At 43.1% G+C, this 137,255-nt stretch overlaps 2 protein-coding genes across 2 annotated transcripts; one reads left to right on the top strand and one right to left on the bottom strand.

The window, feature by feature from the left end:
* The first annotated feature begins 19,533 nt into the window (after positions 1 to 19,533).
* Positions 19,534 to 35,113, top strand: FDX1 (ferredoxin 1). The gene is made up of 4 exons (XM_030958487.1): positions 19,534 to 19,814; positions 25,466 to 25,590; positions 28,367 to 28,496; positions 32,032 to 35,113. Exons 1-4 carry the CDS (start codon positions 19,645 to 19,647, stop codon positions 32,144 to 32,146), a joined length of 540 nt encoding a protein of 179 aa, XP_030814347.1. The 5' UTR covers positions 19,534 to 19,644; the 3' UTR covers positions 32,147 to 35,113.
* Positions 35,114 to 58,893: 23,780 nt separating this feature from the next.
* ARHGAP20 (Rho GTPase activating protein 20) lies at positions 58,894 to 116,827 on the bottom strand. The gene is made up of 15 exons (XM_030956064.1): positions 116,684 to 116,827; positions 106,655 to 106,740; positions 89,229 to 89,399; positions 84,003 to 84,152; positions 82,196 to 82,237; positions 81,225 to 81,309; positions 78,492 to 78,569; positions 74,943 to 75,009; positions 72,833 to 73,015; positions 68,443 to 68,621; positions 65,353 to 65,514; positions 64,246 to 64,355; positions 63,816 to 64,005; positions 63,262 to 63,373; positions 58,894 to 61,682 (listed from the first exon to the last, which is right to left on the bottom strand). The coding sequence occupies exons 1-15, from the start codon at positions 116,780 to 116,782 to the stop codon at positions 60,586 to 60,588; spliced, it is 2,811 nt and encodes a 936-aa protein (XP_030811924.1). The 5' UTR covers positions 116,783 to 116,827; the 3' UTR covers positions 58,894 to 60,585.
* Between the last annotated feature and the right edge of the window lie 20,428 nt (positions 116,828 to 137,255).

Raw genomic sequence — 137,255 nt, 5'->3', positions numbered from 1 at the left:
GTGGGCCCTCCGTACGGAGTTGGGCGCCCCTCCGCGCGCTCCGGCGGAGCCGGTGCCCGGAGACCCCCCGCAGCCCAGGCGAGCGCAGCCCTGCCCGTGTCATGAGAGCCTGTGGCAGCTGCTGCAGCGGCAGAACCGCCCGCCAGGAGCCCCCTGCTCGCTCGAGTGAGGTGGGGATGAGGAGAAGCAGCTCTCTCCCGTTAGCGCGGGCGGGCGGGAGGGAAACGACAATCTCAAAAAAGGCTTCAGCCAGCGAGGGGGAGTTTGGATTTGGCGGCGTGGTTTAGGGGTTTTTTTTCCGTCCAAAGGCATAGTGCCGCCTTTTTGGCCGGCGTGTGCTCCGGGGCGCGGCGGGAGGCCGGGTATCTCGGCAGATAGGGTGGCTCGGAGCTGGCGATGCCACCGCCCCGCGGTGCGGCGGGCAGCACCGGGGTGAGTGAGCGGTGAGCCAGGGCTGGGAAGGGTCGAGCTGTGAGATGGCTCATGAGAACAGGGGTGCCTTCAGGGAAAGAGCATGGAATGCAGTCTGAGTGGAGAGCACTGACCCTCTCCATCTCCTTCGTGTCATCGCAGTGATGGGCGTTCTCTTTTTTCATCACTTAGTCGTGTGAAACAGTCACGCTGGTGGACGGGATCACACCTTTTTTTTTAATATTTTTCTCCTTTTTTTTGTATACAGTCACAATGGGAATGTAGAAGAAAATAGCAGGGAGGAGAATCCTTCTGAAGGACAGAGAGGTTGAGGCAATCCCAGCCCCCACTGTGCTTTCTCAGTTTATTTTTGCTTGCAAGGAAGCGAAGGTGCTCCCGGAGCTCAGTGGCAACCCAAGCAGGGAGGCCAAACAGCAAAGCTCAGTGCAAAGGGATCCACTCGAGCTACCAACTCTGAGTCATGCAGCTGCTATTAATACACCTCACCCTCTGGCTGTCTGATAAAGAGAGGTTGGGGGAAGAACTATGAGGAATTTTCAATTTAAAGAATAAAAAGAACATTCTGTGGTGAAGTAGAGATGGTGAGAAAGGGAAGGGGAGGAAAGCAGCCTGGCAAACAGGGAATAATCTCCCAGAGAATTTGTGGGAGCCTCACTGACTAAATATTTTTAAATTTTTTTGACAAAATGTAGATAACATTCTGATAAGGTAAATGACGACATAATACAAACTATTTCAAAATTAAATATTGATAGAAACTTGAACATAATTACTTTTTTGGGGGACATTTAGTTTTTTGTGACATTTTTATGCATTTTGTTGTATATTTCAAACCAGCATTTATCTTAAGTCATCATCACAGAATCTGAACATCTCAGTCTATTAAAGGTATGTTTAATTTCCTCACTTGGGCTGAAATTTCACTTCCAGCTTTGTCTGTGCCGTTTTGCTCCAAGGAAGAAGTGACAGTGGCTAATTCCTTCTTGTCTCTGTTGTTCTTCATTGTGGAGAACATCCTCGTGTGAAACAATATTTTGCAGTACATTAAACTTCTAAGGCATCTTGCTGTGTCTGCAGATACACAGTTTCACGGATCAGCCACCGTTAGTGTGCATTGTACTATTCCCCCTTCAGATGGCCTTTACCTGCAGGTCAGAGCAAGGGAAATCAAACAAACAAAATGCAGAAAAACAAACCCTGTTTCATTCAGCCACTTAAATAAATCGGCTATGATTCACTGCAGTGCACAGATAAAATGTGTTTACTTTAGTTGACCGAATTAAAGGCTTGCTTTCTTCTCAAATAGTCCGTTCTGAAGTGGCTCCAATATAGGATTATTGCACTAGGGCTCAGTTTCATTACTGGTGTTGATAGCATGTGGAAGCCAGTTCCTTTCAGTTTGTGCATTATCACTGCAGGATATGCTTTATCTCTTATCCTGTTACATGAAGAATATTATTGCTCAGAAATGTCAAGGTAAATAATAGTCTTATCTTCCTTGTCAACAGTATAATGTGGTTTTCTTCTCACCTTGCTTCGTTAACAAGGTGTAAAATTGCAGTTTGTCTGATAAAACAGGACAGTAAAAACAGAAGTGTAGTTAGAGATCATATTCTTTGTAGCCATGAAACTGAAACTACAGAAGGAACTACAGGCAATAAAGAGAGCTTTCAGATACCCCTATCAACTTAAATTACACAGTTCTTTAAGAGGTAGGTTATAAAGATAAAGCTAATGATAAGAATGCCCAAAGTGCAAGACATAAAAGTTTGTCTTTCAGCAGTAATGCCAAAACCCAGCTCTTCATTAAAAAACAGATTTTAACCTTCTATTGCCTGATCTGAGAAATCAATCCTAGAATCCTTTTAGGAAGTAATGGTTTTTGGGCCAAGGTTTCTCTTCTTCAGTGTACCTGCAGAAGCATAAAGCATCAGTCAGTGAATACCCAGTTGTGTGTTAGAATCTACTTTTATTAAAGCCAAATGTACAGTTCAAGGGGCATTTACTAGATAACGCATTTTGGAAAGGAGAAATAAAAAAAAAAAAAACCCACCATGAGAAATTTCTGATTTTCTTTTTTTATTTTCAAATGGTATGCAAAACACCTTGACCTTATCTAATTCAATTATGATTTATGCCAGTAGCCAGAGCAGAAGTGTAGTGCTGCCCATACCATACCCCTAACATGAAGAGTTATACGTGGACTCAGCCTCCACGCCTGGAAGGCAGCCATTCTGGGAATAATTATACATATGACTCAACACACACATACTCAGCTATTAATATGTTTACAGAAGCAGACCTGACATTGTCTAAAATTATTGCAGGGTAATTTTACTCTTACTAATTGCATGGTCTAAAACCAAATTGCTTTTTCTTTTGTTAGTTTTTGAATAAAAATAAAAGTATACATTGCCTTAATGGATATTAATAGTAATTATTTTTCTAAAAAGTATGTTAGATTACCCTTTAAAGTCTTTGCTAGAAACAAGCGGAATTCAAAGTATTCTGTGGTCATCAGATGAATCCAGTTCACAGATACTTCAAATATTTGGTGAAATTACAATAAATGTCTAAAGTAATAGTTTTTATGTCTCTTGTTAAATTTGTCTGTCAATTAAAATGATATGCATCTAATTCCAAAAATTATTTTTCATGCATGGTATTAACATATCAGATTCCAATAAAAATGAAAGGGTTCCAGTAGCAACACTGAGAATTCCAAGTTGCATGCATATGTACAGTCTTAGCTTTGATCAAGTTCAAAACGCAAAATATGGCATGATCCTGGGGAATTTGGGTTTTCCCTCTCTGAAATACCATGGGTGTGTGAAGCTTATTTAGGTGTCCTCAGGGCCAAGATCCTGCACTTGGGCAGCACCTCCAGAATCCTCAGCTCCAGTGAAGAAGTCCAGGAGTCCATGTCCAGGATAATCCTCTGCATGAGTGTTGTAATGAGGGAGGACAGACCTAGTGTACAAAAAGCTGTATGGAAAGGGGATGCTCCCTTTTCAGAGACACATAGTGGACAGAAAGGATAAATCTGCACCTGAAAGCCTGGACAAAACACCTGGACAACAGCAGGCAGGTTAATCTACTGCTGAGCTGCAGTGTTGGCAGCTGGCTCCGTCTTTCACCCATTGATTTGATCACCCGGCTGAGGAGACTTAGCCTCTAATATTGACTGTGAAGCCTGGCTGGCCAGCACACACCTTTCCCATGGAAAATCCAAAGGATTGTTTGAAAAGCTTTGTCCTGCCGCCCATCAATTCCTGCCAGTGTAAGATTTAAGAACATTGTTTCTCTTGCTGTCTGTGCTCACCAGAACCTTAAGATTCGGGTGAGTAAGAAGCCTAAAGGCTTTATCACTGATGGTCTGTCACATGTGGTGACTTCTTCCACCAACAGATTTTTGGCTTTTCCCTGGTATTTAGTCTCTGGTACTACAGCAAAGATACTGTAATGGTGTCCACCTATCACAGAGTCAAATCTTAATACAGAGTAGCAGAATCACTTGTAGAAGACTGTGTTTATTCAAGTGCCAAATATAGATCTCAGCAATCAGCAATTCATTCTAAGTGAATCAGTATTCATATCACTTGGCAATAATTTGCTCATTACAAAGTGTGTATTATGCAGCACTTACATTTCATCTATTATTTCAATCACCTTTATAATGTTATGATTTTTTTTTTTTTTTTTTGCAACTTGGTAATTGCACAAGAGACAGGTTAACAAATAAAGCTGCTTGCAGTTAAGGCTGGGGCAAGCTGTCTGATTTCTTGTGCCGTGTCACCCAAACATGCCTTCACTGATACATAAGGTTGTCATCTAACAGCTGACACTTAGCTGCACTTCCTGCTTGCGTCCACTTAATATTTTTATCTCATTCATAGTTATAATTATTATGACAAGTACAAGTTGTTCTGTGGTGACAGCACTGTTTTTTTAGTGGGGCTGTTTATTTAGATAGGTTGTGGCAGTAGCTGTGTCATGTCCATAGCACTGGAAATCAAAGTCATTGATAACCATATTCACTTCAGCAAAATAATGTTATAACAAAATAAAATAGTATGCAAAGTACTAAGCACTTAAAGGCACCAATCCAGACAACTTTTTTGAATTATCTATTTCTGCAGGCAAAAAAATCCCAAAAAGTTAATATGATTACCAGGAAATTGGATGCAAGTGTTTGAAAACTTGAAAAATGTATACACCTGTTCGAGCCAAAGCAAATGCTTTTGGGGGTTGTGTTATTGTTGGGTTTGTGTTTTGTGGGTTTTTTGTTTGTTTCTTCTAAGGTGGATGTACACTCTTCTGAGAGACAGCCATTAACTTTGTGAATAAATAAAATCATGATAAAAAGTAGAGCTTTTTACTAGGAATCCATCACTGGACTATTTTTAGTCCCTTTTAGTCCCTTCTAATTTTACTGCATTTAGTTGCTTCTTTGTTAACAAGTGGAAATAAGCAAAACCACAGAAGGAGTGTTACAACTTTTCAGGCAAAATATATTCTCAACATTTTGTCATCTCCCAGTTTTACAAAAATATAGATGTCAAAACCTCAAACTAGAAGTACATATTTTTTTCACAAATTCAGCCTCTTTTAAGTATGGAAATTTGGTTGGAATGCTTGTATATATTGAGGGTGGAGGGAGGGGGAAGAGTGAAAATTGAAATAGGTTTGTGTTTTCCGGATATGGGACATTTTTTATGGCATTCCAGTAGCATCACAAAAGATGCAAAAGTGCCTGGAGGAAACACTCCATTGCCTCTTTAAAGGGGATGTTCCACAACAGTCTCCTAAACACAAAGTTTACCAAAGTTGTTTTCAGCTAAACCTTAATCATGAAACTGCTTTAAAAAATAGCAAAAAACCCCAAAAGTCTCAGCATTAACATTATGTAAAGAGGTAGCAAGAGACTGAATACAATTCCTTTCTTATTTAAAATGTTCTATCCCTCCATTGAAATCACTGGCTTGTTTCAGAGTTATTCTGCCAGTACTAAGCACAAAGTTTTAACTGCAGAGACGTTCTAAACTTCTGAGAGAATTTAGGAACAAGAAGGCTGAGCTGATATTAGCAAAAGCATGTGTCATTAAAACCAGCTACAGCTCTATTGCTGAAGCAGATATCCCCCAGATTAATTTTTCCCACCTCACAAGAATAAAAAGCAAGGAATGTATCAAGGCACTTCGTTTGATGAACCAGAATACCACAAAGCTTTATCATCAGCACACCTACAAAGATGCAATTTGGAGGCATGAAGGTAATTTAGCCTTAAGAGGGCATATGCTTTTGCAGCAGCTATGTTGTAATCAAAACTTATCCGATCAAATCACCCTCCACTGGAGTTCATCAAAGAGAAACAAGGCAGGAAAAGGAGAAAGGTAAGATAATGCTAGGGTGCTCAGATCTTCAGTGTGCTGTGTCTCCCAGTATACTTTTAAAGGATGCTTCTTTTTCATTACATTGTGTATGAAGAAAGATGAATACTGAAAGATGCAGTCTTTGACTGCCCTTAAGGATACCTCAGAGGCAGTTGAAGAACCAGGTGGGTTTTACAATATAACAAGTACCAAAACCACGACAGATGATTAAACAGAAACAGGAAATTAATCCCCTTAAGAATTTAAATTCTGCTAATGGTTTTCTGTTACCTGGTGAACAGAGATATGGTACATAAGGGCAGAGTTGATACTGCAGATGCTGCTGAAGTTGAAATTACAAAATAGGGAAGTTTCTGCACAAAACTAGGTTGACTTAGGTTGTGTGTGCTTGGAAACAGAGCCCTGTGACTGACTGACTTGGAGTAGCTGTGATTCTGTCCTGTGGCTGAGGCAAGCTTGAGAGCTCTGCCTGGTGTGGATTCCCTCTGGGCCAAGAAGTTACTAGATTGCTCAGTCAGTCCTTCCCAGCTGGCAACACCTCAGTTGTCTTTTTCTTCTTTCCCCATGTATATTTACATAACATTTCTAGGATATTAATTTTTTTCAGGGCTCCTACCTTTGTTGCATTTGGTTTGTATTTGGCTAACAGGTTTTGAAGTTATCAAGTAAACTTGCAGAGAAGCCTACTTTGATGACAAAATCTGGGCTGAAAATAAAGTTATAAAACTGAGATTCCCTATGAAGGGAGAAGAAATACCAATCCCAGCTATTTACCTTGTTAAAAAATGAACAGGTTTTTTTTCCTATACCCTGAACTAATGGTCTGATTAGACTGTAGATAACACATTATTAAATCTGATATTTGGCATTAAATGCTACTTGCAGCCTACATTGTTTGGTTACAGCCTTTTCCATCTGAAAATTCAAAATTTTGTTACATCCCAAACTTGAATTCTGGGAATAAGTTGAACATCTGTCTGGTGCATGCATCTCTGTAGCCCAACTGTTCATCTTTTGAGTTTAATTAGATGAGATGGAGCGTTCCTCCTGCAAAGATGTCTGGTTTGCTCACTTTTTGTTTCTTTTAAAACAAAATATGTTCCTTGCACCCACTTAACAGATCAAGAGGAGAGTTACTCTGGTTGCCCTGCTGATTGCTCATCATCTTCTATATAGAGTTTCTTCTACATGGAGCCAGTCAAAATCATTGAGACTTTGCATGAAAATAAAGGTTTAGTACCTTGAAGATCTGCCCTTTCTTGTTTGCTTACATAATTCCTATGATTTAAGTACAGTTGAGTTTTTTTACTTCATTGCTTCAGTGGTGCCAGCAAACTTCATTTCTGTTGTCAATCTACAGAAAAAATGGGGAAATTTCCTCAGTGTTTGTGTAGAGGGAGCACAGTGTCAAGTTAAGTTTGCACAAGGTAGAGAAGATAAAAAAATTAATTGTGCGCATTATATGTTAAAAATATTGTTTCCAGAAAAAAGACAGAGCTATCAATGTAGACAGTGCAGTACTTGGTTATGATCAAGAAAATGTTTAAGATTCATATATGTACAAATGATACAATCTCAGCTGAAATCTGTACAGCTCTCGTTGTGGCAGTCTGGAAGGCTACAGAATTAGGAGACATTTGGATACAGAATTGGCATGGAAAAAAGGCCTGTGACTGAATTAGAACATTTTGCCTAAGAAATTAAATAAATAAGAAGAGATTCAAATATGCAGGCCTGAGGCTTAGGAGATGACAAAACAAACAAAAAAACCCTTTGAGAAAACAAAGCCAACCCTTCTCTGAGCACTGTAGAGGAATGGAGAATCAAGAGGGGGTGAGTGCTCCATTTGCATCCTGTGGATACAATAGGAGCTGAGCAGAAAGGAGCAGGCTTGAAACCTTCTTTTGGAAGGATATGCTTTGTTGTGTTTCTGTTAACAATTTAGACACTGCAAGGAAACATGGTATAAATTTGGAATTGTGATGTAATTGCAGTAATGTGTGAAAAGCCCAGGCAAACTAACTCAGTGTAAATGTGCTCACAGCTAGCAGTCATCTGACTCTAAAACCTCCCTTTAGGCCTCGGGTTGCAGCAGCTCCTAGAAGGCAAGACTGTAAAAAACAATCTTCCTGAAGAAAGTAGGATTATTTGTGTCTTTATGTGTTATCTCCTATGAAAAAGCACAAAATCACTAACAAGTGACTAACAGAAAGCAACAGCCATCAGGATGGTGAGTAGTAAAGGACAGCAGAGGGCTGGGATCAACCAACCCAAATGACATTGTATTGCTTCAACACACAATAGCCTGGATTGAGGCTGGTGGTCGATACACTGGACTGGAGCTTTAGTGCCAATGAACAAAGTATTACCTAAGGGGGTAAGTAGCTGTCACCTGCCCTGAGAAATCAGGGGAACACTCTAAGTTATGACTGCTGTCTTTAAAGGAAAGTGTAATTGCTATCCCATTTCCCTTCCTTTACTTTCCTCCTTTCTAAGTTCTGCTTTATTAAGCTGTTTGTGAATAGGAAACGCAGTATTTTAAGGTTACTTTTTAGTAAATATTCCCTTATAGATTCTTTTTCAAGGTCTGGCAAATGGATTGTAAATACAAAAATAGCACAGAGAACCTGGTTTAAGAGTTTTCATTTTCTCAGTCTTGTAGTACAAGAGGAGGCAGGCTGCATAGCTGACAACTCTGAGTGTTGTCTTTTCATCAAATAACAAAACAGACTGCAAAACTCGCTGCTCCAGGATGTTATTTAAGTCAAAAACACACAGCAGGAGTCTAAGAGGGAGGACAATATTCTCTTGTCCCGGATTACTGTACTTTTGGATATTCTTGTTATTTACATAAGATGTACTAAAAGAAAAAAAGCAGCTTGAAACACAAAGTTTAAACCAGTTAGTAGTTAGGATGAAGTCTCCATCACCCCAATTCTGTTGAAAATATGTTTGAGTTTGCTTCGGTTTTGCATCTTCTCAAAAGCACTGGGAATCGACAACAGTTACAGACACCCAGCTGGGCTAAATGAACATAATGCAGTATGGCAGGTTATATGCTTCAGTGAGCTCAACATTTTCTTAGAAATGAAACTAGGTTTAGCCCACAGAGAGAGCATGTCAGTGATCAAACTATACATGCCTCAAGGAAAAGCAGAGGAAGGAATCTCTAAGGTTTAATTCTGTAAAGTAAAATTTCAAAGAGGCTGCTGAAGAGCAAGTAATTGCTCCAAACTCTCTTTTTCTGAAAGGTCATTTTTTAGTTCCCTTTAGGAGCATGTACCCTTTAGGGGAATGTAAGAAATACATGTTACAGAACTGTTCAGAAAATCCTTCATTACCGTAGGAAGTCAGATCTTTTAGGCTACTTAGGCTTTTGGGAAATTCATTTATGCAGAGATCCATTTCAGATGTTACTATACAACTATTTGGGCTTGGAAAACCTTGTTCACAAATGCAACAGACCATGAAAATGGTGAGGTGGATTTCTGTTTATAGCTCTTCTAAGAAATTTAAACTTTTAAGTTAAACTGCAGTAGCCAGCTATTAAGATCCTCGAAAGTGCTACCATTCCCTGTGGAAGGGTTTGTCACAGTTCTACCCAAGATTCTTTATAGTTCACTGTATTTGCAAAGGCTCATTTGATATTCATTCTCCCACATATCCAAAATCTGATGGCAGTAGTCCTGCTTTACAACTGTAAGGAAGAAGAGAGTCCAGCTCTCACTGTAACCTGCTTATCTTTCAGTTAGCAGCATGGTCACAATATTACTGCCAACAGTAGCTGAGCAGAGCACAACATTTTTGCTTACGTGTCTTTTTCATTAGTAGTTGTATGATAAAACTGAAACACCACATCCTGCAAAATATAGCAAGGAAGGCTGTATTGTTAAGGTGGTTTTACAAGCAAAATCAAGATATGCCTGAAGTCTGCATAAGGCTTTTAATCCAGATATTGTGAGTAAAATCAGCAGCAATACTGTCACGTGCCCATGTAGGCACATTCTCCACCCACTTCTTCACTTCTGCTGAATGGCTGCTGAAATTTCTTCATCAAAGCTAAAGCCTTCAGAGCAATGCTTTACAGAAGGTTCAGGCCTTCTTCAAGATGTTAGTATAATGAGATGCCATTTGATTTGCATTACATTTTCAAAATCCCTGGAAGAGATTTTTAATTGCTAACACTTTTGTTCATCAGTTTAAGATACTCAATGTGCTCATCTGCATCTTAATATAGTCAGATATATCAGTTACAAAAATATTTGTGTAATACCTAATGTTATCTATTACTTAAAAGCTCACTATGTTCTATTGGAGTAAGATAAAATACAGAGTAAAGTTAGTCTCAAAAGAGCTATGAGTCTCATTAGTAGTACTGATCATTTTAGTCAAAGAACTGTTCACATGCATTTTGGTTTTCAGAACTTTTGGTGTAAATTTTTCCATATTTAGTGAAATCTAAACCACTGGACTGCTATTTTTCCTACAAAATAGGCAAAGCCAGAAAGAAATCTGTGGGGGAAAAAAAGATAATTCAGCAAGTCAAGGAAAGATTAATTAAAAGATATTGTTTATCCTAAATTTAGCTGTGACTTATATTTCTTTACACAAGACATCAGAGCTATAGCAAAAGTCTCGGGAAAAGAGCACAGGATTTTCCCTAGATTTTTTTTTCCTTGTAAAGCAGAGGCAGATAAACTTAAGACATTGATCCTGCAGGGAAAGATGTGGGTAATTCTGGTTTCATATTTTATCTGGGGGGCTGTATCTCTGCTGCCTTTTGAGGGATGCTCCACACTCGTCCTGTAGAAGAAATGTACTCTGTCGTGCATAAACCTGGCTGTGCAGCATGAGAGAGAGCCTCAGAGAACCCCAGAGGCTGGTTCTCAATAAGCACAGCTCAGCCTTGGCCACCACTCTGCCTCAGTAGAGAGACAGGATGTCCATGTGCTGCCTGTGAGCATTTATGCAGGTGTCACATGGGCTGACACCTCCACCAGGGACCGGCGCATCGTGACACAGGTTGTGTTCCAGAGTGGTGCTGGAGGGTGAGTGCTGTTCTAACTGCTAACTTCTGTTTACTCCCACTAAACTATGATACTCTGAAATAAAAGCATGGAACTCTGGGGCCTTGTGTTTGAGTCAAAGTATTTTAGCTTCAGTAAAATTTGAGTGTTTGTAATAAAACAGATGTAAAAACAAAAGTATTTTTCCTGTAGCTGTTGTGTGACAACCTGGTCTTTCATGCAGTAAGTCTTTTGAATGCAAGTGGTCATATGTTCACAGTGCCAGAAGGTTCCATCTTTCACACCTCTAAGCTATTAACCTAGAATAGGTAGATACAAAAGGAAAAAAATTCAGTCCAATTAATTGGATGTCCCAGCTAGAAAATGGTAGAGACACAAGCATTGCAACGAGTGCAACAACAGGGCCCCAGGAAACAGCCCACACACTCCTATCCTCGCTCAATAAACAAACAGTAATTTCTGGAAAAGCATTTGCTTTTACATTTTATGATGGCATAGTTCAAATTTCTCCCACCTTAGCAAGACAGCAGTCTACAGATAAAAGCTGACAAGTGCAAAAAACACCCATCCTGAAATCACAACTGCAAGTAACTCAGTGAGAGCAAGATATTACAAGGAAACTTTGACAGGCATTTGCTTTTAAGCTTACTAAAAAAAGTATCACGATTAATTCCAGAGGGCATAAAAACTGGAGCTAGACATTCATTTACTTGTCTTTGCACAGGCCTTCACAGCAGGACTGTAAGCCTAGCTACGAGCTGGTGCAGCACAGCAGGACCCTGCTAACTCCACAGCCATGCCTGTTTAAATCAGAGAATTTGGCCTGGTTTAAGACCTGAGGGCTGCATGGCTCTGTTACCCTTGTTCTCACATAGAGAGCAGAAGTGTATACAAGAGTGACAGGGTAGGGTGCTCCCTCAGCAGTGTGGAACCACAGCAGTACCGCAGCTACCACAGCAAGGTTGCTAACTCCAACCTTGTGCCCGCACTTTGGCTAGGAGCCCTCGGAGCGGCGCAGGAGAAACCTACTGCATGCTGTGTATATGCCAGCACAGCGCTCTGCCTTGAAATAAGAGCCGACAGGCAAAGCCAGTGGAGTACATTGGAAGCATTGTTTTATTGCTGCTTTACTGCTGAGATTGCTGAACGGTCACGAAAATGCCTGGTGCTGCTGCCGCACTGCTCCGGCAGGACGTGACCTGCTGCAGGAGATGGCTGCACACTGCGTCTCTTTGGAGTGCAGCAGCAGCTCATGTGAATGCTGAAGAACTGGAAATATCAGCAGAGCTCTCTCTATGCAACCGAGTTCCCAGCAGCTGGACTAGTGCCAGCTAAACTAGCACAATTTAAAAGTCAAACAGAATTTCTACTCCAGACAGAGTGTGTCAGCAGGACTAAATCCATATAGAAGCTGGTCCCATGGAAGCAGAGTGGCCCTTGGCTCCTCATCCCAGTCCCACTGGCCCACACCACCAGCCGGGCCCCACGGCTTTGGATCATTTTATTCATTTCCCATGCTTAAAGGTTCTTGACTGCATGCAGCAATCTTGGATTACAAAGGGGCATAGGCTACATCTCAACTGTTTTAAGTGCTGCCAAGAAAAAAGGGGACTTGGGTCAAGCCCAAGCTAGCCAAGCACAGAATTGTCAAACAAAGGCTTTCAATAAGTTGCTTCCCAGAAAGTCATGAGGCCAGCATTATAAAACCAAGACTCACAAGGACTTAATAATAGTTCGGGGTTCTTTTTATTTCTTTTCCACATTCTTATATTCAGGCCTCTCTTCAAGCCTGGGAAGAGAACTTCCTTGCTTGGGTTCAGATTTTCAATTCCTAGCTAATGACCAGATTTTGAAATACATAAAAGAATTTTACTACAGTACTTTAAAAATCACAAAATTTAGCAACTTTGAAAACACTACTGATCATATTCCTGATGTGCTATACATGCTTCTAGGATCAGAAAGAAGGATCTTGGTAACTCCAGTTACACTGTCAGAGGAGGAGCATAACTGATAAGCTTATCAGAGCCTGTTTTGCCATTAAGTCCCAAATGCACAGGTACTTACTGGTAAACTTCCAGCTGGTTTTGCAACCTCTTTTATATTGTTAAGATGTAACAGATATGACAATTCACATCCGTAAATGTTTGCATCATCACATGGTATGATTCCTGGGGCAGTCCTGTGGAGGGCCAGGATCAATGATCTTATGGGTCTCTTCTAACTCCGGATATTCTATGATTCCATAATTCTAACCCTGTCCTTCTCCACATGTATATTAGATACATGGAAGTATCTAATTTGGCTTCTCACACAACTGCTGGTGTATACTTAAAGAAGCTCAGCCCCAATATACTGATTAGCGTTTTTATTATTGTCATATCTCTTATGACTTTCAATGACTGAGAACAGCAACAAAGTTTATTTGAAATTATAGCCTTTGACCAGACAAAATTTTTACATATATGCATGTCATTCAGCCTCTTGGTAGCTCCACATTTTCTATCTCCGCCTGTAAAAATCTGATGAACAGTTTTGCTCCCCTTTACTGCTGGTAGGCGCTGCATGTCCAGGACCGGGAACAAGACGGAGCCCAAGCTCGCTGTGCCTCCTGGTGGACACACAACCCCCTGCCTCAGTGCAGTCGCCACCTTTGAGCAGCACTCTTTCTCTAAGAATCTTATATTAAAGCCTTTCTCATGTGTAATTGAACTTCTTCCCATTCTAAACCAATAGATTGCCACTAGGAGGAAATTAATTCCTTCACAGAGATTTATATGAAGAGGTATTTTCCAAAGGTAGGAAAGATCAGCATGCAGGACCTTACACATCACTCATTCACTTGCTACCACTAACACAGCAGGACTTGCACCATCTAGAGCAATTGATGTCCTTGCTTGATGGAGAGATTTTACTAACACTTTGTTACACATGTTCTGACAAAACAACTGTATGGACTTCTGGGAAGAGAGTGGAAATGTGTAACTGAGAATTCATAACAGCATTATCCAGAGAAGATAAGTGGGTAGCAGAAGACAAGAGGAGTGCATGTCAGGCTGTAATTAATTGCCAACGCCAAACTTAGGCAGCTGGAAATGCTTTTTTATTTCATTGGAGACTCTAATTACTGTCCTGACCATGATTTATGACACTGGTTGTAGTGAAAAAGATTGGTCTGCCCCAAATTTACTAGGGAAATTGTCATGGAATTTTGTCCTCAAGTCCTGTCCTCCAGTAAGACCAAGTTCAACTTTAGGGTGTTATTATACATATGAAAATTAGGAAAGCATCAGACCAAAAGAACAGTCTGTTTTATGTTAGACCAAAGGTCCCTCAAGCCCCACATTTTGTCTGCACCAACTGTAAAAGTTGCCACCTGAGAAAGAAACTAAGAATGAAGCTATCATCGATTTCCCCAGAATACATTCCCATCTACCAACAACATGCAGGTGAAGGATTTCAGACATGAGCTGGACATGGTGCTCTTGTATTTCATAGTTTTCCCTTCCATGACATTGTATGATTGCATTTTGAACACACTTCAAGGTCCCCTATTGATGGAGACAAATAAACACAGTGGAAATGTGGCTCCAGCTCAGTGCTGACAAATTCTGGTTTGTTTTGAAAATTTCACGTTACACTGTCCATGTACTTTCTCAGCTTATCATGGGAAGGAACTGTTGCTATGAAATGTTATGCATAACATGAAGTTGAAGAATTTCAGAAATTCAAAAGAGTACAAAAAGTTTTCCTGTGGAAAAACTCATGCATCTTTCTATTAAAGAGTATCAAGAATTTCAGGCAACTAATTTTAAAATCAGAGATGCAAATTCTCACACAGATTTCACAGTCTATTATGTATGACAGAACCATGGCTTTGAAGCAATGGATTATTTACAGTTTAGCAGAATTTCTTGGCAGTAATTCACCTTTCTGTCATAAGATAGACACACCTCCTTGGCTTTCCCCTCTGCAAGGATAACAAACAGCAGGCTCTCTGGCTTATTCCTGGAGTGCCACCTCTTTGAATGACAAAACTCCAAACATTTCTATCTGTTTCCAGATGTATTTCAGGTGCTGTAGAGAAACCACCAAAGATAAAGCAATTGCAAACAGAACACGCCCCCGTCCTCCTGCACCACAGTTACCAGATCCTCAACAACAATGTGCCAAAATTCCCCGATCTCCCTTTAGCTCCAGAATCACTTGGCAGCTACAGACACTTTCATGATCCCTGGACTACCTGCCCTTTACAGAAAGGCTTACAAGGCACACTAATTCTCAAAAGAAAAACAACAACCCTGTAAACATTTTGCCTGTCCATTAATCTTTCATTCGTTGATGACCTCTCCTTCACATTCCTGTCTTTTCTCAAGCATGGGTTACTTCAGACCTCACTGCTATTAAGTCCTGTGCTCCTGGGCTGAGGGTAACTGTTAAGGTGTTGGGAGGGTCTCCAGGATGAGGTGAGAGATGAGAATTGACTCCAGGTTCTCAGAAGGCTGATTTATTATTTTATGATATTATATTATATTGAAAGAAATTATATATTAAAACTATACTAAAGAAAGAGAGATGATACATCAGAAGGCTAGACAAGAATGATAATAAAAACCTGTGACTGACCAGAGAGTCTGACACAGCTGGACTGAGATTGGTCATTAAGTAAAAACAGCTCACATGGAACCAATCAAAGATGTACATGTTGGTAAGCAATCTCCAGACCACATTCCAAGCAATCAGATAATTATTGTTTACATTTCTTTTCTGAGGCTTCTCAGCTCCTCAGAAGAAAAATCCTAGTGAAGGGATTTTTCAGAAAATATCATGGTGACAGGTCACAGAGCCTGTGTCCCACTCACTCAGCTACAGATGGAAACTCCATGGGTTTATGGCTGGATGGATTCTTTCCTTTCTCTGGATCTCCCTGAATATTTTAAGAGAAAGGGATCATTTGACACAATTTTACTTCCAAGAAAATCCTGGTTAAAACACATGTTCACAGAGAACTTGATAGCGACCAGGAAAGCTAATGGAATATAGAAGTCTGATTACTTGGTGGATTATTTTTTATTTTCAAAACCTCTAAAAAAAAAAAAGTTGGATTTCTATTTTGTAAATGTGTATTCATGCCATGTTTCTTTTAGATAGAAAAACAGGACTCAGAGAGACCCTCTGTTGTAATTTATGCAAATTATCTGCTGATAATGATACACATATGTAATGTTTGTATCATCCTGAATCTTGGAATTCTATGTAAAAAAAAAAAATAGAATATGTTATACCTTTACTTAGCAGCATAAAGCAACCCAAGCTGGGACTGCTTTTCTCTCAGGGTACATCTTGTTCAGTGGGTCTCCAGGCTGGTTGATGGAAGCAAAATGCTTGGAAACTGCTTGCTTTCTTCTTTTTCCTTCTTTTCCTAAGAAACATAATGAGGAACTGGGAATTTCTCCATAGTCCTGCCTGGACAGCTTTTTTTTCTTGTTAGTCTGTGCAAAAATCACCTGCATGAATCCACTCCACACCTGACTCATGAATCCTGGAACAGCAAAAGAGAGGGACAGGCAGGGAGAAGAAGGACCATGTCAGCTTCAACCCAGATTTCCCAGGTTCAACTCACAAAGCTGGACAAGAAAAGGAATGATGAAGCTGAGGACAGAAGGTAGTATCAATAGCCATGCATTAATTCTCTTGCTGAAACTGTTTGCCATCTAGTGGTTTGTTGGCCTCCTATAAATACAATCTTAAAAGTAAGTAAAGACTTGGAGGATGTAATTACAAAAAAAAGTTCTCTAATGTGCAAGAACCTATACAAAACCAAAAAAATTACAAGAAATGATGAAGTGCCTCTTGCAAAGTGTTTGCCATTGGAATGAACATCCCACAGAAACAAGGAAAAGAAACTTGCACACAACTGAGATTCAGAGAGACAATAGGTACACACAGTTTGTAATTTTCCTTTTTTATTTCACTCTGCTACTCTTATTTCACCGAGAAGTCCTGACCTAAATTGCTCCACCATTTTCTTTAAGTTTGCCCACACAAAATTGTACGTTATATAGAAATTATGAGGAAATTAGGGGGGGCTCTGTGTTTAGGGGTGGTGGATGTCAGGGAGCAGCAAGATTTGGCTGCTGTGCAACAGCATGTGTGCCAGCAGCTAAGGACAATACCAAGGCAGGTGAAAGCAGTCATTCATCAATAAGGAGCCAGGATGTAGAGCAGCAATCCAGGGCCAAGATTAGGTTGAGAGACAGTGGTCAGGGTCAGACACAGCCCATATGGTCACCCAGCAGGGCTGCAGTGGCAAGGCACGTCCGAGGCCAAGTCAGCAAGTCTAGATGGGGCCAGACCCATGGAGATGCGAGCTGGTGCGAACAGAGCTGCTGCACAGCTGCCCTGTGGCACAGGTGAGGGCTGGCACAAAGCCACAGCTTAAGAGTGGCTCTCAAGGGACAGCCAGGCCCTGCTGCAGGCTTTTTTTCACAGCTGCTGTTATCAGTGAAGGAACTGACCTTGGACTCTGCCAACTGAACTTCTGCAAAGGGGTAACGTGCTCGGGGCCACGGCAGTAGAGGGCTAGAACAGAGGTGTGGAACATACCCAGCACAGGTTCATGGAATTGGCCTTTTTTGTTAAAATGGAGCATGAGTGAAAACCCCACATGAAAGCAGACCGAAGCAGAGTTCAAAGACCTCACTCTGTTCAGTTTGGGCAGCCAAGAACTCTTGCTGTTAATGATGGCTTCATTAATGAGAAGCAGGAAAGGACATCTGGATTATTAACTAATCACACTCATTTAAAGCTCACTGATTTGAGGCTAATTTAATTTGTACATGAAAAAAAAAAAGATCAAACACAATCCTAGGATGTATCAGGGTCATACTATTAGGGACACTCAGACTCATTATCTCTTAGGGATGCCCTGTGAGACCTGAAGCGAATGTCTGAACTAGTCACCTGTGTTTAACAGCAGGGAATTCAAACTAACGTATGCACAGATGGCTCAGTGGGATAACCAGGAGAACAGTGAGAGTTTCCTGAATTATGGAAGGAGACTAGTAACAACAGTGGCTAAAAAAAGGGCTGGAGGAGGTACAATTAATGATGAGGTGAACATCACAAAGAACAGAAAGTGTTTTAATTCATGAGCAGCCCTGGCTGTGGAAAATTGACATAAATATTTCTATATTCAGAATTAAATTTATAAATTATTCAAAAATTGATAAATAATTAGGCTTCTCTGCTTGTAAGGAATGAAATTTTGGCACTGTTTTTTAGTGCAATTAATATGAGAAAAAAAACTTTAAGAAATGGATAAATACTTTATTTAGTTGCTTGAGTTGAATGTGACAGCAAAGGTTTACACTAGAATGTACAGAGGGTCCCTTTCAGGCTTATTTCCTGCATTAACCATTAATTTACAATGAGCAGCTGTCTGGTTGAAGTCAAACTAGATTATGTGATGCGCTCTTTTGGCTTTACAATATTAGATGTCCAGCTGGAACTGTACGTCTTTAGCTGTATACTGCCTAAAGATTACGCATATATAAACCCATGCTGTAGGGACAGCATTGAAATAAACTGCATTAGTCACAGCCACATTCTCTTGTGGTAGAGAAGAGTGAAACCCAATGAAAATGAGATCAGTATGGTTTATGGAGCACTTGGTTTACGGACAGACAGTTTGGAGGCTCTTGAAAATTGCAGCAGGACATTTCCACCAGAACCTACTATTCTCCTTAAAGAAAATACAGAAGTTTAAGTTATACAGTATATTATCTCCATCTTCAATCTTATTCTGATGCAACAAAATTATAAGGCATCAAGAATAATCTTTGCAACCTCAAGTGTATCAGAGGTATCATTCCCTCCTTCTTTTCCACATTCATTTCCATTCTCATTTGAAAGAACTATTTCAAAGTAATTGTTGTATTTCTTCCTTATTCACTCAGAACTCTCCAGTCAGGGTGTGGTAGGATGAAGGGTATCTACACAACCATCTGATCAAAGATCAGAGACAAGTTATGCCTCCATGTGCAGTTTTGTGATTGCTCAGGAAGTTTCAAAATTTCCTGTGGCACATATTGGTACTTGAGCCATGCGTCCGTGAATGTCCACCCCCTGCTAGACCCTCTGACAGCAGCACTGCAGCAAATGGACATTTGCTGATGCCTGTGTTTTAGAAGTTGGATCCTCTGTCATAAGAAACATAATGAGGAACTGGGAAAATCTCCATGGTCCTGCCTGGACAGCAGAGGCAGCCAGCTCAGACTCCCCACATTATTATAAGCTGTTTCAAGGGAGTTCCAAGTAGCATCGACCGCTTGCCCAGCCCGGAGCTGGAGCTTACTCCCCCACGGGCCGGGCCTCCCAAAGGAGCATTTGGGAAGTAGCGGCGACACTTTGGATGACTCCACTGCGTGTCAGCGCCGAGTCCTTGCTGTGACAAGAAACCCCTCGTGGACCCAGCCGGTCAGCACGTGTTGGGTTCCATTACTCCACTCTCCCGGGAAGCGGAGAGCCGGCACCCAGATCTGGGCCGGGAGCGGTGAGGGGCTGTGAAGGACAGCACGAGGGCACCTGAGGGCACCGGGGGGTGGCCTCGCGCCGGCCCCGCCCCTCCGCGCGCTGCCGCGCACTTTGCGTAACCCCGCGGTCACGCCGGCGGGGGCGGGCCGCGCGCTGCGTAAACGGCTGCGAGAATCAGCGCCGCGCGCGCTGTGGGCGTAAGCGGCGGGACTTTGCCCTCGCCCCGCCGCCGAGCTCTGTGCTCCTGTCCCGCCGCCATGGCCGCCCCGGGGCCGGCGCGGCTCCTCCGGGCCGCCGCCGCTTCCTCCCGCCGCTGGCTCTTCTCCTCCACCTCCCCGGCAGCCGGGCCGAGGCCGGGCTGCAGCGGCGCTGCCGCTGCCGCGAGGGCAGCACGGCCGTTCAGCCTGTCTGCCCGGGCGGTGCTCAGGTAAGGGGGTCACGGCCGTGAGGTGCCGGGCGGGCTCCCCGGGCCGGCTGCCCGGAGGAGCCGGGCCAGGCCGGGTCTCGGCGCTGCGGGCAGCCGGGGCCAGCGGCTGCTGTGGCACGGGCCGGCGCGGGATGACCTTCCCGCCGTGCCCCTGACCGTCCCGGCCCCTCCGCCCCTCTCCGGGTGCTTGGCGGTGGCACCGAAGCGCTCTCGGGGCCCCTCCACCGAGCTGTGCCCCGCAGGGCTGTGCCCGCGCTGCGGGCTGGCTCGGGCGAGGCCCCGCATCGGCCCCGGCGCGGGTGAGGCTCGGGGTCGGTGTGACCTGGAACCACGTTGGCATGGCTTGTAACATTATGGAACGCTAAATCAGCGTTCCTGGTGCTTCGGCTGGTTTTCTAAGAGGTTATGACCTTACTAAAGTTGCACTAATTTTTCTTTTTTTTCTGTTGTTTGGTTTTGCTAGGGTTTTTTTTTTTCCCCGTGAAAGTCTGCCTGGACTTGTGGTAGAAGTACAGCACATATCAGAGCAATCCTAATACTTAAAGTGTCTTCTGCCTTTGGTATAGTATTTCTGTGCTGAAGAGCCCTTTTTCATCCTTTTTCATGGAAGGACAGTATGTGACAGTACCATGATTTAGGTGACATGGTCGTGTCTGGTAATAGCTTGGACTTGATGATCTCAGAGGTGTTTTCCAACCTAATTGATTCTGTGGTCCGATTTAAATGTGTAGAGCTTCTCCTCTCCTCAACAGTATGTATGAGTAGGTATTTCAGAATGCATTACATCTGTGGGCATGTAACATTACACAGTCCACAGCTGTAGTTTTGATGCTTATTACAGGTAGTCACAGATTGTGTATGCACTGCCCTCTGGCTCGTTGTTTCTATATTCAAAGATCAGTCAGGTCTGCAGCTAACTTTCAGTATTTAAAAAGCAGAGATTTTAAAACCTGATGTACTTTGTTGACAGAGAATTTTCCTGGACTTGGAACAGGACTCACAATCAGCAGCACAGCATCAGGGGTGTAGCCTGGCCTGTTTCCAGAAGATTAAGTGCCCTCGACATCAAAGCTGTCTCAATAGGTTGCTTTTGAACTCTCTTGCAAGTGAGCTTTGACTTTGTTGTAGCAGATACTTTTAATGTGGAGAGAGAGAGACTTAACTTTTCTAGCCTAGGACTACCATATGAGATGAGTAAGTTCCTAGTCAGATCTCTTCTCTGAGGGATCCTGCTGGTAATCAGTTGATTTTGAGGTCCCTAATTTGCATTTTTAATTACAAAAATTAAAGATGTGACATGCTGACAAGTCTTTTTAAAAGGAATTAAAATAATTGAAAAAAGAATCCTGTAAAGGGAAGGCATTTCCTTACCTGATAGTAATGTAAGACCTGTAATCCCCTCATGTCTTTCACAAACAGGCTGAATACAGAATGGAGTTTATTTACATTAATTTTGCAAGCACACCAGCAAAAAAGCTTACGCAAGCAAGTGTTTCTAATGTTGTTTATATACTCAATGTCATAACCTGGCTGAATGAGTTGGGAGAAAAGGAAAGTTCTTGTATATTATTGTTTTCTCCATTTATGCATAAGTTACTTTCTCTGGGCACCATATTTGAGACCCAGTTCCTGACTTTTTATAATCTACCAGTGTTATTTCAGTAAAAAACATACATCGTTGTTTGTATGTGTGAAATTAGCTATATTTGTGTCTAGAGGATGAAGATGTCACAATACAAAACATTACCTGAGGTGGTTCCTGTGAGCAGAGGTTTCCAAGGGTTTCAGTGGAGCATCAGGCATTATGTTTTCATTTCTATTTCCTTCTTTCTCTTGCTCCTTTTTTATCCCTTATCCTTCCTTTTAATTTCATGGTGAACGGTAGTTATTTCAGAATTCTTTTATACCAATCTGGTTATCTGTGCAATGGTTTTGGTGCACGGCATAATAGTTGCATGCTTTAAAGATTAGTTCAGATTTACAACTTCTGTTGATTGAGGCCTGTATAATAGTTTAATTAATGGAACTCCTCAGGCAATTAGGGCTGTTGGATTTGCTTGGTTATTAAAAGATCTGAGAATAACAGAGCTGGTCCTACCAAGTTTTGTTTGCAGGAATGTGATTCTTAACTTGGAATTAATAGCTGAAGATTCAAAAGGCTAATTCTTTTACAGGAGAAGAAGTAGTTCTCGAGAATTTTGTGGTATTTACTGTTATTTGCATGAGAGGAGCAACAAACAGCTTTTACAGCTCTCTGATGCTCCCCTGTGACTTTGCAGTATGCCTGATTTAGGGTATCCTTGTGAAGCTTGATAGAAAATGTTGATAAGACTGTGGCAACCATGTGAAGAAATTAATTGTATTTTATGTCTGGTGAAAAGCATTTATCTGAGTATGGATTGGGATATTTATGCTTCGTGTGGATAACACAAAATAAATTGTTTTTCCTGATAATCCTGAGGCTATTCATGCTTGCATGGACCTGGCTCATGTTTCATGTTGATTGCCTGTGGCTGGTTTGCAGCATGTGGGTATTTGGATAGTTGTTTATCTTGATGCAAACAATGTCTGAGTGGACAACCCCATGTTATTTGAAATTTATAAAGCCTAAATATTATTTGATGTGGGTGAGATTTTTATATTTTTAATCGTATCCCCAGTCATTGAGAAGATTGGTTTAGTGTGTGTTTTGGATGTCAGACTAGTCTGATTATTGCATGCACACACTCTGAAAGTATTTTCACCAAGTAAAGCACCAGAGATGTTTTAAATATTTTGGCTAAGTGAAGAGTGATAGAAGGTGGCTATAGCAAAAAACCAGATCTACTGAAAGACTAAAGAAGGCTATATCTAACTTTACACAAATAATAAGTTTTAGTTTCAGTTATAAATCAGGGTGGATTAGGTCCTGTCAAAAGATTAAGGACTGTGTCAGTTTTTACCAAAAGTCAGTGACCTGGTGGTGATACTTCTGTCTGTCTCCTTGCTGCATGCCACACCATGAGGCAGGCACAGTCACAGTGCAGGTCCCAGCTGGCTGAAGCAGATATCAGATTGCCCCTGTTGACAAGGGGACCCCACTGCTGCTTCCTTGTTTTTGTTGTGGGCAGTGGCACTTTTATCAATTTTGCTTTCTGACCCAGTTGAGTCTACTTTGTTTTTGTGGTTGACTTTCATCCACATTAGCAAAAGGAGTTGACTTGTGGTAATACTGATGTAAAGATGATGGCAGGGTGATTTGGAGTGGGGATCACCCAAACCCACATTTTTATACTGTAGAGAGATTGGTTTAATCTGATAATGAAACCCAGATTGTGCCATTGCAGCATAAAGTTGCAATAACACAGCCATTGCAAACTGGTGTAAATTTCATCCGAGGGTCAGATCTGACTCTACTGGTTCTGACATCTGTGGGGTTATTGACCTTGGCTTTCAACCAGTGCATTTCCAAACGGAGGTTACTGCAGGACAGTGTGAGCGCTGGAGAGAGGAGGAACAAAGGAGTGGGGGCGGGACTGTTCCTCTCCTGGCACTGTGGTGTTCTATCAGATTCAAGTGTAACCATAAGTGAAGACAGTTTCAAGTGTGGTTTGAAAACTGGGAGGGAGTTCACTTGTCATTTAAAAAAGCTGCAGGGATCTAATGGATGCCCAGACATCTTACTGTTTGGCCCATGGTACTTGTGAGTGCCTAATCCTACAATAAAGCATATGTTTAGGATATTGGAATAAATATTTAGTACTTGCCATGTCTATACCTTGGACAGAGCATACCCAGAAATGCAAGAACATATTGCATTTTGTCTCCTGTCAGCGTTGTTTTGGTCATGTTGACAGAAATATTTCAGCAAAGGAGAGTGTACTTTGAGCTCTGGAATGGCTTTTTGAGGCAGTCTAGAATTACACTGTCAGACATTAGCTTAGGCTCTCAGAATGTGAATCTGTACCTTTCCAGATGCAGTCTAAACCCATCTGTCTTAAACTCCCAGAGGAGGTGGTGAATTTTATACTCGTTTATCTAAGTGGGTGCTTGTTTCCTTGGTTCTGCTGTGGGAGGTGTTAACATAGCCAAGGAACAAAATGAAAAGCAGAGTGCTTTCTTAAACCCCCACAGAATGGTTTGCTGGTGGCCTTGGATATCACAGGTGACTGTGCAACATAAATCATATTTTGTAAAGATATATCTTTACAATTCTGAATTTTTTATAAGATGTGCTTCAATTGCATTCTGTGGCTCAGCAAGGTCAAGCCTTCATTATCAATTATAGTTTTGGAATGAATTTATAGTTAATAGTAGCTTGTGGCTGCCTTCTGGAGGGTGGACTAAGGGATGATAGGAGAAGAATTGAACACGACATCATAATAAATAATCACAGACCACACTGGTAGCAATGGAACTTAAGAGTTGTGGGAAGTGTAAGAAGTCTATAGCAACAAACATTTGTTGTTGTTTCATAACAAGCCAGCACTCAGATTGCTAAAAACACATTCTTTTACAGCCAGTTACAAAAATAATTGGTTCACTGGTTTTTCAGTGTGACCACTTTCAAATTTTTTCTTTAATATTCAGATGTGCAGGTTAGAGTTTTCCAGGGGGTGACTTGATTTTTGACTTGTCTTATGACATAAATCACACAAGGCCCACAGTTAAGAAGAGCATGGGTAATATGAAACATGTAGTTCTTAAACATGGATTTCACATGGAATCATAAATTTTTGAATTGGCTTTTTAGTTGTTCTATTTTTATCTGTCATCTCTTGGTAGATTTCTTCACTGTCCATCCAACAAGTTTTTGTTTTGCTTACTTACTGGAGGAAAGAAAATAATCTGTTTAAAATTGAACATACTATTTATTATCAGTTTATTTAATGATTTCCTTTAATTTGTGTGTGAAATAAAATAATATGGAATGTAAAAAATCAATTTTGAAATGTTAAAAGCTTTAATTTTAAGACATCTTTGTGCGGACTGCAAGTGAATTTTTTCTTAAATAAACAATTGTCTGCAAAGGAAAGGCAAAAAAATACAAAACCTTCTTTCCTTGAAACCAGTGTAAAAACCTTGTACTTCACTAGAATTAATATTTACAAGACGAACGCCTCGGAGAATCTGTGCCTAAAAATAGCAGATTGTTCTTGGACTATTTCTATTTGTGGAAAGAGAGAAGAATTAAGTTTTGGAACTAATAAAGCAAAATATCTAAAACTCTAAGCAGAAATGGGAAAATTTAGAATTTATCTTAAGTGATAATTATGAGAACAACAGAAAATTCGTAAATCCAAAGCAAGGGTTCACAGAAAGGGTGTGAGAGAAATATTTAAGATAAGCACACTTATTTCTTAAAAATACAAATATTGTGCCTAAAATAAAATGTCTTTGGTGAAATGCAAAACATCTGGATCCCATATGGCTTGTAGTGACAAAACAAACACCGAGGTTGGTTTTTTTTCTTATTTTTCATGGTCTTTGTTCAATGTACAACAGTAAAAGCTTGTATATGTTAAAGCTTTTAAAAGCCAATAACTTAGATTTCTTTTTTCTTGGAGTTGACAGTAGTAGTATCAACTATTATTTTAGTCATATTTAATCAATTCTAAAGTGCTAAAAAATTCTAGCATTCTTTAATTGTATTATATAATTTTATTTTTCAGCTCAGAAGATAAAATAACTGTTCATTTCATAAACCGTGATGGTGACAAACTAACAGCCAAGGGAAAACCTGGGGATTCACTGCTGGATGTTGTTGTTAACAATAATCTAGACATAGATGGTTTTGGTAAGTAGATTCACTGAGTATTTTATTCAGTGTCTAGAAATTGTTTCTCTTTATGCATAAATATTTACAGTATAATTTAGATTGGAAGACACCCTCAACATCATTGAGTCCAACTGTAGATGGATATTTTATATATAAAACCCAGCTTGGGTTTTCTCTCCTTTTTTCCTCCTGCAGGTGCATAGAATATTTTGGTTCAAGTTTTAAAAAATACTTGGGGTGGTCTGGGCTTGAGTACTAAAGAAGGGAATAATGCCCAGAGTGCTCTCAAAGTGGAGTCTGAAATTTGCCACCTGCAGACCTCTTCTGAGCTCAAAGGTTCTGTTCTGCAGGCAACACAAAGCTGGTGTATTTCTAACAGTTTCTGCTTACTTCTGTAGTGCCAGACTGTCTCAATTTATTATCAGGCTTTTTGTAGCACCTCCGTATCTGTAGCAGAGGAGTGCAAAGTGGAAGAAACAACCAAATCCATGCCAGTTAGCAGGAAAGAGCAAGGCGTTTAATTCTTATTAAAGAACTGGGGTAAAGGAGACCTTGTGGAATTCTAACTTGGTACAAGTTCTGTTTAAAATCAAAACAGGAGGAAGTTACAACTTCTTTCTATTTCTTCAAACTTTTGCACTTTCCATAGTTAGATTCATAGGGTGGTTTGGGCTGGAAGGGACCTTGAAGATCCTTCAGTTCCAAACCCCCCTGCCATGGACATCTTCCACCTACCCTTGTTGCTCAAACCACAAGACCACATTGCTCAAAGGTATTAGGTAGTTGCAGTTAAATATCTTGGGAAGGTATTTATATGAACATGAGCTGAAAAATTAATAGAACTAAAGCAGAAAGTGGTAGTACAATTTTCAGAACTGAATGCGTAATGTGAAGCAATTGAGGGAAAAAAAAGCCAGAGTATTGTAGCATGGTTTGAAATTTGATGCATGTTTTAGTTAAGTGCAAATAAATTTTACTGCTAGTAATAAAGTCTTTGATAAGATTTAAAATCTTATACTTAATATCTGAGATATCTTTTATGTCTGGAGTTGCATATGTCTGGGGAAGAAAAACTGTCTCAAAAATTTTTAATGCAACTAGCTTTACGTATCACTTATTATTCATTTAGGCTTATGGCTGGTCTGCTTGTATTCTACAGTAAATGTTCTCTTGTCAATATTAGCTGTGTTAGAGCATTGTGGGAAAAAGCAATTCTGTCAATAAAAGGAAGCCAAACTGAAAATTTGGAATACTGTTACAGTCTTTAATTATAATATGAGCTAGTCCCTTTTCAATAACTGCTTGCTAATGAAACATTGTACTAAGGCAGAGAAATAATGTAGTAAAAATGTATGTTCTGTGTTTAAGAAAAAAGTAATGAGGGAAAAGTAAAATGTAAATCCTGCTTATTTACTTCTATCACTAGAGGGCATCTCATGTGCATTAACAATAATAGATAGATATGTCTTTGTATAAAGGCTTACAGATCTGTTGAAAGATTCAGCTGCACTCAATTTGTTATTGCCAGTTTTATGGTTTTATGATTGTGGAAAGACCTTCCACTGTTCAAAGAGACTGGTCAGTGTTCTTTCCTTCCCCCCTCACCCCTTACCTCATTTCCCCAACATAAACGGTCCTTAAGCTGCTGATAGGACAAATTTTATGTTTGGCCTTTTAATTAAGCTCTGCTTTTTCATGTGTATTTGAAGACATTATATAATTTAAGAATCAAATGTTGTATTACAGTGTTGTGCTCACCTTGAATACATGCTTTTGGTTCTGTAGCAGCATGATGCTTTCTGTGTGGTGCTCATGGTCTAATGATGAGTTGCACTATTTCTTTTCATAGCAGTGGTTATACATACAACCTTGCTTCTCTTATTTCCATGATTATAAAGGTGATGTGGTCACAGTAGTTTTTGTTCTGCTCTCCCTAAAAATAAGTAAATAAGTGAAGATTGGCTAATGTGTTATCTGATTCTCTTCTATCAATTTAAATCAGAGCCTGAGGTTTGTAATCTCCACAGTATTTAGCTGTCCCACTCTTCTTGAAGTTGTGTATTTTTTTTTCAACTTGGTGCCAGCCCAAGACACAGACCAATACAGTGACAGAGACATATTTGTTGTAGTTCAAAGTTTTACTGTGCTGTGGTGACCTAATTGCTGTAGCAGGTAGGTGGAGTTGGTGCTTGTGCTGCTCTGCCCCAGCAACTTGTTAGGTCCTTGACTCTTACTGGAACACCTCATAATCCATGTAGGCCATCTCTCTCTAGCCTGACTACCTTTGTTGTTGTCAATTAGTGTTCTGGTAAGTGAGAAGAAATAAGTATAAAATCCTTCCTCCCTGTACTTCTAAGGAATTGTTTTTGCGTAGCAGGTGTCTGCTGTTGAACTTCTAGAGAAAACCACCTCAAAACCTTGGGAAAGAGATAAGAAGGATCAGCATTGGAAATAAATGAAGTAGTGTTGATTGACAGCATTGTCTGCTTTTGCATTCTTATAGTAGAAAGCTATTCTTTCTTTAAATGGTGGGAAGGAAATTAGTTAACTGATTACATAGCATTTCTTAACTAATTACTTAGCATTTAAGTAAATCATAGTGCTATAGTAACTGTAGAAATGCTATTAATAGTTGAATGCAGAGTAGATATATGAATGTGGGAATATACAGAACATTAATTTTGCTAATCAACTAAAACTTCTTGTATGAAATAAACACACGTAGGATTTCTTCCGAAATTCAGCTGCAATTTGAAACTCGGATTTTTTATTATCTTGATTTATTTTTCCTTAGGTGCATGTGAAGGAACGCTAGCCTGTTCAACTTGTCATTTAATATTTGAAGACCACATATTTGAGAAACTAGATGCAATTACTGATGAAGAGATGGACATGCTGGACCTGGCTTATGGCCTCACAGAAACGTAAGGCAACATAACACTTCCCTACATTATTTCTTCAAAGAATGGGAAGAAAGGTTTGCAGATGGGGCAATCCAATATTCTTGGATCACCTTAATCAGCTTTTAATGAATAGCTAGATTCTGTTACGCTAATGGGACTGCCAAGTTTAAATGTTGTTTGTCTGAATTAGTATTAAAAAGGTGTCAGTATTGTTTTTGTGACTGCAAAGTGTCAGTACTTGGTATTCAGAGGGGTCTGGTGCAGAAAGGTTAGTGCTAAAGTATAACTGGAAACCCAGTTCCTTTCACAAAAGCTTTGCCACTGCTGTCCTGTGTGTGGATTTTCTTATTCTTGTTTCTCCTCCCTTCTGTTTCCTCTCCTTTGTTAGTCTGTAGCTAGTTAATGTATTTTATTAATGTGCTTATGTCAGTATTTTAGGTTTTGGTCAGGTCTTCTTTTCAGAGTCACAGAATGTTGAGGTTGGAGGGGCCCTCTTGAGGTCAACTGGTCCAACCCACTGCTCAAGCAGGACCACCTAGATCCGATGCCCAGCACCATGTCCAGTCAGCTTTTGAATATATCCAAGGGTGGAGACCCCACCTTCTCCAACTTCTGTGATATTTATGTACCAAGGTTTGCGAAGATCCTTTCTCCAAGCCTTCTCTAGGACAAACAGTGTAGAGATGTGTCAGTGTACATACTTGTCTTGCCTTGACTCATATCACAGTGCTCCTTGTGCATACAAACCAGTTTCCCTTTTGGGAGAAACTGATCCTGAAGTGTGCTCTGACTGCTCACAGGCATTAGGATTAGACTAGTGGTGCTCCAAAGTAAGTCTCTGTTCTGTATCACCCCCACATCACACATCTTGTAGTTAGGGTGTTTGTCCTCATCACAGACCCATTCCTGGTGGGCTATTGTACTTGCTGGTGCACAAGTAGCCTTCTCCACAGAACATGCTTACACAAACAGTAGGCAGCTGTGCCTTTTGAGGTTTCATAAGCCCATTCCTTTGTGTTTCAACAGAACTGCTTGTTGATGTTTTTGAGAATCTTTCCAATGATGTCAGAGGCTTTATACCTGGTCTGTATAGCATAGAGTTTGTCTCTGCAAAGAAGTACTCTGAATTAACTTGTCTGTCTCCTTATATCAGTAAAAGGAATCCTATACTCATCATTTCTACATGACACTTTCTCACTTAAGCCAAATTCGAATGTTTATGTGAGGTTGGAAAGGCAAAGAACTCAAGCTATGAGAAACTTGTAACTTCTTTTGTTTTATAATTTTTCCTGTCTCACAAAAACACAGTTTCAGTTTTGAAAAAAAACCATAAGCCTATTAAGCCTGCCACCTACCATAATAAAAAGAGTAACTTTTAGGTTCAGGGCCAAAATAATTCCTGAATAGCTCTGGAGGCATATGATCTAATAAAAACCTTTTTTCTTTGGCTACTTTTTAACTAAAGGTTTAAAGCAGGGAGATTTTACTGAAGAGTTGGAAAACAGTAGCAAACCAGAGCTCTCTGTTTAATTGTTTCTATTTTCTCCTCTAAGTTCTTCATATGAAATGAAGTTTTACACCCTCTGAAAGTTTTTGGTACTTCTATTAGGTTTTCCTAGCATCACACGTTCTTCCTATGGACAGGGACCTTCCATTTATGTGGGAGGATGACTCTTCTGAAAGATGGAGCTCTGAGTGGCTGGTATTTGCTGCAGGTTACCTGGACTCCTGTGCTGATGTAAATTTGTGTAATGGAGATGCACTTCTATGTTCTGTCATAGGTATAAGCATAGCAGCTTATTCTTGTCAGTAACTCTGTATTTGGGAAAGTTTCAGCCAGCAACTGCCATGAAAATTCATGTTTTTTAAAAGGAAGGATTAATTAGGTTAAAATGAAATTGTTGTGATTAACTGTGGAACAGTAGAAAGTAGTAAGATGGGGGAGTGCAAACCCTGGCAAGTTAAAATAAGAATACTAAAGCAAAAAATAAGATGAGAAGCAGCTTGCAAAAAGTAGGCAAATATTTTTGTTTCTAACCTATCAGCAACAGGAAACTTTGTCTACATACCGAGCCAATGGGTGATTTAGAAGGTGCACATAAAATAGAAAAAGGTAACATAACAATGCAAAAGAAACTTGGTTTTTATCTCCAGAGGTTTTTTGGGCTGTCCGTGTACTGGAAGGTTGCTTTGCAGAGGGTGTCCTGGTGTATTCTGTAACCTTCTTTGAAACTAATGTGTCCATAGATATAGTGTTACTCATACTAATTAAAAAATGAAAAATTACTTATATTATTCATATAACTCATTGAAATGAAGAAAGATCTGCAATTCATGTAGTTTACTTAGGTCTAGAGATCGTTTACTAAATTTTGAGGTGCAACAGCATAAGAGCAAAGGCCCTGTAAAGGCTAAGTAATTGGTTAAACACCCCCCCCACACACACACACCCCCAATCTTTTAATAAGAAGTATTAAGATGCCTGGTAAAAGTATGTGATCAACAGCATGATGTAAAAAGTGGTTGGTGCTAGGTTTTAATTAGTGTGAGCATCCTTGTTGAAAGACTTAGGAAAACACAGTGAGGAGTAAGTGAGGAATAAGGGTTGTTTACTTTGCTGTGGTAATGTCACCTGCCTGTGAAAACATGCAAGAAGAGCATTTTATACTCTTGAGCAATAGGAGATGACATTTGGAGTTGAAAGGCAAATGTGGATAAATGCATATAGAGTGGTGGATAGAAGTGTGGGAACTTTACATTCTTGAAACAGGCTGTCAGCTAGTTAGTGTCTTGCAGGGACTGGTGCTATGGAACATTGCCCATCCTTGCTGATGTCTTTAGTATTCTATACTTAAATACTGAGACATGGACATTGAATTAAAGTTATCCCATCAATAAAAGCAGCTTGTGATGTCTGCAGAGTTTTGTTGTAGTATTAAATCTTTTGGTTTTAATTGCCTGTGTGCAACATCTGGTTTTCTTGTGCTGAATGATAGGTACAGAAATGAAGGACGACATCTCCTCCGGTGCCTTGAGTGTTTTATCCTTCTCCTTCCTATGTTTCTTGTCTTTTCACTCTTACTTTTCTGGCTTACACCCAATCTTGAGTTTTTTAGTTTGAGAACATTGAACTCTGGATGAAGGGGCTAGGCTTTGTTTTTTCTGAGGCTTTCATTCAGATTCATTGTCTTTTATCTCTTCAGAGATGCCAGATGTCCCTTGGGAGATCAAGCATCACTCCCTGCACTGGACCGACCTGTTAGTGAAAAGGGAAGGGTCACCCATATCCTGCATTTTCTCAGTGAGCAGGAAGCACTCAGTTGTGGGACTTTCCAGTGTGCTGAGCTCTGTTCTGGCCATAATCCTGGCTATTGCCACACAGATCCTTGTGCTGATGCACGTGGTTCATTCTGTGCTGGATTAAGGCCCTGCACAAGAGGGGCTGTTCTTAGTTCATGGTCTGTTTGGGATGGCTGAGTGTTGGAGATGTAAGGGGGTAAATGCTGTTAGATTGCTGGTGGGCTAGAACTCACAATAATATCCTGTTTCCCCACAGATCACGTTTAGGCTGCCAAATCTGCTTGAAGAAATCAATGAATGATATGACTGTTCGAGTACCAGAAGCTGTGGCTGATGTTAGACAATCAGTAGATATGAGTAAAAACTCCTAAAAGAAGATATCCTAGGAGTTTTAAAGAAGCTTAATTATTTTTATAACTTATTTTTAAATGTGTAATTAAATATGGAAACTTACATAATTGTGAGTTATTTTATATGACTATCAATATTAGATTAATGCTATTTTAATTTTCTTTATAGAACCTCTTATATTTTTACGCTTAAAATGCAATAATACTTCTTATAAGTAATCATTGGATTATAAACATTAGCAAGTGTATTACAGATTTCATATAACATTATTCTGCCAAAACATTTAATGACACCTGAAAACTGGATCACCTGTACAGGACTTCTCCTAAAACAAACTCTGAGCATTTCTAGGTGTCAGACCTGAATGTGTAAGAGAAAAGAACTTATAGGACTGCGTGGGGTCTTTTTGAAGTGTTGCCATTAAAGGTGGTGTGCTCAGAGCTAGTTAAAATTCTCAGTAAATATGATGCTTCCTCAACAAACAGTAGATTTTCAGGATAGGAATTTTCCAGACTTTGGAATCTTAATGAGATATGGCAAATGTTGTGAAAATACTGCTAAACCCATGAGTTCTAGGAACTGTGTTACAGTTTAACCCAGCAGGCAGCTAAATGCCACACAGCCATTCACTGGCACCCCACCACTGCCCACCCCCTTTCCAAATGGGATGGGGGGGATAGGCTTGGAGGGGAAACAGTAACATTGATATGTTGAGATAAAAGACAATTTAATAGGACAGAAACAGAAAGGAAAACAACAGTAATGATGACAAATAAAATACATAAAACTAGTGAGGCACAACACGATTGCCCACCACCTGCTGACTGATGCCCAGCCAGTTTCTGGGCAGTGACCCCCAGTCAGCTTTTGCCCCAGTTGATATTTTGAGCATGACACCATAGGGTGTGGGACCTCCCACTGGTCACTTGGGGTCAGCAGTCCTGGCTTTGTGCACCCCCACAAAGTGAGGTGAGAATTTCAAAAGGCCTTGACTGAGTTGTTGCTAAGCCGTGTTTACATTAAAACACCGGTGTGTTATCAACATTATTCTGATTCTACATCCAAAGCAGCACTGTACCAGCTACTGGGATGAAAACCAGCTTTCTCCCAGGTGAAACCAGGACAGGCTGATGAAGGATGTTGGCACCTGCAGCTTAACCCTGGCCCAAATAAGATGTCAGTAAACCTGAATAATATTTACATTTGACTACGCCACAAATAATGCAGTAGACCAGACTTAGAAGAATGAATCCTTGGAGCTGTGTAATGGGAGAACATGCCCAGTGGAATTACAATTTACCCATCACAAACTCTTATTGTTCTCTGAATATAGCTGAGTTGGGATTGAACAGGGCAATGTTTGTCAACATCAGATTTGTTCTGAAATTTTTATTTCTTTTTAGTTTTGAGCTTGTGCCAGAGGCAATCTGACGTTAGATAGGTTGTTCAAGAATCAACCAAGAAATTGTTTGATTCTGGACCTTGCTCGCAGGATCATTTCAGTAATGGTTGATGCAAAATGACCAAGTTTATTTGTTTCATAAAAATGGCCTAGGTTCCCCAGAAGGTGTAGGGAAGCCCTCATGGTGAGATGTGTCTGCATTGATGATGAAGAACTTCCAGCTGAATATTGGTTTAGTCTTTCTAAAGTAGCCCAAATAAAATAATGTTTCTAAGACTGCTATTATCTCCAACTTTACATAAATACTTATGTGAACTGGTTATCACCAGTAGTAATTAACTTTTGATTTTTTGGGGGCATTTTTATATATATAAACAACCATGTTTGTTTACATTTGGATGATCTAGTGCATTTATTAATGGTTGGAACTGGTAACAATGCCATCTGGACATCTTTTCTTGTATTATTATGTGTGTGGAGGAAAGAAAAAATATTTTTCCAGTGTCAAATATTGGGATTATTTTGAGATTTGTAAAGAGGAAAAAAAGTTCCTCTTTGTTATAAGAATGAATATTTTCTAGAACTGTATTGAAAATAGATGTGGGTTAGATTCTTTTGTTTCCTCTCTTAGTTACCTTGTTTCCTTCTGTTACCTTTCAACTTGTCCTAATGCAAGGTATATTAATTGTGGTCTGCTCGAAACTTAATCATATAGGGGTTTCAGAATACAATTCTGATGTCATCTGATTCAAACTAAGACTTCAGAATTAAAATTTTCAGGCCTTTATGAAGGGCAGAGAGAGGAAGTTTAGGGAGAAGGGTGGGCATAAGTTGAAGAAATGTTCTGAAGATGCTGCTGTCTTCTTTTTCTGCTGCTGTGACACTAACCATGACTGAGAGGTTGCCCTTATACAGTCAGACATTAAGGTAAATCTCACCTTGTATTGCCTTTGTCTTGAGCTCATTTATGTACAGTTATTACTATTAAATCTTGAGTTTCTGGGGTTTTTTACGAGACAGCTCATCAGCTTCCAAGAGGGGGAACTGGGTCATAGCCAGATGTGTTGTGCATTTGTATATCAGAAAGAAATATGAGGTTTCAGTATACCTGTGAAGTTTAGGGGTAGATGTTGATATTTATTAAGTTTTGGGTTTGTCTTGTGTTTTTTCTTTGGTTTTAAGGGGTTTTTTTCCATTGGATTATTTGGGGGTTTTTTCATACAGCACCAGGTACTTCTTGTGGGAATCTTGAAGTGCTTAACACTGTGTTAAACAAATGTGGAACAGCTCCCAAGTGAGTTTTCTTTCTAAGCCAAGGTGGTTTCATTGTGTGTTTCCTGTGACAGCTTCTCATTACAAAGACTTTGACTCTTCTACAGTGTGCCTGTGGAATGAATCACTCATCACAGCAAGGCAAAAAAAGGACACTTCGAAGTTCATTTTGAATTCTAGAGGTATCCCATACTGCATGCAAATGGAAAACTCAGAACAAAAGGAACTGACTTGTAGTCCCCAAAATGCACAGCTCAGAGATACTAGTTTATTGTCATAATTATTTGCAAATAAAACTTATTTTTAACCTCTTTCTGACAACTCTTGTTTTGTGGATTTTTCTTTCCTTCTTTTCTAAGCTATTTGAATGTATTTCTGGGTGAAAAATGGAACTTGCCCGTTAATGGTGTGCTTTAAAGTGTAAGTATGAATTCTTGTGCAGCAACACACAATTATAGCTTCAAAATTAGTTGAATACATGTTTACTTCCCTGTTCAAATAAAGATTACAGGTAATTTGCTTCCTAAAACCATTTCCTTTCTCTGTTAAAAGATGGGGTCAGTGTTTCTTCTCTCTTTCCCCCCCTCAAAAATTAGGAGCAAATCAAAACTGTTTCCTTTGTGTTGTAAACTAAACTTTAAACTCAAAGTCTGGGGCTGGCACAGATCTTTACTTCACAAGCTTTGAGGGAATGGTGGGTTGCAGTGTCTTCTGTTGCTAGTGGGTAAAAAGGTCCTTTGGATTGGGTTGTGTTTGTGAGAAAGTCAGGGCAAAACCATCCCTCTGCCTTTTCAAGAGTGTCTCTTCCCTCTACTGCCCTAAACTGCAGACAGGCCCAAGCCAGCAGAGTCTGTGACATTTTGTGGTGTGTTTGTGTGGTGTCTGAAGGGGGAAGAAGGGTGTGCCTTGCATCATTCCCACACCACCACATCTTCGTCTGTCAGAAGTTCCCATCATCTGCACTGCAGGCTGTTGTGAGAGTGGAAAAGGCAAGTTCTGTAGGCAGCTTGTGGCTTCTCAGACAAAAACTAAGTCTTGACAGTTTGTATTTTTTGGCTGTGGAGCTCCAGAGGATTTAAGACAGCCATGTCCAAACCCAATTCACGTCCCAGTTAGGGGCAAGTTGAAAAAGCTGCGTCCAAAAAAGCTGCAGGGAAGATGCAGTGCTTGCCCTTTTCAGAGGTCCAGGCTAGAGTGTGGAGGAGATTTCCTACAAGCTAGATTTTGCCCTTGCAATGGACAATATGGTATACAAAGATAGGGTATACAAAAAACCCCTTATTTCTTGGGAGAAAAAAGGAGGACTAAATCTTTAAAGGAGGAGAAGAGATGCTCAAGCTGAGTCAGCGAGTTACCAAATAGTAGAAAAGAGTAGGAAGAGTGCAGCTGCTTGAGATGATTTCTCCTCAAGTGACCTGAAAAGGTGTGAGAGTGGGAATTTCCTGCATGGTGGCTGGGGCTGTGGCCTCTCAGGGTGGCCATGCAGCCCTACGTCCTGCTGCGGGCTGCAGTGCCTCGGTGCTTTCTCTCCCTGTTGTGCTGCCAGGAAAGTGACAAGAGGCACGGTCCATCCATAAGCAAACAGGCATTAAAAGTATAAACGATGGCATTAAAAATAACCCCGAGATTTACTTTCTAATCCACTGGCCACCACTTGCTTTTTATGGAGTTAAGTAAAGGTTTTTGATGTGAAGTAGTCCATATTTCAAAATGTCTTTTAAAAGTCATTTCTAGCCGGCAGTGGTTTAGCATTTGTAGCTTCAACTCTTCATCAAAAAGCTGTTTGGCTTATTGTGCTCGGCCAAGCGTCTCTGCGGCTGCCCTTCACAGTTCTGGAAGGTTCCTTGGTGTTCATTCCCTTGACTCCATCTTGGCCAGGAAAAGGCTATTCTGTGCATTTACACTCCGTGCATGGAAGCCCCTGTGCTTCCATGTGCTCAAGTCCAGCCGGCATCCCGTTCCCTGCGCCTACCCTCTTCCGTAGCGCGGTGCCTCCTCCCCGAGGCGGCTCTAGGGCATCTGCGGGAGATGTGAAAGTCTAGAACGGGGTCTGAACAGACTCGGTAACACCTCTTTTGGGTCCGCTCAGGTACAGGGGAGCCCGTTTGTGGCTCTTTCAGGGGGCGCGTGTTCCCGACATTGCCTCGGCTGCTGCTGACCCCAGGCGGTACATCCCTGCAGCACAGCGCTCCAGGGATTAAATCTTCACGCGGGAACAGAGCGGCCGTGCGGGACGGCCCCGCTCAGCACCGCCCTGGAGGGAGCTGCTCGCTCTGCAGCCGGCCCGGGGGTCTGGGCGGTGCAGGGAACGCGGCGCTGGCGCTGGAAAAGCGCTATTGCTGCTTCGGGCCGGGCTGCGGCAAGGCTTGGCGTGTGTGCCAAATCAGCCGCAGCTGATAGGAGACACACAGCCATCGGACACACAGCCATCGGACGCAGGCACACGGAACGCGTCTCCCGCCCTGAGCCCCGTGAGCACCAGCCCCGCAGGCAGCCGCGCCTTCGGCCGTGAGCTGCCGGGGAGCCCGTGGGGCTGGTGTGTTATATTGCACTAAATAGTTTATTGAGTTGTTGTTTTGCACTGGGTGACTGGAGATTTGCACTGACTAGTCTTTATATTGCACTGAATAGTTTATGTTATATCACATGGTTTGTTCTTCCCCTCTCTTATCACAGGGCTTTTCCCTCACCCACCTGTCTCCCCAGTACCTCCTGGTAGTCTCTCCCCCCGTCTCTCCCCACTTGGGAGAGACCACACCATTGGTTGTGGTCCTCTTCCTCCCCCCCCCTTCCCCGGGTATAAAAACCCCCTAGAGGAAACTGCCCGGCCTCTTTCCATTTGGGTTTTCCCTGTGGTGGTTCTCAAGTCACTAAACGGAGGACATTCGTTCCCCACATGGAGAAGAGCGCTTCTGGTCTTTTGCTTTTGTCCATGTAAGATCGTGTGGGCTAGGGTCCATAGCTAGCCGGAGTGGACCTGAACAGCCCGCCCAGACACGGAGTCTTACACTGGTGCCTTCCCGGGACAGCTCCGGGAGCAGCCCCAGCACGGGCTCGGGCGGCTCCGGTGCGGCCACGGGGTTCTCCTGCTTGTCAGCGTGTGTCTGCTTCCATGTCTTGGTGGCACTGATCCATCAACCACATAACCTAACGCTGTTCAGCGTGGGACATTTGTGCCCCTGGTTTCTCCAGCACTATGTTGTTGTTGTTGTTGTTGTTGTTGTTATTATTATTATATGGATTACACGTGAGAAGTGGTAACAACCGGGGATGCTGGTGCCATGTCAAGTAACCCCTTCCAGATGCTCCAGGGAAGTCTGCAGGCACCTGTGGCAGCTGTACCTGCTGGCAGCTATGGCTGATTCAGTTCTCCTGTTGGAGCAAACTGCCACTGGCAGCTGGGGGGCTGAGATCCCTGGGTTTGGAGAAGCCTACCATCTCACTGAAGGAAATATCAGGCCACAGACAGCATACCTCCTTCAGGATGTGTTTGATGGAAAATGCCTCTTCTTAAGGATCCAGTTGTCACCCTGATTTTTTAAGATTTTCTAAGCCCTCTGATGTTTACATTCTTGTAACAAACTTTCTCACACACTTTCTGTAAATAACTCATTGTTTTGCTTTCTTTTATGGAGGAGGAGAAATTTGATGGACTGTTGGTTTGTCCAGTGTCATTGGAGAGGGCCTTTCACCCTCCAATCCGCTGTCACTTTTGGAAAACTATAAATGTTGGAGTCAGAAAATAAACTTCCCTTTTCTTCACCTTGGAGCAGCGGTGTGTGCGCCTGTGTTGTTTCGTGTCCTGTAGTGACATCCAGTTTTGGATCAAACAAATATCCAGATAAGTTGGATGTTCTTACTCCATCCAAGTGCATCTGAGCAGACTCAGGGGCAGGTTAGCAGCTCCTTTTTATTCTACTGTTCTTCAAGGAGCAGCCCTGCTTTGCATGGGTAAGCTAGCACTAGCTTTTGATATGGGGAGCGCTCACAGGCTTTACTGGGAATGGCTTGGAAGAGGAAGGGCATTCCCTTATTAGAAAACTCAGACTGGGAAGGAGAAAGAGAAGGAGACAGGACACAAGATCACAGTGATGCAGCTGCAGCTTCTCAGATCCCGGAGAGAGGCAGACACGTCCCACCCAGGGAGCAAGCAATGGGTTTTGGCTGCAGATTAAAGAAGAAGGTGTCATTTCAGAGGAATGTTTAGCAAAAGATGAAAATAGCTCTAAAAGAAAACAAATGGTGTCACAGAGACAAGGAATATGGTGGCTCAGAGTGACGGGGAAGCTTGTTCAGGCTGTGGTTCGGTTCCAGGGACTGATGACTGTCAGAAGGGAGCACAGCAGGGGGATGGCTGGAGCAGGAGAGCCTCTGCTTCAGATTTCAGCACTTTTTGGGTTTTTTTCTTCCAGCTTAATTGAGTTGGTATGATCATCACAGCTTTTGGAATTGCATCAGAAAATCAGGAAAAACTTGTTTTGTCCTGGCATGGAGAAATAAAAGCTATCAATGTCCCTTGTCCTGAAGTTTCCTGCCCTTCTGGGGCTGTCCTTCAAGGAGGAGGGCAGCAACAGGAGTCTCTGAGGCAGAGGTCTGGGGAATAAGAGCAGAGCTGCCCTGAGGGTGAATGTTGTCCTGGTAGGGAAGCTCAGGAATCTGGGGTCTCCCTCTGCTGAGTGATGTATACAAAAAATGTTTTTACAGCTTGAAGAGCTTGTGTCTGAGCATTCAATGTGAGCTTCACATTAAATATTACCTTCATTAAACACCTCATCACTGGTCTGTATTCTCTACTATTTTGCCTTTTGTCAAATATTTGGTTAAAAAGTTTGGGAAAGACCTAGCTTCTGAGTTGCCTGTTATAGTACTTACTTTTGGAGGTAAAAATGCTTAAAGGGGGCACAAGACACCAGAGATCTTTACAGCAGCACACAGAAGTGAAGAGGGAAAGCCAGTTACTGGGGAACAGGAGTTAATTCTTAAAGCACAGAGTAACCACCAGATATTTGCCGTGGTATTTCCCTGCTTATATGACGGGTTAATCAGTGCTGCCAACTCCCCAGCACAGGGCTGCTCCAAAGCCACCATATATAATTTCTACTTCCTTCCAGCTGAAAAGTCTCCATAATGGCTCTAATCACAGAAAATTTGTAGCATTAACATTCCCCTGAGGGACAGGTACCAGAAGTTCTTACTCTCTTGAAAAAAAATTTCCCCAAATCTTTTAGCCAGTGAGTGGAAAATCAGCTCAGCTTGAGCTGCAGTGTAACCTGTGCAAGTTCAGCTGACCCAGGACCTGACGTACGGCCCAATGCAGGCACAGGCAGCAGTTTGTGTTTTCTGCAATGAGATGCTGTTTACCAGACCAATAGGGATATTTTAGCTCCTTCAAATCTGGAGTGCACTCAAAAATACACAGGGAGATCCTTTTGCTGTAAACTGATGGTCACCTTCAAGCCCGGATGGAGACCCACGTTAATTAAGGAGTTCATTCCTGCCAGAAATTTGGGTGGATGCTGCCCTGACAGCCTGTATGAATCTGTAAACACTTGACCCAAATCCACTGAGGAAAGGAAAAGACCTTTTGCCAGTCTTTGCCACTTGCTCATCATCGCTCCAAAATAAACAGGCTGGTATATTTTGGTTTAGCAAAAAGAGTTTAAACAAATTGCATTTGACACAAGTCAGTACTATTTCAAAAGTGAAAACCACAATATTCCTTCAAGAGCACACTGAATATTTAGATATAAAAAAAGCCCACCTGGCCAAGCCCCACTGGGGCATGCACTGAGCTCCCAGCCCTCTCAGCTGTTCCTTCCTACACTGATTCTGCAGGAGAGCCTGTGATTTATTGACTGTTTCCTCCCACTCCATTGCCTGCAGCTTCTCGTGACTTCCACTCACTCACAGGGTACATTTGTTAGGTTTTCCTTCTCCTCAATTTATGTCCTTTTTATGGTGTTCATTTGTCAGAGAAACATGCTGCAAGAATTTTCTTTATACCACACAAGTCAATATTTGCATTGAAAGTGAGCTCTGCTCATTCCAATAATGAAAATCTTCAGCTTTATCTTACTTTTCAAGTAACACAACCATGATGCCTGGAATCCCAGTGGGGTAAACTGCTGGTAGACATACAAGCTCTGCAGGAGCTGCCAGAGGAAACAGGGAAGGGGTGCAGGAGCAGCTCCTGGCTGCAGTGCTGCATCACTGGCTGCGTCCCCTAATCCATGCCCAGGAGCTGCAGGAGGAACCCAGGCTTTGACCCCAGCATTACACCTCCAGCTCAGCACTGGAGGAGCTGCCCACAGGAATTTGTGGAGCAGACACTCCCAGAGCCATGCAAAGCCAGAAAACCTCAGGTCTCTGATGCATGGCTTCTGCCAAAGCTCCTGCTGGAAGTGCTGGAGCTGCGTTGGGTGGCTGAGCAGGGAGCTGGAGACAATTATTTGGTGACTACACAAAAAAGCCACATCCAAACAGCTCCATCCAGCCCCACAGCCTCTGTACACTGCCTCTGCCAGGCACGGCTCTCTGCTCGTGCTGCTGGCTTGGATGTGCTCCTTGGAAACATTACCATCATTTCTTCTGAAAAGATGAAGCAGCAGAAGTCTGGGACCTACTTCTCCACTTTCTCCCAGGTTATCCATGGCTCTGAGGCCACCTGTAATGTCAAAGTGTTCTTTTTCTAATTTCATAGCCTTGGTAGTAAGGCTTTTGAAAAAGATCCCCTTTGCTGACAACTTCTCCAGGTCCTGGCTGGGAGTTTTTGACTTCTAAACTGAATTTCAGGCTACAGTATTTTCACAATTACCATTTTTTTGCCTCTTGTGGAAAATGTAAATTAATTGCTGAAATTTTCTAATTCTTTTTTCTAATTCTTTTTTCCTTGGGAAAAAAAAGTGTGAAATCTGAATATTTTTCTTTTTGTATTGCTCTTCACACATGCTCTTCAGTGAAGTAGTTGATTTAGAATATGTGTGCAGAAAATCAATTCTGGTTGGCACATGATATCATTTAATTCTGGTAAGCATGTTCATAACGTTTTCCAAGTGTTGGTTTCTCTGGGTCTGGGCTGAAGGCACTTGAGACAGTAATTCATGTTCAGACTTTGTTGTTTGTTATTTCTTATCAGTGAAACAGCCTCACAACCATGAGTTCTGCAGCCTTTCATTAGCAAGGCACAAAATGGCACACTATCTCTTGTTACAAGGTCTTTGAAGACTAAACTATCCAATTAAGAGATGACACCCGGATTATTTTCCCTTTTAACCCAATAACTGATCCCTTGAAGCCCACCATGAGGACTTTTCTGTCCAATTGCAAAATGCCACCCAAACCCATGAAGAAGAAAGAAGAAGAAGGTAAAGAAGAACAACCTGCCTTCACCCTGAAACCTCCATCTTGCTTCATATTTATTTCTATATTCTAGAACCCCAATCCCAGAAGAGTTTGGGCTGGAAGGAATGTTCAGAGATCTCAGATTTCAGCTCCCAGTGCACTTGACTAGGCAACTACATAAACTTTGTGAATCTGGTAAGTTTGTTGCATAAAATTTCCAGTGTATCTGACAAATTTATTGCTGAACTTGTCCTGACTTTTTTGAGGAAATGGATTACTGAAATTTAGTATATTTTCATAGACTTTATTGGTTTAATATGTTAAATAATTTGTGGTACATTATAAAGCAGTTCTCCTTAACAATTTTTTTTACTCCAGAAGTAAAAAAAATTACTCCAGGATACCAGGAGTACTGCCCAAGACATTTTCTCAATGGGCTTTAAAAGCGGTTTTATTGCTGTGTTTCATAAATATAAATCCCAAAATATTTTCATAAATATAAATCCATAAATATAAATAGGAATAAGGATTCAGTTGAAGAGTTAGTTCAAAGGTTATTCTTAGTGTAGAGCTTCTGGTGTGACATATGTGAACACAATGTGTCCTACTCTGGCATGAGCTGAGTAACCACCATGGGGATAAGTGGCTTTAGAAGGCAAAACTGTTCTCCTAGCAAAAGAAAAAAAATCCAGAGAAAGCTCCTCAGAGATCAGGGCCGAGAAGTAAAAATTATAATTATTACGAAACCACTCAGCTGGAAAAATAGCCAAGTTAATGGAGTCCATAATTTTTCGTATCTGAAGTAATCATGAATTTCTCTTTGAAGTTTTACCTTTTGAAAGCAGCTGGATCCCTTGAGAATCAGAAGCTGAGAGCCAGAATTGGAGTGCTGTGAATGCACATCTCTTGTGGGCAACTGGATCCTTCTGGGTCTTTATCAGCTCTCCCTGTAAGTCAGGTCTGGTGACTAATGGTCACTTAGTTTTCGCCCAAATAATTTCTGATCTTACATATCTCACTTCTGGTGATGAGACTGGAGTGGGTGGGAGGTGCTTCGAGGGCCAGAGAGGTTGTGGGTAAAAAAACCCAACACAGGTCTAAGAAAAGTTATTTTAAAGTATGGTCTTCCAAATAATAGATTGTAATTATTCAACATTTTTCAAGATACACCCAGAGGAAGGAGAAATCTTTATGATCTTGGGTGGATTTTTTGTTTTCCTGTCAGTCTGCACAGAGTATGTAAATACCCAGATGCTATCATTTCTCTTGGGAAATTAAGGAACTTAGAGTGGGAGGATTAGAGACAGTTTTAATCACCCCTGACTCTGCATCCAAGGGGTTTTTTTTGTGATTCATCTTCATCACGGGCAAGGAACTTCTATGCTGTGCCTCAGAAGGTGCAAACCCTTAGGTCCATTTCCCCCTGCTGAAAGGTTGATTTTTCATCTCTCTTTTGTGGATCTTGGGCTGTTTTGGTATGGAAGGGGTGTTGATGTGGTGCACCTCTGCTCCCAGGGCTGTGTGCCCACTCCCTGCCTCGCTGGGCCCTTGTGGGAGCCTGTGGCTCAGGGACAGTGCTAGGGCACACTCACAGCCCTGTGACCACCAAGGCACTTCTGTCTGGCAAAGTCCCTCACAGTGACACAGGATAAGGGGTGATCTGAGGAGTCTTTATGGCTCATTTCTTTCCCCTTAATCTCTGCAGGCGGGCTTTTTGGTTTGTTTTTTTAAATTGTTTGGGGAGTTTTGATGAAGGTTGACAGCCACCTTCAGTCTAGCCCAGTGGTTCATGACAGATCTTTCTGCTCACTGTGTGTTTGCTGTGCCTGTGTGTGGTTTGGGTGGGTCTATATTTTATACTTACTGGAGCTCTATGCTCAAAATATTTGCTAATCCCAGTTTTATCAGGCATTATGCAATCAAGTGGCTTCATAAATCCTCTCTACCTAATCTTTGTTGTTCAAATGGAATTTGAAGCTCAAATTGACTTGTAAGCTCTTCTTTTGTACCATGTGCATTTCCATTTGATCTCTGAGTTGAGTGTGTACTGCTTTCTTGTTTTCCAGGTTAGGACAGTCCCACAACAGAGTACCTTTCTGTCTTAGGAAATGATCTTTGAAAGGTGTCCTGAGAGCCTATAAATACAATAGTGTTGGAAACAGAAAGGTGGCATTTATTTCTTGGGCCAAAAATCAAGAGGCAAGCAGGGAGTTAAAAGGACAGACAGAAACTGTGTTATTTAAATGTATGTAGTGGGTAATGCTGATGAGTGGCGAGGACATTATTGAAAAGCTTTTGTTACAGGGAAGGATAAAAATAGAATTAATATCTCCCACAGGCAATTACTTTTAAAGATCACAGCTTGTTCCCCGTCTCAGCAGCTCGGTGGGACGATGGAGCTCTTGTACGGGAACAGAAAGGACCAAGATGAGAAAACTCCACTCCTGCTTTGTGCCAGATTTCTCTGTGCGAAATATTCCCTCTCCCTACCACACCTTGCTCTTACCTCTGCCAGACCAAGAGAAGGACAGCTGGAGGGGTTCAGAGGCCCCATGCACCCACAGCAGCCCCCCCAGCAGCCCAAAGCAGGGGGGAAATGGTGAGTGCTGGCTGCTGCTGCCAGAGGGGGAATGCAGGGCTTCTGCCAAAGGCACCTCTGGCTTCTGGCAGCCTCTGGGATGGGCAGTGCACAGACCCTCTCCCACATCACCCCACCACACCAAGGGCATGTCTAGCAGGTTTGTGACTGTGTGTCAGTGCACTTCAGATGGTAGCAATGGCTAGAGCTGGTCCATCTAAATCCTACCTACAATGGGATTTAACCTAAATTACACCTAAAGGCACCTAAATCCTAGAGAACCACTTAGGCTCCTGCCTAGACCTGTGTGGCATGAGACTTGTTCCACGTCTCTGCCATGGTGTAACCCCAGCAGGGGATCAGAGAGAGAATCACAAGGGTGAAAGATGGAAAAACCCATGGGTTGAGATAAAGACATTTTAATAGGCAAAGCAAAGCCATCCACACAAGCAAAGCAAAACAAGGAATTTTCTTCCCATGGGCAAGCAGGTGTTCAGCCATCCCCAGGAAAGCAGGGACCACCACATGCAATGGTAACTTGGGAAGACAAAAGCCATCACTCCAAACCTCCCCCCTTGCCCTTCCTCTTTCTTCCCCCCACTTTAAGCACAGAACATAATGCCAGATGGTCTAGAATGTCCCTTGGTCGCTTGGGGTCACCTGTCCTGGCTGTGTCCCCTCTCAACTTCCCGAGCACCCCCAGCCCCCTCCCCAGCATGGCAGTACAAAAGCAGAAAAGGCCTTGGCTCTGTGTGAGCCCTGCTCAGGAACAGCAAAAACATCTCTGTGTTATCAGCCCTCTGTTCAGCACAAATCCAAACCACAGCCCCATACCAGCCACTGTGATGACAATTAATTCCACCCCACACCCTGCCCTCTGCCAGGGGTCTGTCTCCAGGTTCAGCCTGAGCAGGTTGGTGCAGTGCTGTGGGATTGCTGGCAGGTCTGTCCCTTGCTCAGCCACCCCACATCCTCTCCCAGCAGAATGCTTGGGCTGCAAAGCCCTCAAGATTTCTCAGCAAATAAAAAAAAAGTAGAGGGAAATCACATGGAATCAAATGGAATCTCTAATTCCATTTGAGACCCAATTTTCTGGCTTCTTTTCTTGACATTTCCAAAAGTATGTCATTCGTTGAAGCAAGATCTGACATAGAATTTCATTTTGCCTTTTTCATCTAAAATCTCAGAGGAAAATGTGGACTTTCATGGATAAAGAGAACAGGGCTTCAGCACTAAACCAGAAAAAAATAATTTAAAAAAAATCAATGTGTATTTATGAAATATTCCAATATAACTTAAACCCTTGTCTTCCAACAGAAAAATATTTTGACCAAGAATCTCCACCCAGCCTTTTGTGTGATCTACAGCATCACCTGCCAAGAGCACAATGTGGCAGATGAAAACAAGATCTGCAACCGCCCGGCACAAGCCACCCGTCTCCCTTTCTGCTCGCAAAGAGCTGCTGCTCTCTAGTCACTACGGCAGCAGTAATAATAATTGCCAAGAATTTGCATTTCTACTTATCCTAAAGCTTGGTATTTCAAAGCAGACACTTCAGAGAACTAATTAGCACAGCGGTTCATTAAATCTAAAACATGCTCTGGATGGAGCATCCAGACTCTTAACCCATTTCCCAAAGGCAAACGCCTCCCTGCCTCCTTGGGCTTTTAGCAGTCTGAATCCCCGAGCTGCAGGAGCATCGGGAATGCCGGCTTATATCATGTGCTGGGCTTCTGCAGCCGCGCTCGGACAGGAGGGATGAATGGGGCAGCCGGGGGGACAAGGAGGGATGGATGGATGGATGGATGGATGGATGGATGGATGGATGGATGGATGGATGGATGGATGGATGGATGGATGGATGGAGCAGCCGGTGGGACAAGGAGGGGTGGATGGGGCAGCCCCAAGCCCAGCGCCGGGCAGGACCCCCAGCACAGCCCCGCAGATTCCGCTCATCCATCTCCGCCACAAGGAGCGACTTGCCCGTGCTCCAGCGCAGGGATAGCGCTGCCGAAAATGCCCTGGAGAGCAAAGCTCAGCCTGCAGCCAGTGTGCGTCTGCAGAGAGGAAACCAAGGGGAAATTGCAGCAGCTCTGTGCTCACATTCTCCTCTTATTCTTTCTCAGAACCCAAGGAAATGGCTGTGGCTTTGTGTGGAAGTTAATTAATGATAGTAAATAATATTCCTTTGTGCTAGGAGTGAATAGCGCCCTTTATTGGGGGCTCTCAGCGTGCCTAATGCTCTGTATTTAATCCAGCTTCCCAGCTACAGCTAGCTGAATTATTCATTGCAAATAAATTATCTGAAGAATACAGTCCTGTTTTTCGCTGCCTGCGAGCCCAGCCCGCTCTCTTTGATGCCCTTTTCCGCAGCCAGCGCTGTCTCTGCAGCTGCCCCGCCGTGCAGGCTGGTTCGGTGCCGCCGGCTGATCGCGGGAGTGCGTGTGCCCGCCCCGGGACGAGCGGCACCTTCCATCCAGCTCCTGTGCCTGCCCCGAGCCGGCCTCCGGAGGGCGAAGGAGGCAGTAAGCAGTGCTGAGCATGCTCCTCCTCTGCCCACACAGATGAATACACGCATATGTATATGTATATGTATATGTATATGTATATGTATATGTATATGTATATGTAGCTTTCAGTATGCATTTTCTCACCAAGTGCCCAGACTCCAATTAAGACCAATTTCGTGTGGTAAATCGGCAAATAAGGGGTTCAGTCGCCATCCTTCTGGGCTGATTTTTGGTATAAAGCTCAATGTTGCATACAGAACTGTGGGAACCCAGAACATCCCTCTGGCTGTCCAGGACGGCCAAGATCCCTGCCAGGGGTCTCAGAGACCCTGGCACAGAGCCCAAAATGCCTGTGGGTTTGATTATGACCTGTGGAGCAAGTTACCAACCTTAGATGAAGATCTGCAAGCCACGACAAATTAAGCAGAATGATAGTGAATTTATCACAGGGTGAAAAAGTAGATTTTGGGGTTTTTAGAATGGGGGTTCAGGAGGCAAGATGGAGGGATCTGGGCATGTGCAGCCTTTCTCCTTCTTCTTGGCCTCCATCTTCTGCTGTGATGTTGGCACTTTTAGATTGGTTTAGAGTAGAAGCTCACTGTCTAACATAGGTGATAGGTATTGGAAAGTAATTGTAAACATTGTACACGTAATTTTTAGTATAAAGACATAACACCTCCCCGAGGGCAGGCAGTGTGCCTGGAACTGTCCTGCTGGATGGACCTCGGCAGGACAGGAGAAACAATTTTATAGATAAGATACAATAAACAACCTTGAGACTGAGAAATTAAGAGCTCCGACTCATTCTTCAAGCGCCAGGCTGGGAAAAGGGACTTTTGGTCTCTTCTCGGGGTCACTCTGACCAGCTAGAGATCCTGACACAGAACTCATCCACTCCCTGATATCCAGGCAAATAAAAACTTTCACTCTCAACAAGTGAAAAGCTCTGATTGCTCAAAGAGTGTGAGGTCCATTGCTCCAGGAGAGCAGCAGGCTGTGTGTGACCTGACTGCTCGAGGTCCTGCAAGGTCCTGCAGCACACAGCTTCAGGCCTGTCCACTTCAGGATCCCAGGGCCTTTGGAATGCCCTAGGCCTGGGGAGCGGGCAGGTTTGAAACCTTGGTTGTGGTTTTAGCCAACCCTTCATCAGCATTTTGTTGCAGGTGGCAGGTTTGGAACAAAGCCTCCAAAGACCTTTCTCATGCAGGCAGAGCTCAGCCTTGAACTCACTGCTACAGCAAGTCCAAGATGCCAAAATCTGATGCCAAAAAGCTTTTTGCAGCATTCCCCTGCATGGAAACACGCCTGCATCACCTGAGCAAGGAGGCAAAAGCCACCACCACAGCGATGCTCCTCTCCCATGTCCTCACTGCCTGCCCCCAAGGAGGGAGAAGGGGAGCAGAGCCAGTGCTGGCACCAACCCCAGTGTTGCAGGGAGGCTCTTCCCACGTGGATATCCCATCATGGAGCAGATGCATGGGGCAACCCTGTCCTCATCTTCCCACCTCCAGAAGCAGGTGCTGCTCTGGGCAATTTTGTTAAGACCATTGGCTGCTTCAGTATTTAACATGTGTCTGGGTGTTCTTGAGCAACGAACCACCCAGATCTGGTGGCCACTGGAGAGCATCTCCAGGAGGCTTCCTGTTAGGAGCTGGGCTGGACATGGATATTCCCCAATCAACAGCTGTAACCCTGGGCAAAGTGTCACTAAACCTCTAGGTTAAGTGTTGTGGTAAATAAATACATGACTGAAAATTATGATTTCCAAGCTTTTAACTTAAAAACATCTGCTTGATGGTTTTTATTGTTTTGCCTATTTCTTTTAAAAACTAAGCTCACCTTTGTGTGAACTGTTTGGGTTTTTCTTTAAAAAGATCATTCTGTACAAATTCTTTACCTTTGGAAATAGCTAAGCCAAAAAAAAAAAATAAAAAGAAATCATAGGCGCATGTTTTTGTCAGTTCCTTGTAATCAATAACACCCACCTAAAAAAAGCTGAAATCAGCAGGGGAACAGGCTGAATCTGTAATTGCTGGGCTATTGTTGGGATATTTTGTAATCATATTTACCAACAGGAATATAAGTGAAAGTAATCCTGCCTCAAACCTGATGGGTTATTTTGGGTTTGTGGGGTGGTCACCCAAAGGCCCTCCAAGCACTGAGGAGAGTGCTGTGACACCTGGGCTGGGCTCAGTGGGGATGTGATGCTCAAGGGACGACAAGAGCAAGGATTCTTCATGCCAGGAATGGGCTTCCCAAATGTGCTCCAATCCTGAATTCCCTTTTCAGTTGATCCATGTAGGATGTTTTCATTTTGACTTCCAAATGTATGGGAATCCACGGTAAAATAGCTCCTCCTCCCCAGGGACTCACCTGCTGGGTCTGATACATTCCATGCTGGGGACTTCAGTTGTTCCAGGGCCACCTGGAGAGGAGATCAAAGAGATTGGCAGAAACAAAGGAGCTTGGGCTTGCAACAACAGAATGATGGTGAGTTCTTCCGGTGGGGGTGACAAGCTTGTTATTGGAGCCACTTTGTCACTGGGCATACAAGGAGCATCAGGACCTGGTGGTTTACACTGCTGCTATCATATGACTGCAGGTGTGATGGACTCTCTCTCCTATGAGCTAAATGATCCACATGTCAAGAGACAGCTTTTCTCTTCAAGGATGGGATCTAGTCTCTCACACAGGTTCAATTCCCAGAGTCCTCCTCTCTACTGTTTTTAAAGATGGGTACAATATTTTCCTTTTTCCAGTTACCCGGGATTTCACCTGACTGCTATGACTTCTTGAATATCATGGAGATTGTCTTGGCAACTATATCAGCCAATTCCCTCATAAGGTTCCACAGATTTATGTACTTTCAGGTTCCTCAGGTGGTCATGAGCCTGATCTTCTCTTACAGTGGGAATCTGTTTGCTGCCCCAGCCCCCATCTTGCACTTCACCCACGTGAGAAATGTGGGAAGAGAGGCTGGCATTGAAGAACAAGGCAAAAAATGTTTTTGAGTACCTCAGCCTTGTCCTTGTCCATTGTTACCAGTTTACCAGTCTACCAGAGTAGATAGTTCCCTCTTATGCCCTGCATGGACACCTAAAGTGCAGTCAGGAAACAGGTCTAGCCATGTAAGCCAAATAAATCTTTTCTTGGTTTTTTTTTTTCAGAAAACAGTTCAGAAGACGTTTCTGAATCACTTTTCTTGGAAACAAGCAGGAAAACATCTCCTGGGATGCTTCAAGGACAAAGAAGCAGATGATTGTTTGTTCTGGACCTCAATCCAGATTCCAGGTGTTCCCAGCCACCTCTGTCCCTGTCCTGCTCCGGAGGACTGTCCTTTCCGTGTCCTCCTCAGAAGGTATTTCACAGCCAACTGGTGACACAGATCTGAAGAGCAGAGAGGTGTTGTACCCTGCTTTTGGAAGTTTGGCAGCCAATCCCACCTTCTCCCATTCATTGCAATAAACCCAAAAGAAAATAAATTTGTTATTAAATAACTAGGTTTCAGTGCCTGCTTTTGCATCAGCCACAGAAGAAAATTAGATTTGAGAGCACTCATTTTTTTATGAGATGGAAGTTCGAAGCATTCCTAACAGAAAGGGAAGTATGGGGACTGTATTAAGGCCATAAATACCTTGGAACAACCCAATTTACAGTAGGACCTTCTCTGCACCCACATCGTGTGGGTCTCCTCACCCTGAGGCAGGGCTGAGATTTTGTTCACTGAGACCTTTTTTCAGAATTAAGGCTTTTATGGCCTTTTTGAATGTGAGGAAAGTGAAGAATTTGCACAGTAAAAATTCTTGGCAAAGTCCGAGCCTTCACTTTCTGTGTAGTAAACCAATTACTGTATATGTTGAATTTACATACTTCAGACAAGTAGACAGTAAATTCATAACCCAAGGTAAAAAAAATGGAAAAAATTCAGACTTTGGCTTTGCCAAACATTTTATTGGACAAATCCTTCTCTTTTTAAAATTTTATTGTTATATCTAGACAGGATGCATAAGTATGGAATACTTTTTATTATTTCTTACACCATAAAATAATATTTTAGAGGTCTCTATGTTATCAAATAATAGATAGACCTCTGTAATATAAATTTAAATTTTAAATGGAAGCTTCATAGGAATAATTTTTTTTCAATAAAACAGGAACATCTGGTATGGCTTCTAATTTATTTAGAAAATAGGCATGGCTCCAGCCCAGTAAGGAATTTAAGTGCATAAGCAATTTTATTGGATTTCACTGGGACTATTTACACATAGAAGCTAAACACAAGCCCAGGGACTCTGCTGAAGGTGACCTTCCAGACTCCTCATCTATCTCTGAATGAAAAGCATGACATCATTTAAGATGCTGCACACTTCTGCAAGTATTTGGACATTCAGCAGAGGGATAGCAATGCCATGGAAGTATTCATTTGGGCCTGAGCAATGAAGACCATCTTTCAATGACAGCCATCTGTGGAGACCAAGTCCTTCCTGGAAAGATGACTTTGGGCCATGAACTTCCTTGTCTGCCTGGTCACCTCAGGTTCCTCAAGTCATGGACACCTGTGGACTCAGGTCATGGCACCTGTGGTGTCAGATGTCCCTTTCCTAAGCAGTTGTGCCAATAAAACAATTAAGCTCAGCCCTGTCTCCTTTCTGCCGCCCCCACCCAGTCAGGCCCCCTCTCTGCTAAGGGAACTTCCAATGGTGCTCTCAGTGGTGCTTCAGGTAAAAAACATTTCTGCAGGGAAAACATTTAAGTCGTAGCATTAACAGAGCTGCTGTTGCCTTGTCAAGGTCAGGCTGTGCATGAGCTGCCCACTGCAGCAAATAGTGACTGACCCCTTGGTGGCTTTGGCTGGATTTGAGGAGGGATTTAATCTCTCTCCTGCACCAGGTCCTTTCAAAGCATTTTACACTACATCTGTGCAAGCTGTCCATGGAGCGCTTTAGATTTGAAACCCTCTTCTTGTTCAAAACTGCTGTCTCTGTCGTGAGGCAGCCACTTGCACACAGTGCTGGCACACATGTGAGCAGCACACGTGGCAGGTACTGCTCCTTCCAGCTCATCAGGGTTGACATCCACCAGGCAAATATGCACACACACAGAAAATGGGTCTCTCCAGTGTCTGGCATTGGCTACTCAGTGTGCCCCAGAGCTGGCCCCAGTTCCCCCAGGTGCTGGCACTGGCACCCTCCAATCTGAGGTTTGTGGTCTCATTCCAGCTGCTGGCACTTGGCTCAGTCGCAGCTGCCCATTTGTCCAGCTTGAAGGCTGGTGCTGGTGTCTCACATGGACTCAGAGTAGAGAGTGTGCTCACATAGAAAGGCAACTGAGAGAATGAAGCAGTGATTATTATTAGAAATATATAATTAGTTACATCATTACCTCTGAATATTTAGTTAGAGTAGGGCAGGCTGTGGCCATCAGGTACAGGGCTCGGTCAGAGGGTTGTGTTCTGAGCAGCCAGCTGTCACCCACACCAGCCCCTTTAATCCCTTTTTCCCTCTATTTTTTTGTGCTGGTTCCTCCCCTGTCCATCCTCATTCCTCCCAGTCCCTGCCTTTGATGCTTACCCTAAATATCCCATAATAAGCCTGGCACAGTGCTGTAGCCCACATGGAATACCTCCTAAGAGGTTGTCCATCCAGCATCGTCAAACACTTTTCCCCCCACAGCCCCCCACGAGCCTCCTGTTCCTGCAGGGTCCCACTAATGCCTTGGTGGGATTCACCCAGGAGCCCTGAGCTGCCCACTCTCCTCTGACAGTCCAAGAGAATGAGATGGGGCTCCCTTGGTGTAGGTGGAGTGACTGGGATCCTACAGCCAGCACTGCCCTTTGACTCCTGTGGAGATCCTCTTGAGTCCAGGCTTCAGCCACCAGTGGGTCACTCTCCACTTTCTTTAAAGACAGGTCACTCTGTCTTTATCAGCCCTTATCATCAGGCCATTGGTCAGTCTGTCTTTATCGGCCTTTACTGTCAGGCCATTGTCTGAACTCTCAGCTGGGATGGTGGAGCCTCAGCTGTGCACACCGGCAGCACATTCCTGTCCATTCCCTCCCTGGCTGGCAGGCCAGCCAGCCCCCCTCACCCATCCCAGCCTCTGGGGCAGCAGGGCACCCTGTGGAAACTCTAAAAAGCCAAGAGGAGGAGAAGGAGGAGGAGCAGGAGTGCCTTGCCTTCAATGGTTATATCAGAATTATTGCCGAGCCTGAGAGCAGATTTGTAGCACATTAACAGAAATAGTTTGTGACATGAGAATCAAGCGCAGAGAAATAATTTCTGTACTGGAAACACCTCTCCCATGCAGGGTCACAGAATGGCTAAATTCTGAAATATTTAACTTAATGAAACTGGCAGCAGCTACCGAGTACTTGTCCTGGAGGGACTGCTGACATTTGCAGTGAAGCCACAATGAAACCGACAAAACAGGGCCTGGAGCAAACCTGCTATAAAGGAAAAATGACAGTACAGACTGCGTTGTACATATTTATAAAACACAAATGATGTCCAAAACCTTTAGGCCTTGTGTGGCAACCATGCTTTAACAGAAATATTCAACACCTTTAACCAAAGAATCTTCCCCTTTGGACACCAGGGGGTCAATCAGTTTAGCTTGACAGTGGCCTCAATGCTGGGGTGTTGGGAACTAATCCTGGGAGCAAGTGGAATCATGCAAGCAGTGAAAGGGAGAGCTGGCTCCCTCCCCTGATGTTGATGTTAGGCTCTGCTCAGCCGGCAGACATCATGCTCCAGTGCCCCTCACACTTGGCGGGAGCCAAGGACTCTTCCAGGCAGAAGTGGCTGCGCACAAATGTCAAAGATGAGGCTCAGTGCAGCCACAGCCCCTTGCTCAGCCTCTTCCACATCAGACCCTGGAGAGGGAAAAGCCTCCAGTGTGGCTGATGCCTTAGGTCTCCCTCCAGATGTGAGTGCTTGAGGGTGGCCACTGGTGTCTGGACTGAGGCACTTTCAGGTGTTCCAAACACAGGATATGGAGAGATGCTAAATACTGAGGGAAAATGTATCTTAGTCCCTGCTCCTAATATATGTTTATTGGGATAACCTGAAGATAGGATGTAAGACTACAGTTTTTGCTGGTTTCTTAGACCTTTTCTGGGTCATTTAAGACATCACCATCAATACTCTTGGGCACATGGTGTGACTCTTGGGGATGGTGCTGTGAAGGACCAAGAGTTGGACTCGTTGATTCTTGTGGGTCCCTTCTGACTCAGTATATTCTATGATACTTGACTCTGTAATCATTGTTCCAAAACATTATGTTAATTGTCTGAGGCAGCCGCTTTTAACAAAATTTCTCCAGCTGTGATGGTCATTGCTGTCTCTCATCTGGACATGAGCTACACGTCTTTGGCACAAGCCTTCAATGCTGTCACCTGAAGCATTCACCTGGAGCAAACAGTCTGCTCATGGCTTGCACAGGTGAACTCTTTGCTGAGTGAGAACTCTTTGCTGGCTGGATGTGTGGGGCCAGAGAGTGGAGGGGAATAGAGATAAATCCAACAGGTGGCCGGTCACAAGTGATGTTCCCCACAGATCAGTTTTGCAGTCAGCTCTGTTTAATATCTTTATCAATGATCTAGGTGAAGGAAATGAGACCCCCCAGTCAGTTTGCAGATGACACCAGGTTGGGTGGGAGTGTTGATTTGCTGAAGGGCAGGAAGGCTCTGCAGAGGGATTTGGACAAGCTGGATGGAGGGGTCAAGACCAATTGTATGATGTTCAGCAAGGCCAAGTCCAGGTCCTGCACTGGGATCACAACAACCCCGGGTAGTGCTGCAGGCTGGGGGCAGTGGCTGGGAAGCTGCCTGGTGGAAAAGGATCTGGGGGTGCTGGTTGACAGGAGCTGAACATGATGCAGGGTGTGCCCAGGTGGCCCAGAAGGCCGATGGCATCCTGGCCTGGATCAGCCAGGCTGTGGCCAGCAGGAGCAGGGCAGTGACCGTCCCCCTGTACCCAGCACTGCTGAGGCCACAGCTCCAATCCTGTGCTCAGTTCTGGGCCCCTCAGTGCAAGAGAGACATTGAGGGGCTGGAGCGTGTCCAGAGAAGGGCAACGGAGCTGGGGAAGGGTCTGGAGCACAAGTGCTGTGAGGAGCAGCTGAGGGAGCTGGGGGTGTTCAGCCTGGAGAAAAGGAGGCTCAGGGGGAACTCATCACTCTCTGCAGCTGCCTGACAGGAGGGTGCAGCCAGGTGGGGGTCAGCCTCTTCTGCCCTCAAATAAAAATAGGACAAGAGAAAATGGCATCAGATTGCACCAGGGGAGTTTTAGACCCTTTTTGTTTCTTAGGAAAACATAAAGGGCTGTCAAGCACTGAAGTAGGCTGTCCAGGGAAGTGTTGGAGTCCATCCCTGGAAGTACATAAAAGGTGTATAAATGTGGTGCTTAGGGACACGGTTTAGCAGTTGACATGATGATCTTAAAGGCTTTTTCCAACCTAAACAACTCTATGATTCTATGATTATACATGGATGTGCAAGCAAGAGGTTGAGTCAGGCATCTTCTGAGGCCCCTTGCAGCCTGAATTCCCCCCTTCCCCAGTGTTTTTATGGATAGAAATGAGAGGAGGTTGATAGGCCCAACTCAGTGAGATTGTTTGGGATGTTTTGTTGATGCACAGGCTCATCTGCAGGACATGAAACAAATCAGTTTGTATGGGTTATGGCAGCCTCACTGTGTGCATATTTGTGATTGCACTTCTGCATGTGGTCCCCAAAAGCAGCAGCCACCTCCCAGCCTCCGTGTCTGCTTGTGCATGGGTGAACAGCTATGTTTAGGATGGGAGGAAACACCAACCACCACTGTGACCCAGCACACCAGGATACTTAGAGAAAAGACAAGGGGTGCAAAACAGGCAGCAGAGGAGGCAAACAAATTTGCCCAATATCATAAAGTAGATCATGAGCAGATCTGAAAATGAGATGTCAACTACCAGATCCTGGGACCACCTATTTCCCCAAAAAACAAAAAGAAAAAAAAGGGCATGAAGCAGCAGCTATTAACAGAAATCCAGTGATTTGGAGTTTTGGATAGAGAGACACTTTCAGTTTAAAGGTCATGCTTCATTCCCTGGATCTATAATCCATTTTGCTTGAACTCTACAAACTCATTTAGACAAGGATTAGATGGTACATGTCTTCCTGCTTCCTGAATTGGGCTGTGCATAAAACTTGCAGGGATGAAGCAACAGCATTTATGAGATTGAAGAAGAAGAATGGAAGAGCCCACCAAAAAAAAAAAAAAACAAACCAAAAAAATCCACCAAAAAAACACTAAACCAAAAAAACTCAAAAAATCTTCAAAGCAGGCTGAGAACAAATAGCTCAAAATTTACATTATAGTAATCTCTGAAATTACCTGAAAGGAATGATGGCTAGCACTTGTGAAACAGAGGCAGGATGCTCATTAACAATGAGAACATTAACCCCTGGGGGACAGAAAGTCCAGTAGTGAGGTAATTTGTCAGTTTGCTTCATTTTCTGTGTTTGACAGCAGTAAATGAGAAGTCACAGCCACTGTTTCTTCCCTAACTCAGTCATCTTTTTATTTTATATTTTCTCTGTGAGATTTTGGTACTTCATGAAAGAAGTAAGCATTTGGGAAACATCTCACGTACCATTTGTCACAAAAACTTGAGCAGCTCCTCCAAAGCAGCCACCCTAGTTTATGGAGACAGGCTTACATGGAGTTTATGGAGACAGGTGACCCACAGTGAGCAGGATGTGTGGGGGACACAGCTGGAGCCAGGGCAGAAGAGGGAGCTCAGTGCTCGGGGCCACCTCTAGCCCACCACATTCTCACAGAATGTGTTGGATGTACATGGCAGGGTTTTGGTAGTGGGAGGCTACAGAAAAATGTGAGGGTGTGGGGGTGTGGAGGGATGGGGGGGAATGCTTCCAGAAACTTCCCTGTCTCCAACAGAGCCAAAGCCAGCCCACCCCAAGATGGTCCCACTGCTGGTCATGGCTGAGCCCAGCAGCTGGGATAACAGGGTAAAAGAAAGGCAAAAAAAATGCACAATGGCAGTTGGAGAGAGGAGTGAGAATATGTGAAAGGGATGGCTCTGCAGACACCCAGCTCAGTGCAGAGGAGGGGCAGGAGGTGCTCCAGGTACCAGAGCTGCAATTCCCCTGCAGCCCTTGGAGCAGACCATGGGGAGGCAGCTGTGCCCCTGTAGCCCATGGAGATCCATGGGGATGCACAGATCCCCCTGCAGCCCTTGGAGCAGGCCATGGGGATGCACAGATCCCCCTGCAGTCCTTGGAGCAGACCATGGGGAGGCAGCTGTACTCCTGCAGCCCACGGAGATCCATAGGGATGCACAGATCTCCCTGTAGCCCATGGAGGAGACCCACAGCAGAGCCAGGGGGATGCTTACTGCAGTGCTCAGAGCTGCATCTGACACTCTAAAAAGGTTCAGTATGATCCATTTTGGGTCTGAGCAGCATTTAATTCCTTCACTGTGTGCTCACATCCCAGAGGTGTTGCAGACAGTGATTTTCCCCATTAGTGCTTTTTGTGATTGTCACAGAACATGGCTCGTGCAGCAGCAGGGTGTATGTCTTGTAAGACAGAAGTGCATTTCAAATTGTGCTGGGTCTACATCCAGCTTGTCTGCCATACATTTAAAGCTGAAATCACTCCAGCATTAGCTACAGCTCAAAAGGAGACACATAACTCACTTTACATGGAAGCATACTTTGATATACTCTTTCTTCAGACAGCAGGGATAAATGACTTGTAGGAAGACACCATTTGCAGGACAGAAAATTTATGTTGCAGAGACTAGAGATTTTCTAAAGCTTTATTATTGATACAACGAATCAGTATTTGCTACTCGATGTAATCTTGGCAGCACAACAATATGGTTTTTACTGTTTTGAAAAGAAATGGAAATGCAAAGTAGCTGTTTTATTTCAAAATAGCATCACATCAATCAGTCTTTGTTTGTTTTGAAGGAGGTGTATGTGTAGGGCTGTTAGATGACAGGTCTCAAAATGCAAAATGCAAAATACTTGGTAAAGTATTTTACCTTTGTAAAGTGACTGTTATAGATCAGATTCCGCATACCACTGTTTTCATTAAAACAGCCGAATATGAAAAGAAGAACCCGCTAATATTAAAGAATAAATCTTGCTCTCATTCATTGGTTTACTCACCTCCTTTTCTTGCTCCCAATCCCAATAGGTATTATCTCATGAGATCTCTCTTCACCTCTATATTGTTGACTGGGTCCCATTAGCTGAAAACATCCTCCTAGATGTTTTCAGAAAAAGAGTAGGAATTCTTGCTTGAGAATTACTAGAATTTACAAAAATCAACAGGATGATGACATGCAGTAGGAATGATGCCACCCAAAGCGGAAGAAAAATGCTTCAGTCCTTTCTCACACAAGATTTGCAGTGCTATCATTGGGAATTCTGCTTCAGCAATAGTTTGTAGAACTGACATTAAAAAAATTCCACAGAATATAAACGGAATTTATGACATAACAAATAATATTTAATATATAGCATTGAATGCATACACATCAATACCAGTGCCGTAACAACAAAACAGAACTTGTAAAATTAGCAGCAGTTTTTTGCAAGTACAAAAATACACATTTTTTTCAGAACATATATAATAGCAAAATTTAACAGGATATATTATACAAACTCAAAGCATTTAGATAATGCATTACTCCAATATATTATATGATGTAGGACACAGACAGTGAGATTGAGTGCACCCTCAGCAGGTTGGTAGGTGACAGGATGCCGAGAGGTGCAGCTGACACAACAGAAGGACGGGATGCCACCCAGAGGGACCTGGACAAACTTGAGAAGTGGGCCCATGAGAACTTCAGGAGGTTCAACAAGTCTAAGTGCAAGGTGCTGCACCTTGCCCTGGGTCAGGGCAAGGCCAGATACAGCTACAGACTGGGAGAGGAACTCACTGAGAGCAGCCCTGCTGAGAAGGACTTGGGAATGCTGGAGGATGAGAGGCTGGCCATGAGCTGTCAGTGTGCTCCCACAGCCCAGAGAGCCAAACGTGTCCTGGGCTGCATCCAATGGTGGGCAGCAGGGCCAGGGAGGGGATTCTGCCCCTCTGCTCTGCTCAGAGCCCACCTGCAGGGCTGCATCAGCTCTGGGCTCCCAGCACAGGGAGGACAGGGACCTGCTGGAGTTGGTACAGAGAAGGACCATAAAGAACATTAGAGGAATGGAAAATCTCCTCTGTGAGGAAATGTTGAGAGTTGGGATTGTTAAGCCTGGAGAAGAGGAGGCTTCAGGAAGATCCCACTTAGGCCTTCCATTACCTTAAGGGGGCTTATAAAAAGAAGGGAGGTGGCTTTTTATACAGGCAGATAGCAGCAGGACAAGGGGCAAAGTTTTAAACTAAAAGAGAGCAGGATTAGATTAGGAAGAAATTCTACTCAGAGAGTGGTGAAGCACTAGAACAGGTTGCCCCAAAAAGTTATGGATACCCCATCCCTGGAAGTATTCAAGGCTAGGTTGAATGCGGTTCTGAGCAACCCGGTCTAGTGGGAGGTATCCCTGTCTCTATGGCAGGAGGTTGGAACTGGATGATCTTTAAGGTCCTTTCCAACCCAATCCATTCTGTGGTTTTATGTTTTAGATGTTGCATAATAAAATTACCTGTGTTCTGCTTGCAATAATACATAATGCCATTTACAGCAATGTTAAGAAACTATTCACAACTTAAACATGAACAGAACAACCAACAAAGCACAGTAAATGAAACGTAGAGTTGCAAGGTGTTAGTTACAAGATTCAGCATTTCCCTTTACATATTTTTGGGCTTACTTTTTTCTTTCTTTTGCAGCATGAAAGAAATAACTACACCTATTGAACATACTGTATAAACATACAGAAAACAACACACTTACTCCTTGGAGGACAATGAAGGTAATATTTATCAGTTACAGAACAGTAGTATAGTACCACAGTTATGGAAGCTATGCTGACTTTGCACGCTACATCAAAAGCACAAAGGACTGGGACTCACATCTGCAAGGCTCAACACTCGAGTGCTCAAGGACAGAGGCCCAGCAGGCAGCCTGCTGCCCTCGCAGGGTCAGGGAACAGGACACTGGCCTTAGTTACCTCCTGGGTCCCTTCCAGATTTTCAGGAGATTTCTGTTTGCTTGCTTTTCAGCAATTTTTATTATTCCTGCAATGTTCCTGCAAAGCTTCATATTGGAACATTACTCAGTTTCCTAAAAAAAGAAAACCTGTGAGTCCGGGGACTGCTCAATTAAATTTGAACAATCTGGATGTTAAACTTAAAATGAACACACATCAACACCAAAGGCATTTTCTTTATGGTGTTTATTTTAAGCATTAAAATTCCTCTGCAAAAAGCTTTGGTCAGTCTCTTCAAACTTTGGATTGCTGTAATGCTTTTCTAGACCTCCTCTTTGCTCATGAAGTCCGTCTCTCCCAGTGACTTTCAGAGGCAATGGCTGAAGGTCAGGCTTAATGCAACAGCCATCGACTCCATCAGTAGGTTTCAGGGGTGCTGACCTGCGGCTGGGCCCCACCAAGCCCCTCTCAGCCCCAGTGTCAGTAGGTTGTGGAGATGGTGGCACTGTGGTGGGTGGAAGGAAACAGTCATCAGCCACAGCAGCAGCAGCAGTGTCCTCGTGTTTCTTTAGCAACTGGAAAGTGCCGTCAAAAGGGGAGGAGGTTTCACTGAAGGTAAACAGAGCCTGGTCTGAGAACTGGGAGAAAGCACTGTCCAGGGAGCAAAGTGACGACACAGATGGAGATGTCCCAGAAGAAGACTGGCTAAAAGAGCTAAATCCTGAGCAAGTATTTAATCCCTCTGGCGTTGGAGGCAGGAGACAATGAGACAGGTCTTTCCTTTCAACATTTTTGTTTGTGTTGTCACTTCTACCAACACCAATCCCTACAAGCAAGCTCTGATTGCTGAGCTTTTGCCTCTCCACCTGCAGCGACCGGCGCTGGCAGAGACATTCCTCATCTTGGTGAGGCAGGACCACGTCACAGCTGGCTTTGCGTGTGGCCTTCTCGCGTGGCCCGGCATCCTCGGCACGGCCGGAACCGCAGCCCTGTAGGCCAACCGCGGGCTCGGAGGAGCGCCGGTGCCTCCGCACAGCCTTGGGAGCACCCGAGGCAGCTGCTGATGTGACACCACTGGAGTAGGGAGACTTGCTTGAGTTTTCTTGCAAGGAAAACTTCGGGTGCGCGTTGTCAGAAATTTCCAACTGCTTCAGTTTGGTTTGGCTTTGGATTTCGTCCACTTCCGTCTGCTCCGAATCGCCATCGCTCAGAGTGAAGACAGACTCCCTGCTTCTGTAATCCTGATCACATGTTTTAATCCAGTCACTGGAGGAAGAGTCAGCTTCATCATTCGCCTCATTTTCCAGGCTGTCATAGGAAGAGTCGTTCTGATGGAGAGAAGCAACATCTGCAAGGACAAACCAAGCATTAACACATCAGTGACTGAACCGCCCTCTTGACAAGCAGCTTCTTTTTATTGTTGTGGGTTTTTTTTTCTGGCAAGTGTCCTTTACTTTCAGGAGCATTTGCCCTTTTAAAGATTCTTCAAGCAAAAGTACTAATAATTTCATAAAAAATTACTCAGTGAATTTTGAACTGGAGAAGCTAAAGTGAGTACTAAGCTACTGGTCAGTCAAGAAATACAGGATAATGGCACAAATAAGGGTTGGGGGGATTTTGTTGTGATTTTGCTTTGGTTTGTTTTTTTAAGTGGATAGTAGCTCATCCAGCTGTAAACGATAATTTACATACATACATACATATATGGCAATTTATTTATTTTTTCTTTTCATTATTGGACATTGAAAGCAACATTTAACCTTTCTTTCATTCTTTTAGACAAATGAAGAGAACAGGGTATACTTCTTACCTCTATTTCTTCCAGAAAATACAATATTTTTAAGAGCAACACTGTGAAGTTTTAGGCTCAGCTTAAACAGCCACCTCATTTGCACTGAGCAGTGCACCTGGACCCTATCCTGCACCTGCAATAATTGGAATTACATTAAATTTCTTTTGCTCTGGGTTAGGCTAAGCTGTCTTATCTCACATTTGCAGCAGACACAGTTCATGCACGGGCAGTCACCATGCCTCAGTGCCTGCCTGAAAGCTCATTCAGTTGCTGTGACCCTGCTGTTGTGGGTCTGAGCTCTCACTGCCAGCACATCCCAGCACAGCAGATCCCACGTGCTTCACTCCTGGGGAGGGGACATGCCAAATTTCACCCAATCTCTCTGGAGGCAGAGCATTAGGAGTTTGAAACAGCCACACACGGTCAGTCAGACATGCTGACACAAGTGTCATTACCACTTTCAGGACAGGCCACCTGTGACAAAATCCATTTTACAAAAATGCTGCTTTAGAAATACTTTAGGGAGAGACACAAAACTCCAGTCAAAATCAGAGGGTTGGAGAGAAAAAAAGCATTAATGATAATCTGGAAAGCTCTGTCAACTAGTCTGCCAAACACCTTCAGTCACCAGTTCCATGATTCTTCTGTGCTAGCAACAAAATCTGGATGTCCCATTGAAACTCTGGAGATATCTCTCTTTTGATAGTTAACAGACACTCTCAACCCTAATATAATGGTGTGACAGCTGTATTATGACCATTGTTGATTACTGACCTCCTGATATTTTGGGAAGACACAGGCTGAGGCAAAAATTATAGATTTGAGAGGAAACCTTCACTAATTTTTTTCTTTTTTTTATTTTCTTTGTTTCCCCTCCCTCCTTTTTTAACCGGAGAGGTTCAGATGACCGGTATAAGAGCAAGTCTTTGTGAAAGCATTTTGTGATATGATCCAGGTCTATGGTAAATTGAATCAGTAATTATGACCAATTCTTTGGGGAATTGAATGGAAAGAGAACAGCAGTATCTGGGAACACCCCATGAAGAAGGAACGGCATTTTCCCATGGAATATACCAATCTTTTGCCTGGCTGAGTTTATCTGTCTTAATGGGATCAAAACATCAATCTGCATTACCTGAGCTGTTCTCTCTCTTGCACGTCATCAGTATTTCTCCAAAGAGGGAAGTAACTTCATCTCCAAAAATCCTGCAACAATTCTCAATGAGGAACTGTACCAGACTAGAAATCTGCAACAAAGCAATGGGAGAGAGATGTCAGATCTTCTATTACTCAACTCAGGACAAGCTCACCATATATATGAGGAACAGGAGCAAACTGTCATCCATGAAGACAGCCAGGAGCTACTCTCTCGGTCTCCTGGGCTGAATAAACTGTCCTGGTACACATCCTTGTAAACATCTTTTCCATTCTACTCTGTCCTGTTCCGAGGTCACCACAACCAGAGATCTTCTTGATGAGGGAAGCATTTTGCTGGGCATTGCTTTATGACCTCTCTCCCCTTCTACCAGGAAGGTTATGAGAATGGATTGATGAATGTTTCTGGAGCCCTGATAAGAGGACAAGTCCTGATTTGAAGAGGTACTGAGCGTTCTCATGTTTGCAACCAACAGCGTGGTTGAATGGGATGAAGGTTGGTTGGGTTTTCTGCTACACCAAAGTGTTTCTCACCTTTTTAATAAATTCACTTTCTATATCAGGAGTGGAGGATACAGGAGGCCAGAGTAGGCTAGGTGCAATGCAGACTGCTAGATTAAAGGCATTCATCTGGTTCTCTTCAGATCGCACTTCTATCCCATGCAGCACTCCAAAGATGTAACGCAGGAGAACAACATTAGCTCTGGGGAGATGCTCTAGTAACCTGAAAACATATAAAAACAGAATTCTTCACATTAATGACCACTTTCCATAGAGATACACAAGTCAAGATAATGGAAATGCAGAAACAGGGTAACATGGTCCACTAATTAAACCAGGGAGGGCGTCAAAGAGACGTTTTTGTTCTTGTTTTAAAAAAAATAACTGCAAGTTGAATATTTGTGATTCTGCATTCTGGGATATACATTTGTAGGAAAAGAATGTAGAGAATATAAATAACTACCTTTGGATGCTTTTTATCTTCTCTTCATTATTTCCTTGATCCAGCACAGAGACCCACTTATCACATAGCTGGGATGATAAAATACTGCCTGGGATGTTGCGAAGAAAATCCTTATCAAGGGAAAAGAAGAACAAAACACGTGAGCAGCTGTTCTGGGGCATGTGAGGGAGTAGGAATAAGATACACAGATAAAAGAGGATGTATCAATAGGACAGCACTTGCTGGTAAGTATATTGTTACACACAACTACCAAAACCACAAGAAAATCATCTGAGATAGAGGCATTTTAGATTAGGCTTAAAGTGATTATTTTCCAGCCTTTCTCTACCTTTTCCTGTCAAAATACAGGTATTTGAATGCTTCATCAGATATTGCTGAACTAAAAAATCTGCAGTGAGACCAGTTATTCTGATGTTTAATAATATCTGTCTTTACTTATCACTTCACTTCATCTGTAGTCCCTGTTTCTTCTCCTCAGCTGACAAGCTCAAATACCTCCTGACCATAAGCACTCCAAGGCATCACTACCTTCCTTCCCCTAATCAGTGGAGTACTTAAACTAATCATTGATTGTCCTGCTATTCCTCTTTCCTAACACTTCAACCGTGAGCATGGAAATTGTTGCAGTTTAGGAAGAAGGCCAAATCCTAACTTCCCAAAATAGATAGGGTGAGGGAAGCTATGATGCTTTTTTTGCACAGGGAACGTTTGTTTTGACATACAAGACTGTACAATGCATGGAGAAAATAATCAAAATACTTATGGCAACACTATAAACTCACTAGGATTTGCAGTGTAGGGTAGTACTGATGTGTAAGGAGACAGGTCTGCAAACATGCCTTCTAGAATTTCATATGCAGAGGGTAACAGGACCAGGCCATAGCACAGACCTCAGGAAAGCTGTCAGCAAAACAAGCTGGCTACTCCTCTTCCTCATCCTAATTCAGTGGTAGCCTCCTGTGGAGATCCTCACAAGGTTAATGCGCCACCCATTCTTGTTAATTCATTCCTCTTTGGGCCTGTCCCTGGAGAAAAGCCCTCCCTGGTTGAGCACAGGATCTGTGCTGCTCTCACCCAAAAAGAGAGACAGGAACAGTCTTCACATACCTTAAACAAAGATGCTGTCACAAATATGGATTCACGGGCCAGGTCCACTTCAGTGCCTGAATCAAGCTTCTCCTTTAGCTCTTTGAATGTTTTTGCACTTCCAGAGCGTCTGAAAATACCCTTGGTGGAAGGCCCCTCTTGGTAAAGGAGGGAAAGCATGTCCTAAAAAAATTAAAAAGGCAAAGAGGATTTCCCATAAATATGTTTTATTGTCCAGCGCCACTAAAATGTAGTTTTGCCATTTTGGCCACAGCTGAAAACCTTTTTGTCCTAAAAAATATCAGAAATCAAACACAATCTAAGCTCAAATCTTGCCAAACAGCACAGCAAAGCTGTGATTTGGGGCTCTCATTTTGGAAAACATCCCCTCAGAAATACTGTGCTGCCACTGCTGAGCACTAACTTTTTTCATGACCTTCCAGGGCCTGTGCAAGTTTCAGCCAAGTCATTTAAACATATAAATGCTGTGGTATGGGAAAAGGAGAATGGTCTATCTAACTCAAAGCTTGCATTTGACAGTGGCCTCAGCCATACATTGCTTTGCAGAAAGATATCAGACCCTCACTGCTGATCACTGTAGTTAATATTATCACCAGCCACAGATAGAATTCTGTTTCACTGTTGATATCTGAAAAAAAGAGATTTTTATCTAAACTAGAAAGTGCTTTGTTTGCTAATATATATCTGCACTTCTACACCAGATCAGAGTCAGGTTTTTACCCCTTTGCTGCTTCTGAGCAGTATCAGACTCTGCAAGCAGCTCAGGGCTGTCAGCAGAACCAGCTCTGAGGCAAGGTGCTCCTGCTTGGGAGGTCACTCCAAGGGGGATAAAGCTCAGCTTGTGGCTTCCCTGAAGCCAGTGAGGCTGCAGAGGATTAAACAAGTAGACAGCTTATTACAGAGAAGGGAAAACAAGCAGATTCCTGCCTAGTTTTTAAAATAACAGAAGGGACTGATATTTTCTGTTAAATAATAAGAGGAAAACAAGGAGAAAAAGAAATGCAGAAACTTCTCCTGAGATACTGTGCTCAGGATGTTTGCCAGATGCTTAGTTTGATGCTTAGTTCTCTGCAGTCTCCTGAGGGCCATCTCTCAGACATGCAGGTGAACTCTTGCAGGCCTGCTCCATGCCATGGAGAATCTGTCATGGTTATCCCTTTGAAAGGGGAAACATGTGCAGACAGTCTCTGGGATTATCTGTGTGCATGCAGTGGCCTGAGAACCAAGTTATCAAAAATGACGGCAAGAAAAGAGACAAGGAGGAGGGGTCCTGGGATACTGCTCCATCATCATTAAACTGAATTAGTGAACAGTAATGGATAAGGAATGGAGTCTGGGGACTTTCCTAGTCTGAGCTGTAAGGTAGGTCCTCCTGCCAGACAGCACAGCAATTAGGTCTAATGGAAGCTAGTACTTTTGATTTTATTCTTTCATGTTTCTTTCTCACTCTTGCAGAAGTCCAAGATCAAGAATTAATGGAAGTGCAGATGCTTTGGAGGAGTACCTTCATGGCAGCAGGACTCATGTCAGCATTTTCATTCTCTTTGCAGGAATTTAGAGCTCTCCCATTAAAACAGGCCGAGCCCCACAGCACAGGAAGTTAGCACATAAACAAACCCTTTCAAAATACATTTTGAACAAAATATTCACGAGATAAAAACGGGAAGCCCCTATTAAACTAACAAACCTAGATGAAATTGCATGAAGGAAGCTATGGTGCAAGACAATTCAGTGTGGCAATGGCTAAAAGAGAGTCCTTCAGCTATGAAAGCAAGTTGCAAGCTCTGAAGCAGTTATCCAGCATGCCTGCAGCATTCATCCCTGCTATTTTTTCTCTTGCAAGTAAATCCCATTCAGTTCCCCAGTATTCTATTTTCCAGAGATGATGCATGAATTCAGAAGTTCTATTTTGTGGTATAAACACAATGTTTAAAATTCAAAGCATGAAGTCTACCAAGCTGTGATTCTATGCTTAGCAATTTTGGGGATTTTTTCAAAATAAAAATTTACTATTATTTATGTGTTGGAGAAATTTCTGAAGTGCAGCATTGGCTCATCTCTTAAACAGAGAGAAGGAGAGATCAGGTGATCATAGCCACACAGAATCCATCTCTGGAGAGCTTATTTAAATAACCTAAATAATAAAAATGCACACTTCTCCTTCAAAAGAAAACACTATTAAAAGACCTGGAACATCCTGGTATGATTCACTATTCAGGCAGCAATAAAGCAGCACACCAAGCACCAGCTTAGGAGACAGAACACCTCCTCTTGTAAACTGGTGTGACCCCGCTGATTTCAGCGGGGTTCTGGCAATTTCTTCCAGCCAGAAGTCAGGATGAAGGGCCCAATCCTGCAGGGCTCATTCCCACTTTGTAAATACTTCATCTGCTGTACTGACAACAGGGCCTTCTAACGACCAAAATTGTCACATACACGCCTTAATTATGACTAGGAATGGGCTCTAGGACAACCTTTTTCATGCTCCTAGTTGGTTTTGAGAGCGCCCATAGCACCACAGCTCCCTCAAGACAGGATGAAAAGATGCTACTGTAGTCTCTACACTGCCACCTATTTTTTGCAGTGCTGCTGTCAGACCAAAAATGAGGACTCAGGATGCTTGCCTGCCCTGGAATGACTTCAAGGCTCTGAAATTGCCTGGTTATGGGCAGGTGGCATTTTATGCATGCGTGGGCTGCCTATATGGGACAGTGGATGAGACATTTATGGATGTGGGGATTTTACAGAGATCTTGGGAGTAGTTTAAAAAATATGTGTGAATGTGGCATTTATTTACACTGTGTGAGCGAGGATTAGAGAACCAGCCTTATAGCATGGGCTATAAAGGAGAAATAGCCCAGAGCAGCAGACTGATCACATGCATTTCTCAAGCTGTTATTAACTGGGCCTGACCACAGAATATGCTCAAAACCAAAGTTCTTGCTGGGAATCACAAATGAGGTTTCCCTATGGAAACCTTTCTGGCTTCTTTGCTTGGGTAATTTCAATGTCCCATTTACAAACATATCCTCATTTACCCCACGGAGAAATTCCACCACTGTAAGACCCAACCCTGAGCCTGGGACTCACCAAGAGGGGTTTGGGCAGGTTGTCATCCTCACAGATGGTTGTTAGTAAGAGGCCAAAGAGCTTCCCAGGAACAGCAGATGTTGAGGAGAGGGGTGCATTGTCCAAGTGAGTGCCTGGGCCACGCCAAAAAGCCCAATTTATGATAGATCTTTTCCTTTTAAACGATTTTTGGCTTAAGTCTGGGGAAAGAGAAGGGTGTTTATTACGAGAAATGCATTTCAATTCTAGTTCCAGTATTTGGGTTTTGGTGGTTGCTACGGTTTCAAAGGAAAAAATGTCATGAACTCAACCAACTCCTTGCATCCAGCTAAGCCTAATCCACCATGCACATAGCTCTGTGGGTGTGAGTGTGTGTGTGTGTGTGTGTGTGTGTGTGTGTAGAATGTGTTGCCTCACTCATGCCCTGAAGGGGATCACCAGGATCTGTCCTGCACTGCTGGAGCAATGTCAGCACTCTCCACCAAGTGCAGGATGGCAAACCTCAGCCTGCTGACTTCACACAGCTGCACTCTGCTAAATAACTCATTTTCCACCCATGGCGGCAAATCCACTGCCCTCACCTCAGCAGGTTGTCCAGGGTGATCCTAGCTCTCCTGACAATGTGGGAGACTCTCCCCACAAATACCACCACAGAATCAACTAATGGGATGGGGCATTTTCAGACCAGGAAAGGCCACTGCCTTGGCTCTCTTCTCCACAAAGCAGGAGTATCATCAGTGTCCTCACTCCAGGCATTTGCTGACTGTGGCCCAGGGATGGTGCCTGCCCTTTAATCACTGCCTTCCAGATGGCATTGCAGCACGCTGCCAGCACACTGATGGGCTCTGCTTGTCCCCACTGTAACACACCTCATCAGACATCAACTAACTGAAACTCCTGTCTGGAGGGTGGAGAGAAGGAAGTACTGGTATTGGGACACAAAAATGGGGTTTTTATATGACTTTTCTCAACATCAGCCACGGTCTTCTTAACAGCATGGGTTACTGCTAAAGGGAAAAGGAGGGCAGACTGTTTATGACAGAAGCACTGACTGGGAAAAACTTAATCTGATATATTTTTCCTTTCTGAGATGTTTTCAAAGCCAATCAGCATTGATTTAGTTGCTTGCCTACCCCATACACATTTTAATTAGCTGGTTCTCCCAAACATTTTACTTTCTGCTGTTGTGGAGGCCAGAACCAAGTCTTGAAGAATTAAGGATTGTGGTACAATACCAGATTTTTCTCTCCAATACTTTATTCTCTCCTATACTTTATTAGAATTTGGTTTTTAGCTCAAAGAGTGATTTTCATTATAGATCATTCCATTCCAGATCATGCTCCCTTTGGGAATGGGTGGAAGTCTTTTCATTAGATGCTAACAGGATGAAAAGTTACAGTTTAACTAAAAATGTGAACATATGAATGTGAAAGCCTGAAGAAAAATGCTTTTCATAAAAAATAATGAGGATATACATTTTAAGCAGTCCAAAGCTTCAAGAAATGTAAGTCTGGCAGGATCTAACATTATGTTTTGGGAGACCATAACTGATCTGTAACTTTCAAAACGATAATTTCTCCTTCAGATGAGCAAGATATTGACACCTGATAGATACTGACACCTGAATAAGGCTTGTTTCACAAACCAAGGTTTGCCAGCATTCTAGTGACACAACAGCAAATGCATACTGGTGTTTTTTCTGTAAACCCTGTAGATCTCAGTGGAAGCAAAAATTAAGATGTTATTTTGGAGAACAAGGAATAGCAGAAGTGAAGAAAAAAAAGAGTTTTAAAATTAGGAACTCTTCTCAGTCTCTTACTGATTGTTCCCCCCCTAACAGCCATGTCTCAAACTGAGAATGTGAAGAAGGGGTCATTGCAACAAACTGCAGCTGTCCCCTGGGACAGGAAGGAAATCTTAGCCAGTTCTTCAGCACACCAGGGCAGAAACCAACAACTGATGTGTGGCAATGAAATGCCCTGTCCCTTAAAAACTAACATTCACTGAAAACCGGGAAAACTCATCCTTTTCATACCCCCTTTTTTAAGGGTATTCACAAGTCTTAAGCTGAAGAGGAGATGAAAAGGGGTGAGTGTTCACTTTCTTTCCTTGAACCTGCGCGAAGTTATAATACTAGGACAAAGCCAGACTCCTCTCAGCCAAGACAGCTGCCAATTATTGCTCTGCAGAAGTACTTCCACACAAAGACCTCATGGCCTCGCTCTGGTGGATTATTCTAAGCCAGAATCAGAAAAAAGTAATACCAGTTTGTTGGAAAATATTGGTCAGAGCTCACAGCAGCCACCTCTTCTTGCTCATATTTTACATGAAGGGAATATCTAGTCATAGTTAATGCCCTAGCCATGGAAATGGCATTTCCTCTCCTTGGAACTAATCAGAAACTTCTAAATAGATCTTCAGCTCTATTTAACAATGTGCTCACGAGCATAATTTAATGGCTATGTTTAATTGGCAGGTGACCATTCCTGTTACATGCTGAAAGGCTACAGCAGAGGCAACAGAAACACCCCATTTCTTCCACACAGAAAACTCTCCTGTACTGCTTTAACCATCCTGCCAGGACAGTTGATGCAATTACACCACCACTTTTGGTGTCCACACAGCCACTTACATGATGTGAGGGCCAGCTGTCAGTCACACCTGCCTGTCAGCACCTGCACTTCTGTCCCACCCTGGTGCACACTGCTGGAGCTGGCAGCTGCTCCTTGCTGCCTCCAGCAGGGACAGCATGTCCTGCACTGTGGTGTCCCACTGCAGGGAAGTGATGGCAGGGAGGACAGCACAGCATGTGGCAGTGGAGTGTGGGGTTACAGATACTGCGTTGACTCTGTAAATTCACCCTGTATGTGGCCGTGTGCCCAGTGGGTACCCAACACAGTTGGCTTGCTGATTTGAAGCTCAAAAGCCAGATCATAGCCTTGGCTTGCATGCAGGTAATTTTTGCCATTTTCCAAACCCACAACAGTCAGGAAAAGCACAAGGAACAGCACTGTAGGGTGAGATAACCTGCTTTGCAAGCAGTTACACCTATACATCACTTTAACAGGTTTTGTCTGATGAAAGAAGGAAAGGTAAATGTACTAAAAGCCTCTTTCTCCCATTTAGCACAGTCCCTGTGCATGACCTGCAGATTGCCCCAGGCTTCTGCTGCCCCAAGCCAGGCTCACTCCACTCCTGCAGCTTGCACAGCACTGATGATAACACATCTGCATTAGAACTCTACAGGCCTGATTTGCATTTCTATTTTCTTTTGCCAGTCAACATCAGCTGCCAAAGCAGGGCCTGTAAACCTAATTACACCCCTTTGCTAGACTGCCTCATTCTTAAAATATGCCATGAAGTAATATATGATACAAATTACTGGGAGGGGGATGGATGAATGCATGTGGAAAGGAAATTAATTTATATAAAATATAATCAATTTCCAGAATAATTTGTAATGGACTCTGGTATAGCTTCACTGTATTTAATTTCTAAAACCATTACAAATGGATTCTATTAATATTCATATATTGTGGGAGATCTTAAGTATTGGGGAGTGCCCAAGATAACAGTGTGGATGTTATTTTTTCTATGATACGGTTATTAATGGTGAAGTAGGGCAGAGTTCCTAGTTGAGCTGAGAATGCTAGTGTGTTAAGAACAACAAAAACACACTATGGGATGTATCCTTGCCCTAAGTCTAACCTCCCAATCCTGTCACTATCTCCTTATTTGTTTTATCATGAGCAGAGCGCAGTCATTGTGTCATTGACAATAGAGTGCAAAACGGAGTGCAGATGCTCATATTTTTGCAGCATCAAGGCCAAAGGCAGAAGAAAATATTATCTTCTTTATTTTACTCAAAGAGCACTGAAATAAAGTCCTATTCACTCAGTTCTATTCGCTCTACCTCATCTAGGTACCCAGGTAGCTGCCTAGACTTTGCCACTTGAGGGTCCCAGTGAGGCAGTGCTGTCCTAAGTACTTTATGAGATGAAGGACCTCCCAAATGTCGCATGGGAATTCTGTGCCAAAGCCTTGACTCTTGAACTGTGAAACCACCCTGTCTAGTTACAGAGCACAGCAAGGGCTGCAGAGAGAAGCTCAGCTAACAAGACTCACAAAAATTGCAGGGGAGAGAGAGATTCTGCCTTTCTTTTGCTGACTTTAGAACAATCACTTGACAGGCAGCTTGTCAAAATGTAACTTCCAAAGATGACGCATATACAACAGCACACTCAGATCAGTGAAAGCTACACTGCAGAACCCCCCAAGCAGCTGGAAGATACACCTGCACATTCCTCTGCGCTTCCCACTGCGCCCCCAGCCCGGCACATGTGCCTTCTGCAGCAGAGCCAGGTGGCCAGGCTGGGTGTGGGGACAGATCTGGGCTGAGGGGACAACGTACCGTTCAGCTGCTGGCACACGGCCACCTGGCTGGGCTTCAGCACAAACTGGCACTGCAGCTCCTGGGGCAGCTGCTCCGGCAAGAAAGGGCCCTGGAGCTGCCTGGGGCAGGCACAGGGCTTTGATCCGTGGGGCATGGCGTCACGAATGTGGCTCATTGTAATTCCAAAGGGATACTCGTGGCCTGTTCAAAGAGAAATCGAAATAATCTCTGTTGGATTGACTGGAGACTTGCAAAACTCCATCTGCCCTGGAGGAAAAGCAGATTTTGCTTGCTGGCCTGCAGCACTGTCTCAGTAATCTAAGAATTGTTGCTTTTCTCCATATTTGCACGGGCATAAATCATACACTGGCAGATAGGGAGTTACCATGTTTGGTGTAGTTAAACAGATGTAAAAGTAGAATCGGATCTATTACAGCTGTATCACATAAAAGCCCCTCAGAAAAACATAAAAGTGACTATTTCTGAAATCAGGGTTTACTCTTTCTCCCGCTTTTATTGTGGCACTGAAAGTTTAGGTACTGCTTGCTCACATAATTCTGGAGAGAAATGAGATTATGGGATCAGAGACGTCAAATTTCTGCTGAGCATGCAAAACCAAAAAAATTCCAGTATGGAAGTGATCTTCCCTCCCTTAGCATGTTAAGTCCAACAGCCATCAACTCAGTCAAATGAGACACAATTATGGTTCCTGTCTGAGGCTGAAACAGGAAGGAAACATCAATCGCAGGGCTGATGCAAATGAGCTATGCTTGGCTTTAACCAGCATCCTTGGGGACTACACAGAGGCAATTCATTTCTGGAGGAGCTTTCACAAATGCCACCGGAAAGATGCTTTTCCGACTTGTCTAAAGACCTGGTGGATTAAATACATGAAAAGTGGATGCAATGCTAAGATGTTTTAGTTAGCTTGCAGTTAGACTTGAACACTCAGAGAATGGAAGAGGTGTCATTTGTGATTATAGTATGAAGCTATGGCACAGGCAAACTCTCTGCTTCTGACGTGCACCTGTAAAAAAAGTTTGCCTTATCTAATAAACCTCTGCATAAGCATCAAGAACAGCATCACTTTCATGTCAGATTCTTCTTTTCCAAGGATTGCAACTTGAATTTGCAGTGAGAGTCAGTCAATTAGAAAGCCCTTCCCTATTTCTGAATTCTCTGGTTCTATGTTTAAAGCCATGGATGTGATTTGATCTGAGGAAAATACACAGTAATGGTCAGAAACCCAAAGTCTGGTATGTTTCAAAGGCAAAACAGTTCGCACTCTCTATAAGGTGCACAAGTTAGACATTTTATAAATATTAATGTTGTCTGACTCCAGTGAAGCATTTCTAGCTAAGGTTACTTTGAGAAGGAATGCTAAGATTTACCAGGATTAGATTTGCAGGAGAAAAAACCAGAAAATATACAAGTTTTTCTTGTTCTAATCATCTGCAAACTCATGCAGCACAAGTAATGCTGGGCTTCTACAGGGAAATGTTCTTACTAATGGAAAGGGATTTGTTCTTAGTGAATCATGGGCCAAAGTCAAATCACTCCATCCAATCGCTTCTGAGATTTGTTGATTCCTGGTCCTGAAATGTTTTGAAAATCATTTTAGAAATTAATAAGCACTAATTTGCTCCTAATCAGAGGGGAGCTGTCAGCTAGAATGAGAAATACAGGATTGGAAAGGATTGAATCAGTTAACTTGAGTTGTGGAAGGAAAAATCATTTCTCAAAATTCTGCTGAGTTTTGCTGAGGAGGGGACAATGCTGTGGAGGTGTAGGAAGAAATATGGGAAAGCTGGACAACCTCCAGAAGAGGAGGTGACTGGAGAGGCCAACTCTGCAGAAACTCTGGGGCTCATGCAGCAAAACTGGGGCAGAAATAAATGAACTTCTTCAACCTCTTAGTGACACAAGCAGACAATTGCTCTTCAAAACAAAGGATCATCATTTCCCTAACTCTGCAGAGAGGCAAACTCATGTGATAGGGAAGTAAGAGAAAAAATAGGAAAAACAAAACAAAAAAGGAAACTGAGCTTCAGTCTTCTCTCTATTTCTTGCGTCTACAGCAGTAGTAACTGAGTGAATATTGAAAAACAAAACAATGTCAACAACTTACCAATAAGAGGGTAAGGAGCATGTTCTCTTCCTGAAATCACCCATAGCTTGTAGTCTTTTTCAGAGCCCTTTAAAACCAAAATTAAGAATCAGTTTGTCAGCCATTAAGGACAGGTTCTCACATAAGTTTCTCACAATATAAGGATAATCTGCACCTTGCCAGCAGGGTCAAAGGAATCCCCTTTAGTTTTGTAGTGCCCAAGTCTGCCACCAGCAAAATTCCTGCGTGTCTGCCATGTGCAATGTGGTTTATGTGACCTGGGCTCAGCTCTGAGCAGTGAGAGGTGCTGGAGCCCATCATTTCTGAAGAAAAAGGGGGAGATTTGCCCCCAGTTTTTTCCCTCAGACTGGAGTGCCTCCTGGCAGCAGAGGGATGGATGTCAGAGCCCACTTCACTACTCTGCTCCACCCTCTCCCCAGCTTCCCTACATCTCTAAGCAGGAGAAGCTCAGGCTGGTGAGCCAACAGCATCCTGTGACTGACACTGGAGCACAGGGCAGGAGCACCTCCACCTGAGCCCACCCTAATGATGTCAAGGCAAGGATGACAGCCCCAGGCTCCTGGCACTCAGTGCTGCCCCAAAATCTTGTTGCAGGGCTGCTGTCAGCCTTTTTGTGCAGCCCTTATGTGTGGAAGGGCTTGGGACTGCTGGATGGTGTTTTAAGACTACTGAGCCCTCTTTTAAAGTGTACAGCAGAGAGGATAAATTTACATCAAAAGAGACAATTTTCAAAAGACTGGGGAATGTGATCATTTTTGGGAAAAGCTGTGAAAACCTCTGATTTAAATAAAATAAAATTAAAGCGAATTCTAAATACTGCCTTTAGCATAAATGTACAAGAGAAAAAGTGGATAAATACACTGCATTAGAAGTGATCTATTTTACCTTAAATCCCTTTTTGGTGACACTATTAAATCAGGATAGTTTAAAATCTAAAAGTTTTCTGGCTATAAAAAGCAATAAATACCTCATGACAGCATTTACTTAGATCCAAAGTTAATTCCTACCTCCTTTTAAACAGACTTGCCCACTATTCTGCATTTTCTGGACCTTCACCCAGTGTTCCTAAGGCTTTTGAGACTCTTCCTACTTGCTGCATGCACCTGATGTAATGCTGATACAGCCAACAAAGCCTCTGCAGCTTGCTCTCTGACTGACAGAGCTTTCTGGCCCATATTAGCACTGCTGTTAAGTCAGCTAGCAGGGGGCAGAAGGAAAATAAATAGGCTTTGGAGACATCTCTGATGCCTTGGGGCAAGCAGCCAGGAGCAAATAAATACAGCTGAAGAGCACAAGAAAGGGTATTTGCTTTTCCTTTCACAGACATATATGAAAGGGCTCGTTGCTGTGAAGGGGAAGCAGGGAAGGGAAGGGCCAGTTAAGCGTGGTTGCAGAAGGCAGACTGCTCATCTCTGACTGCAAATGCTGTCCTTTATGGCTTTATGAGGCCATTTGTCAGGATAAATGTGACTGTCCCAGAAAAGTCAGCAAGTGTACTTACAAAGCTGAGAAACCCAAGGCCCTTTCTTCTGCCCCACTTGATAATTTGGAACAGATGATCAATGCCATTTTGCACAAGCTAGCTGTCATTTTACCAGAGAAACCACAGAGGAACAAACCCTGATGCGTTAAACCAGAGTGAACTCAGCCAAAGTAATAGCCCCATTAATCACACAATATGTGAAATGTAGTTTTTATAAGTGCCATTGAAAAGTCATGGAGCTCTTTTCAAGTGGTTCTCTGTGGACAGAAATAAAAAACCTTGATACAGCACGTAAGGCAGAGCTTCCTTACAGCCAGAACAATCCTACCAGGGGGCTGGGTGTTTGATTGATATGCAGGCTACAGCTTAATTTATTTAGCTTGTTTGATTTTATTGCTAATCTTATGATACGCCTCTAATGAAAAAAAAAAGCTTTCTGCTATAAAGAAGCAGTAAAAAATGTAGTATCTTAGCTGGGCAAATAATTCTGCAGGCAAGGTTTTACATCTTTCATATGACTTTCATTCTTTTTCTACTTGAAATAAAAACGTAAAGAGGAGGCAAAGGTTGATTGTGATACATACAAAAGAACACAATGCTGAAACCCAACCAGCTCCTTGTCTTGCTAATCTCCAAGTATTCTCTTTAAATATTACAATTTTCCTGGTTTTTCTGTACACAAAGTGAGGAAGTGCAAATGACACCCGTAAAATGGGTAAAAATGAAGCACATCACAATAAAGACTTGCAGCTGTAATAGCACTTAGTCTCCTGATTTTTGGTGCAGAGCAGGGGAGACAATCTGCAATTAAAATCCTAATTTTAATTCACCTTTTATCCTTTTCACCTTGCAATCCCTCTATCGACTCCAGAGATTCCTTAATTAAATGGACTACTGGATTCTGAGCCAGGACCCCAGCCCTGGTGTAAATGAGATGTCTGAGCAATAACAAGATGGGCAGACACAAATTGCTGTGCCTGGGAAATGCCAAGCTATCAGAATAGACTCCTGCATTAAAAGCCTGTGTAAATTAGGGATAATGGATGCTGGGGAAGGCAAATTCTGAGGTTACTCCAACTTTTGCTGTGAGTCTCCAGAAGCCCCAGAGAAGCATAACAGTGGCATTTTGCTCATCATATTTGACTCTTCACACTCAGGGCTGTGGTAAGGAAAGACTTGTCAGATTCCATGAAATGAGATCAATGTATGCATCATGAGTAAAACATTTTAAAAAACCTTGTTACCCAAACAGCAAGCTGATAGACCAGTTAAAAAGCTGTCACCAGGAGCTTCTGTATGATGATCACTGGTACTGGTTGGAGCCATGCTGTGAAACACAGTGAGAGAAACAGAATTCTTGTCCCTGGCACTGATCCTCTACCACAACTGAGGCACTACCTAGTCTGGTTTAGGGCAAAGGAAGCCAGCTGAGGCAGGACTTGATCTAGCAGGGATCACTGCATCTATCTGGCACACTACCCTGCATTATCATAAGTTCTGTAAAAGCCTTTTTCCAAAACAGTTTCAGGACACTGTTTAAATTGGGTGCATTCAGATTCCATGCACTCAGTTACATTTGTGCATCACATAACTCCAAAGGTCCAAGGATATTTAGAGTACCTGACTGGGACACTTGGGAGCAGTGCAATCTGGGGACACAGCTGATCATGCACGTCTGCACACTTTGAAACCAGCTAACAGGCAGACCAGCAGGCTTCTTGTTCACACTGAAGCATGCAAAAGGAGCTCTATCTAACTCTCACTTCTTGTGTCACGATATCTCCTCTTAGGCATCAGCGAAAGCAACTTGATTTAAAAGCAACTTGAAACGTGACTGATCCCTTACAGGGATGAGAGGTTCACTCAAAACTTTTAAGGCACTTGATAATCTCTGGAGGTCTATATGTTAACAAGATACTTCTGCTGCATTTCAACAACTCTGAACTACTATGTTAAAGGATTTAATTAATGTTCATATCCTAAAACTTGGAAAAAGTGAAGGGGAAGATCTGATTGTTAAAAGTAGCTACAAAGAAAGACTCGTTAAAACTGGTGCAAGGACTTACATTAATTCCCAGCTGCTGCAAGGCCATCAGAATTACATCATTTGCTGTATCAACATTGGTTACATTTAGGGTTTTTGACTGTGAACAGAAAAAAAGAGAAGGGGAAAGTGGAATTAAAAGTTTGGATTTGCAAAGAGTATCGGAAGCACAGTAGCTTTGCATAATTCATTGTTAGAAAAAATGAGAATATCCTGTTAAAATTTTACTTGATAAATATACTACATAGATAAAGGTCTAGCTGTCTGAGACCAAGGTTTGATTCCTCTGCTTTGTCACACACTTTCCATATTTGCTTCCTGCTTCCCCAACAGCTCAATCAGAAGAGAGTATTACAATTACTGGGACATGACTTCCACATTAAAATATGCAAGAAGTCAGAACCACTAACTGCACTTTTATACACTGCATAAAGGAAACATAATGGTTTGATTAATTTAAAAGCATGGAAGTTTCCTTTGAAAAATGAAACATTTCAGGGAGTTTTTTTCAGTGATATATCAATTGTTAATTTCTGTCCTTTTCAACTGAAGATCTCTGTGGTAAGAAAGAATTGTACACAGGCTGTTCATCCCCACAACCTTTCCCACATTCTATATCGATTTCTCAAAGCTAGATTTGGCTTAGTACCAGAAGCACTTCCTCTTGGAAATGTTCCATCCAGTTAAAACAAGACCTTTCCAGCATCCTCCAGAATCTGCAGATAGGCAGTGTGGAAAAGCACAGAGCAGCAGAGACCCCACTTTCTAACCAGCTACAGTGACCAGCACAAAGTGCCAAGCTCTGTGTCAGCCAAAGTGCCACTTCCCACAGCTGTCTTTCCAGAGGGAGATTTCAGCACCTGCTGCCTGGCACCAGTGCTGCTCCTGCCCTGCTGGGCAGCGCCCTGTTCCTCACTCCATGGGCTGCTCCAATGCTTGCAGCACCACACCCACGCTGGCCGGGCCTCCCAGCCAGCTCCCACACACCCAGCACAGGTCACTGAGCCCCTGTTAGAGGCTGGCTTGGCTCTGCCACCAGGACTGCACAGCTTGTGGATTGCAGCTGCTTCATGGCCAGAATAAAGGCTTGGCAGAACCAAAGCAAGCCCACTGCAACAAACCACCCAGGCCCACCTTAAAGAACAGAAGGTGGAAGAGCTGGGATGCAGATGTTTACTGCCAGTCCCAAGAGAGTCTGCAATACCCTGTCGCACATCAGTTTTATGCTGGCCATAAGATGTTCAGGTGAAACAAACCCCTGACGGTTTGCATTTAAAAAAGATCTGAGCTGTACCTTTGTCTAAGACCCTGGCAGTAACAAGCTGCCACTGCAATGAAAGCAAAGTAGTGAGAATACTGTGTATCTTGCTTCAGGACAGATCTGAATGCTCATACCATAAAAAATTTAAATTTGCCTGAAGCAATGACATCTGGCTGTCAGGCGTAGGTCAGCACATTTGCATAAGTTTTGCTCTTGGCTAGAATACAGTTTGTGCCTTGTGTTCAGCCTTCTCTACTGTCCAAAAATGAAATAATTCTTGGGTGTCTCCAGCTGCTGTAGCACAGGAACCACAGCACCGTAAGAACTATGTGCATCACAAGATTTCCATCTGTTCCTCTACTGAATTATTACTGATAATATCTAGACTACAGAGTGCCATTCCTAGGACTGTCAGTATCAAGGGACCATATATGGCACATGAGCTAATTATAGCTAAGGAGAAAAGACACTGCAGAAAGCCCCAACAAACCCTGGCACAAGACTGCAACACCTGAGTGCATGTATGATTTATAGACTTTTACACCTGAGCAGACCTTCATCTGCTATCCTGCATTTGAACTGTCACAATTATTAGTATTGCTTATTAACTTTTGTCTTAGCAACCTGGCAATTCTGTCATTGTTTACCTTAATAATGATTTTCTGGGAAAAAAAAAAAACAACAAAAAGGCAGATTCCTTTATGCTTACATCTATGCAAATATAGAATTCTAAGTGGAGAGTCATTATTGGGCAAAGACTTACAGTGAAATCTAACTTCTGTGAAAATTTCTTATGCCCTTGTCCGTGCTCCTTAGGATTCTGAGCTTGAAATACAGATGTCACAAGCACAGTTAGAAAGAAATGACATAAAGCAGAGGAAGAATGGTTTGATTATCACTGAATGCTAAGGTATCTCTATGGAACTGGCTACATACAAGAATTTAGCTTACATAGGTTAAAAATTATATACTCAAAAAGACCTTCCTTTACCATCTAGTCTTTGCCTATAAATTCACCAAAATAAATTATTTGATGATTAACATGCTTAGGGCAATTTCAGGGTGCTCTTATACACTGATTTACTGACTTAAGATTATTATAAACAATAAAACAACTGCAACTTTGAAGAATTTCATGAAGGCAGCTGTGGGATTAGGTAAGTTTTATAAGCAAAACAAAAAAAAAGCGAACATTTCTGGAGATGCTTATGCATAAATTCTACTAGAGGTGTTTCTTGGGACTTCACACTGTACAGTCTTTACTTCATGTGCCAGAACCAGTATTTCTTACCAAGCACACTGCCCTTAAAACAGAAATTGTGTATTAAAGACAGGGAACAGACAGGGCGGTCTATGCCAAGACTTTTTGAGGGGCTGAATCCTTAAAGGAGATTGCAAACCAAAGGAAACCGCTCAATATCCAAAGGATTTGCAGGTGACTAGCACTCCTAGGTGATGTGGATTTGGAGCCCAGTTTATCTGAAGAACACTTACGTATGCACAAGTCCCCATGTCCTTTGCAATTATCGTCAGGCGGATGCTTTTAGGATTGTCCTTTTCTTTCTCTTCTCTTATCCGACTGACAAAACAAGTACAAAACAAGTAAATTTTTAATACTGCACACATAAATAGCAAGACACAGATTTTTACAGCAATCAAGCAGTAACTTGGTAAGAAGGAGATGGTTTGCAGATGTACTGCGGTAGAAAGATCTTGAGGACAAGAGAGCACCCAGCAGTGTCTGGAAGGGAGGCTGACTGTGGCCCCTAGTAATGCCCTCTTGCACTAAAGTTCATTGCAGAAATCAGAGTAAGCAGCAGACAAAAAATGGAACAAAATCAAGCTAAAACTACCCATCATTGTGATGCCTGAGTCTGCACTACAGACTCCTCCTGGAATCAGTTCCATCAGTACAGACTAGTTTAAAGGACTGAACAGGAGAACAGCAAAGTGGAAATCATCTCAGCAGGATGATTAAAACAACCCAGGTACTCTGAAGAAGCAGGTAAAGACACAAGCCTCAACCAGAAGAACTGGGCAAACAGAAAACAGAACCCTACAGCACTGGGTATGTTTTTTCAGAACAAAATACAGCCAGCCTTGAGCAGCAGACAGGTTAGAGCAGAGGTTTCTGAGCTGGGCTTGCTTAAATGCCACCACCACGGAAAGAGCTCCAGGCTCAACTCAAGCCATGGTGGCAGAGGCTCCTGTTGCTGCGTTGGGAAGGAACAATGTGTGACAGAAATTGCTCCAGTTTTCTGCTGAGCACAGAGAAGCAATTCCCTCCTTGCACAGGGATTGTTGCATAAAGCACACAACATCTTCTGAGGGAGAAGGCATGAGATTTTTTTTCTTGATATTCAAAAGAGCTTATCTATCATGATGGCATAAGCACCACAACTTGGGAATCACTGGTCTAGACCAGGGCTCTTCTCAGTGTCTTTAAAGACCATATAATAAAGTACCTTTGCAAAACAGATAGCCATGTTTCCTTTTGTTCTGCAGACCTGAAAGAATTAAAGGAAAAACAGGACAAATCAGCCATCATTCTAATACCAAAACAGTCCTTCTACAAACCACAATGGAATGAACCTTCTCTTGATTGCAATTTCATAAATACCTACAAAAACTAAAAGGTTTATCCAGATTTGAACGAAAAGTCTGCTTCCCTGCAAAGTCAGCGGAAAACCCTGTCAGGGAGATCAAAATCGCCAGTTACCACTTTTGCCACAGAAGGTAAAGCTTCACCAGTGAATTTCGTAGGAAATGTGTTTAACTCTGAAAGTAATGTCCAAATAGAAGAGGAGGGCACTTAAAAAAAAAAGCTTAATTCAAAAGTTTAAAGGTATTTCCTCAGATACACAGATTTCTTTCCACTCTAATTCCTATTTATTACTTGTTTTATCAGAACATCACAAAGCACATAAAAGCCCACTGTACTTAGTAGGGCTTAACTTCGGACATTTCGAGGCTTATCTCATTTCTCTTTATCTCATGTGTATACTTGGAAGGATAAAAAGCAGCCCAGTAAAATATAGCTAATAATATGACAGTTCAAGGAATCTAACCTAATTTTGCTTCAACTTTCTTGATTTAAATCCTAGCCCAAATGTAACTGCTATTTCCACTGCTGCTTTTGCAAATCTAGTTTTTCAAATTCACACAGCAGGCATTTAGGGAACTACAAACCTACTCGATGCATTCACAAACACATCTATGCATTCACGCATGGCCCTTTAGATTTTTCTTTGTAACTCCAGACATCAAATAATTTCACTTCTGTAAATCTCTAGCTGTTTTTGACTGAAGCTATTGCTTTCTTATTCAACTACTTTCAGTTATCTATAAAGGATCACATACTGTCTTTAGAGCAGAGCTCCTGAAATTTTGGCAAGACTTCAATTGAAAATCAACAGAAAATTTCATCTCTGTTTCGAGACTATTATGTGTAAAAAACAAACAGCACAACCAGCTCAGGAGAGTGCAATTTGTAGACAACATTGTCCTTAGGTATGGACAATGGGACATAGAAATTAAGCCAGATACTCCAGCTTTTGCTCTGTGTTGATAAAGAAGAAAATGTGATTCCTGAGACTCAGGCAAAGCAGCTGGGATTTCAGGGGGACGGTGCCCTCCCCTCGTTCAAAGCAATGAAAGAGCCCTCCTGCTGAGACTAAAATTATCCTAATCACTGAAATTACCTCTACAGCTCTTATGTGTCTTACAGTCAATGCTGCAAAGACAGCCAAAATTTTTTTCTTGATATTAAAATTCAGAGATTCGGCTTTAAGAGGAATTTTGACATTTTCTCTGGCACAATTAAATGAAAAAAGAGAAATAGGACAAAGGTCATTATTTCACTGTAAGTTTTCTGCTACTTCCAATACATGGCCTTCTGTTTAAAATTGTCATACAAGAGTGTCTTTGATCCTTTCATTAGCTTGGCTGCTTAATATTTGTAGTTCATCTTATTAATTAGTCAAGGTATTTGCCAGTTATACCAAAAAAAGGTAATTTCCACTAAGCAAGTTTGCAGCACAGAAAGTGCTTTGCCAAATCATGTATTTTCTCAATTTTTAAAATGATAAGTGAGACGGAAGATGAGGTATGGAGGGCAGCTTCCTCAGAGCAGTAGAAGGAATTGGTTTGAGAATCAGCAAGTTCCTGCTCCCCACATTCACTGGTGCTGAAATGAATCTGTGATAGTCTCATGACTTGTCAGCCTAGAAACATTTACATAACTTGTTAAATAAAATCTCTCTCAATTCTTACCTGAAGTTTGCCACACAGTTTGTGGTGGGCCAGCCCAAAACAAAGGACCTGTCTGGGTCTGTGCTGCCTTCACACACTTCTTCTGTACAAAATGCTGTCCACATCTCACAGAGACGTGCTTGGCACTTCAGCTTGAAATGAGAGTGTGACCTGCAGGTGGAAATTCACAGGTGTGTCACACACATGAAAGCACAGACAGCAGATTTTCTTCCTTCAGGCACATGTGAGGTTTGCACTGGAGCTGACAGAAGAAGCACTTCTGCTTCAGTTGAAGAAAATGTTTTATTGGGTTGCATATAAAAACACACCAATTTTTCATTTAAATGGGATCAACCAGTCTCTTATTTCTGTGATAAACAGTTTACTTCTAGCATCCCTGGACATTCCCAGTCTTGGGGGAAAGCTGTCCATGTCTAGAGTTGCCCTCCAAATCTAGCTATGAGGCAAAGGTTACCACTTGTATTTGACTCTCATTTCAGTGACTTTAATGCCATTGAGGAGTTCACAATGCAGTTCTATTGCTTAGTCTCAGGGTCAAAAATGATGATGAGTTTAAGTAGTGACAACTAGGCCAGGGCAAATGAAGCAAACCTGAAGAAAAAAAGAGTAGAAAATTGCTATTTGTGTTAACTACACCACAGGTCACCACACAGCCTTCACAAACCTTCTACATGGTAGCTTTAGGAACACATCACTTGGAGAATGAGCCAAGACCTTGAGCAATCTCAAAACATTTACTCATCTACAAGGATAAGACATAATCTTCCCAATTTTTAAAAACGTAGCCCTTCCTATGTTTTATGCAACTAAACAATTGAGTAAAGGTCAAATGTACAGAATTTCACATTTTAACTTCAACTCTTCCAGTAGATGTCTCTATATAAGTGTCCTTCCTTTGTAGGTTTAGTGAGTGCTTGTGCTATGTGAGAAACAAGTAAAAACTCCCAAAGTCAATCCAGCTCTGTAGCACTGCTAGAGCCACTCACTTCAAGCCCTGCAGAATTACCTGAGCTATGGTTCTCCTGGGCCAGCAGGGAAAGGCTGGAGGAGACACCTCCCTGAAACCAAGAGCACATCAGCTCACCACTGTGCTGCAAATGTGGATGGGGACAGTGCTGGGCACCATGGTGATTAGTGCTCTATAAATAAATATGCCAGGTGAGCAGTTTCTTAGGGCTTTGGGACACATGGACTACCTTCCCTGAGATTAGCCTTGTTTACAAGGTATTTGATTTGGGACAGACTGAACTAACACAGTCTGAAACATGAAAGCACTTGAACCTTGTGGCTTTAAAGAGGACATAGATGAACCTGGCTGGTCTGAGTTTTCCAGCTGACACTGTGCTAACAGGTGTGGTGGGATAGAGGAGCACATCCAGAGGAAGGTCAAGAAAGAACCATCAGTACTCATCAAACCTAAGTCTATGGTGTCTCCTGATCAGCTGAACATTTTACCTCTCTTTATTAAATTTTGCTACCCAATTAAAGAGAAACTTAAAGAACAGGAGCATATTTCAACATGCTTGTTAGCAAATGAGTTTATGATGCAACAAGTAAGGTCTGTCAAGAATACAAAAATAACTGTATTCTGACTGACCACTGAATTAATTGTGAAAATGTAGATTTACAAAAAAATACAGCTGTGAATTCTAATGTAGATGTTAATAAATGGATGTCTGGTCTGACTCCACCAAATCAATCTGCTGATCCTCCCTTTCTCCTCAACTTCTTTTTGCCATTACCCAGTACATTGAACACTCTACATGCTGTTTCATTTTTTAATATTTACAGTCTATAAAGCCAGATCCCTACAGTGCCAGTAGCAGGTGTCAGCAGGGTGTTGGCAGAAACACAAGGATGTTCTCCAGTCATGCTTGATGTATATTCTTCCCTGTTTGCCATGTCTAGTCACAGCTTTCAGCTACCATCAGTATTCAAGTGGCCTGGTTTCCAGAGGTGCTGAAACAGTAGCCTCCATTAACATCTAAAGAGCCTGAAGTGTAATTTTATCCCTATCTGCCATGTCCTTTATGCAATCCATGGCTTCTTAGCATTTGTGAAACATGGGTCTTCTATTTAAATGCCAAAGTATTACCTTTAGAAATGAATATATTGCTGACTAAGGAAGCAGCATGACAGAACATTTAAAAAATGGGTACAGTAACAATTTAATGAGTGTTGTATATTTTTAAGGAAGTCCCCTAGCAAATGTTACTGTGAATATCAGGCAGATTCCAAATCAACTGAAATCAACAGAAAAATCATGAAGATCAATGCTGTAGATACTGGCACACCCCAAGTTATGCCACCTCTGCAGAGTACACACAGTTCCCTTTGCTTACAATTGGATACCTTGCAACCGATAACAGATGGGAGATTAATTTCTCTCCAGATTTGCTAATCTTCTTAACTGAATTCTCTGACAAAAGCATTTATGGATCTACTGCTGCCATAATTCCATGTATGAACTCAGCCATTCATTTCTATGTCCAGCCACTTCAGGAAAATACCCTTAAAAGGCACGTATATGTATGCAGGTGTACATCACAAAGGAGAAAAAGGAAACAATTTCTCTGTGTCTCTCACACAAAAACATATGTGAGACACCTTCATCACTGAACTAACAGATCCTTGTAATATTTACTCTGCCAAATAAAGACATACGCTCTCTGTAAGAAATCTAATCAATACATAAAAAAGAGTGTAACATTTTATGTATTTGATTTTGGTTTCGTTAGAAAAACTCTTTCAATAAATTAATTTGTGACTTAACCCTGACATGAAGGTAGTGAAGGACAGGGCAGCAGAGAAGCACAGCATGTGAGTACCACTCTTATTTTTTAATAAACTAGTATAATGCATCATAGGAAACTGTAGCAGTTTGTATTTCAGATATTATTAGAAAGCAGCAAAAAAAATGAACCCACAGGCTCTTGTCCAAAGTCATACATGGACCAGTTATGGAGAGGACTCACCCCTCACAAATTCCTAAGGGAGCAATGCCAATTTGTTGCCTTTAAGCAGGAGCTCAGTCATGTACAAGCAGTTTACTCAGCAAGCTCAGAGGACAAAAGATACTTGTTCTCTTTACCAAAAACCTGTCCCCACTTGCTGTCCATCCAAAGCCTGATTGTACATGAGCTCCGTTTGTGCAGTGGCTGGTCACCTGCACCTGAGCTCCCACCCGAATGGGCCCAGCTGGACCAAAGGTACCTTAGGGGTTCATATGCCCCAAGCTGAAAAACTACTTAAGAGAGAATTATTCACAAGGAATAATTCTGAAGTTAAGTCAGATTCAACTGTATCACTAATTCTGTCCTAGTTTTACTGTTTTGACTTTGCACCAGCTATTAAAAAGTCAATGGCAGTCAACAGTCACGGCCACATAGCAAAACACACACTTGGGTTTTCCTTCTAGGAATCAGCATTGGCATTTTAGTGTGAGACAGCTTTAAAAATGCTGATTTTTAAGTAGTATTCATTAGTGACAGCTCTGATGCTTTAATTGCTGACAGGGCAGCTGTAGAGAGAACATCCCAATTAGTTCTTCAAAATACACGAAGTAAAATCACTCAAAATACTATTTTTGCCATTTCTAGCAAAGACTTGCTCCCCCACCTTTTTCACATGCAAAAGCACAAATTGTTCTCTTCCACCTTTTTTAACATTGTTTCTCTTCACCACATTAAATCACATGCTGTAGGAGCTGTTATTACTCCCTGGGGACCAGATTTTTGTGCGGTTACACCAACTAGTGCTTTCCTATGCAAATAGTCCCACTGGGACCCAGCCAAACCTGCAGTAAAGTGCAGCTCAGGGGCTGTAACACAGCTTGTGCTCAGCAGGCTGACCAGGGAAGGGGGCTTTATCCCTCCTGACCATACTCCTCTACAATTAAGGAACTAAGCTAGTGGACCATGCCCACTGAATAGCCAGTGGACAGAGAGAGAGACTCCCAAGAGCACTGCCCTCACCCATCAATGCTCTCTGAGCACAGGGGAGTTTGCCACAGTCAGGAGCTGGTTTTGCCTCAGTGCCTGTAAGAAGAACCCAGAAACGTATGCAAGTTGCAAGTATTTCACTTTACAGCTGAAATTAGGTGGGGTGAATTCCACCCTGAACCAGCAACAAACACAAATCAATACAGTAACAATGCTGTTACTGCTGGTGCTGGTAGAACACCAAGATTTCCCCTAAACATACTTATGTTCTCCGCCCACCCATAGCGGAACATGTTTTGTGTAAAATATCCTCTGTGTTGTCACACCACATCAAGTGAGGGAGTTCAGCTGGGGGGCTTATGTCTACTATGTGTGATTCAAACAGACACAGCTCGGATTTCTACAGAAAACACAGACTTCTTCTGGCTTTTCCCAGAAGCCCCTGAAACAATTGCTTAAGCAAAACGACACGTTGCAAAAGCCCAGGATTCACATTGAGACTGCCCACCCTGTGAAACCACAACACAGTGCCTAACAGAGAGTGAAGCTACATCAGGATTTTTTATTATTATTTCTCCATAACCCATAACAGCAAGTGAAAGCACCCTCTAAAACTGCCTTAAACCACAAATGCCGCATGAAGCTGGCACGCTCGACACAGCTTGTAAATGTGATTTAATTGTGAATGGTAGAGTGAATAATCAGAGCTCAACAGCAAGCCTGATTACACATGAACACTACCCAGACTGCTCAGCATGGCTTCCCCTTCCCCATGCCCCTTCCTTCTGGCACAGGACAAGCTACAGAGACAGACATCGCAGTGCTGCCTGCAATCTCTATTTTTATACAGCTGCTCATCCCTGGCGTGTATCAAAGCAGCTTCCAGGTAAGGGTTAAAACCTCTAATCCCTATACAACACAACCACTGGTGTTATCCAAACCCCAAAGGATGAAGATGACCTGTCTAAAACAAGAAGTTGAAGGTAGCACATTGGACATAGCAGAGTGCCAATGAGTCTTTTGTGACACTGCACTCCCAAAGTGGAGAAGATGACAGAAAACAAGAAATATATGAAAGAACATCTGATACTTCCATAAAATCTTGCATCTTGAAATTCCTCTATGGCTATGAGGCTTTCAAAGGTCCCTGGAGAGGTCAAAATAAAATGTTTCCTTATGATTTAGGGAAGATTTGCTACCATAAAAGCATTCTGGAAATCCATGCTATGTTCCACTGAAGAAAAGGTCTGCTCTGCAGGAGCAGTGCCTGAGGGGCCTTACTCACTTGGACTTGGCAACAACCAGAAGGTCTGTGAAGAGGAAAAGGTGTCGCTCCTGGGTTTGCAGACTCGTCTTCAGCTGCACGTGGCCGTCCAGGATGAGCACTCGGTTGTGGCATATGAAAGACTGCACAAGGGGCCATGACTCTGGGCTGATAGGGGACAAGCAGCCTTCCCTGCAAAAGGACATAAAATACACAAAATAAAGGAAAGCAAATCAGCTACTTGCCTGAGAGTGAGAACCAGGCAGTGACTTCCCATACCTGCTGACAAAAAGTAATTTATTTGACCACATTTCAGCGAAAGGTGAGAGGCACTTGCAGGATAATTCAGCAGATTCTGACACAACATCTGTTAGGGACTATCCTCACTGAACTTTTACAGCCCAAGCTGTAAAACCCATAGCATTTAGCAAAGGACAATAATATAGACACAGCCCACACCATTTGTGCTATTTGTATTTGTTTCCCTTTGTACTGAAGTCTTGGAGAAAATATTTCATCTCCTGTAGGCTCTCCAAATAGAGAGGGGACACATAATGCACGATAAACAGAGAACTACACATTCACCTTGATCAGAACAGGACTCATACTCAGGGTTAAAAGCCATTTACAGAAATTACTGAGAAACAATGACAAATATAAGGTGTTACTGAACCTTGCTAGAGACACACCACGTACTGATGCAACATGAGAAGGCTGCTCAGCCTTTCTCTCTCCCAGCACACAACCCACAAGCACTGAATAAGCTCCTGCTACAGGGTTTGGTTGTGTGGCTGGAGCACAGCTATGCTCATCTGAGGCTGCTGGGTAATCCAAACCCAAGCCTGTGGGGGAAATACTAGGCTAGAAGACACTGATCTTTTCAAAGGAGGTATTGAGTAAGTTGCAGCACAGGGTGGAGACATGATTCTCTCAAATTCTCCTGATCTAACTGTTCTACATAAAGCAGCTGAATAGTTATTGAAGCAGAAATAGATTTTCTCTAGCATGATGGTCAGTTTATTCACCCAGCCAGGATGTCCCTACTTTCTGAGCCTTGCTGTAACAAATGGCCATTTATATGGAGCTAAACAAAATGAATGTAAGGGTCTGAGAGGAGGACACTCTTTCCCCAGGGTTCCCTGAAAGCTCGTAGCAGGCAGGCTGTCCCTTGGAAAGCCAGAGGCATGGCCTCAAGTTTTCACACTAAGCTGAGAGAACTGAACTTGGGTCTCCTATATCCCTGGTGTACCTTAAATAATGAAATTCTGGATTAAATCCAGGTACCATCAGTATCTTTACTCATGGTTTTAAAATCCAACTTTGCAATTATTTGCTTTCCCAAGAGATGCCTCCAAATGAACCATTTCCCTCTGGCAAAACAAATCAGTTCAATTTTTATCCACATATATTTACTTTTTTTTCTTGTTAAAAAACTAAGCTAACACTTGGCAGGATCAGCTTGGCAAGGGCAGGCTGAAGTGAACAATTTAGCAATTCCAGTTTATTCCTGGTCCCACTGGAATGGATGACAAACACCTAAAGACTTTACTGGGAGAAGAAATGGAGCTTATATGGTGAAAGTCACAAAACAAACGGGGAGGAAATTAAAGAAAACAAGAACAAGCACAGGAAACCTTCAAAGAAGGTCATAAACCTTGTACCAGGCTTGTTAGAGCCTGGATGACTCATGACCCTCCTCTTCTTGATACTTGTGGCTGGATTATGCAGAAAGTTATTTAGGAAATCCTGACAGCTGGGAGAGAAAGGATAAGCTCCAAGATTGGCCTACATTAGCAGGACACACTTTCACTGATTTATAAAGAGCTGGCAAGGATCCCTACCTGCTGGGAAGGGCCTTGGATTCCCCTTTATGGCTGGATGTCTTCAGTTTTTAAAAGAATTCCTCAACTTACTTTGTCTTAAACTGTGTCTTAACCTTGTCTTTCATTACCCACCCCTTCATGTAAGAGAGAAAGAAGAGGAATGACTTACACGATGAATAATGCAAACCTAAGTTATTTGGTCATTCCTACGCAGAAGGGGTGTCCAGGAGTGTGGAGGTTAAAGCAGAGGGAGGAATTTTGGTCCAGCATAACAGGGATACACACTGTGTGGCCAACAACAGGAGCCAGGGGAACAAGAAGCTCCTCCCCTACCCTGCCACCCCCATGGGACTAGAAATTGCCACCTCACCAGTTCATCAATGAGAATTAGGTAACTGGACTCCAATTCATTAACTCCCTAGCAGCACTTGGCACGGAAACTCAAGCAGAATTCAGGAATGCTGATAAGTCCACCTGTGTGAAAGCCATGCATGGCTTCTACCTCAAAGATTAAATCAGGAATACACTCACCTGTACTTGAACCCAGCGACAACAAATGTGAGGAAAATCCTTTTCATGTTACACTGCTGTAAGCATTCTTACAATCATAAGGTCTGGCTTGTATGTCTCCATATAGGCAATTCTGTTTGATTATTCCTATTTGTACATTTTCTACATCATGATTCATAAGCCCAGGAGCCTCTCAAATTAAACTAAGCAAAATCTTTGCCATGTTGGTACACAAATGAAGGTGTAGTAGGTTTAGTACTGCCAGAAGGGTCAAGCAAATTGAACTGTCTTTTGAGCCAGTGCCTTTCAAGCACATCTGTCAGCTGAACTCTAACAAGCAGTCTTACATACACTAATATTAGACCTTACCTGATAAGCCTTATTAAAAAAAAAGTGCCAGTATTTTCTTCAAAGTGGAAAAAAAATCAAAGCCATTAATTTAGCCAGAATATTCTAACACCCCAGGAACAAGGAACATGGAGGAAATTCATGTCAGCAGTGACAAAAATGTCTTTTGGAAAGCAGGCTTTTGATCCTCTCAATTAATGTTCCTTTGTTACAAGGCATGAATGAAACCCAAGTGTTGTTACATTGAAAATGCAGATCAGCAATATCCTCAGGCATAGGGATTTATATGAGAAAAGTATTTTTGCAGTTCAGTTTCTAATGGCTCAATGGTTTTTCTGGCCATTAGATGGGTCTAATTCTGAAAAAGTGCTAAGTATGTAAATACTGATTCTTTGAAAATTCCTTTCAATAAAATTAGACAAAAGCCAGGTCAACATGATTTCTGATATAAATAAAAAATGAAAATCAGTGATCAGAGTAGGGCTCTGTCTGCCTCTCCTGTGTTTCCCTTAAAATCAGTTTATTATTAGCACAAGTAAAAACCCACACAATAACATCTTTCCATTTTGGAAGGGAAAAAAAGCTGTCATCCAGGTCTGTTAAGAAAAAACTGTGAACTGATTCCTGAAAGATGGGGTTAGATGGGGATCCTGTAGAGCCAGCAAGCAACCATGTTCCATTTTGTGAGGATGCAAGGCTGACACTGATGTTTCGATGGCATTGCCATTATAAAACTCCAGTCTTAAGTGGACATTTTTTTATAAGAGTGCTATTTTGGGAGGTCTGAAATTTCCATGTGCAATTTTAACTAAGGAGAAAACTTTGTAATTGGAGGATATATACAGAGATATTCTTGAGCTCTTCAGGAAAAGACTAAAATCACTGTGCTGGATGAAATTAGTAAAAAGATAATTGAAGACTTCTCTCTGGATGTTTCCAGAACATAAATTTTTATACTTCTTATTTTTCAAATTAATCAAAATAGTCATTTTGTGCCTATTCAAAAGACGCTATGATTTAAAAGACAACTGCAAATTTGTAGGTGAAGCATATGAGGGTGAAATCTACAGTAGTCAGCCAAATACTGAAAAACACATCCTGGCTGCATTCGGTGTGAAAGCAAACATCAGAGCTCACTTCATTGATCCTGTATTACCAGAAACCACAGAAACACAAAAAGTACTTCTTTCCCCTGAAGAGCTTCCTTGGGGTTTCCAATAAAGCTGACTGGCATTACCCACAAAATGTTTATTCTTGGTGTTAATGGAGATGTCAGCTTTATTCTCTGTTTATAGTGAAAACAATGAAAGAAAATATGTTTTGAAGGAGAGCTGAACAGTCCATGCTAAGTGGCTACTAAATCCATGATCCAAATGTCATTCCAATAGGAAGCTTTCCCCTGACTTCAGCTGATGATCACTTCAGCCTATCATTGGTTTAGATTAAGCTCTAAGAGGCCTCAGGGGAACAACCTGTTCCAAGGTAGCTAAGCTGGAATGAGCTGCTGCAGGTATCTCAGGTATATGACATCCTTCTCACAGACTGCTCATGCTCCACCCTAAACCTCACTCCACTGTTTTGGTTATTGCTCTCTGCCAGAACTTTCCTCCACCGATAATCTCTCTGCAGCCACAGAAGTCAACTTCCTCTTATGATGCAACACCAGTGCTCTCTGCATGACTGATACCTATTGAAATAAAATGCCATTTCCCTTTTTAACCTCTGAAGGCCTTCTCAAGATGTAGGTTAGAAATTCACCTTTTCACCAGCAGACCAGTCGAATGATAGCTGTTCAAAAGGCTGAAACCTGAACTAGCCCGGCCATGTGTGAGGCTGCATTTGGTGTGTCTAACACATTATGCAATACCTTTCCAAATTCCTCTTAAAGTGAACAACTCGGCTTACACTCATTTCACAAATATGTACTGTAGATATAAATCCTGGATGCCTCCACTGGTGCTGAAGCTCAAGTAAGGACCAGAAGTTCTTTCCAGTTTTCATACAATCAATCACAGAATGTCCTGACATGGAAGGGACCCACAAGAATCATTCAGTCACAGAATAACAGAATACCCGGGGTTGGAAGGGACATTTAAAGGTTATCTAGTCCAACACCCCTGCAAACAGCAGGGACAGCTTCCTCTACATCAGGTTGCTCAGAGCCCTGACTAACCTGACATTGAATCTTTCCAGGCATGGGGTATCTTAACACCCCTTAAGGAAACCTCTTTTACAGGCCACCTTTAGGTACTGGAAGGCTGCTTTAAGGTCTCCACAGAGCTCTTCTCCAGGCTGAAGCGTTCCAATTCTGTCAGCCTTTCCTCTTAGGAGAGGTGTTCCGTCCTTCTAGTAATCTTTATGGCTTTCCTCTCCTGGCTCCAATAGGTTCATGTTCTTTCTGTGCTGAGGACCCCAGAACTGGACACAGAACTCCAGGTGGGATCTCACCAGAGCGGAGTAGAGGAGGAGAATCCCCTTCCTCATCCTGCTGCCCATGCTGCTTTTGATACACCCCAGAACATGCTTGGCCCTCCTGGCTGCCACGGCACTGCTGACTCATATTCAACTTGTCATTGACCAGGACTCTCAGATCCCTTTCTCCTGGAACTTTCCAGTGTCTCACTTCCCAGTCAATCCATACATCCACAGTTGCCCCACCCCAGGTGCAGAATCCAGCGCTTGCCCACGTTACACTTCATGCAGTTGGTGACTGCCTAAATCTCTAATTTGCCTACGTCTCTCTGCAGGGCCCCTCTGCCTTCCAGGGAGGCAACGGTTCCTCCCAGTTTGGTGTCATCAGCAAAATGATGTAAGTGTACCTTCAAGTCCTGTGCCCAAGTCATTTATGAAGACAGTGAAGAGGATCTGCCTACAGGTGTAAAGCTTGCAGCTTGCGGCATAAATCTAACCTTACTTTGCCTACAGGCTAGAGAAGCCACCAAGCAGAGCATCTGCTAAACTTCCTCACTGTGTTCAGAGACATCAGACCTACCTTGTATACCTCAAAGGCCAGTTTTGCATGGCTCTAAAGAATAAGCAATTTATCCTTTAGGAATAATAAAGCCAATGAATCAACTTCAGTGTCTCTCAGTAAAGTACTTTACCATCACTGAATCACAGCTTTGGGCTAGAGCAGTGCACTGAGAGAAGCAGGAGCTACCCACATCCTTTCAAGGCTAGTGAAAACAGCAGCTATTTGAACCCTAATGCCTACAGTTCAGCCCACATTATGTATTTTTGCCAAAATGGATTACCAGTCAGGGAAAACATGTCATTTGTGACCAGCAGAGATACCCCCAAAAGCAAGCAAGATCTAGAAGTGGAGGTAAGTTCCTCCACTTTCTTAACAGAGCTTATATTGGAAATGAGGTAACAGTATTTGCACTTTTTTTCTGTGCCTCCTACTCTGACCCTTAAGCTCCTAAACAGTCCTGTGAGAAGGAACTTCAACAGGAGCTCAATAGATGGTTTCCTTGGTTTTTTGCTAATGATTCAGGACCTGCTAACTGGTGCTTGGAAGCCAAGATGGTTTACTGCTGGAAATCAGTTAACACTCAGACATGTTATCTATCCTGTGGCTAGAGGGTGTTTTGCATTCAAGATAATTAACTTACTAAGGTAGTTAGAACAATTATTTAATTAACTAAAAGCAAACAGGTCCAATTTGGTGTGCAAGAGCTCACCAAATAAGGTGAGATAAGGTGGAACAAAAAACGCAACCAAATCAGTAACTCAGCAGTGAGTACTGACTCACACTGCACCCCTCCTTATAGTGCACCAAAGGGCAATGTTAAGGTTTCAGAGCTTCAATACACAATGAATTTCATCATAAATGGCAATCTGGATGTGACTTGAACTGCATTATAGCCAACTTGAAAACATCACCCCAGACTTTGCCAAAATAATCACACAAAACAGATCGTTGTGTTCTGTATGCTAAAGGAGAAGAGTGAGAAACTAAATGAAAGAAGAGCTTTTCTTGTACACTGAAAACAACTGCCCATGCTTGGGCCTGAACACAGGACAATGGAGATAGTCCTGCTCATGCTCCTGATGAATTTAGTTTCTGTCATGCTGGCAGCTTATTAAAGCACATGGCTTGAAGAATCACTCCTCAGGCTAGAATGGCCATGAAGAGAAAGGAGGCTACAACTGCACCACACCCATTCGCAGACCTACCTCCAAAATCTGTCAGCAAGGGGCTTTGCCTTTGAAAAACAGCTGAGGAACAAGCAAAGCCCTGTGTAAGTTCTTGATCATTCCCTCAAATGTTCTTGATCATTGAGCTGTAGGTGGAAAGTTCTTGATCAAGTTCTTGATCATTCCCAGCTGTAGATGGAAAAGGCAAGAAACAGGGAGATACAGCACAGTTCTCCTCAATAACGCTATCCTATCCAGAGATGTCCTTGTAACAGTTCTGGCTTGGCACAAACTATCTATAGATGGAAAAGGGTGCTGAAAACAGGGATGCCGACAGCCATGCCCATTTCCCATGACTTGCTCAGTCCAGCCTGCTCCATCTCCACTGCCTGTTCAGCACAACCACACAAAGCCCTGCCGGTCTCAGGGATGAGCATTCACAGCTCCCATTGCCACGAACGAGGTAACACAGACAAGGCTCACCCACACGGAGCAATCTGCAGCTCAGAGCCCTACTTAGGCAGATATATATAGCTATAGATATATATAGAGATAGAGATATAAAATCCTCTGCATTTTTAAAGGTGCTAACTGCTCCTTTCTGCCACTGCCTCTGAACCACAACCAGTGCCCTCAGCGAGTCACCCACGTGCTCAGGATCTGCCCACTTCAAATCTTTGTGATCCTGAATATGCACTTCATCTACATTTGTATGGCACTTTATTGTAATAAATAATAATTAGACTTGGAGGGCGAAAGAAAGCACAAAAAATATAGGCTTGGAGGGTAGGAGTGTTTTCCAGGAAGGTGGTAGGTAAGATGTGGGCCAGCACAAAGCTAGCATGCAGTTGTAAACTTACACGGACTATTTATAGAAGGGACTTTAATAAACAAGCATGAAACTCTCTTAATCACATGGGCTGCCAATCCATTTCTGAAAATCTGCTGTCAATTGATCCCTGCTATGCCAAGGGAGCTTCGTTCTGAGGATACTGGGCATGTTTGCATGCTGTTATCTTTGGTAAATTTCATGCAGTTGAAGCAGCACTTTGTGAAAACAGTGCAGCATTCCAGAAATAGCAAGTCTATTTTCTGCAGCACTCCTTTAAAGTCCCCTAGGCCATCACCATTGTGGGTACAGTAGCTTTTGTACCATGAAACAAGTGAGATCTGCTTGGTTTTTCAAAGAGCATTAGTTGCTAAGTTTTACAATGCCTTATTCTACTTTACAAGTGTTTTTACTGGTTGCAGCTCCTTTTTTACAAGTAATGTGTTTGAATGAATACAGGGCAGTCACCCCTCACGCCTGCATTTTCCCCTATGGACTGTGCCTCTGGATCTCATAGGGACTCCTCTGACCTGGAGCAAGTTATCAGCCTCAGTTCACAGCCTCCAGCACAGGGCTGTCCTCATTCTATGCAGGCAAGCAGCTGGACTCCAGAAAATTATACCCAAGATCAAGCAGTGAGTCCCAGCAGGGTCACAAAGACTTCCCACCAAAATGTGCTGCAAACCACTCTCAGCAATGGCAGGGCAAGCACAAGCCTGGACAATGGAAGGAAGATATAAGTTAATTGAGACTGGGAGCAAGCTTTACTCAGATAAATCAACTAATTTACATTTTAGGGCAGAAATCAAGGTTAAAACTTATATTTATGAAATTGGATATCATTCCCCTGTTTCTAAAACTCAGTGTGCACATTTTAATGCAATATTTATTGAGAAAAATATTCCAACTTAAATTATAATAGGATTCTAAAAATTGTCTTGTATCATCTCTGCATGATGTCAAAACCTTATGAAACATAATAAAAATTACTATAGAGAATAAGGTGGTGGTTTGCACTAAATGTTTCAGGTGCTGAGGCACATAACAGAGTAGTTTTCTGTAGTCTGGCAGTAAAATATCACATAGCTGTAGGGTAAAATGCATCATTAAAACAAAATCCTCACACTTTTCAGGATGGAAGCTTGGCAGCTTAACTGTAAACAAAGCTGCACTTAAGTAATTTTTACATAGCCAAAAGGACACAATTCTCTGCAGAGCAAGCATGCACCACAGCGTGGAGGCTGGAGACAGGAAACACGCTTGTGGTTTGGTTTGCTTCCAAGGCTTTTTGTTTTATTTTAATTAGCAGCTGCAAGGTGTTTACTCTGAAAATTTAACACAAGGGCAAAATTTTCTTTTGGTATAAATTAGCACCACACGTTTTGGTCATATTTTGCCTATTTCCACCAGAAAACAATTTAGGGCAAGTGACGTAAATCCTGTTGAAAAGCTCTTGCAGTGTGGGTGTTCTCCAGTCAGTCAGCAAGTTCAAGGGGTTTTGGTCTATGGCCCCCTGAGCAAGGGAGACGTTTGGGAGAGGACACATTCACATGCAGAAGTCAATAAAAGCTTTTTGGCCTTTGGAAGAATCAATCCTCTGTTCCCCACTGCAGTTCTCACTCACTTTTACTGACCGACATAGCAGCACCACCTTGAGTTACTCTCTCTTTGCAGTTGCACCAGGGAAATGCCATTCCAGGCACTGTCTACCCAAACAGAGATCTTATTGTTCAGACCAAAAAACAAAGTCACAAAAAAGTGACCTTTGTGGGGAAAAAATAAAGAAAACAAAGATAATAAAGAAAAAAAAAAAGGAAAAATAGTAGGATGAACTGAGGCGCAAACCCAAAGCCCAACACCCAGCTCTACAGCTCTGCACCATGGATGTCTGGGCTTTTGGAGCTTCTCATGGCCTACAAGAAGCCTGGATGCACAGGCTATCTTTGCTACTACCAACCAAGCTTCTTCCTACCCCTTCTGAGGAGATATACAGAGAAGCACTCTGGGACCTCAGTCCCAATAAGGAGATCCAGTATTGTTTTAGTTGGCTGAAGAGATACGGTTTTTGTCCTACCTTAACTTTTTTGAGAAGTAGTAATTTCAATTAGGAGAATTAATCCTACTTAATTACAACTGGAACATTTAAAAGCCTGGCTCAACTCCACTGACTTTGACTTACCTCATAGATGAAACTGATCTTTTATTCAAAAGGTGTTTTCATATATCTTCTTGTAAAGTGTATTACAAGAGTTCAGCACAGGTCATGTAACAGCCAGGAATTCTGGGTTACCAAAAATAGCTAGGACATTCTGCAAATCTCTACAGAAACAGGTAATTTAAAGCTGATGTGCACATGAGGTAACAAGACTGGTGTGGACATCTTTAGAAATCCCTTCTGGACCATCATGACTGGCTGTCAGTGAGCCCACATGTTTCTGCTGACTCTAATGTCTCCAGCTCTTTGTCACACAGGCTGCAGATGGGCAAGAGTAGGGCGCTGGTGTGACCATGTCCTCTCAACAGGGAAATGGCATTTTCTAGTTGACTGCCTGGGTTCACTGCCTGTCAGTCACCCCACTCAATCATTGGGTAATACTGGTGGGGCTGCTCATGGTCTCTCAGAGTTCCACTGCTCAATAGCCCTTCCCCTTTAGAGTCTGATTTTCCCATTATTGAAGAAGCAATTCAGATAGGTAGGTTTGGATTAGATCTTAGGAAGAATTGTTACTGTGAATATGGGGTAGGCACTGGCACAGGCTGTCCAGAAAAGCTGCAGTTACACCATCCCTGGCAGTGTTCAAGGCCAGGCTGGATGGGGCCCTGAGCAACCTGGTCTAGCAGAAGGTGTCCCTGTCCATGGCAAAGAGCTTAAAAGTAAATGATTTCAAGGTGTCTTCCACCACAAGCCATCCTATGAGCCTATGAACTGTGGGACACAGTGGGGTGAACTCCACAAAGCCCCACCACAGACATGCAGAGAGGATCTGCTCAGCCCCTGTATTGGCTGCAGCTTGTAAGAACCATTCCTCTAAGAGAGATGACCAATATGGGTGCCAACATGGAAGACAGGACTGTCACTTCACCTGTCCAGTTGTAACAGGAACAAATCTGGCTTTGCTTTGCCTCCAGGGCTTTGAATTATACTTTGATACTTGTACTACAGCACAGGAATTATCCTATTACAGTGAAGAGATTACTTAATATGCCTGCTGCTGCCAGCTATGGCAAGTATAGTGACCCAGATTCCTTATGAACATGCATGGAGCCACATGCACCTGTTTGCTCTCCCATAACTCACTGCCCACCTATTTATTCAACAAGTTTTTCACAGAGCAACTCAGGCAGATTAGTCAGAGGTTCCTACTCGACAAGTGATCTGAGCTGGGGAGAAAAGCTGTTAGAGCATCGCCCACATCTCTGTGCCTTTTAATGATAATTACCTGTTCAGTGCTGCCAAAAGTTAGGCTATACTGGCATGTGCAAAAGCAAAACTCCAGGTGTTTGGTAAGCTGTCTGGTCAGCAGGACAGTGTCTAAACAACAGAGGCACTTGAGAGGTCAGGAAGCCTCTGAGATGATGTCTTTCTGTCATGGGTTTAGAGTCTTGCACCTGAGGCTTATCCTTTATTGGATCTAGCCCCCAGTACCCAAACACTAAAGAGTGGGCACAGAAGGTACCTAAATACAGACTGTTACTCCCAGGATGTGATTAAAAACTCCTCACCAGCAGCTTTGCGCACCTCAAGGATGCAGCTGGACCAGGAGAAACAATGCCATGGAGAGTCCAAAGGGTATTTAATGCTGGCCCTTGTCAGAGGTGGGAGCACCAGAGGCTGCACATCAGCCTCACATCATTAGAGCCTTTCTGCTTGTTTACACAAGATAAATGATCACAAAGCAGACTGAGCAAGTTGGTCTGTGATTTCCTCAGGTATGCTGCTGCCCAAACTGCTTGGCCAGACTGTCACTTGGCAGAGATTTTAGTGTCTAAAATCAGCAATACACAATGGCTGGACAACAGCTGCTTGCTGCCAGACCTCAAGGCCTAATGCAAAAAGTCCTCTAAATGGGCTGCAGCCAAAAGCACATGTGGACACTGAGACATCTGGACAAGTAGAGCCCTGCACTCATCCTGATGAGCACTGCCCCTCACTGTCTTCACACTGCCACAATTCTCTCCAGAAGGGAATTGGCTTAAGGCACTGGTGTTAAACTATTAGCCATTTATTGTAAAATTAATCCCCTATTTAAACTCCAATCCCTCCAAAACCTTGATTCCAAGCCTTCCTTCTTACCTCCAGTCCTTTCCTTTTAATAAAAAAGCAGCATATCTCCGAAAGCCGCAGCTCATTTCGATCTCCAGATGTACAAACATCACTAAAAGCCAGTTTGTAGGTCGTAAATGAAGAACTGAGGAGTTTTATCAAAAACAAACATATGCACACATACACTCACACAAAACAAAACAGAAAAAACACAGCAGAGGGGCAGGATTGCCAATCTCTGAGTTAAAAGGCATCTGAGGCCTCAGAAAGTTCACCTTGTTAACAGCTAATAAAATTTTATCCTCTGCTATTATTATGCAAAAGTAACTTTTGTGTTCAAACACATGGTTAAAGGAAGCAATACTCCAGTCTTATAATTAGTTTTAATCAAGCATGAATTAGATATACTAGAAACTGACAATTTGTAGAATATCATCACAAGCTGTTTTAACTATAATTCCATTAAAAAGGAAGAGCATTAAATACAAAATAGCAATTTTTAAAAAATTACCATTTTTCTACAAATTCATATATGTTTACCTTACATAGGGAAACATGACATATTGAGGGGAGAAATCCAGGGCAGTTCTCATACAGAGATTTCTGCCTAAAATGTTAAAACATCAAAACTTTTCATGAAATAAAAAACCTCAGAAAAAAAATCCCAGTCAGGTTTTTCAAGGCTGAATTAAATCTAAGAATTAAACCCAGAAGCAAAGGCACCTTCCTTTGCTTTGGTGACTGAGTCTCTAGGAATAGGAGACTCAGTTTAGACAACTGGCTGGAGCCAGCCGGGATCGTACCTGTCCATGCCATCTCCAGCTCTGCTTCTGAGCCCAGCTCTCCCCGCTGGCGGCGTGCAGCTGCTCCAGAGGTAAATCCCCACTGACCACACATGGAAGGCACGCCTGGAAACTGGCAGGCACACATAGCACGGCCCTTGCCCCTCTCAGCTCTGCAAACTCTCTGGCAAGGCACTGCCTGGCCCAAGCCGTGCCCCCGGCAGCAGCGGCACCATCGGCCGGCCAGGCCATGGCAGCCCAGGGCCGGCTGGCATGGGCGGCCTCTGCCAGGGAGGTGCCATCCACAGCCCAGGCTCCAGCAAATGCTGCCATGGTGCCTGGGGGCTGTGCAAGAGCAACACCCACCTTGGCAGGGGCAGACAGGAGAGTGGACAGGAGAGTTCCTGCATCAGGGCCTCATCCTGTGCCAGCAGGTGAAAACGGCCATGGCCCACGGCCCGGGGGCCTGCGCTCCCCCTCCATTGCCTCACCAGCCAAACCTGCCTCACAGAGATTACACTGCCAGGCAAAGTTATTCACCAGCATGGAAATGACTGAAGAATGAGCAAAATTATAGCAGCTGGAATATCTATACAACAAGCTGGTTACTCCCAATGAACTTTCATCCCCTTTGTCCCTGCCGTCAGTTTTGCCTGAAACACCAGCTACTCATCTTCCCTGTGAAAAAGAGACAGTTAAGGCCTTCTGGCAATTTACATTTATTAAAAGTCTCTATTTTTTTTTGTCTTCTTCTAGTCCCATAGCTTGGATCATCCACATTTCTTCTGACTAAAACCCTGAAAACACAATGTCCAAGGCTCCGGGAACACTCTGTATTTGCCTCGCGCCAAGTGGAATGTATTACTAGATTACACATATGATCTTCGTTATCTGGGATATTTAGCCTTTGGCACAGGACGCCTAGAAGATGACATGCCAGAATCACTTACTGTGCACTGGAAGAAGGAAGAACAGCCTCTCTGTGAATGGCATAACATTACTTCTATGTAAACAAGGGGAGGAAACACCTTGGAAACTTGTCGAATCTCCAGTTTTTACCTTCCCCTTCTCCAACCATAAAAGCCACATAACAAAATTGAGTAGAAGTAACATTTTAGGAACTTCCTTTTCAGGTTCTTTAGGGATTTATTCATAAAACTTTCTAAAAAATATCCTTTGGGATTTTTTTTAAAACAGCCTGTGCTTCCAGCTTACACCAAAATAATATCATAAATACTCTTCATACTGTAAAAAAGAGTTGTTACATTTTCAGTATTTTAACACCTTTAATGTGTGGAGACACAGATCTATAAATGGTCTTCCAGACTTAGAAATTGTGAGATTATATTACTTGGTTTCAGCATGTAAAAATATCACCTTCAAAGATCCATTGAGGTGTGCAATAGAAAAGGGGAAGCTGCTGGCAGCTGCAGCACAGACTTTGGCTGTCCCTGTGAAATATTAGAGATGCAAGCAGAAGACCACCAATGCAGAGCAAAAACTTGGGTTTTGTCATGTGTGAAAATTGTTTTGAGCAACAGCAGAACAAAAGCTGAAAATTTTACTTCAAACAAGTCTTTATTATTCTGTGTCAATTATTTGAGATGACAATACCCAATGCTTTAAATCCAGGCCTCAGACATTTCTGTTTCAAGCATGTAATTTGTATTGCACTGAACTGTATCATTAAGTTGTGCAGGTTTCACTAAAAGACACCAAGAAAAAGTAAGAGGAAGATTACAACTGTGGAACAAGTCTGTGGACAAATTTAACTAACCCAAATCCTTTGTTGAGTTCATACACATTAACAGAGTTAACAATCAAATTTATTTTTTCTGCACCTGAATACGAGCCAAGAAAAATACCAAAAGCTTACTTTTCCAATGTATTTCAACAATCACCTTGCTCAAAATACTTCTGAAGAGTACATCTGATGATGTGAAGAGTCTTTACATGGCTATTCATCACAATTTTGTGATGAAAAAGAAACTGTAGAGGGAAAAAAGGAAAAGAAACAGGAACAATGTGGCAATGGTGGCCTGTACATCTTCATCTCTTGGATGTAAGGGCCAAAATTCCACTGTAATATCTGTACTATTTACTATGTTTCTCTTCTGCCTGCAGGTACAAGTCGTGAGGCATGGATTATAGCAAGGTTTCCCTTCTGTGCACCACCATGCCATACAACCATCCCAGAAGTCTTCTATAGGCCGAGTATCATGTGACTCCTTCTATATGATTGACAAGGCAAGGCAAGATTTGTAATGAAAGCTGAATGTTCATTAAGCCCAATGATACAGCTGGAGAAAAAGATGACAAGCTTTTAAGCACACAAGACTTTCAGACTTGCTTCTCTTTCAGGACTGATAAGAGGACAATGGCACAAACAAGCACTGGTTTTTCCAGCTAGATATCTTGTCTTGCTCACATCCTTGGGTCATCACAGCTACCATAACACTACCATCGAAAACCTTAGTCCTCTGAATGCTAAATAGCCATCTTCAGATGTCACAATGGTCTCTTTGAATAAATAGCATTAATAAACTTTAAAATGCCCCAGAGTAAGTCTGTCCAAAGTGCCACTACATTTTATGAAAGTGCCCTGTATATAAACCAGGGACACCTGACATATAAAGTGGTATAAAAATACAAACTGACTTCGCTTCTAAGTATTTCCTGCCCTTTTAAACTTTGCACTTGTTCATTAATTTCAACAAATACTGAGGTGAGCCAGCTGCTGAGGTGAGAGTATTCAAATAAATCTCTCACAGATGTTTGTTAACTTCAGATAGGAGCTTTATTATCTACAAATCATTAATCAACCATTAACAAGTAAGTGTTATGGAGTCCCAGTATTAAGGTTCACGGCCAGAGAAGAATGATAGATTTTGCAGACTGGCTGTGTCTATAAGAAGTAAGAGCAGAGACAGGTCTGAGGTAAAACATTTGGAGGAGATTAGAAAACATGAGAAGTCAGTTTGTTGCTCTTCAGCTCTCCTTCAGAGAAAGCACTTCACCAGAGTCAAGCATTTACACAACAAACCGAGTGGAAAGATCAAACTCATCCATAAGTTTGGTGATGAAGAGGAATGTACTTTGCACAGCCAAACAAGGAAGTCAGGCACAGGTGAGAATTGCTGCTCCTGAGAACAATAATAAACACTATCCAAAGTATCACACTCTAAACTGAAAGACTCTGAAGCTACAAAATCGCCTGCTCTGACTTCAGAGTCCTCAGACTTCACCCAATACCTCTCACAAAGGCCACAGACTTTGTTGGAAACAACAGAAGCAGCTAAATTGTTCCATGCCACAGGCAGAGGACAGACATGACTGAGGCAGCATCCATCAGTTGTTGTGCAGGATAAGCATGGCTTACTGCAGAACAAGGAAATGCATTCCCCTCTTCGGTCTTCTCCACCACACAGCTTCTGCCAACTGGCCTTACAAGAGAATCCTTTCACACACTAGATTTGGAAATAATTCTGATCTGGACTATACAAGCAAGACACTTCAGAAAGCACAAAATTCTTAGATGAAAATGTGGTGTGTATTACACTCGGTGTCTCTCCAGCTATTTCTGATTTCTGATACTTATGGAGCAGGCAAAAAAGTAAATTTAAAAAGCAGAATTGAAGAAAAATATTGCCTGAATACCAGCAGGTAAATGAATTTTGACCTTCCTATTTTGCAACTCTGATTTTTTCACAGAATACTTTCACAGGTTTCTGAAATACCGTGGAATTCTAAATTATGCAAACCAGATATTAATTAGATCAAAGACAGAAAACTTTCCAAAGCTCACATACTGATTACTTAACGCACCACAGAGTAGGAAAAACTATTCCTTACAAAGCCGTACTTTTATTTCCCTCCATAACATTTCTTCATAAAGAGCAATACACAGCTGGAAGCATTAACAGCCGACCAGATGGTTCACTTCTCGATAAACACGTTTTGTAAGTTTAAAGTCTAATGAACTGTAGTGCAGGGAGAAAAAAGTTATGTATGCAGAGTGGTTCAAATGGCAGGTCAGGGCTGGGGCTGGACAGGGGACTAGCTCCACAGAAACTTCCACTTCTATAGCAGCTTTACATGGGAGGAGGGAGGGAGGAAGGATGGCCAATTCTGGCAGAAGACAAGGACAAAAAAGGTTGAATGCTTAACACTCACAAATTCAGCCCCACAAGCGCTAATACTGGACAGGGGAAGGTTGTGATCACCAGATCCTGGCCCACAGCATTGTCCTGAATCAGCAGGTGCTTCCAGAGCCCTGGAGAGCCTGTACCATGCAACAGGCAATGACAGAAAAAACTTAGCTCAAATTAAATTGTGCAATTCTACAGTGAACAATCCTGAGTTACACCTGACACTGTGGAAGTGTCCAAGGCAGCAAGCACTCATCTGCTTCTGCCCATGCCATCTCCACAGGATGCAATCAAAGCCAGTCACAAACTGTTCACAGCCGAGCAGCCCAAATGTCACATGCCTGGTTACAAACTGCAGAGCAGCCCTGCCCACCCAGCAGGTATAAACAACTCAGTGGGGCAGCACTGGGGAAATCCCTTCTAGGAGACCACCAGGTGCCTGGGCTGGTTCTGTCACATCTTTCAGCAGCCTTTATAGCTGTGCAGCTACCGAGGAGCCTGAATTGTGTTCAACAACCTGATGTGGACAATAGCTCAAAAACATTTCAAGTTTTGGGCTGAGAAACTGCAAAACAGCACAGCCAGCAGAAGTCACTGACTCACCTGGAGGCCGATCTAGATCTGCTGAGTGCTTTGACAAAGATCAAAGATGGTGCAGACTGACGTCTTTGGGCCAAACTCTTCATCTTCTGATTGGAAAGAGAAACAAAATGAAATCACAGGTGAGATTTGGAACAGTAACTGCACGCATACAAACTGGGCACAGCCAGACTTCAATTTCAGGCCATGGGAAAAAGGCTGTTATTGCCCTCAGCAACCCTTGAGGGGTAAAATATCATAGGGGAGGAAAATATTATAAGAAAAGCAGGAGCATTACCAGAAAGCCAGTGTATAGAAAAGCTAAAAATTAATGTCTATACACAGATACTTGAGGTACACTGCACATGTGAAATAAACACCTAGACCTGGTTCCTCAACCACTTTTTGTCCCTTAGTAATTTATTGTACTTTAAATTTATCAAATATCCAGGTGGTGGTTTAAATTTCAAGTGCTTCATACATTTCTGTGTCACATCTGACATCTACCATAATTTAAGGTTTGGATTCTACCCACCTGATCGTAGTACACATTATATTAGGCTACACTTTTTAAACAAATCTTTAGAGATGAGAGCATTTTCCTTCCCTACTACTCAATCTGGAGCATATCTTGCCCCTCAGTAGCCAACAATGACATTTTTTTCGTTGTTGATTATGTATGAGAAAAATAAAATGGGGAGAGGCAGGACAGTTGTTAGCACAGAAGTAGAAAGAGGATGGGAAAAAGGAGACACTCAAAGACAGAGAACACCACAGGGAAAAAAAAAAAAAAGCACAAGGAAGAGATGAAAATGTCAGTAGCTAACAAGAGAGCATGGATTTCCAGTCAGTGAAGTTAAACACTACAATAAAAATACCGAGCAAATAAATGCCAGTTTTCCTCAGAGGTAGAAATTTTCAAAAGCACCCACAGGAGACAAAAACACACATTTTCCTGAATGCACATGTATTCACCACAATGCATTCAGTCTCCCTCCTGCAGCCAGAAGCAGGACTAGCAGAGTAGTCCTGGCCCTAACCCTGGAGGGCTGTCTTGAACCGGTTGTGCAGCCTGCTGCCAAGGTGCATGACCTCTCCTCTCACTGACCCTCCACCAGAAGGGTGACTGTTACCTTATTTAGCTCAAATGCTTTTCAGAATAAACTGGGGAACAAAAGAACCAGGGTCAAACTCCTCCTGAGACCCTGACAGGAGAATACCCAATGATGCAGGGGTACCTTACAGCACCACTGAGAGCCCACAAACAGGTGAACCTTTGACAGCCATGAAATCCCTGCTCTCAGCTAATCACAAAGCATGACTCTCTTCCTTCATACCAGAAATAACCTCTGACTACCAGGACAAATATGTCAGGACAGTGGGAACAACCGATTCCTCTGCCAATGTATGTGCTGGACATGGCATTCGTTCTGTTTGGGCAGGTGCTCGCCTCGGAGAAACTCTGCATATTTTACTTGCTTGTGACAAGTGCATTTATTTTACTCACTGCAGTCCATCTGTTATTGTGTCTTTTTTTGGTTCTCTATTGATGTAGAACACACTTGTTTGTTTTGTCACTCAGTTACATCTATTTTGCAGCAATTGTTATAAATTCAACTGTGTAATTGCAATTCGCCTTTAAAAATTATCCCCTCCTCCCTATTTTATCAAAAAATAACCTTCTCAAGACTAATAAATTAAGTCTTGGAACATTTAGCTGTCTCCAACTGGACTATAACTGGATAATAACAGATTACTAATAAAAGAGATGCCCATTTTTAATAGGTTTTTTTTAAATAAATAAATAAGATAAATTGTTCTGGTGAATTAAATCTGTTTGTCTTACTGCTAGCAAATCTGAAAAGCTGTTAGAGGTTTTAAAAGTAGCACACCTGCAAATACAAAGACAAAAAGAGATCTGTGTCACAATGCAGTGTAACGTGCTACAGAAGACCAGCCACATATGTCACATAACAGGCAGATTTCAGAAGTTAATATAAAGCATCACCTCCCAGCGGGAAATTTACTGCAATTTACACATTACTGGGCAGGTGGCTTTTGGGGGGATAAGAACTGGAGCATCTCAGCTCCTGCAAATGCAGTGGAAGTTTGGTTACATTTTCAAGAGATCTTGAGGTCTGAAAAGAAAGCCACTGGGAAAAACCCTGCAGTATTTTAAAATCTATGGCAATTACAGCATTATTTTTCATGCTTGGGTTAGCAGTGCTGAATAGCACCTGTGGCAGCGAGATTCTAGTCTTGACTCAAATGTCTGAAGACCAAAGTAAAGTCTAGACTACAGCAAATTTAGGAAGAGCTCAAGTAACTGGCAGAGATTATCTTGGTTAGGGGGATCCCAGAGGTCTGTGACCCAGCCTCTCTGAACCTGCTGACAGCAAGACCCCTTCAAGCAGGCCACTCTGGGCCACCTCCAGTGCAGGTCTGTGCTACCTCCAAGGATGAGATTCCACAGCCTCTCTGGGCAAACTCTTAGCACAGCTACTAAGCATATCTTAACAGAAAAAAAACAGCCTCAAAACATAAAAAGATCACTGATGAGAAAAGAAAATTTTCACAGCACTCAAGTGAGTCAGGTCAGCTGTATGCAAATAAACACATTACACAGAGACATTGATTACAGACAGAAAGGGGTGCTTTATTTCTGTTTTGCTACGTACAGAGTTTGGGAAGAGAAAATAAGTGACTGTCATGTCAATTTGAATTGATTCACTTTGAGAAGGGAGAGGATAACTTTTCCTTAAGCTGGATCGGGTTGCCTGCTATCCTCATTTTTATTGCTTTTATTATGTGCAAGGATGGCAATGTGGAGAAGAGGAGATATATCCTGAACAGCTGTTGTGAGAGCAGATGTTTGGGAGGAAAAGGAGATGCACTGACCAATTATCTAAGCATGGGACACAGAGAAGCATTTCTCAACATGTGTCCCACATCATTACCTCCCATTTTTTCATGTAAATATTAGAAAGGTCAACACAGACAGAAATTCTCATACTTGCTGGCTGAGTCACACCCATGTGAAATGTATCATACAATCAGTATCTATAATGAATGTTTACAGTGTGCCAGATGCAAAGATGATAATCTTGTGTCAGTCAGGACAAACTAGAGTTACTTCTGTCTTCCTCACATCCAAAAGCTGGAGTTGCTGCCCCTTCCCCTCCGATTCAGGTTTAACTTCATACTTTCTGCATTTCTGGTTGCGGTTGTCTTGACTTCTTAACAGAAACGAAAAGGTTTTGCAATTTCAGTTGTTGGACTGGTGGTAGTACTTGGCCAGTTTCTCATCTGGTATAAAAAAGTCATAGGCCTGTAGACTGGAGAAGAATGAATTTACACCAGATATCGATCAGACCTACAATCTGACACACTGTTTTGTAAACTGTGATGGTAGGCGGTTTATGAGCAGACCAGCCCACCATGCTGAGGACAGAAAGCTTGCAAAACATCACTGAAAATATGCTGTCTCTCCTCAGGAACCAGAACCCCTGTGGATTACAGTAAAACTTGCACAAGTATCTCCCAAGTCATCAGCTGGAGGAAAAATCTATTCCTGGACGCCAGTATTCAACAGATTTTGCCTCGCAGTTGAAGTGAATGATGGCACTATTTGAAATTTACATAAATTAATATATTGCCAAGTTACAATATTGATTTCTACTGTGGAAAAGGTAACACATGGTAAGATCAAAAAACCTGGAACCGTTCCTGCACTTTACGTGTATCAGTTTACTATATCACGCTTCTAAAGATAATGGCAGAGTGTGAATTAAATAAAGAATGTATGAAAAAAAAATAATGGTACTTTCTATTTATTTTGTGATGACAAGTAACTTAAGTAATGCATATAGAGTGTTTATAATATTTTCAAGTGTCTAGAGAAGTTAAAAATCTATGCACTAAGTGGATACCCTGCTGCAGCTCCTGGTCAGAGCAGGCAGGCTAAGCCAGGGACAGTGTGCGGTGACTCCCCAGGAACACGCTGCCCACATTGCCAGGTTGTGCTGCCTGACCCATGCCATGGTCAGAAACACGCAGGAAGATTCCTCTCCCCAGCCTCTGACTCACACACCTGAGCTGTCTGCCCCGTGCTCCTTTTAGAGCTGACAGAGAGAAAAGGACAATTTAGGGCACGGCTCATCTTGTCTGAAGAAGTTTTTCTCCACTGACTGTAAAAGAAAAGTAAGGTGACCAAGAAAATAGACTTAATCATCATCAATCCTCTCCTTGCTATCTGAGCAAAGGACAGGGAACAGAAAAACATGTATACTCAGTAACACAGGGAAAAACTGTCTTCTTGCAGTGGTTTGAGCTTAGGATGAGAAAATGTTACTTGATGCCTGTTTAAGAACGGACACACAAAATAGTTGAAAAATTTACTCAGTTCCTGAGTGACAGGTAAACACAGCAGAAATGTTTCCTCAGCAATGTGCAGATAACCTTGTTAAAGCCTCCCCAGACACTGAAGGATTTCAGGCTCCTGATTTACAGGCTCACTCCAGAAATGGGTCAAGGCTGGGACATCTGCCTGGGTCATTTAACTGGGTGACAGGGACAACCCGCAGATGTGCCAATGCCCCAAGCTGAGGATTGCTTCCAAGTGGCTAAGCTCTCCCTTTCACTGCTTTATTTTTCTAATGAAAGGAAGTCTGATTTTAACAAATCCTACTCTCTAAATGTATTTAAGTTAATTACTGCAAAGGATTTCACCCATGCAAACTCTGCTCTTGTTGTCTGAGCAACAAAACATGTCTGTGGCATACACTCCTGGTTTAGCTAGATATGAACCAAAGCACTGACAACAAATCCTTACCAGAAACTGTGAGGCAAAGTTCAGCTAAATGCCTGAAAATCAGAAAAATCACAACAACCCTCAGCATATAGCAGTTAATTTTGCAGAAGAACTGGTTATCACTCTTACCCCTGTATCACTGGCCACTTATGAGAGGCAATAGATTATATTTTCCTACATTCTATAATCCAGTATTTGTTAGACTTACAGACTAGAGTTGTCAAAAAGTACCAAAAATAACAAGAATTCTTATACTTTGTCAAAGCAATAAATGAACCTCTGCTGACCTATAACATTCTTGAGCCCTCAAAAACAGGGTGAGAAGATGACTGCATTTGAACTGCTGGCTCAAGCAGCAGAGATGTAGATCCCACAGAGAGACCATTTACCATAAAGGCAGAGCAGGTGACAAAACTATGTGCTTTTGTTTATGCTGGCAGAATACTTTTACTTACAAGGACCTTCCTAGAAAGAAAGCCATTTTTGGATGGATAATTGTGGAGAAAACAATTGCAGGGGCACAAGAGAAAAGAGCTACCAACACAGTGGAACCAAAAGCACATCCTCATGGAACAGCAGCTGCTAGAGAGCACAGCAAAGACTGAAGGCCATCTCAAAGTAGAAAGAAAAATGGATAAAAGAAGCTAGGAACAAAACATGTTTCACCATACTTCCCGAAGGATACAAATCTTTGGAAGCACTTATACGGATGTCTTCAAAAGATTCCACTCATCCACATCACAAGATGAAGATGTGAAAGATCAGTAAACACATCACAGAGGAGGGGAACATTGAGTGTGTTGCTTGTGGGTCCTACAGTGAGTCAAGGCACTGCTCAGACCAGTGACTCTGTTTGTGATGGTCTGGCTGAAGCTGTTTCCTTTCAAGCTTGCCACAAAGCATGAAGGTTAACACATGGATAAAATTCTGCCCCAGTTTCTGCACGTACAGACTTTCTCAGGAGCAGTTTAGAGATGACAGAGAGAGGAGATTTCCCCCACTCCACATCTATACTTCAAACATTAAGTAAAGAGGCAATAATTTGTTATGTGTGGTTCTTGGGTGTTACATCCCACATGACCTATCGTGCTCCTCTCTTTCCTAGTGCCATCAGGAGAGGCAAACAAAAGACACAGGAGTAGGAAACTCAAGAACTAGCACACATTGTTTTCTGCATAATTTTCAGTTTCTCTCACGGACAGAGAAATGAAGGATTGCTAACACTAGTTCGTAATTAAATCAGCACCAGGAGGCACATCACCACAGGAAGTTAGCACAAGCCAGCACAGCCTACCAAGGTGATTTTAACCTAATGACCCACTTTGCGGGTGATTTCATTAGAGTAGAGGCTTTTTCAGTCCTCATCAGAGACAAAATAGCTACAGGATCTATCTGCAGGATGATAGAAATTGTTCATCACTCCACTAAATAGTGCCAGAAGTGTTCCTATGTTCCAGCACTACCAGGTGTGATTTTAGAAACAACCCACCAGATCCTCAGCCAGGACAGAATCTTGCAGGAAGAAGAAATCCCTGATTAAGGAGATTTATCTTTAAAAAGATAAATCTTTTGGCATGAGATCAAGGTATCATACAATATAATGGCAAATACATACTTGATTCATCTTTTCAGAGTAAAACAAGGGATGAAGATTATGTATGATTACTCTTCCAATGCCATTAATTTGCTTGAATTTATCCATTTAATACACTGTTGAAGAACATTATAACTCCCTTTTCCCTGCCAGTAAACTATTGCTACATTTGTGATCAGAATCACAAAGAAACACATATTTAAGGTGATGGAATCGCTAGATTTCAAGTCTTAAACCATAAATGCTACTTTGATTAGTATTCAAAATGGTTAATTTTTTGCACACTTTGTAGGTGCAAATATTAATTGCTGAGCCTCCAAAACCTTTTAAGCATTTACTTGAAATCTTCAAGGATGCAACAAAAATCCTAGGACTGACTCCTTGTGCTACCAGATATTGTTTTGCATAAAATATTCAGGGTTGGTTGGAATCTAGCCCCTCTGAGAAGAGAGAAGTGAAACACCAGGAAATTATAAATATGGTTAAATGACCCAGCTGCTACTGCTGACACAGTTACATTGACATAAAAGACATCTCTGCTGCATGGTTTGTTTTGACAAATTTGTAGAAATAAGCTCTATCAGTATAATCACTTTTACTCATGCTACTGCAATCCACTTCAGTTGCATCAATTTATTGGTATTGGTTTCTAAGCTAAACAGTTCAATACAAAACTTCTCTGTAGGTCAATCACACATGGTGACTCCAGTTACTCCAGTAAGTCCAGTAAAGGAGGGAAACTAGCCCAGAATTTTCCAAAAGCATTAACTAAAACACTGCACTTCAATGTCACCTTTTAGCAGAGTGTTGTAAGCATTTAACAGAGAGAACCTCCCACAGACTGTGAGGTAGGTTAGCAGCGCAAATTATTTTGCATGCCAAGAATAGGCACAGAAACGTTTCCAGGATATTAGTTTAAATGGTCACATAAAATACATGAAAAAAGCCCTAGACATCTTCTGTCCCTGTTCTGGTTCTGTGGTGTGATCAAGCATGTGATCCTTCAGCTTGGTTTTGACAGCCAAGTGGAAGATGAAGTAGGAGTTCAGAAAACCACAGAACAATGCAGCAAATCTCAGCTAATTTGAGAAAACGCAGTCACAATAATAAAAAGGGAGAAAGGTTCAGTGGTCGCCTAGCATCACATATTTAGGGGTAGCTTTTGCCAGAAAGCAAAACAGTTGATGTTGAATACATATTTGCAACAAAATTGTTTAACTTGACATGCTGTGTCACCAGCATCAAAACTGATTTCTTGCCAACACATTCTTCCATTTCACTGTATGCAACCAATACAAACAAGGTAAGCTCCCTGTTACCAAAAAAGACTTTCTGTGTTGTGAAAAAATGATGCTTTGGCACTGCGTAGAAGACAACACAGAGGTAAATATAGAAAAGGACCCAAATAGTAAAAGAAATATTTGAACTGTCACTGAGATCCAGCTTCAGGCAAAATTAGCAATATACCTTTCCTGTACATGGATAAAGGTAGGAGTCTTCTTCCCCAGAGAGACATAAAGAGGTGACATGCTAGCAGTCTCAAGGAAGCACCACAACTGTGGACAAGCAGCTGAGCTGCTGGCTGGATGTTGGTGGCTGCCTGTGTTGGTTGTGCATGGTGTACAAAGCTGCCATATGCTGCAGGGCCCAGCCAGGGTCTCAAGCTGCTTCTCCACAGGAGGATCTCCATCTGTACCCCCACTGCATGTGCCTCCATGCTGAGGAATTCCAAAAGGGCTGCCAAGATCCGTAAAAAGTAATATCCCTGCTCTCTTGTCAGCGTTGGCAAAAACAAGGTCTGCATTCCTTCGACTGTGGGCTCTTTGGAGCAAGAATGGGAAACACAAGTGCTACCATTAATGTTTGTCCTCAGAATGCTGAATAATGAAGTGGAACTTGCACGATAAAAACGTTCACCTTCGCAATACTCGAATATAACTTCTCATTTCAGGTGGGTGCCTAGCATCAGGGCTCTGCCAGGTTGCAAGGCACATGGTGTTCTGTCTTTAGCAAAAATGAAATAAATGTTTGATAAAAATCAAAGCTGCACATGTAGCCATCTGAAATTAGATCACAGCACTTGGAAAGGGTGAGTATCTACTCCATCATTTTGCCCAGTTGGGCAGCAGAAGGTACTCCACCACCTTGTGTAGGTGTATCACATGCCCAGTTCAGAAACCAATCAGGTATTAACTGCAGTACTTTAAGTGTAGTAGAAATCTTGGCAAAACTCTCTCCAGGCAACCATTCCACCACTGACAGCAGCTGCCATAAGAAGAAGTCCCCAGGGCTGCAGTCAGGCTGGAGCACTATGTGGCTTGGTGGGATACAACCCATGGAAACACACAGCATCACCTCCCAGCCCAAAGAGACCCATCAACACTGCTGTGCCACGGCCAGCAAAATCCCAGGGACTGCTTAGCCACAGCATTGGACACAAGCTCAGACTTTACTACCATCCTAAATTGTCACCAGGTGGACAGATTTACTAAGGGACACTGAAACCTGGCCAGTCATTCTAATCCTGCCAGCCTATCTGGCAGTCGTCTGAAGTGCACCTCTAAAGTACAAGGCAGTGAATAGATTTAAATGTCATTGTGAAGCAAAATCTGCAAGGCAGCAAGGTACCAGCTCTACTTTGGATAGAAAAACACTTCAGCACTTGCTAAACCCAAGGGAAAAAAAGAATTCCTGTTTTATACAGCAGGAAGAATCTGGTTATCACAGCTTGCTTGTTACAGCTAAGTAAAAGGCAGAAACAAGTGCTTGGCTGTATGCAGAAGAGAGCATTTTGCACTTGATTGTGTCAAATGCTGAAAAGCAATCTGAGACATGAAACAGATTTTACAGCCAGTTTTGAAGATGTGATGAGGTTCCTCTCCTATCAATTGTATACACCGTGCAAAAGGTGCTTCTTCAGGGAGCTTCTTATATTCCTCTTGCACAAAGCACGTGCAAGAGCAGCCACCAAACACCCTCATCTCTACCAAACCCTTCCCTCGCTCTCTCCAGGCACACATGCAGCAGATCCCTCCTCGATCCCCTGGATAACCGCTCTGCAAACCATTCCCCATCTCTCTCTGATACCCACCGAGCAAAACCTCCAGAAATACATTCAGCAAAACGTCCTTTATGTTTCCCCACGAAATCCGTGTAGCAAACACTCTCATCGGTCCAGCACATCCGTGCAGTAACACCCTCCGCGCCAGATCCCCGGGAGATGCATGCAGCCAAGCCCTGTGCCTGCACCGAACAGCACCCGGCAAACCCTTCCCGAGCTGCCCGGGACAGCTGTGCAGCGGCGCTCCGGACCTACCCCGGACACCGCGGAGCAGCCTCCCTGTGCTCCCGGGACATGCGTGCAGCCATCCCCCGAGTGCCCGGTTATCCAGCCATCGGCCGCACCGGGCACCGCGGCATTGCCGGCTCCCCGGGGAGCCCGTGCACGAACCCTTCCCGCCGACAGCCCCGGCTCCACCAGCGGCTCCCCCGAACCCGGTTCCGACGGCGGCGTGCAGGACCCAGCGAGATGGCGCGGCGGAGCGCGCGGTGGGGCCGCGCTGACCGGCGGTGCGCGACGCGGGAAGCTCCGGGACGCGGACGAGGACCGGGGGCAGCTTTCCCGTATGGTCTCCGGGGGCGACCTCACCTTCTTGCCGTCGGCGGCGACGAAGCCCCTGCTCTCGCCGCTCACCGAGGACGAGCGGCCCGGGCCGAGGTGCTCCTGTTGCGGGGACATCACGTCCATACAGCCCCGCGCCGCCGCGCTCCCGCCGCGGGGACACCCGCGCCGCCGCCCGCACCATGGACAAGGCGCGCCTCGTCGCGCCACGCCCCCCCCGCGCGGGACACGCCCCCGCGGGACACGCCCCGCAGGCCACGCCCCCTCCGCCTCTCTGGGTCCGCTCCGGGCAGGGGGTCCCGCAGCGGGAGGGCGGCGGCGACGCATGCGCGGCCTCGGGGGGGCGCGGGGGACGGGGACGGCGGTGGGCGGCGGTGCGCGCGCTCGCCTCCCGCGCCTGCGCGCGCTGCGGGGCCGGGGGCGCGCGGGGACGGCGGCGAGCCGGGAGCTGAGGGATCCCGGGAATGGGACGGGTGTGACAGGGACACAGCACTGCGGGGCGTGTCGGGAGGGCTTACAGCGCTGGGGGCGTGCAGCAGGGTGCCAGAAGTGGCGCGGGTGTTGTGGGCACAGGGCGCTGTGGTGGGCGGTGCGGGGTCAGAGCACCGGGAGCTGCTGTGGGGTCCCGGGAGTGGGGCGGGTGCTGCCAGGGCTGTGGTCTCCCGTATGTCCCTGCAGCAGCCAGTTCAGCACCAGGCATGGCTCTCCCCAGAGCCCTCCCGTCTGAGGAGCGAGCAGTGGGCTGGGGGCAGCTCTGGGGGTCCCTGCGACCATGGCACCAGAGGCTCCCAGTGCCAAGGAGATGCCATCGCCAAGGGGATGCCATCGTGCTCCGGGAAGCCGTGAGCAATAAGGAGGAGGAACCACTAGTTCCACTAATGGATGGTGTTGGCTCAAGAACAAATGGTTGTAAGTAGGCTATAAATAAATCTCAGCTGGAGAAGGGAAGAAAGCGTACTGATCGTACTGATCGGAAGAGGAGGAGGATCCCTGCCAGCCAGGAGCAGAAGGTGTAGTGCTCCAAATGGTCGTGGTTTGATACAGCTGTCATGTTGGTACATTATTGTATACCTTCATTAAATGTGGTGTCTTCAGCAGTGAGGGGCTACTCCTGATCACCCAGGAGGTTTTTTCCAACCCTTCCTACGTGTTGTGAGGGATATTTTTATCTCCAGCCTTTCTAGCTGTTACAGACTGCATGGATTTTCTCCCACGTTGATCACAAAAGGAAAAGCAGAGAGACCCTACCATCTCGTGTGCAGCATTTCACTGCTTTCTTTCTGCAAGATGAGTTTTTACATCCCCGTGGTGAATTGGATTGGGAAGAGATTCAGCTTTAACAAGATTACTTTCCATCTGGAGAACCCAAGCTGGTTCTCCTCCTGCAAGCACAAATGGACGTGCTGGTTCTGCAGCTTGGTGGTGATGGTTCTTGCCATATATGACTAAAATAGTAGTAAATGATGAATTTGGTTCCATGTTATGTGGCTACCCTGGATGCATTATTTAGGCTCAGCATGTCCATGTAGTAATGCTTCAGTGATTTCTTTGTTGAGATTAATGTGGGCATCTCCCCTCTCCTTGTACCCTCATTTTTGTGAGTCAGTGGAATCACGTAAGTAAGGAAAGATGAAATATTTAAGTCTGGAATGCAGTATGAGTTCTTCTGCCTCCTCAGAAGCACTGGGGTTTGTGGATCTGACCTGACTTTTTCTCCTTACTGTACGACTGACCAATAAAAAGAAAATCATAGATACATGTGACCACCAGGAAATAGCTCTTGGAGGACACTGTCTGATTCCAGAAAGCCCAGCAGGCTGCCCCTGATATCTCTGGGAAAGCAGTGGATGGGTAGGGCAGAGGTTTGTATGCAGTGTGTGCTCATGTGTTATGAGTTGCACCATTTCCTGATCGTTGCATGTGTGAGGTCTTTCAGCTGAAGTGTAAAAACCTTGACATGATGCATTCTTGCTATCTGTACTAATTTACAGACAGATGGCCATTCATCACTGAGGCAGAGTAGTATATAAAAAAGCCTTCTACATTTTTAAAGCATGAGTCTCGGAAAGCCATGATGTCAGCTGATTTCTGCCCCTCTGGGCCTTGGCACTGGCCAGCTGTGAACCCCATCCCCACGCAGTGCAGACCTTGTGCTGGTGCTCTCACAGCTTCTCCCGCCCTTCCACTCCCACCCCTTTGGTCATGTCCCTGCTTCTCCTCCTTCATCCTCTTCCACCATGCCAGTGCTGCGAGGGGTTGGCAGCAAGGGGGACACGAGCAGGGTCATGGGCTTCCCCTGGCACAGCACCCGGCTCTAAACGTGGGGACAAGCACCCAACCCAGCGGGATGCTGTCCCCAGGCAGGTCTTTGAGTTTCTGTGGGAGGGCTAAGAAAAGATTTATCAGGGTAGAAAGGAAACAGTACAAAATGCCTATTCTAAGCACAGAATATATTTAGCAATTTGGCAACCTCCTTTCCAAAAACATTTGCAAGTGATATTCTCGGTGACATTTTGGAAACAGGGCTGTATGTATCTGTTTATTTGAAAAGGAAATGTTGCATAAGCTTTCTGAAATGCTTGCACGTGCACAGAGGTGTTCTTTTATCTACTACCATGAGCACCTTTCCCACACTCTTCATTGACTACTGACTCTTTCACCTTCTCACAGAGGCAAATAGATCAAAATCTTGCTGTTTTGTGACCACGATGGAGAAGCTTTCTTCTGTTCAAAGCACAAATATGTTTACATATGCAAACATACAGGCAACATGTTTTTGTTAGCTTCAGTTCTTCTGTGGATCCAATGTTTCCATACCTTTCCCTAACCTCCTCTGCCAGAAAAGTGGACAGGAGGTTTGGGGCAGGAGGTGTGAACTGGCAGGAGCGACTGGGAGGGAGCAGGGTTTTACAAAGCCTCCCTGCCCCTTGCTGGAGCAGAAATGACCAGAAGGAAGCATGCAGAGTCCAGAGCAATCTACAGGCAGCCTGGAGCACCTTGCCTGGTGTGACACGAGAGCAAGTGGGTCTTGTGCCTTACCATGATTAATCTCAAAGGGTAAAAATAAATGAACCCACTAAGAACAGCCAAAAATGGGAAACAGGAAAAATAGGCTTTCCCTAAAGACTGTTCAGAGTTTAACCAACAGTTTCTTTCTGGCAGATCAGGACTTTGTTGGTTTTCATTTGGATTTCGTTTGGATTTGAGAGAACTTTGTACACTGGGGGCATGATCAAGGCTGGGGAGAGGATGCCATTGCAGCCTGTGCAGAATTCCCAGAACTGCCCCTGCCTGATGGTTAACCTGCCTCTGTGCAGAGATTCCCAGTGGAAAAATCACCCAGCTCTCCCTCAGTGTTTGTCCAAGGATGAAGAAAACCCCACATGGGCTGGTGTGAGGCCAGGCATGAGGCCAGGGCTGTTGCTGCCTAAGCCACCCCAGTGCCTGCCCCCCCACAGCACAAAGCAGGCACACTGTGACATTGCCCAGGCTGTGGGGCACCTACTGGGTACTGCTTCTCATGCTATCAGGGCTTTAACATCAGCCTGGGTATTTCTGGCCTGAGTTGGTCTGAACAATGAAAAGACAAGGTGTATAATTGCACCTAATCAGCCTTAAACTGCACCATTATCACCACCAGCTAAAATCCTGCCTGAGCCCTACCCCCCTCAAAAAAGACATAGAAGGCTCAGAAAATAACATGCATGTTAATAAAAAGATTTTCTTTCTGTTGCCTTGACCACGGTGTGGTGTGAAGAAAAATACCAGAGAGACAGGGGGAGAATTGGGACAGAGAAATGTATGGGTGTTGTAGGAAAATCACGTTTGTACACAAGACGGGAGAATTATTTATGGGCAAGCTCATCCAGGTGGAAATATGACCCCTGTAAATCTGCCACATCAGAGAAACCCACAGTGAACTGTTAGCAAATGCAAGATGCACAGGCTGCTGCTACCTCTGGGTTTTATGAGCTTTCCAAGCACATTAGCACTAGCAGACGTTCCCTTCCAAGAAAATTATGATATCTGAGGAGCTATGTGAGGCTAGAAATGAATGAACAGTACTTAACCTGCACTAAAAACCCATGGTTCTATCAAATCTGCCCCAAAAGGGCACAGTTGCCTGAACGCTAATTTTATGAACCACACAGGTGCCCCATGCAATTAAAGACATGAAGTTGATCTGAATTGGAATCTCCGGGGGCAGTTGTATTTCAATGAGATCTGATGCATTGACTTTCTGTTTTAATATCCCAGTACCTAGAATCTTGTGCTGCTCGTGCATCGTGAACAGCTAAAAATAGGACCATATCCTGGACAGATTGGAGCTACTCAGATGGAGAAAAGCTGAGCTGAAATGAAAACTTGGAAAACACAAGATGAGTGGAATGGATGCTGGAACTCAGCACAGGAGCTTTGAGAGGTGGGTATTTGACCTACAGTGTGAATCCTTCATTGCTCATCTCCATGGTGTTTATTGCTGCTTCTTTCCCAGAAAGTGGTGATGAGCTGAGAGCATCCTCTGTGCTCTGGTCTCAAAGGGTTTGGGTAGAAGGTGGCCCAGGTACCAAGCCCTGCCCTTCTGTTTTGATAGCAAACTGCTAATAAAACTGCTAAATGCAATGTGAGTAGCTGCTAAGTGGAATTCATGAACGTCCTGGGATTCAGGCCACAGCAGTTATTAATGTTTTGTGCAGGTAGTATCACGTTAACAGGAAGCACCCCATCCTGTCCCTTCCCAAGCAGTAAAGTTTACAGGGCCTTTTGTGCCAGATGCTCTGCCTCAAGCCTCCTTAAGGGCTGGGAAACACCTCACTTGGGCTGTTCTGCCAAAGCTTGTCAAATAAACAGAGACCTACCCTCTCTCTCTACCCCAGAAGTACAGGTGATCCCACGTGAATGTGGAGTCCAAGTTTGCAGCATGTGGCATGTTTCCAGCAGCAGGGATGAGTGTGGAGCTGAATGGGGAGCCCAGCTGACAGCTCAGCTGCAGGAACAGGCACAGCACAGTACAGGGAGAGTCTGAGCATGGGTGCTCCACATGGAATCACCACTGGGGCCATCTAGGGCCATCCTCCCATGGCTACACCTAACGCCCAGATACCAGGGAAGTCTTTTATGTCCCAGCCTTATGGATGAGCCAGCCAGCAATTCTGCCAATTCTTAATATTCCCTTCAGCCTTATGCTCTGTGAAATTCAGTCCAGCACATCAAAGGGAAGTTTGCCTTTGAAGGGCTGCATGCTTCCTGCATGCAAACATCGCTCTGATTTAATTAAGTTTGATTTTTTTAATCAGTGTGGTTAAACCAGTACAATGCTTGTGAGCAAATATGGCTGGCATAAGTATCTCAATGTGTATATGGCCCAATATTAACACCTCCCAGAAGCAAGTGACATTTGAATTTTCCTACCATGCACGTTTTCCCTGTTTTTCCTATATCTTCCTTCTCATTTTTATGCCTTATTCTTTCATTCACACTAATACACTCATGAGATTGTTTATTTTTGCTTTCTCTGCACTGAAGATTTTCTTAGTGTCCTTGTCCAGTGTTCAGTCTTTCAATTGCAAATGGCAAGGCAAAGTTGAAAGTCAGTAACGGGATATACATCCACAAGGACCTCAGGAGAGCTAAGTATCAGACATGAAAGGATAGCATTTCATTTGAGATAAGGCCTAATCTCGTCCCTTTGTGTGCAACATTTCCAAACTTAATCTGAGCACTTGTGCCTGGAGCCGTTTAACTTTGCTCTCGGGTAGGTGGGTAGTGGTGGGAACACACGAAAACGGAACTGCAGCTTAGTCCTGAGTACAAAAGGTAGGTGCCATTGAGACAGAGGAGGCTGACCTTAGGAAACATCTACTAAGTGTTCAGATATGGGCAGAACACACATCTCTTCAGTATAAACTTGAGCGTTATTGAATCTTAGTGTACCCCTTACACTACCTGAGTCCTGGAAAACCGGCTGTCCTCAGCACCCACAGTAATACTCAGCATCAGGGTTTGTTTCTATTCATATTCAACATATTTTTGAGAAGAGACATTCTATCACCTAAACCTTGCTGAGGGAGGGTGTTTTCAGATGCTTGTCCCAAAATTACAGTTGAGAAACATGGTTATCAGCATACAGGTCATAAATAACCTGCACTGTTTTTTGTGTTACAGCCAGGTGTTGCCAACAGACTCCCTGGAGCTCCACAAAGCACTGGCCACATAGACAGCCAAATCCCCATTTCAGTGCTTTGAGGCACAGAGTGATAAATTAGGTAACATGAGTCAGGCTGGCATACAAGGGACTGGTGAGAATTATACATTCGTAACAGAAATGTTTATAGTGACTAGAATGGGAAGTTATTGAGGTTGCACTAAGAATAGGGCATCTTTGTTTTATGGCTGATGGGACTTAAATTTATTGCAAGCAGAAAGCGGACTGTTGACATTGGCTCTTCAGGAAACATGAAGGAAGCTCCCATGGACAGGGGACCCTTTCGAGTGTAACATACACTCATCCATAAAAATTGTCACCTTATCTTCCTTGCTCTGTATCCATTTCAGGCATCACTTTCTCTGTCTCTAATTCATAACCCAGACAGTTTTTACTGTGAGTGTGTTTAAGAACCCCGAGGGTTGTATTTTTTGTCAGTTTGTGTTTTTAACGTGCTGATGGATTGTTTGTACTTCTGATCCCACCCTGGATTTACTATTTTCCATTCACCATAGAGGACTCCCTTTTCCTAATAGCTTGTGGGACTGGCAAGCTGAGAATGAAAGACATTAAAAAAAAAAAGGTGGACAAGATTTTTAGTTGTCCTTTCATAACACACTGCAAAATGTTTCACTGCAAGACTAGGATGCTTTCAAAAGATTCAGATGAATAAAAAATGAACTAGACATCCTCCCACTCACTTGGGATCCAAAAGGAAACAGCTCTATTTTCTTAAAGAGTGTTGAATTACTCCATATAAGCTGATGCACATATCTTCAGCCTCTGTAAGCCAAGGTGGGAGCCCAGACTTCACTGCATTTCATTGAGCAGGGTCTTGGCTCTCCTGCCTGTCTCAGCCATAACAGCAGCCCCAGCACTTTTGAGATTAAATGGTCTGTTACATGAGTGGGTTGGGTTGACCCTGGTTGGACGCTGAGTGCTTACACAGCCACTCCGTTGCTCTTCTCTGTCACTGATGGGCTCATCCTTGGCCAGTGGTGGGTCTGTCTTGGAGCTGGCTGGCATTGGTTCTGTTGGAAATGTGGGAAGCTTCTGCCAGCTTCTCACAGAGGCCACCCCCATAGCCTCCACACACACAGTACCAAAACCTTGCCACACAAACCAAATGCACTGAGGACTGAAATCCCTGGATCTTCTGTCTGATTTGGACAATGAAGACTGTCGGCCTCCAAATGGAGTTTGACTTTTACTGCAGTGTAAGCAGGTGTAATTTCTAGAAAGGGAGGCCAGCAGGAGCAAGGCAGAGGAGTGCTCAAAATCTCTGCCAGGCTCCTACCACAGTCACTGTGCCTCACAACTGCTACTTAGAGCATCCTAATGTTTTAAGAAAAAAACCCCAATGGTTTCAGAGTGTATCCAAGCTGCTCCCAACTCCAACACGGTAATTGTAAGAAGCAGACTTAGGAAGGACTTAAGAAATCACCTAACCTCATCATCAGGCGGCTTTCCCTCGGTCTTTTCTCCATTGCTTGTTCTTAGAAATGAGGGGTGATGGGGATGTGCAGCATCCGTTGTGAGCCTGTTTCTCCCTTGTCACCTCAGCTGGGACCTACTTTCCCTGGTGAAACCATCTCCTTCTCAGTTAAGCCTATGACAACATGTCCTAACCCCAGGGGATATGAACAGGGTTTATTCTTTCCTCCTTAGAGCTACCTTCTACATATTTGGACACTATGCCCCCACAACCCTTATTTCTAGACTAAACAATACCAAATCCTCCAGCTTTCCTTGCAGTCCATGATTCTTGATCCTCCAATCCATCTTGTTTTCTGAATTCTTTCCATTTTGGTACGTTTCCTTTCTAAATCATCATTTCCAAAGCAGGATGTGTTTTATTTGTAAGGATGATGTGCACATGTTTCTCTTCCTTTCACACCCCACTTCCAACACAAATGTTTCCCTGATTTTTTATTAACTGAAAACAGGTGTAGCTGTGGGGAGAGGTATGGAGAGGTTGGCAGCCCATCCTTTATATTTTACAATTTTTTTTCTTATTCTCCATTATATGGAAAGCCATTTAGCAAAGTAAAATACATTCATTTTACATTTCTTAAGTGACATTATAACTGTTGAACTCAGAAAATATCCACAAAGCTGTTAAAATATTTGGATAGTTCAAGTTTAGATGAGATTCCAGCAGATATTCCTATCACACTTATTTCTCAATATGAAAGCTGTGACCCAGCATTTCTCCAGAATCAGCAGGATATGGGCCCTGGTTATCAAGCAAAACGAAATGGTTATTGCTTTTAAATTAACAGAAAGGTTATTGCTACTGAGGTGCACACATTTGGGTAGAAAGCTAAACTGCAGGACAATAGCAGGCTTGAATTGTTTTAGGATTCCAGCTTGAGGAAAAAGAAAGGGTTGTTACTGTTACCATAGAACCATAGAATGGTTTGGCTTGGGAGAGACACTAAAGGTCATTGGGTTTCAGTGTCTCTGCCATAAATGCCAGATCCTTCAAAACAAAAGACTGTTTCATAAACTTTGTTAAATATTAAAGTAGGAAAACCAAAATAAGAAAAAATGGTTAACACATTTTGGAAGAAGGATTCCTTCAGATAGCTGGAAGAGTGAAAATGCTCATTGCTGTGAATGCAGGGGATTTGGGCCAGAGTAACAGCAGAGAGGACTGGAAGGGGTGGAGGGAGATGGGGAGGCAGAAGAGACTCAGAGCTGGCAGCCACAGAGCTGCTGAGTCAAGAAATACCACATGCAGCGAGAGGGGACATGGAGGCATCAAAGATGTTGCATTTTCAAATTACTTCATTGAAAGCCGTGATTTTTCTTAAAGGAGCATGACTTTTTTCCCCCATGACTCTTTTTAAATGTTGCACTTAGATGATCTCATAGGGGGCTTTCTCTCAAGGGAGCTCTCTGACGTGGGGTTGGGCAGCATCAGCAATGCAGCAGTGCCACACATTACAACATTTTGCGCACAACTTCAATACAGAAACACCTTATAATTATTTTAGTGTAACTGGGATATAAGCTAATGTCATTCCTCAGAAATAAAGCATGTAGCACAAATAATCACTGTTAGGTGCTGCTGGGCCATCTTCATGAAACATGGGCAGCATGGTAAGCCCACAAGCTTCACATCTTATGTATTTGCAGTTGTCAAAACATATTGCCTGTGGGGATGTGTACTTGATCATGAAAATAAAAAAGAAATTTAAAAAAGTAGCTTAAAATTATTGTCAAGGAGAGCACTGGCATTTATTAAAAAGAAATCTGAAGTAGTTTCACAGGACTATCAGTTTGATTCTGCTGCTGTTCAGGGTTCACAGATTAATTTCTGCACTGAAGAAATTTGCTCTTGGCTTGAAGACTTACAGGTCAGTGGAAACTGTTGATCCTGAGAGGCCTGTCAAGAAAAATGAGTGAATTATGGGGTTTGGCTGAGTCTTGTGCTTACCAGGCCAATTTCAGTAACCAAGGCAGCAAAAAGTCCATTTCAATTGAACTGAAATTAAAATGTGTAAAACTGTACACTCTAGGTTTTGCAGGATTTCCAGTGTTTTGCAGTATGACATAATGACAAGGACAATTCTGCTGGTTTCAAAAGGTTGAGATGACACTGCTATCACATGATCCATCTATTCTACAATATATTCTGGCTTTGTACTTTTTTTAATGCTTTGCAATTTTCTTTGGATACCCTAATTATACAGTTGCCTCACTGGATTGGTGAGGAAAAGTAAAAAGCTGCTAGAGGAAGGTTATTTCACCCAAAATTCATCAACATTCCAAGCCTTTTCTAGCTTACCTTTCCTTCTCCTGCACCTGAATGCATACCCACTAAAAATAGTCCAGGAAACCTTCACCTCTGCATTCACACTCAAGATGCTCATAAATCATATTTCTTTAACAAGGGGTTTGTGATCTGATATTAACGAAAATGTGTCTGAGAAGGAGCTGGTGCCGGAGAGGAGGTTGATATGTGGTTGCAAATCATCCGTGTTATCAGTGGAAACCCTTGAAATTACATCAGTGCAAGAAAGGGAATTACATCTCCCTTTCTCTTTATTTCAGAAGTTTCCATTGGCAGAAAAATAAAAGTTCCGCATCACGCCTCCTGCATCGTTTACACTGCGAATTCCGGAGCCCTGGCTGCTCCACCACGTGGATCCCAAAGCACCACAGCCCTGCTGCTTCCCATCTGCTGCCAGCCCCTGCAGACCACCCCAGCAGTGTGAAAGGCTCTGTACTCCCCCTGAAAGATGCCTTTCATTTAAGACCCCTTCCCAGAGCTGGGCCGGGGAGGAGGCCAGCACTCAGATGCAAAGTTGTGCTACAACCTTTCAGGACTTTGCTGGGCAATGTGGTGGGTGCTTTGTGAAGTGGTGGGGTGGCACACAGGGCATAGGAGCTGCCCCTGTGCCTCCTAAGTCTGGACCTGAAGGTATAATGTCAGCTCTTGAAGTTGTGACACAAAAACCAATCTCTTAAACCACAGCCCCTCACACTGTCCAGCAGATTGATGTCATTTGCAGACTCATTAACCTGACAGAGATATTCCAGAATATTGCAGCTGTCTGTCTCTTCCTCTTTCAAACCCTCTGAAAACAGAGTGCTGCTGGTGGTATTTCACCCTACCAGCATGCTCCATCCTCGTCTCCCCTTGCATCCATGCCCTCTGCTCTGGGATGGCTACCCTGCGTTTCTCCCTATAGAACGAATGGCACTCAGCAAAGAGGATTAGTGTTTTCAGCTCTGCCTCCAGCTGCTACTTACCCCAATCCAAAAAGGTATTTCTTCAAGCTCCATGTCTTAAAGACTGCAGGAAATAAGGTGAGCTTGACTGTGGCTTTGGTTGCTTTATTGCCTAGCGGTCATATATGGATTGAAGTGTAATTGTCATAAGAGCGTTAGGTAATGAGCTATGAGCATGGCAATGGGGATAACAAATGATTTGCTCTTCCAGACAGTCACACCAGAAAGCTAACAGTCATCACTGAGAGCTCCTTTTACTCAGGGCTTTGAATACTATAAAATCTGTCAGTAAAATAAATACCATGTTAGGGAATAATAATACCCTGCTGCTAAATTAATATCTAAATCACATTATGGAAGGATTTTCATTATAAAACTTATTTTCTTTCTGGCCTATATATTGATCAATTTGGAGTGAATATCATTTTGTCTACTGGTTGTTGCTGTTCTCAAGTGGGAATTAATCTGAACCAGGAGCTTTCTTGGCCCACAAGCCACTCAGCTCTCTGCATAAAGCACTGTAATTTTACACAGTCCCTGTAAACTGGAGCATAATATCAGCTGTGGTCAGCATTTTCACATGATGCTTACCAATAAAGTTGTAATGTTCATTTATGAGTGGGACCATAGAGTTACTGGAGCAAAATACTCCCACAATACTGTAGAAAATTTTATAGGATGGCAATAAAAGTAAAATGAGAATTGAAGTGCAGCTCAGATGAGCAATTGTGGCTGATAAAAAGTCACTGGTGTCCTAGCTGCCCTGTATGGGGGATAACAAGGATGGTGGTATCCAAAAACCTCCAAGAACTCTTCGTTTGTCTGATCTCAAAGTTAAAATTTTGTTGCCACAATATCACTTCTTCCCCTTTGCGTTCTACAGTTACCTACTGCACGGATATTTTCCCAAGCGCAAACCAAATTGTTTTCCCTTGTTTCACCCTTGTTTGTTCATCTTTCTGAATAACTACTAGCATTAGTCATTTGTTCTCAGTGGTGCTCACATGCTGCCTGTGTCTGGAGGACTTTGAGGCTAGCTGGCAGCAGAAAGCAGGCTGGAGGCCAAAGACTTTGTTCTGTACATTGCCCTGACCTGCAGGTTGGCTACCACTGATCCTGGCTGTTAGACTGTCCTGCTTTTCTGCAAAATGAATTGAAGGTTGGCTGATCATGAGGCTTCTCTACTAAATGTTTTGTTATGCCTCATAGCTCTGTGTTTGTAGCTTTCCAGCCAGTTTTCAATCCATGTGACAATGTTCATTTCCAGGCTAGTTTTGATTATTATTCTTTGGTGTGAGATACCCTATCATTTGCTTCCCTAAAATCCCAGAATGTTTCCTTTACGTCATTGCTTTTGTCCAGTAATAGTAAAACGCCATCATAAAATGTAATCAAGACTGTTTGGCAAGATCTTTCATTTAGAAACACATGTGGCTTATTGCACATAATTCCACTGCTCTGTTGATGTTTCATGATCATATTTTCAATCTTAAAGTTGTATTAATGTGGAGGGAAGGGAAGGACACACACACACATTTGTTTCATACCTGACCAATCATTTTTTATGCATTTACACTTCCTATAATGCAGAGCACATATGCAAGGGAGCTATGTTACTTTTCCATGTGGCTTAGGCTGTTTGTTTATGTTGTCGTTAGTTCTCAGTGAGAAGGTCATCCTTTCCCCCAGATTTTTACTACTTTCCAAACCAAAAAAGATTTCTCTCATAACTTGCATTGCAGACCTAATACTTGTAAAATGCATGAACAATGCCAACACAATAATGGTTTCAAGAACTTTCTATACACACAGCTGGTTTACCACCACGCCATGGCTCATCACCATTTAGGAGAGCGGAGTAGCTTTTAATTAGTAAACCAAGTCTTGGCCAATTTGAAAACACAATGCATGGGATGTGAGAAGGGGAGAGATTTGGGAGAGATTTGATGCACTGGTTTCTCTCAGTTTTCCCATTTACTTCCATTCTTTAAGTTATTTTCACATATTCCCTACAAGAAGGGAAAAAGGGTGACAAGCAGGAAGCATTTGGATGTTGACAGATTGGAAAAGACTAGTCCAAATTTGAAAACTCCATTTTCAACCTTAACCTTTATACCCTTCTGGCTCTTCTTAGGTATATTTACATCTCTGGAAATGTAGAGTACATAAGCTTGGAGGTTCCTGAGGTTTAAATATATTATCTCTACTGAAGAATTTTCTCTTTGCAGATTCTGTGATTACTGTGGGTGTACTCAGCTACCTCTGCATAGGTTATTACTGACTGCAAGGAGAGCAGGCTTCAAAATTAACTCATATACACACGATAGAGAACTGACAAGGACAAGTTAATACATTGCAGTTTCAGGTTTCTATGAGCTGAAGGTGTATATATGTATACGTTTTTGCCTTTGGAAATATTACAGATATGTTTCCTTGAGGAAATGAAAGATGTGTATTCAGTATATAATGTGAAAATGAACTTGTTGTTTGGAAGGGGGTGGCTCAAATTTCTGATATGTCTGAAGTTGAATCTCTTCATATAGAGTCTCTATTTTTACCTTGGTAGAATGAGAACACTGGTGGGACTTGCTAGAGAAGTTTATTTTGCTGGCCAAAAGCTGACTAGGCATCTCTGAGCAGCAGGTGGTAAGAACAAGAGATAGGTTGAGCTAAATCACCATAACAAACAGGGTTTGTTTTAAGGAGAAAGAAATTGTTTTCATGACACCAAATTCCACTTGTGACTTTCTCCTCAGCAGAGACAAGCTGTAACTACTTTATGTTGAGCAAAATATAAATCTTTTGGTCTGGTATCATAATAGCTAAAATGTCAGAGATGATGTTACTTGATTTAGAGTTTGTGGACTCCACTTGATATGGAAAGGTGAGAACCATGTTGTAGAACATTGCAGCAATAATCATACCAAATATCAGGACAGAAACAGTTTGTTTCTTTTCCTCATTGTGGGATTTTTGCTACAGACAAGTCCTAAACCAGTATTTTACGTCAGTTGTCCTGAGGGCAAGGTTAGCAACTATCTTCAGTTCAGCATTTTTGTAAGTTTGTCCCAGAAATATTTTCGACTGAGTCTGTTGCACTTTCACAGAAGCCAAATGTGACACTGATGACCATGCCACATGCCTGGACAGGCAGACTTTGGGCTTGGCTGGGATGTGCAGTGAGTCACCTGTGAAAGAGATGCAACTTTTCAATACTTCAGGGATGGAGAATTCAGGTCCTGTCTCTAAATTGTCATCCTCCAGAAAGCTGCTGAGTCAGCCTTGAAATTAACTCAATACCATTTTCTGTTCTGAAATCGTAGCGCTTGGATAAATTAGTTCAGCTCATGTGGTACCATCAGAGGCAGCCAAATGGGAAATAGTGGTGCCCAGCTGAAAATGGAAAGGGCAATGTCCAGGGTAGGAGAAGTAACTGGGGATAATCAGGCTCAAGTTTGAGGTAAATCTGTCTTAATTAATTATTAAAGATGTAAAAAAACATCTCAAACAAGCCCAGGTTTAAAATGTTTCAGATTCTGAGCATCACTTTAGTTAAAAAACTTACTAAAATACAGCCTAATTCATAAAATGCAGCTGCATGGGTAGAAGCTGTGAAAATCCATGCAGCTTCTGATGCATTGTCTTGGCTAGTATTCAGAAAGAGTCAAGTCATCAAATATTCTGGTTAAGTATCTCGCAAGCACTGCAGTTGATGGGAGTCTCAACAGTCCTTTGTACTTTCCCAGCAATACTGTGGTCACCATCCCTGGAGACCTGCAGGAACAGCCCAAACCAGGGATGCCGTGGGTCTGCCCCTTCCCACCTTAGTGATGGCTGATGGGGGAAATAATCTCACAAGGTAACAACTAAAACATATCTCTAGAAAACTGATACTCTATAAATTTTTTATTAAATAGGAATATGGCTCAAGCAAACAACAAAAAAAGTAAATTCCATGCCCTTCCACAAGTTTTCTGCTGCTTAAGCTGTCTTTGGAAATGGTGATTATTATTGACAGTTTAGCTTCTTATGTAAAAACAAAGAATTTTGAGGGAGGGTTTCTTTTCTATCTGTTAAATTGTGTATGAAAGGATTTGGAATGAATATGCAAATGTAGAAAACAAAATAGGCAGTAATTGTGTGGAAAATAGACAGTAATTGTGTGTAAGCCTGATGAAATACATATTTTCCAGTTGTTTATGATTGTTGTCATCCATGGGGCAGGTGATTGAAAATGACATCTGTCTGTGCCTGTCTATAGTGAGCTTTCCACTTCCCACCATCAGAAAAGAAAGGAACACTTCCCTTGTCCTTTCTAGGTGTGACTGCTCCATAGCACAGTGTGTTCATGCACTGATCATTTTCCCTCTTTTCATCTGTCAAAACTCAGTATCACACTGTACCAGCTCAGGCTTTCTGGATCAAAAGAGTGGCAGATCAACAAATTTTTACCTTGATCACCATAAAACAGTAATAACATATTGCTTTCCCCCATGACATAATGGGAAGGCCTCCTTTAGAGTAAATCAAAGAGAGGCACTATAATCTGTCCCCGTCCTGGAGGGTTTGCTTCTATGCATTTCTGGCTCTGCATTTTCCTCAGCCACATGTACACACATTAATGTGCACAGACACCTAGATGGAATCATCATTTCCCTGTCCATTATTTTCCTGCCTGCTCTGGTTTCGTCCTGCAGTTTTCAGCCAAGGACTCTGGCCACCTGTGGGGCAGCATTGTCCCAGTGTGCAAGCCCTTGCCCTACCCTCTCGGAAAGCCCTTGCATGTTCCTCCTGCTCAGCCTGTCCACAGGCAGCTGCAACAGGAGCCAAGCAGGTGGTCTCTGCTTCTGGCTGGGAAGAGAGCGTGTATCCTGCCCTCCTGCAGCTGGAGAGACAGGAGATGTCTGCAGTCGTAAAATCCAAACTGTATTGTCTTCATAAACCCACACACTTAATCTTCACAGGACAGATGAGTGCAGCACATGGGTGGTACAAGCAGGAGAGCAGCTCAACTGGGAAAGAGCTGCTACAGTCCCCAGGTGAGGGTGAGCATCCTGAAGATCGAACCTGGGACTGTGTTTTCCGTGCTCCACTCGCAGGCTGGATGGATGATGTTATTTACTGCGTTGTTTGTGGCCAGAAAGGGTCCCTGGTGTTAATGACCATGACCTCTGCTTTGAGGCTGGGTAACTGCCATTGGATCAGAGCACACTTGCTGTTCTACTGCAGTCATAGCAGCTCCAGGGAAGTAGCAAGTCCGCAACGCTTTCCAAGAAACCTTTTCAGTCCTGCTGCCCAGAGGTCGGCTTCGCACAGCACATGCAGACAGCTGGTTTGCATGAAGACCCCATCACCTGAGAGTGTGCCAAAATCCCTCAAATGCCTGTCCCTGAGCTCAGAGGATTCCTGGGAGGAGAACTCTGCCTCTCACTGCGCCTTTGCTGGCAATAGCAGCAGCAGAGGACCGGTTCACAGCTCTGCTGCATACCGGGTCACGACGGGAAAGGGATTTTGTGGCTTGGCCTCTGAAGTCAGGATTTGTCTGGAGATGTTTCTGAATTATGTGGACAAGATGGAAGCTATAAACTGCTGAAAGTGAAGACATTTGGAAAAGAGGCCAGATAAGGCAAAGCAGTCCTTTTTCTTGTCTCCACTGACATCCACCCCTGCGTCGGCGTGTCAAGCAGAGATGAGCATTTCTGAAGTAAGAAATCATACATTGATCTGGCTAACAAATTGCCAGAACCATTCTGTGAAAGTGCCTCAGACACTAAATCTGGAATCAATTCCCTTTTCTCACCCTAAATCCTGCCTTTTTACATCCACAGTTAATCATTCCTACTTTTCACATCATGTGTCATGACATGAGCCCCATCTTGGGAGCATAACAAGGTTACCCCTCACTACTTCCATTCCCTTGGGCCTCTCATATTACCTGCCTCTGGTAAGGGGCTGCCCACACACCGGCACTTCTACATCCCTGCAAATATACCCTGTATTTCTTGATGAAGCTGTCTGCTGACTCAAAATGCTGTCACTTCACACAGCTACTTCTCCACACAAAGGGTCCAGTTCCTCTGTTGTGAAATCTGTCTATTTGATCTTCTGACAGAAAAAAAAGAGACATTTGCTATTTCCTCAGCATGCAAGAGACAATCAGCCCTTCTATGGGGCAATGACTTGACAAATAATGTACAGTCCCTTTCCTATTCTTAGAATAAAAGAGCAACATGTAATTCACTTTGAAATTTGTCCCTGCACTGCCTGTACATATACTCCCAGTTGCTTTTTGAGATGCCTGTAGTTATAAAAAAGGTGGGAATTATGGCTTCCCTCTGGAATTGTACTGCTGGACATCAGCTAATATTAATAAATCAGAGCAACTAGCTGCATGTTGGATGAGTAAAGTTAGGCACCTGGTTTGAAACTGTTTGTCCCATTTTACTTCCAGTGAGTCATCTAGTCTGCTGTTTCCTTACAGCTCAAGTTATCGATACTTTGTCCCTTAAAGTGGTCTCCAATGCTGCCTTTCCAGTTTGTCCTGCCAGGCTGGGCTGGCTCCTGGTGCTGGAAGGCCTGGAGGCAGGGGACCCTGCTGCAGTGTCACCAGGGCTCATACGCTGTGTCCCCTGGATTTCGTGACTGCAGCCAGATCCAGCACTGAGGGGCATGAGCTTTGGTTCACCCAGCCTGTGATTCAGCCAGCCCATGTGGCATCTTTGGTCCAGCCAGCCCATGTGGCATCTTCCAGACAGCCCTTGCACACTTCCTCCCCAGTACTTTTCCACTGGCTCACTGACGTATCTAACCTTGTTTCTGAGGTTTGCTAAACATGCACCCAGCTTCAAGCAAACCACGGAACCCAAACAAAAGAAAACTCATTTCTCATTTTCCTGACCAGACCCAAACAACATCTATGACACTTCCCCAATTTGGACACGTGAGATTTGCCTGCTAGCCACTGAAAAAAAAAAACAACCAAACCCAAATCACCCTCTCTGGGAAAAAGTGGTAAACCTGTGATACAGCACTGCACATCTCCCTGCATCTCATGCCCCTGCCTCCACTCTTGGGTATCCAGACCTTGGATCATCCCCTTGTACCCCTGGTTATCCAATGAGTTGTAGCTAAAATCTTTTTTACCTCTTGAGTATGTTTTTTAGCATTGTGCTCTGGATTTGCTACTGATGTGGAGAGCTATTTCTGGTAGGTCCTGTGGCACTGTGTCTTCTTCTTGACACTCTCTGTGTGAAAGGCACCCACTGTCCTGGTGCACCTGCAGGCCCCTAAGCACTGTCTGCCAGAAAGTTCTTGTCTCAAGAAAATAAACCCACTGTACCCTGTATCTCTTGGGCTCAAAAAAATTAATCCACTGTATCCTTTGATTACCTCAGAGGAGTAAATTTCCTTGGGTAGCATATTGTTTTAAAATGGGGTATTCTTCAAATAGATTTGCTACAAGCAAAACATAAAGCCTTGGACCAGCCATCCCAGCCAACAGCTCATGAAAGTGAAGTGAGTCTAAATGACTGTGCACAAGGTCACATTTTAAGATGTCTGTGGAAATCCAGTTCTTCTATGCAATTTCCTTTTTGCCTCAGTCCTCAGGACAAGATGGACTGGCAAACCATAGGCTGTTTCTATTTTAGGGTAGCCTGTAAGAAATAACTGTGAGGTTCAGCAAAACAACAGCAGCCTCTGGAGACAGAGGACATCAGCAGCACTGGTCTCCTGTTCCCTTTGCCCTTTCTGTAGGCACTCAGCCCCAAAAATGCCACTGGCTTCCCTTCCCTCCTCCTCCATGCAAAACTTCTTTCCTTCTTTGTTCACCCTCACACACTTACCTTTCTCCTCCCTGTTTCTCTCCATGCTGCAGTGCTTTTGCACTGACCAACCTGTCTGGTTTTATTCTCTCATCCTTCTCTCAGGACACTGCTTCTCCAGTGGCTCAGCATCCCTGGCTGTCCCAGAAAGCCACCTTTTCCTTGTCTGACCCTCTGAGAACTCTTCCACTTGCCTTGGAAAGTACTCACATCCTGCCCAGCTGCTGAGAGTCCCTCAGCCATATTCCACCATATGGCACTGCATCCCCCCGCTTTATCTCATGGAAAATATCAAGATAATCAGACCTGCCTCTCTGTGATTCATGTAACCATCTGTCTGGGCTTCCCACTGCTCGAGTGCTCTGATACCCACCCTGCTAGCCAGAATATAAGTGGGCTTTTACTGTCCAAATTTCTTAATCTAAACAAACATGAAAGGCCAAATTCTGCTTTGGGCTTCTTTTCCACAAATCCCATTTGTGACATTAAATGGGGTTGTTTGAATCAGTGCGAGCATGGAGTTTGGCCCAGAGTTTTCCAGCTGATTTATGGTGTCCATCTGGCTGCTCTTAATCAAGGAGAGCCTGGCCTGAGCACAGTTTTAAAACAGCACCATTATACAGAAAGCTGAGCTATGGCCACAGCCATGCTTGATGCCAGGAATGATGATGCAGCTCTGTCCCTCCTGTGTCACTTCTCCAGGTCTCCTGAGCTGTCAGGCACTGCCTGTCTGCTCAAGTCAGATCCTGCCTTAAGTAAGCCCTCTGAAATGGGAATGATGGACTTCTGAAGAAAGCAGTTTAACTGCTACTGGGGCTGCTTCTGTAAAGCCCCTTTCACCATGGCTTACCACAGGTGTCTCCAGCCAGAGGGAAGAAGCTGGCAGATAAACTGGTTGTCTCCCAGCTCTGCCTAATACCCAAGGTATTGTTTGCAGTTAGCAGGGCTTGAGCAGACCTGGTCTCCTGGAATGTGTGCTGCAGCATCAGTGCTCCTGACATCCCTTTCCCCAAAGGCATCAGCCATGCAGAGCTTCAGGCCTCTGTCCCAGGAACCAGTGCTGCAGTGGGGTCCAGCTCCCACAATGTAGTGCTGCCAGCACTTCCCTGGGGAGTCCAGCTCTCCCTGGGGAGTCCAGCTCTCCCGGGATCCATCTCCTGGCCCCATCTGGATAGCGGCTGAGGGAGCCCAGCCCTGGCCTGCAGGAGTCAAGAGATGTGGAGTGGGATGAAGGTGGAAACACTCCTTGTAGCCAAACAAATGGGGCATCATCCCAGTGTGTATGACAGGCAGTGATGGGTATACCTGAATCAGACCCTTTCCAGTCATTTTAGGAATGAAGAATTTAAATCCTCCAAGATGCAACTCAAAAAATCATGTTGCATGGCCTGCTTTCCCAAGCAGGCTGTTCACCTTGCGCCGCCAGCCTAGTGAAAGCCCAACAGGCCACAGTGAGTCCAATTTCTGATGGAAATGCCTTATCACTTAAAAGGAAATTTTTTTAAACTGAATTCTGTGTATTTTCTTCATATTGAAAATAAATTACTCCTACAGTTCCTTATAGCCTTTGTGACATGCCCAACATCTGCAATATTTTAAGACCACTCACTGCTCCTGAAATCCAGTGAACATCAGAGAATCTCAGCTTGCCTTTAAGAATTAAAAAAGCTTCTATTCCTTGACTTTTTTCAGAAAAAATCCTCATATCGAAACAAAGGAGCCTGCAGTATAGAGGTTACAAAATCAATCAAAAAGCAAATAGAAGTGATGTGAGCCTGTTAATTTTAAAATCTCAAAATTTCTGAATGCCAGGGATTGGTGACACAAAATT

Source organism: Camarhynchus parvulus, chromosome 1 (genome assembly GCF_901933205.1).
Source record: "Camarhynchus parvulus chromosome 1, STF_HiC, whole genome shotgun sequence".
In the NCBI taxonomy this organism is placed as follows: Eukaryota; Metazoa; Chordata; class Aves; order Passeriformes; family Thraupidae; genus Camarhynchus; species Camarhynchus parvulus.
This window is presented reverse-complemented; position numbering and strand designations above follow the sequence as displayed.

What these genes read in the sequence shown, in the direction of transcription:
- FDX1 (XM_030958487.1), top strand. Translation starts at nt 19,645, where the DNA reads ATGGCCGCCCCGGGGCCGGCGCGGCTCCTCCGGGCCGCCGCCGCTTCC. An exon ending in TCTGCCCGGGCGGTGCTCAG is followed by an intron (nt 19,815 to 25,465) that starts GTAAGGGGGTCA and finishes TTTATTTTTCAG; the next exon opens with CTCAGAAGATAAAATAACTG. An exon ending in GCTTATGGCCTCACAGAAAC is followed by an intron (nt 28,497 to 32,031) that starts GTAAGGCAACAT and finishes GTTTCCCCACAG; the next exon opens with ATCACGTTTAGGCTGCCAAA.
- ARHGAP20 (XM_030956064.1), bottom strand. Translation starts at nt 116,782, where the DNA reads ATGGACGTGATGTCCCCGCAACAGGAGCACCTCGGCCCGGGCCGCTCG. An exon ending in CTGGTTGTTGCCAAGTCCAA is followed by an intron (nt 84,153 to 89,228) that starts GTGAGTAAGGCC and finishes TTCCACCTGCAG; the next exon opens with GTCACACTCTCATTTCAAGC. An exon ending in ACATGGGGACTTGTGCATAC is followed by an intron (nt 78,570 to 81,224) that starts GTAAGTGTTCTT and finishes TTCTGTTCACAG; the next exon opens with TCAAAAACCCTAAATGTAAC.